This window comes from Humulus lupulus, chromosome 9 (genome assembly GCF_963169125.1).
Source record: "Humulus lupulus chromosome 9, drHumLupu1.1, whole genome shotgun sequence".
NCBI lineage: Eukaryota > Viridiplantae > Streptophyta > Magnoliopsida > Rosales > Cannabaceae > Humulus > Humulus lupulus.
This window is the reverse complement of record NC_084801.1, coordinates 175,668,339-175,812,517: the sequence shown is the minus strand read 5'-3', so window position 1 is coordinate 175,812,517 and position 144,179 is coordinate 175,668,339. Positions and strand designations below refer to the sequence as shown.

The following is a 144,179-nucleotide window of genomic DNA, read 5'->3' as shown; positions in this document are numbered from 1 at the left end:
AATATTATATTTTATTGGTGTGTAATTTTTAGAAAATATCTTATGATGTTAAATATATATACATATACACACAAAATATATACTGAAAAATAATACACACAATACATTACAATAATTTATATTTTGAATGACTCATTATAATGTCTTAAACCAATAATTTTATACATTAAAAATTATTAGGGATATTTTATGGCTTAATTTAGTAAGACATAAAAGGGTTAAGGAGACTTTAAAATTGAGAATCCAAGTCTCAAATGGGAGGACGTGAAAGGCTTCTCAAGTCTCCCAGTATATATTTAAAAAAAAAAAAACAATTTACAACTCTTGCCCATATGTTATGTTTCAATATAAATATATATTTTTATTATATTATTAAACTTCTAATATTTCTTTATTTTTTTAAAAAGGCGTAATTATACTCGGATCTTCCCGAAACTGTCTTTCTTTCTTTTTCTCTTCCCTCTCTCTAACCCTAGCCACCCCCCATCTCCCTCGTTTTCTTTCTCTCAAGAACCCTAATTGACCCCCTCTTCCCCTTCCCATCTCTCACTCTCTCAAACACATTCAGTTTTCTATTTCTCTGCTATATTTGTTCTTGCAAGTCAGCGGTGACGGGCTCACGATGATGGAGGCAATGAGCTTCAAGGATTTCTTTGTTCTCTTTGTTATTGTAGGTCGGCATTGATAGGCTCGCATCGGTGGAGGCGACGATGGGCTTGCGATAGTGGATGTGGCGGTGGCAACAGAACTGCCCCTTAAGGTCTCTATGACTTGAACGATTAGGGAAGCAAGGTTTCATTGGGTTTGTTCTTGGTTAAGGATGAGTGATGAGTACTGATGAGTGATTTGTAATTTGGGTTTGGTATAAATTAGGGACAACTCTTGAGTTTGAATTTTGATTTGTAATTTTGTTTTAGAACAATGATCTTGATTTTGTTTTGTAATAGATTTTAATCGGCATCAATACGGTTATTTAAAAAAAAAAAAAAAAAATTGTATGATGTCTCTGAGGGGAGACATAGCAGAGATCCAACGTCTCCCCTACGGGAGACATTATACATCTTCAATGACTCTCACTCCAAAAGTTTTGTAGTGATAACATGATAGTTTATTTTAACATATTAAATCTTATTTTAAATAAATATAACTAATTGAAAAATTTTGTAAAAAAATTAATTTACACTATCATAACTCTTAAAAAATTAATAATAAAGAAACTCAAAATATGTTGCTAAGAGCACTCACAACAGTCCCAATGACTACTCTAAATTAGTTCAAAGGTAAAAAAAAATAGCTAAAAGGTTTATTATTGTCTCCATTGGTTCCTTTAAATATTTATCTATAATAACTTTGCACTAAAACCAATAATTTATACACTAAATGCAGTTAAGCTTCAATCAATATGTAAACATTTTTTTAATAATTTTGTTTTATCTTTTTCTCCTTTCTCTCTCCCATTGGCTAATTTTTTATTTTAAAAAATTTTATTCTTTAACTTTAACTATTAAATAATAATTGTAAATATAATATTTAAATGATGTAAAAGAAAATATAGAGATGATGATATAGGGTGTAATGTAAAATTGTAAGGTAAAATAAAAAAAAAAGTGAGGATTTGATGATGTATTTTAATGGATAGAGTAAAGCAACTATTGTGAGTGCTCTCACAATGAATGTGCTATTTTATCACTATTTTACATCACCAAAACTCCATTTTTTTCCATTTTACCTCAAACTACCATACATCAATTTCTCTATTTTACATCACTAAAACTCTACTTTAATTTTTTTTATTCATTTAAATATTTTCTATCACTTTCAATAATATCTTTATATATTTTAATATTTAAAATATTTATCTATATATGATGTCAAATATAATTATAATCTACAATTAAAAAAATATATAATTATACTCTATTTAAAATTAACTCAAAGTTATGAAACAAACTAAAATATAAATCAATTCAAAAATATAAACTAACAATAAAATTATTATGATAACATTCATTTTAAATATTGTAAAGGTTGAGAAAATATTTATATATATTGAGAAGAATATATACATTATTGTATATATATATATATATATATGGAGGGAGAGATATATTTTTTAGATTTATAATTAAAATTAACTAAAACTTAAACTTAAAATTGGAAAAAGTTTTTAAATTTACTTTTTCTATTTTTTATTAATTAAATTTATTATTTAAAAATTAATAATTATTTATTTTGACATGTGGCCCTGTAAAGTGTTGTTATATGTATCTTAATAGTCACTTAACTTACTTACATGCCATTTAACACTTTAAATAGATAACTTGCAACAAACCATTAATGGAATGGAGTTTTGCCACCAAATTTTTTTATTGGGGGTTTGTCGCAACTTTTGTAAAATAATAAGGAGTTTTGACGCAAATAACAATTTCTATTATGCAACATCTTTTGTGAGTGCTCTAAGAGCATCTCTAATAAAGTGTCAAACTGGTGATGCATTGCTAAAATATAGTTTACTTTACAAAAGAGTTGCTCCAATAGTGTGTCAAAAGTTATGTGAATTTTGATACACAATATAGCATGATGCATATTTGCATCACCACAAATGCTACATTATTTATTTATTATCTTTATCTACAACATTAAATGCTAGATTTTTTACCTTATTATTTTATTATTATATTTAAGTATTAACAATAAAATATAAAGAAAAATTATTAATTTTTATATATTTTCAATAAATATTAAATGAACATTAAAGAAATATTAATTTTTGCATCCGTTTTTACAATTATGCATAAGAGTATAATACTAAAAATTATACTAAATATATCATATATTGATTATTTATACTAAATATAACACAATATTTACATCTCACATCTTGAAATGGTCTAAGGTCTATAATTACAATAATTGTAATTTGTGAGAAAAATTAAATAAAAATAAAATGAATTTATATATATATTATTTTGACAAAAAACAAAGATGAGGGGCATGTGGAATAATTAAATTTAATTGAAGTGGCAAGATTGAGACTCAGTCAACGGTCAAAGGTAGTTACTTATAGCCGACTGGGGAGCCGACCGATCCTCGTTAAGGTGGCGCTTTATTTGGCTTTTTCTTTTATCCAAAATTGAACAGACAATAAACGGCCTCGGCGGCTTCTTCCACGTGATCTTCCCCTTTTCCCCACGTGCTTCCCAACCAATAACATAAATAAAAATATATATATAATCCCCATGTTACCCCCACAACCAAAATTAACCAACCAACATTAATACTACTTAAATATAAATTAGAATACATATCATTTTTGCCACCCGAATCATATGATCGTGCCCCGTGAAGAATTGACGATGTTAAAAATTCCTCCTAAACTATACGCGTTACTAAAATATAAAACTTAAGTTAGATTTCATCTTAGGTGGCTAAGAGATTGATGATGTAGCATTTGTCTATTGCTGTGACAGTGTCATATATAGAATAATTAGCAATTTTGCCTCTCGAATTTTGACCATTACCAAATTGTGTCATTTTTATTAAAACTATTTTTTTCTTTTAAAAAATAATAATTAAATCCTTAAAAATTTAAAAACAAATCATTTTAAAAGATTAAGAAAATAAAAAATACTAAAAGTTTCAAATTAATTAAATAAAATTTCAAATAGTCAAAAATTAAAAATATAATTAATAACAAATAATTTTTTTTTCTTTTACAATATAAAATAAATATATCTTAAAATAAATCATAAAACAAAATTTTTTCCCCTTTGTCATCCTCCTCTTAAATTAAAAGTTTTATTTATTTATTTGAGTCATTTGTCGTCCTCTTTAATTTTTTGTTTTTTGTTTTTGTATTTCTTTTAAATGTTCATTTTAAAATAGTTTTAATTAATATTATAAAAGAAAAAGTAAAAAATAGCTATTTGTTGATAATTAAATTTTTAATTTTTTAAGGATTTAATTATTATTTTTAAAAAGAAAAAAAAATCTATTTTTAGATTTTTTTTTATAAAAGAGGTATTATTTGGTAGTGGTGAAAGTTCGAGGAGCAAAATTGATAATTATTCTACACATGACACTGCCACATCAACAGACAAAATGCTACATTGTCAATCTGTTAGCCACCTAGGATGAAATCTAACAGAAGTCTCAAATTTCAGTAACGTGCATAGTTCAGAGGGAGTTTTTAACATCGTGAATCATTCAGGGGCACAATCATACAATGGTCATAGTTCGGGGAGCAAAAATGCTTTTTATTATTAATTATACCCTTTCAAAACATATCTCTTCTATATAAAAAATAATAGATAACGAAATTTTTTAGTTTTCACGGTTTTTTATTTTTTTTTCGTTAGCTTTAACAGAATATTCTTATATTTAGCTATAAATTGTAAACATGACTTAAGCTTAAATAAAATTTATAAATAAATAATTAAACAAATCAAAATAAGATAAATTTTTAGATATTTTACAATGATAATTATTTAAAAATAATAAAACCATACGTTTTATAACTTAAATAAAATTTAATTAAACTTAAACTTCACGTATTATTTTAATATCATATTGAATATATAATATAATATAATCTAAACAAATTAAAATAAGATATTTTATAATAATTATTATTTAAAAATAATAAAACCATATGTTTTATAACTTAAATAAAACTTAATTAAACTTAAATTTCAGGTATTAGAGTAATATTATATTAAAAATATAATATAATATAATCTACTATCAACCAGTGACAAACTTAAATTTAAAATCCACGTATAATATTAATATTATATTAAATATATAATATATAATATTTTGTTGTCACTGCCAAATTCAATAACTAGAACAAACATAAACATAAACTTAAACAAAAACTAATTAATTAATTTATTAAAATAAGATATTTTATGATAATTTAAATAATTAAATCATATTTATTTAAAAATAATAAAGACACACATATCATTTTTTTTATCTTATAAATTTGTGTAATAGTTTATTTTTTATCAAGTGATTTGAACTCTTTTTCTTCATCAAATTTACCAAATGACACTGCGAGATACATTAGAAACTAAAAGTAGTTGATACATCTATACTAGGGGTGTTCATAAAACCGCCCACACCGCACCGCAATTTGCAGTTTAGAACCCTTCGCGATGCGGTTTGTATTTTTTCTAAACCGCGCGGTGCGGTTTGCGGTTTTAAATTTTATAAATGTGGTTCAAATCACACCGCACTACATCATTATATATATTAACTTTTTTATATATATATATTTTCAATTTTACTACATTTAAAGTTAATGCATAAATATTTATATAGTATAATATAATATACACAATATCTAAAAAGAAATATAATGTTTCATAGGATGCTAACACATATTCTACTTCATTCTAAAGATATTCCTCCTTAATTAAAATAATATTTACTTTTATATTACATTTTTTATTTGTTATTAGTTTGTTATATTTTTATTGTCTTGCTTAAAGTTTATTAGCTTGTTGTACATTTAATTATTTTGTTAAGCACTTTATGGTTATGAGATTTATTATGAATCTTTCTTAATTATAATATTTAATTGTTAAATTATTTGGCGATATGTATAAACCGCCAAAACCGCACCGCATTTTTGCGATGCGGTTTGAGGTCTATGCGGTGCGGGTTGCGGTTTGGAAAATTGTTCAAACCGCATATGCGGTTTGGTCCAAAAAATTAGAGAAAAACCGCATCAACCGCACCAAGAACACCCCTAATTTATACTATTGTCTAGACTATGACTTTTTCTATTATTATTTTATTTCTATTGTCACGTAGTCATGTAAATATAAATCTATGTCAATATTGTATTTAGATATCATATATGTACAGATTATTGATATAAATATTTATATATACTATAAAATTATAATTAATTCTATTATATATATATTTAAAAAAAAATTAATGAAGCACTTTTTATTAAAATTATAAACAAATAAACAAATATACCTAGGATATATATATATATAAAAGAGATTCAATTATTTTCAACGCAGTTTAACATTAAAAATATGTTTTTTTTTGCTTTAATAAATTGAGTCAGATGTCAAATATTTATAAATAATTAATTTTTTAATTAATATAACCCAATTAATAAAATTCGGCACCAATAAGAACTTAGCTGATAAATTTATGTACTAATATATCATTTTGCATATATTTCAGTCATGTGATATATGTTAATGGACAATTCTTCTATAGTAGAATTTTCTTACGTTGATAATTTTTTTATAGGGGTTTTACTTTAAGCCCTATTGGTGAAGCTCTCAGTGTTTCTTGACCCGTGAACAGTTTTTGGCGCAATTTTTTTATGACTGTGTATATTTTAGCTATTTAGAGCATCCTGCAAATTTTCAAAAAATTCTGAATAGTTTACAGTACCGAAAATTATGTTTAAATATGTTGCTTTTCACGCGCATAAAAAAAATTAGTTACGCGTGCAATAACATGTTTGAACCTAATTTTCGGTACAGTAAACTATTTTGAGTTTTCTGAAAATTTGCAGGATGTTCTAAATAGCTACAATATACACAGTCATAAAAAAATTGCGCTAAAAACTGTTCACGAGTCAAGAACACTGAGAGCCCCACCAATAAGGTTTAAAGTGAAGCCCCTATAGCAGAATTTTCCAGTGTTTGTATATTATTCTATATTTTTTTTTTCTTTGAGCTTGAATTTGTATAGTTGTATGGATCAAAACTTTCAAGAAACAAGACATACATAATTAGGACCACAAAGACAAATTCCCCATACATATAGAATTATACATAACATGGGGGTACACTATAGTGACTAGTCATTATACATACAACTATGCACTGACTACAAGTCAGTTTGATACCAAGAAATAATGTCCTTTATTTTATTTTTAACTTCATTTTTATAAATTAAATAAACTATGTATGTTTTATTCCCCAAGGTAGAAACCTATCTCTTCCCACGTCTTCTGGCTTCTAAGCCTATTTTTTTTAAATATATTTATATTGTCATTTTCATTTGAGTAAACCATTATTGAAAAACTTTGCCAAAAAAAAGACCATTATTGAACAAAGAAAAGTAAAAATAGTGAGATGGTGAAATACTAACCTTATTTTATTTTACAAGGACTTTTCCATCATTGCAGCAAAATGTCCTTTTAGTGTTGATTTTCCACCAAATAACAATCCAATAGAACGACAAATGAGACAGCAAAATAGTGAAGATGAACAATGCCATGCTATTATTGATGTGATACTATTCACCTAGACGAATAATTTTTTTGTTTTATATTTTATATTAAGTATAAATATATGTTATTTTATTTATAATCATTTTGGTGCTCATAGTTAGACTTGCCCTTAGAACCAATATTACAAATTAAGTTGAATAACTCGTATATTTCAATCACAATTAGCTATTTAGATTACATATTTTTCCTAAAAAAATATACATATATATAATATATTTCCTCCCATAATAATAATTGAAATGAGTTTAATAAATTATTGTTGAAATTACATGTTATTAGTGATTATAATGTTGATCAACTTGGTCAAATTATTATAAAAGGTTTGACTCCATAGCACACCAACATTTAAAAATTCATACAATATGATTAATAAGAAGGCCTACCATAAATGCTGTTCTTTTTAGCAAGTTGTTTGACAAAAGACCAACAAAATCCGTACATATAAAAAACTTAAAAAGCAAGATAGCTTTTACTCTAGAAAATTATTTTATCTTAATTTAAAACATGAATTCAAATTTCAAACTTTCTTCTGGAAAAGAATATTATCTCGTAAATAGATTAGAATTATTGTTTTTAAGAACCCTAGCAATGTGAGTGTGACCAGCAAAAATTGAAGTTTTGAAATTGATGTTGTAGTTGACAAAATCTAAATTGAACATGTCCATCCAAACTTGCAATATATATTTTTTTGGTAGCTATTGGAATGTTTTGGAAGGATTATAAAGTGTTTAAATTGGGTTCTGCCAAGGAAGTTTCTTCTCGAAACTTGACAATATATGGGTGTCATCGTTCAAACATGTACACTAAAATGTCTTCTCTTTCTCTCGAATGAAAAAGACATTTCTTCTAGAGTGTGACCCAAATCTAAGCCCAGCCCATATTTGCTTCATAAATCTCTTCACTCTCAATCTTAGTTTTGTTGAATCACCAATGGCCCAATACACAAATTCGAGCACAAGTCATATGGCCACGACCTATTTTTTAAAGGAAAAATTACTTATATCACGGTGATTTAATTTTATTTTTATTTTTACGGTAATTAGAAATAATTATTTTATTATAGTTATCCAATTTTTTTTGTCATTTGTGGTTAATATCTTTGATGCAACATTCTTCAATTCTACCACAGCTATATGCCAGATGTCTCAAATTATTAGCCTTTCCCTTCACTTTTTATTTCTGTCAGTTCAAAATTCATATACATATATTCTAACATATACACATCATTTATGCATATATATATATATATAGGTAAATATAGATACTATTCATATATGTACATATACATAGAGCTTTAGGTGCAAGTTTTTAATGTATTGTTGAGATCAATATTCTCGTCTCAAAACAAGTTTTTAAAAAAATATTTTTGTAAATCTTTGTAATAATCATGTTAAATAAATTTATAAATATTTATGTAAATGTGAGTTACAAAAATATATTTTTTAGTTGTGAAATTAGTTTTGTAAATTGTTGTTACAAAAATGTAAAACTCGTTTAAAAAAAATATTGTATTTCACCACTATATTCAATAAAGTGTTTTATAAATAATAAATATCTTAAATTTATATTTTTAAGTTGTATAGCATAAATATGATGGTTCATGTAATTTTTTGGTACAATATTGTAACAATATGGAAAGTATAATATTTTTATGTATATTTTGTTTATGATTCTTAACTATAAAATATTTTCGTAAATGTTAGTTACAAAAATATATTTCTTAGTTGTAAAACTATATTTTTAAACTATTGTTACAAAAATAAAAAATTTAGTTACGAATTTGTTTGTAAGTTTTATCTACAAAAAAAAATCTACAATTCTATAACTGATTTTGTAAATATTATTTACAAACATATAACATATATTTAAAAGTTTGTAACAGAAATTTACTAGTTTGTAAATGTTGATCACAAAAAATTATATTTTATAGTTTTTATTTATGATTTTGCCACTCCGTATTTACGCTTTTACCATTCCGTGTTTTTATCCAAAAATTCTGTATTTTTGTAATGCACCGTATTTTTAAGATTTTTTTTAACTTTTAGTATATTTTTGTAGATTTCCCTTTTTTAAAGACATTTTATATTCTTAGTTTTAATAATTCTTTACAAAATAATATCTCATAATTTAGACCGTCAGTCAAAAATTTAGATAGGTAGTAGAAAAATTCAAACAGTCGGTCGTCGGTCAAATTTTTTAGACAACTGGTTGAAAAATTTAGACAATTAGTTGAATTTTAGACGATAATTATTTTGCAAAAAATTATCCAAAGTGCAAAATCACTTAAAAAAAATGGAGTCTATTTTTACCAATTTCTCCAAATCATATATATTAACCATGTTTAAGTGATTTTGCTAGTTAATCTCTATTTTCAAGTATATCTTGGAAAAACATGTTTCGTTTTCACTAATATTAATAATATGTATTGAAAATTGGAGGGTACAATTTAATCACCAATCTTATACATAAATACATTCAAATATTATTCATACCAATCATATTAGTTGGTGATACCCAAATTTTTTGTTCAATACAGACTTAACACTGACATTAATAAACAAAAAATTTATAATTACCTACTTCAAATAAACATTACAGTTATTTTTAAAAATTTTATGCATTTTGTGGGGCTTAATTGTTATAAAAATTATTTATAAGTGTTTTTTTATTAATATTTATTAAATGAAGAATAAATTAAAAATACCTAATATACATTTCTAATGTGTTTTTTTTACTGGACCCAACCCAACTGGGCTCGTCCCTGGTCATATTCATATTTTATACTATTTTTTTAATAAATAAATAAATTAATTAAAATATTATGCAACTTTACTCCCTTATTTCCTTATGATTTGCTTTAATAGCTTTATACTTAAAAAATTTTGTATGTTAATTTATATCAAAACTAATCACTATAAATCAATGTAAAATTATCTCTCATAACTCCATTTTAAATAAAACAATTTTTTTATTATTTAAATTAATTCTAAATTATTCATTAATTATTTAAGTTTATCTCCATCAAAATTGAACTATAAAAATAATTTTACATTAATTTATTTAAGTAAATCACATCAGACAAAATTGGTATAAAACAAAAAAATATGTGACATGCTGATCACATTATCACTATTTTGTAGTTTTCGTATGGTGAACAAGCCCATGTCCACTAATGTAGTCCGGCCCATTAATGGAAAGAAGCCCAGCCCAATCAGACCGCTTTATCAAACTTTCCAATCATTTTCTCCGACTGAAGATAAGCCACTGACTTTCCTGTGAAGACCTTGATTCTGCAAAGTCCTAAATCCCAATATAAGATTAAACCCTGATCCTAATTCCTAACCCTAATTTTGTTGTCTAAATCGGAGCTGCTCAATTGGTGACGTTGAGCATGGCGCTTCATGGATCTAGCTTCTGTTGCAAGGTGAGTTCTGCTTTTTCTAGCGCATTTTCGAGTGTGCTCGAAACCCATAACCAGCTTTCAAAATTAATCCCTTTCGGCTTATATGATCACGCTAGTTTGTGTAATTGTTCGTCAAACGATTTACCTACATTTTGTGTAGAAATCTGCCAATTTGGTAATGCTTATTACAATGCTGAAGTTAATTTTTTTTCTTGGCCTTTCAATTAAGTTGAGCAGTATCTATTTGTTGTGTGGATATAATCTTTAAGAAACTTTCCTTATTCGGAAATTTAGTTGAGCCTGTTTTACACCTTCTATAATTAGAAAGTTTGTTCATTTGTTGCATTATAAATATGGGTTGATCTGACATTCTTGTAAGATCACGTTGATAAGTTCTTAAGGTTGAAATAGTTTAGAGAGATTTGTAGCTTGTCAGCAGAGAGAAAAGTATTTGTGTGATCAAGAAAGTATAAAGTGGTTCTTGAAGGTGTTCTTGCAGAGTTTTGAAAAATTGTAGTCTCATGGTGTAAATCAGTCGAATATTAGTGATTGTTTTGGTGTTTCTGATAGTAAAAGATTCTCAAGAGGAAGACTAGACTTGGGCCTTGAACCGGAATAAGGATCTTGTATTGATTTGTCATCCGTTTTGGTTGTTTTGACAATTGTTGCTTCCTGTTCTGCCGTCTGTTTTGACAGTATTGTTTCTGTGCTAGTCTTGTTTGTTTGGAGTCTGTGTTGGTGATTTTCCAACATGTTTAAATTAGAATCACGCATGTTCTTGCTTGATCATTTGTTGAAATCGAATACGACATTGGTAAGTTATTCTGTTGAATTTGGAAGATGGGTTTTATTTTTCATTTCCAAACTTATAGCTTTTCATGCTGGATGAATGTGTGTGCGTGGATAAATATTAAATGGGGTTGCAGACTTTAAGTTTTTCTCAAACTCATATCGATTTGCAAGATACATGAACAAAACATGGTCCTTTATGCACTTTTCAATTGCAACTAGTGCTTATTTGGTTTTACTTTGACATTTATCTCTAGGGAAATGTCTTTTCTATGGAGCTTACTACTATGCCTCGTTTAGGCATTAAGAGTTTTAAGAAGCTTGCTCATCTTTCATCAACTTTTCCGAAGCAATCCAGTTATGCAGTTGCCGAGTATTCTAAAAGAAGGCAAAAATTCCAGCTTTTTCCTGGTTGTTGTCATCTCGATATGCGAAATGGAAGTTCCAGTAAGTCTTTTTGCTTGTCATTCTATACTTACGCGGTCTGTGTTTTTAGTAAGTTTTACCATAATGTTGATTGCATCACAAGTTCCTTGTGCATTTATTTCCCTGCATCTTTTTATAATAATATTCCAATTTTGAACACTTCTAATTCTATAATCTTCAGTGCAGCAATCTTGATTCAGAATTCACGTCTCCTTTCGTTGAGACCATGCCAAGTTAAAGGGGAGGATGTAGAAGGCAGCTCAAGTGGTGAGAGCCTCATACTTGACCTCGAAACTTTGGAGCGGGATCTGAATATTGCCATTGCTGAGGAGAACTATGCCAAAGCAGCAAGAATTAGGGACAGCCTCAAACTTCTCCAAGAGGACAGCAATACTGCCGTACTGGCTGCAAATGCTCGATTTTACGATGCATTCAGATGTGGCGATCTTGCTAGGATGCAAACCCTTTGGGCAAAAGGTGATGAGGTTTGTTGTGTGCACCCAGGTCCGAGGGGAATATCTGGTTATGATGATGTAATGACTAGTTGGGAATATGTATGGGCAAACTATGAATTTCCTCTGTTTATTGAGCTAAAAGATATTAAAGTTCATGTTAGAGGTGATATGGGATATGTCAACTGCGTGGAATTGGTTAAGACAAAAGGTAGCAGTTGGGGGGGACAGTTTGTGACAAACGTGTTCGAGAGGATTGATGGTCAATGGTTTATCTCTATTCACCATGCTTCACCTATTGACTTGTGAAGTTTGTAGTTTTCAATGCTTGCAGCAATGAGTTTCGGTACAATGTGCCATAGAGTAGAGATAAAGAACTCTTTCATTGTATTCTTTAGTCAAATTATGGTATGAAAAATATAAAGAACTCTTTGTGATCTTATTCTTGAGCCAAATTGGCCAAAAAATTTAATTGTCAAGTTCACCGTCACAATTGGGGTGATGATTGAGATTACACCCACACCCAAGGCATTCGAGAGCCCTGGAACTCTCCTCAAGAGCAAAGCTCCATCAAATTACATTCTCAATATCTCTATGTCCTCCCTACTGATCTAAGTAGTATATATATATAGCCTTCCCTCTAGTCCGGACATTTCTTTTATTCCTATTGCATATACAATAAACCACTTATATATACTATTTAATAATTAATTTCTTTTATTTCTCCTAGAATAAGGAAACCTAACCAGAGGGCCCTTATTCCTATCAGGTGATGCCTGTTTTCCCTTGTTGAAAGAAAAAGATGCAGAAGGTCCACCACTCCAACTCATTTTTCATACGCACGAAATGGAGATCAAATTTTACGAGTTGTATATAGTAGACGAGTTTATTTCCTTTACACAATACAACTGCTCTGCAGTACAACCAACTGACAATTACTATGGTCATACACAAAAGGTACTTTGGTTATAAGATATATTCCACAAACATCCCAACCATGTCCGTACATACAACGACCTTTGAGGTTGACCATGATACATGTACGACGTAGTTTATCCCACTCTAACATGCATTGGAAGACCGTTGACGACCCGACATGGCGAACAGGGCAATCTTTCTCGCAAAGAAACTAAACCCTCCCAACAGGAGAGAGTGGTGGTGTCGGAGCATATTTTGTTGGCAATGGCAATTTCACTTGGTATCCATTTTTATCACTCATATCTGACTGATCAAAGACCTTCGAAAGTTCAGGGACGGTAGTTACTGTTGACAGATCAGGCACTTTTTGACTGCACAAAACTGCTACACAAATGAAGAATGCCTGTAAGCGAGTGATTGATGTATTGTATTCAACTGAGTAGATTCCATCTTTGGAAGGCATCAAACTGAGAGTTGGACTATTTTGTTGTTGCCCTCCTCCCTGCATTTAGTGCAAAACCAACATATGAATAAACTAAACTATATTAAAAAGAGAGTTGGAATGTAGGCAAGTGCTTGGTTTAACAATAAAGCAGTACCTCTACATGTAGTTCAAGGCAATCTGAGAATAGACCCTTGGGAGAGTTTTTTTCATCAGAGAGAACTTGGAGTTTGCAACCAACATCCCAACCTCCACAATCACACGACCCACCAGATTTCCATCGATGAACCAGTGGTGATGGTTCTCCTTTGTTTGGCATGCTATGAACACCACCTGGCAGTATTACTGTAACATGGTTCAGGTGTTCATTTTCTCCTACTTTCAAAGAGGATTGGTTCTGAGGGGAACACTTATCACAGCCCTTCTCCATTGATTCTTTGTCAGTCTGATGTTCATGGCTAATATGTTTTCTGGAGACCTTGACGACAGCTGCAGCAAGCTCCCTATTTGGTATGAACTTAGGTGATCCTTGATCTACCTGTTTTCGTTCAACACCAAATAGAACAGACTCTCTCAACATGTACTCATCGTTGTCCGGTTCACTCGTACAAGAGAAATCAGATGTGGAAACCTTCATCTGACCAACAACATTGTAAACATATTTCATTTTACTTCCTTGGCTTATCCATCCACCACTTTTCTTCTTAATTTCATTAACCATATAAAATGTGAAGTTACTGCCTGAGTCATCCTTGCTAGATGTGCGATTTTTTATTGTTGCAGCAAGAATGTTGCTGTTGTTGTTGACCACAAACCTGAACAAAGGAATCCCATTATTGATTATCAGCTGCAAAAGAGCCTGAACCTGACATTCCTCAACCTTCTCATTTGGAAATGAGTAAACGGGCCCGCTAAAAGAACTAAAGCTCCCTTTTGGCAGTAAACCAGATTCAGAAGGATGGGGTGGATTTTCTTCTCTGTGCTTCAGTAATGGGTCTAGTAACCTTCTTAAAGGGCTGGACCTGGCTCTGTTATGACCTTTTACTTTATCTTTATTTGGATTATCCCCACAATCAGATGCATTAGCAGTCAACGGACCAGACTTGACAGTCACATGCTTAGAACTCAACTGTGGACTTGAAGCTGTTGAGCCTTCCTTAAAACTTAAGCTTCTTCCCATCCGACCTAAGCTGAAGCTAAATCGACGATGAGGAGATGGGTTTCTACTGTTGCTAGCCGTCAGCTCACTAGCTTCTTGATTTAAAGTTGCAATTGGATCCCGATCCAGAGCACTTGAATTTGTAGCCCTCACATCTGACTGATTCTTAGTTACATATTTATCCTTATAATGAAGATCTTCTGTCTTTTCTGGGCATGAGAGGGTGTGAGATACGGCAGATGAAAGCTCTGCACTGTAGTCACTAGTCATACCGTTTCGAATCCTGTCCGAGATGGTGTTTGTTTCAACAGAAGAAGCTAGTGGGCACGAGTGTGGAATATCAGGAAAAAGTTTTGAAGAGTTTATCTTGTTGGTAGAAACAGAATCTTCTGATAAACTATTCTTACTTAATCCAGTCAAATTTTGATCAAAAGACTTTCTACGCTGTGAGAGCTGGAATACTTCTCGATATCCTTTTTGGGGTGACTCTTTAGGTAGCAGAAGAACAATACTATTTCCTTTCTCAGAAACACGCTGATTAACTTTATCAGTATCAACCTGTTGCAGACCCTGTGCCCTGATTTTGGTTCCCAAACTGCCAGAACTCTTACTTTCCTTGGACTTAGCTGAGACATCATAACTTCCCAATTTAGTTGACATAGCTTCAATTTCTGAAACAGATTTCTTATCTGTATTTGTTCTCAAGCTATCTGATTCGTGTGACAAATCAATGGTCTTCTTAGATCTACCCTCCCAGGAGCTTAAACTTTCCTTGGGATGGTGTGAGGTCCCAAAACTTTTATATTTGCCTGACCCTCGTCCAATGTCTGGTGTGTTCTTCCAGTCTTCATCTTTTATCTTCTCTCTTTCAACCATTGCACTTGAGTGATGTCTTTCAAATGACTTAAAGCTTTGTGAAACATTTTTCCGCGCAGCAATGGTGTTCTTTGATGAAGTTTCAAGGTCCTGGAAGCGTGCAGTATTCCGGACAAGGATTTTGACATCTTGAGACGGGCCATCCTCATGAGACGAGACAAGACTAGAACAAAGTGAAGGATGTTGCTCGGAGAGTCTCTCGGCATGAACTAAGCTAGAAGACCTAGATGATCCAATGTTCCTTTTCTGTGTCAAATAACTGCTACTGCATGATGTACTAGTACTGCCTTTTTCTAAGACATTACTATTTCCATGCTTCCATTGTTCTAGCCGAGTCCAATCAAGAACTCCAACATTCAAAACCTTTTCTGGGTAGTTTTCTCCCTTCTCAACACGCTGGAGATAAACTGGCAAGTTCGACATATGCTTGACAAGCTCACCATCTCCAACTAACTTCCCCTTGTTCCTTTGGCTATACTGACTCCCGGAAGATTTTGCTGTATCTCTTGCTAATTCCCAACGCATATTACTGCGTGTTGAATCAACATGATTTTTTGCTTTCAACCTGCCTTCAGACTTTGGAATTCTATTTAAAGGGGGTAAGAACACCCTCTCCTGCGCTGGCTTTGTAATATTCGGAAGTTTAGAACTGCTTTTCAGCTCAATGCTAACTCCCATATCAGCAACGGGATCTAAAAGAGTATCAGCTGAGTTGAAACTAGATTGTACCGTAGCTTTAATCCTTCACGAGCACATATTAGCTCCCAGGGCATTGTGAGACAAGAATTCTCGCTGAAAGTTTTGCGACCCTGAATTTGAAAAGAAGATTCACACAGGTAAGTGTCTCCACAGCAATCGAAAACATATCAAATCAAATCGTTTCGAAAAAAATCAACAACCGAACAATTGTTGCAAGATCAATGCACCATTACCATTTCATTGATGATAGGATCCACTATTGTTTCAAGTGAATTAGAGAAGGAAAAAATAATAAAAGAAGGGAAAAATATTTATCCAAGTATCCTAATAATGCTCGCATTGTTCTAAAGAATAATAATAATAAAAAAATCCAATGGGATATATTTCACATTTCCATTGACCACCCAAGATTTGGAACTTAATTATGCATAAGAATCAAGTTCAAAATCTTCTCAAAAGCTTAGATCTAAGCTAATTTAATTACCATCGAAACATCATAGAAAAGAAGAATAAAAAACTTTAATAGTTTCTAATCAACAAAACTCTCACATTTCACAAGCAAAAAATTGCTTCACCATCTTCTTCCCTTCACTGAAACTTTCAACCGAAGTAACGACACAAAATCATTTTCCTCTTTTTTTAATTTTTTTTTACAGCAATCCAAACAAATGACTACCCCAAGAAGAAAATGCAGCAGTAGCCAAGAATCACATCAAAATATTAGAATTCGTACCTTATCAACCGATACAGATCCGAAACGTATCAACTCCCCCAAAATGATTTGATTTCTTAGTAAAGAAAACAAGCAAAATTAAAAATCCACTCGAAACCAACGTAGATTATAAGCAAAGAAAAGAATTGTCGCTCTTCCAAGAAAGAGAAAAAGAAACACTTCGTCTGAGCCAAAGATCAGAGTGGCTGTGAGTAGTGGACTCCTCGTCGTCTTCTCCTGGATTTTCCCTCTAGCGCGCGAAAATTTTCTCACACTTTCTCAGGACCCGGAAAATCAGCAACCATGGAAAAAAAAAAAAAAAACTAGTTTTCCTTTCTGACACTGACAGAGAGAGAGAAAGAGTTAAAGTGAGTGTAGTTTTTGTTATTAAGTGGCATTTGATTGATTTGATCGGACGGTCCAGATGTAAAGATGAAGAAGAAGCATAAGGCTATCGAGTAGGGGGAGGTGGCAATGTGGGCCCGAGTGGGCCTAGATTCTTTCATCGTCACGAATCCCGGGGGACAAAAAAATGGGGCCCACAGGCCGCTTAACGTTACGTCAGCTAGGTGTTATGATTGGGCCTGGCGTGGGAAATGGGCCCCTGGGAATGGGACTCTAGGTTTCTAGAGGGAGTTCTTTTTCCTTTTTTCCTTTTCTGCGTTGTTCAATTTTAATTTATTTATTTGTTTTGGATTAAAGCTGTATAATGTGGACTTGTCCTTTTTTATAATCTCACAGATATTTCATCGATAAATGTGTCTAAATAGCATAGCAGCCTCATTAGAAATGTCATCGATGAGGTCCAATTGTATCTTGCCACGTGTCAAGGACTAAGTACCCAAGATTGTTTTAATGTGTTTTTTTTAGCCAAAATTTGATTAAGACACATATCCTTAAGTCCTTTTAACGTGACAAAAATCAATATATAAATAGTGATCTTTAGTAGTAGTAGGAGGTAGTAGCTAGAAAGAAATATTAAGAAGTCAAAGTAACCATAGTAGAAAAGTCCTTGGGTAGGGTTCAGTTTACCTTTTCTCTTTTGTTTGTTTGTTACATGTGTGAATATTGACTACTGAGTACTGACAATGCCAGAATAGCAATTGTTTTGGTAATTTTATTCCATTGCCACATTCGTTATTGGGTAAAATAAGACTTGGTCTCAATCTTCACAACTTTGATCCTCTCCCATTTCTAGTTTGTAGCAATTATATCACCAATATTTACTTATAAGTTCGTACCCGAAATTATATTTTATTAAAAAAAATTCTAATTTATAAGAATAAAATAGGAATTTAACAAAAATAAATAAATATAACACCCATTTTTAAAATATATTCTTAATTAGTTAATTATTATCAAATATATTATTTTGGTAATTAATTTAAATATCCTCTTGAAATATTAAAAAATAATAATTTTTTTTTACATATTTATAATTTTGTGAGATTTTTTTTTACAATTTATAAAGAGTTTAAATAGAAATGTGTGTAATAAGAAAAAATAATGTTATAGATAGAAACACCCTGAATAAATTTAATGCTTCTAAAATTTAAAGTATGTAATTTAAGAAAAAATAATATACTAATTAATATATAGATGATATTAAATATTTTAGAAGTATAATAGAAAATAAAATTTTGATATTTGATAAGAATATTTATGTCAATTTACCAAAATAATATATTTGATAATAATTAATTAATTAATTTGGTTAAAAAAATAGGTGCTACATTATTTTTTTGTTAAAAATCTCACTTTATCCTTATAAATTAGGTTTTATATAATAAAATATAACATTGGAGATCTTTACTAGCCAAAATATAAAAGTTAGGGAATTAAGTGATACAACCAAGTACTATTTACCATTTGTTATTCCATATAAAATATGGAAGAATAAAATGTTGGAAAAATTACAATGGAAGGAGACACTATCACAAATAAATAAAAACAACAACACAAAAGAAAAAAAAAGAGAGAGAGATTTACAACACAAAATCCTAATACAAATAAACAAACACAAAGAAGGAAGAAGAAAAATATTTGAAGAACAGGTACCAAGTATTTTTTCCAAAAGAAACTATTTCTATCTTTACAATAGCTTGTTTGGTATCTCTCAATGAAACGTTTATTGGAATTAATCAAGCATAATACAACAACAATCCTATTTATTACAAGAACGTTTTTAGGGTGTTTATGGACATAGCAAGGGAATTTGAGAGTTACTAGAGCAATTGGCTACGTTCAATGTTACAAAACTATTCCAAAAAGGAAGTTGTTACATGTTTTTTTTGTTTTGTTTGAATCGTTAGTTAGAGTAGTAGTTAGGAATTAGTATAGTTTTTTTAAGTTGTAGGGTTTGAACCACGTTCCTCTAATTTTCAGGAGAAGTCATTCCACTATCTGGGCTAAACTCATCTGGATGAAGTTGTTATATGTTGCCTGCTATAAAATACTAATAATGTGTTTGATATAGTGTAAAGTAAATGTTGGAATAGGAATTTAAAACACTTTACATGTTTGGTTTAAATTTTTAAAGGGTAAAATTAATAATTTTTGTGGCCCCACATGTATTTTAAGAGTAAAGTGAATTATTTTATACACTTGAGTTTAATATTAACTCTATCCTAAGTCCTTCTACAATTTCTAATGTCAACCAATTACTCAAAACAGACACTCCCTAAGTGACTTGTCCTCTGTATCATTGTCCAACTCACTCTTTTTAACACTTTGAAATATTAAAATTTTAAATCTTATAAATTAAAACTCTATCATTTATATACTTTATAAATGATATATTTAGGTAACTCAAAATTATAAACACCATAAATTACAAATCTTATTACAAATTTGAAAACAAGTAACTTAAGTTACAAATCTTGTAACCTTAAGCTACCCGATTTATGACTCCTCAAGATAAGTTACAAAAATATTTGTAACCGCCTCAAACTCTTTTATTTGATTTTATTCAATTAAAACATTGTATTATCTTAAATAATATAACATCAAAACCGAAAAGTTCATTAAAAAAAAAACAAAACAAAACAAAAGACTCACACACCATATATCAAACTTTACATAATCACTTACAGCAACACAGCACCGTGAGAAAAATCCATTATCACTATTTTCATCTATTTGTCGTTAGACTCGCAATTTTGTACACGACAATGCTATTTGAAAACTATATAAAATAAACAAATTTAGACAATTTATTTAATATTTGTAAGGTATTTGCAGCATAAATATCCAATATTTTACACATATCACAAATAAATATCTAATTTTTTATTTTTACCACAAAAATATCAAATGTTCAATATATATTGAAGATAAATACTTAATTTTTTTTTGCGGCAAAAATAACAAAAGTTGCTAAAATATTGCTTTTATCAGTACCTCATCTGTTGTAGTTGTTGACTGTTGACTCACCAGATATATATCACTCCGTAATTTGGATATTTTTGTCATCAAAATATGAATTTTTTAAATTTAAATTAATTTAAACTGTCTTTTTAATTCATTTTTTAATTTAAAATATATTTTTTTAAATATTATGAAATTGACTGATGACAGAGAGACAAAGTCTGTTTAGTCAACATGTTTAACAACTCTAACAGATGAGGTATCTACAGAAGCAATGTTTTAGCAACTATAAATATTTTTGTTGCAAAAAAAAAAATTATGTATTTATCTTTAACATATATTAAATATTGAATAATTTTACTATAAAAATAAAAATTAAGTATTTAAGTGTAATAAATATGAAACATTAAGTATTTACGACTCAAATATATCAATTTTGAATAGACATGCATAATGCCAATAAAAAACCGACAGTTAAATCAAGCTCTTTAATTCAAAATGCATACATATAATAAATTTATTAGCATCTTAATATTTTATTGATTTTTTAATCAAATATAATTATATGTTGATACATTTTCTTATTTAATTTTTGCATGATCGTTTCAATAAAATTCGAGGGAATGTAATGATACTACTATTAATCAATTACCTTAAATATATCATGATTAGATATAAAATATAATTATTTTACATATTTATTAGACAAGTTAGTTGTATCCAATCAGTGGGGTAGGGCAAATTCGATGAGTTGTCCAACCCATCTACTTAATTTTTGTTTTTTTGAATACCATCTAATTAAAAATTGGGTTGCTATTTTGCAACCAGTAACTTGTCCAAAGTTTAAAAATTAAATTACTCTAAACCACAGATAGACCCAAAGGAAATTGTCATAAAGCCAAAATATAATTTTGAAGAAAGTTAAGAAATAATATGTACACTATAAAAAAAATTTCCCCATAATTTGATGGAGCCTTCCTTACTGTTCATCTAGGTCCGTCCTTGCTCTAATCCAATTGGTTGGGTTAATAAGCTAATTAAGTGAGCCCGATCTAGTCAATTTTTTCTTTACTTTTCGTTTAAAGAATATAATAAATCACTAAAAATAATATATATACTTTAAAAAATATATAGTTTAGGCATTTTTTATTTAACGATTGAATGTTAATATATTATTTTTTTAATATAAAAAATATGCATAAAACTTTTTTAAGAAAGTAAGAAAACTATTTATTTAGTCAGATTAGGCTGGTTGGAAGGCAGTTACATTCAACATTACTATTGCAAGACGTAAATTTTGTGTTAAATATAGCACAAAAAATGAGTTGATATTATATTTGACATAATATTTATAATTGTCTTTCAATGCACAATATGTAAATTAATGTAAAAAAATTAATAATTCGTTTAATATTTACGAGAGCATACACAAATTATTATTTTTTACTATCCAAATTATGTACTCTAAGAAATTTGTCATTAAAAAAATAATATATGATTGGTTATTAATTGTCAACTACTTAATTATAATAATTCGTGGTAATATAGTAAATAAAGAAGTAATATTTATTGATGTGTCGAATTTTGACACAACTTATAGCATGTACTAAATTTAACACACTTTTTAGAATACCATTAGAGTTATACTTTTTGTAAAATGTGTTAAATATATCATTGCACTAACTATATTTTAAATGGTTGGGTTGGAAATACAACTCAAGTTATTTTTGTTCAGGTTTTTTTGGGTTAGTTAGAGTATTTTCAATGGAGTGTCAACTTAATGATCCGGTGCTCAAATATAACATATTTTACTAAAAAGTTACTCTAATAGTGTGCCAAAAGTTGTGATAAATTTGGAACAAAAAATATAACATGCCGTATATTTTAAACAACATTAATTAATTACTTTTATGTCATTTTTAATATTTTATTATTACTTTTTTTTTTGAAATAAAAAAATATTTTATTATTACTTTTAGTACAACATTAAATGTAAATAAAAACTTTTTATATAATTAAATTTTTAGATAATGATAAAATAAAAGGAATATTATTATTTTTTTTTGAAACAATTTCAATAAATATTAAATAAGTATTAATAAAAGATCCATATTTGCATCAACTTTTACCATCATGCATTAGAATGCACGCATGTAAAAGTTATACCACATATATAAATTATTTACTTTTTGTACTAAATATAACACAATATTTGAATATTCTATGAAAAATAATCTTGGGTTGGAAAAACATTTGAAGCTAAGTATCGTTTATAAATTTCACTTTATCACGTTTATTAATTTCCGGCGTTTCAATTAAAGTGTTACTGAACATAATACACTAACAATAACAATAAATATGATTTAAAATTAAGGTTAAAATGTAATCTTACGCTTTTTTCTATATACTATAATCTATTCCTGAAAAAAAAATATATAATACAATAACATAAAGAACATAAATTGCAATCTTAATTTGTTGGACAGAGATATGAGGACTATGATAAAATATGTAACAAGTTTGATAAAAAAACACATATACGCGTATTGTGAGTTACGCTTAATTTATGATACTTTACTTCATGCGTATTTTTATAATAAGTAACCTTTTTTTATGCTTAACGCATTGATAATGGTAAGTATGATTAAAGCAAGCACCCATGGCACTTGGCACATAGACTTTCACAAAAGTATATAAACCACATACTCTTTAGTTATCATGGATCTTTTTTTTTTTTTGGTCTCTAATTTTACAACAAATAGACTATTCATAAAGGACAAAAAGGTAGTGGATGAGGATAATTCATGGAATTGATAGGAGAGAATTGATGGAGAGCAATTGTGATTGTGATGAGGATTGGGATTGTGATTTAGAAGAAACAAACAGAGAAGTCATCATCAAATTGGATTCAATTTCAACTATCAAGTCTATTTAAGGACTGACTTGCAAAAATACCAAAAACTCAAGGACCCACTTGCGCAAATAGTCTACAATGACACATTTTGGGTGTATTTTTGTCATAATTCGAACAAAATAAGGGTAAAAAAAGGTGTATATTAAAGAAAGAAATAAAACCCTAAGGCAAGTAACAAAGTAACAAAGTAATAAAAACTTTTACACTAGTTCAACTGATTTGGTATGAAGGAATATTGCTCTAATTTTCTTTTTGTCTTTCTGAATTCTTTTCCTTAACCCTTGTCTCATTCCAATCTTGGCAGCTATATATATCTATATATATATGCATATGCATTCATTTTATGCTTCTCTTTAAATATAAAAGTGTTTTATGGGCAATATTCTTTTCCCACTTTGGTTGCAAATAATGTCCTTATCTTATTTGGGCATGCAATAAAAATGGATTTTGTGTCCACACCACTTTGCAAAAAGAGGAAAGAGCATGTCACCAAAATTATTATAATTGTAGGAAAGAGTCTAAAGGCTTTAAAAGCTTTCTTCCAACTCCAATTCCAATCTTTGCATTAAAGCATGAATGGACCAAATGTACTTGCCTTCAATTTGTGGTTGTTATTATTTGGTCCATGTTCTTCTATGATAATGTGTGTGGTAGTTTTACCTATTCTGTTGTCGTTTTTTTAATCTATTGTCGTTTCTGTTGCCTTTTCCCCATGTTTCCATTCTATTGCTTTATTTTCTTATTGTTCTCCTTTATCATATCTAGGACACCCCCTCTCTTTTATTGTTCCTTTTTGTAGTATTTTTAAGAAGAAATTTACCACTTTTACTGTTTTTTTAATAAATATTTACTATAACAAATTTTAGTGGACCTAACTTTAGTCTTAATCAAACTAAGCATATACTTGGTATATATATTGGAAGTTTATTTCTAGTCTATCTCAAAAAAAAAGTTTTTTTTGTATTCAAACTAAATATATATTTGTTATATGTAATATATTGATTATATGTTACGTATATCTTTGGTCTTACATATATTTTTTAAGAGAAGGATTTTGTTTTTTGAATTAAAAGCGTTAAATTTAGAGTAGTTTTGGTTTTGGAAAAAATATTTATATATACAAATATATTATTTTTTAGGTTCAGCCCAGCCCAATATGGCCTACAATGAATAATGCTATGGGCCTTCATTTGGGCCTATTCATCAGTTATGGGGCGGCCCACAACATTGCAGGAATACTACATAGTTGCTATACTACTTGCAAAATATAACAATTTAGCAAACTGAGTTAATATGTATATCAAACTAAGTTAAATTTTTCTGTGACCATCAAATCCATGACATTGAAAAATAAATATTTAACTGAAAGTAACATTACACACAAGTACAACAACAAATATTAACATTCATTATATAAACTTGTTTTGAGATACATGACAAAAACTCGCAAACTTATGATAAAATATAAATAAAAAATGAAAAATATTACAAAACATTAATATTTATTTAGAGTTACGTGAATATAATTGGATGAAAAAAAGAACACATTTATATAGTATTCATGGGTGTCCTACGAGCTTATTATTAATTAGCCAGTGATCTCAACGGACTTGAACTCCGGCTTCTTCTCCGGCAACCTGAAGCGGCGGAGGAACTTGCCTCACTACAAAAAAAAAAAAAATAAAGACTTTTAGCTACAAATTTTTTAGCTACCAAATATTATTGGTAGCAATTAGTTATATTTTGCTACTAAATTATGGTAGCCAAATAATTTAGTTGCTAATTCTAAAATAATAAGACTAATTACCAAGATTATTAGTAGCTAATTTATTATTTTAGCTACCAATTTTCTTTTGGTAGCTAAATCTATTTTTGCCTAAATATATAATTGAAAACTTTATGTATTATTTGCTACTATTTTATTTTGGTAGCAAAAAAAAAACATTTAGCTACTAATATTTTGGTAGCCATAAATAAAATTTCAATCATTTTATTTTGCAAAATTTAGCTACTAATTATTTTATAGCAAAAATATTATTTCAACCAACCAATAATACATATATTTACTCATAAAATTATTAATTTATATACGTATAAAATAAATGATATTATTAATATGTATAAAATAAAATAATATTCAATATATATTAATATTAATATAAATATATATATCCTAATACAACTATCTATTATTTCTCTCTCTCTAACATAGATATATATTTATATATATCACCTTACATACACAATGAGATAGTGATCTTTCTTTACTTTGGAGCAAAAGAATCACGCTAGTTCTCTCTCTTATATATAATTTATCTGCGTGCAACATATCTCCTCTCCCTCTTTCTCTCGTATACTTATATGGGATACTTTAGTTATTTGATTTTATCATTAATATTTTGTTCTTTCTCATTTTTCTCTTTTATAGATTTTGTAGAGATTGAAGATTAGAAGACATTAATTGTTCTACACTTAAGAGCAAATCCTATACCATTTACCATTTTGTAATTTTTTATTGAGTAATAATATGTGTACCTGACAGTTTAGCCTAACCAATCACATTTATTAAAATTGAGACTCACTGTTTTAAAAAACAGTGACACGTCACTATGTGTAATGTTTGGGTACATATTTTAAGTGCACAGATCATTACTTTTTTTATTAGTCAAGCTATCTTAGTTTGCATATTGAATGTATATAAATTTGTATACAATAAATATTTATCTTAAATTTATATTTAATGTTAATATTTTTCATGATATTTTATTATTTATATATTAAAATAATTAACCAATTACAATGGATTTGTTGCAAAAATAAGAAAAGTATAATATATAATAGATTTTACCAAATAAAAGACTTTCCCATTTGCTAGTCAACATTATTATATTAACTTAAAATATCTTGCATTCATAATTTGCCCGTATTGTGGTAGAAAAAAAAAATATACAAAGCAAAAGACTTATTTTGTTACTAAATATAATACTTTTTGCTACTAAAAAATTAGTAGTAAATAAAGAGCATTTTGCTACCAAAATTTTTGGTGGCAAAAATTTTTAAACTACGGGGTATTATTAGCTACCAATTTTTTAGTAACAAAGATACTCATTTTTTTAAGTGTCGGCCTCTATCGAAGCGGCAGAGGGACTAAAATGCAAATTTCAGAAGATATATAGATTGAGATTTTTCACTAAGATAGTATAAAAATTACCCGACCAAAAAAAGAAAAGATAGTATAAAAATTATGAGTGTGTATAAGTATTTATATGTATATGTCTATGCATGAACGAGTTTGAAATATTTCTGGGTTCTTCTTAGACCTTCCATGTTTAGTATTCATATTGGTCTAGATGGTTCATGTATTTACAAGATTAATTACCATATTTGTAATGTTCCACCATAGTTTCAGTTTCGAATTTTTAATTTAAGAATTAAGAGGAGACTTCTCTCTTTGTCTACTTTTTTTTTTCTTTCCCTTTTAAATAAAATTAATTTTCATGATTATTATATGTCAATGGATGGAAATTATTGTTGCCTGTAATTTGTAAATCAAATTTGACAGTTGACACCATTCAATGAATCTTTATTAGCACTATTATTTTAATATGAATCTAATAAAATGATTAGATATTTATTTATTAATTCCACATAAATTAACATACCAAAATTTGAGAGACTGAATTAATTTCAGTTTTTTTTGGATGGTATATATTTATCCAGCCGTACGTACCATGTATTGTTATTCCATAACAGCTCTTTTTTTTTTCCTTGCTTATTTTTATCTATTTCTACTCGGAAATAGGTTAAGTTTTTCAGACTCATTCAACATTGTTTCTGGGTTTGTTTTACTTATACAGTTTCACATGTAATACTACTCTCTCAACACCTCTCTGCTTTGGTGAATTTGGCTTATAAACTCTCTCTTAAAGGTCAGTTTTCTAAACTCCTAACATATATATTTACACTACTAATATATAGCAATGGCTTCTCTCTTTTTCTTTTTTCTTTTTTTTTTTCAAATAGTTTTGGAGATTTTATATTTTTGCTTAATGAGGTTTATTAAAAAAAGGGTTCTTGAACTCAAATCTTATATATTTATATGGTTTTTGAATCGACAGACGATCGACGACAATAATCTTAAAAATATAATACATAAAATTTTAATTCCATTGCTTGGTGAGTATGTGATTTATGGGACGTTTTCTATAGTTTTTTTTTTAAGAATGAAAAGGAATTGAAGTCCATGTTATAACATCGTTTCTTTTTTTCTTTTCTCTAATTTTTTTTCCTTATATAAAAAGAAATTAATTCCCATTATTAGGTATTAATACGTTTTTCCATTAAAGTGTAATTTGTAAATCAAGATATATATTGACTCCATTGAATGAATTTTTATTAGGTAATATAAAACAAAAAAACCCTGGAATTATCCCATGATATATATATATATAAATTTATATAGTTAGACACCTAAAGAAAAGAAAACACTGATGCAAGTCTCTCTCTCTAATCTACATCCAAAGCCAAGGTATGTATATGTTTTTGAGATTCAAATATCGAATGCTTTTTTTTTTCGTTTCTTATAATATTCGTCATGAAAATATACAATATCAATATTTATATGTATATAAATATATATTTTGTAGGGTATTTGGCATATTATTACTATGGAAGAAGAAGGTGACAATCTTTATACAAAAGATGGGACACTTGACATTTTCAAAAAGCCAGCTAATAAGAAGAAGACTGGAAGTTGGAGAGCATGCAACTTTATTCTAGGTAATATTTTTTTGGGCATTTTACATAACACTATACAAGATTATTATGATAATTATTACAATAAAATCGTAATGTATTATAACGTAGTGAGAAATTGACCAAAATCTGACATAGAATCTCAATTAAATGGTTCCTGTAAAATAAATGAGAACGTACACATTTAAGTTCTCACATTACTCAGGTATATATATATCTCCATTAAATCTGAAATTCACATTTTTTAATATATATATATATACATGTATTCAGGTACCCAAATATTGTTTTTGTTGGCCATTGTTCACTGAAAAGTATCTCACATGAACATGTTCTTCTTTATTATATATATGAATATATAGTCCTTATGCTATAAATAATTATTATGATGTTGATCTCACAATTATATATATAGTATAAAATAAGTTGTATGTATATGTTGATTCACGGTAGAAGCTTTTTTTTTAATTATTATTTTGAAGTATTGATTATTACTTAATGTGTTTTATATTATTTTGATATTTCTTAGTTGGTATTGATATGTTTTCTGAATGGATACCTTTTATTACTTATTTTTGGAAGAATTTTTTTTCCTACTTGTTAGTATAGAAACATAACATTAATTAATTGGTCAATTTTTTTTTATGGATATTGGATACTATTTAGTATTTAATTATTTTTCAATTAGTTTTTATTATATACTACTAATTCTATTAATTGGTTTGTGAAGCATAACATTGGCTTCTTGTCCACTTTGTGCAATTTCTTTTGATATTTTGTAGTGTTTTCAATATATTATTTCTGTAATTCTACTAATTCGTATTCAAAATTAGTCCCACAAATGGAAAACAAATAATATTTAAATAAAAAAAATTATATGTATACTATATATATATATATATATATATATATAGTATCCATCACAACGACACAAACCAACTTATGATAACAACGCTACCTTTAGTTCAGCTGAATTTTTTGTTTGATCATTGTCATTATCAATACTTGAATATATATAATTATAAATTAAAATCAATAAAAAATAAAATAATGAAAATTATTCATTCAAGTGCATCTGATCTCACACATTTGGACAGATCAAACTTCAAAATATGACTTCTCATGTATAAAAATATTTAAAAAGAAATAAAAGACAATAAAATGAAAAATATAGTATAAACCAACAAAATCACAAACTACTAAATAGTACCAAAACTAACTAAATTACAAAAATACTCAAAAGTATAATTAAACTAACAAAAAGGCAAAATGAATCTCATATACGAAGAATAGATCTATACTAGTAACTATTATTATTATTATTATTATTATGAAATACTAAATAGTATCCAAAGTAATAACAGTTTATGTATACGAATATACATCATACTAAGGGCAACAATATACCACAAACACTTTTAATTTAGGAATGCAATAAAGCTTTGGTATAAAAATGCTATCACATGAAGAAGACAAAAGGAAATCTCTTGTTCTGACCATATAATGAAAAATAGATATGCAATCCCTAAGTCATGTCATATTCCTAATTAAATTAATAACGATAATTGGAAAATTCAAAATATATAAAAATGCAATCCTATATTTTTTACTGTTAGTTATTGATGAATATATAAATGAATATCCGGTATTATAAATATAGTATTACAAAAAGTAAGGTATAAATGAAAGAGTTGAAATCATAAGTTATTACTATAATAATTTTCAAAAACTAGCACTAGGATGTAAATTTTCCTATTTTTTTCTCGTAAGTTTTCATAATAAAGGTACGTATATATTTTGAAAATTAATCTCTTTCCAAAATATACTTACTCGAATTGTCATATTTATGTAGAAAACAAATGAGGAATTCTTGTTCCAGTGTTTGGAGATTTACAGATCATGGGAGAAAAAATTGATAATAAAATTGGGGGAAAACTTATAAAGAAAAGTGGGATTTTACTTTTCCCATTTTTTGGTGAGGAAAACTGGAAAAATTACTCAGTGGAATTTGCAAATTGACATACTAATTACTTGAAATAGGAATATACAAATTATAATAACTATTACTAGCTAGGCATGTGAATACTCCTGTTCCTTATTTTTATAGTTTATTTTTTATATAAGGGTCTCCTCACTTCGAGGCCTGAGATCCTTCAAATGTGACAAAAAAAATTACTATAATTTTGAGGGATAAATTTGTAAATTTGCTTTTCTTGTTTGGAGAATTGTATCAACAATGAAGGGTATTGTATTCAATAGTTGTCTTTTTTTCTTTTTCTTTTTATCATGTATTTTCATAAGAAAAGATGACCACTTCCAGGAAAAAAATAATTAAAAAAAGATATTAACAACATAATTATAATAATGTAATATCAACCCCTATAAAAAGTAACATATTCATTAAAAATAATAATTCACTTTTCTTATATGTGTTCTCCATCCTACCAATAGTTAAAATAGTAAGTCACAATAATTATATATAATTATTGTCCATTTTATAATTGTATTATGTATATGATTTGTAACTGATGATGATGGGCCTAAAGTATATTTTTTTTAAATACGAAGTAATTTGTGCTCATTTAACTAGTTATCCAGCCCCCATCTCTTAAATTTGCTAAATTAATTGTATTTTATTTTAATTCTCTGCATATAGAAAAAAACTTAAGAACCATAGAATAAGTTCTATTAATACACGATGCGCGATGAAAAACACCAGATCATCATCTTATATTTAAAAAGTATCTCTAACAACTTGTAATTTCTTGTAAAAGTTTAATTATTTGATAATTACATGAACATCTATTAATTACATTTTTAATAATAATAATAATTTCTATCGTCTTTCTTTAGATGTTTTGTTACTGTTTATAAGGAAATAATATAGATTCATAATAATATTAGACTTCTTAAACATAGTTATTAATATTTTATTAAACTTGACTGATTAATAAAATTATTGTGCTATATATAATGACTATAAATTTAAATATATATCGATAACCTTATGTTTCAAATTGGAGGAAAATAAAGATTGTGTTAGTTAAGAACAACACTTTAATTTATGTTAAATTTTATTAGTATTAAGAAAGAAAGAAAGAAAAAATATTATTGTAGCACATTCAAGGCATATATATATGCGTGTGATTCCTTGCATATATACATGCCTTACCACTAGTGCATGTATATATGCGTGTGATTCTTTGTATAGATAATAATTTTTTTTTTCATTTTCTTGTGAGAAGGTATGAATATATATATTCTTTATAAAGTCTTATCTAATTTAATTTGTTATTTATATTTATGTATATATATTTAGAGAGAGAGAGAGAGAGAAAAGTGGACCACAGTAGCAAGTAATATTTTTTTTAAATGTGGAAATTACACTACATATGATTTTTTTGCCACTTAATTTTTTCATTATGGGAGTTTGCATTTGTTATTGTTTCTCTATGTTTTTTATTTTTATTTTGGAAAGTTTTGTATATGATTTTATGAGAAAATCTGAAATTTATTCGATAAAAAAGTATGTCCTTTTTAATTTAAGTTTAGAAAAGTTAGGAATATATGGTTAAATCATATTTTTATATATTAACTATTAAAAATTCATATTTTTAAAATGTTTCCTTAAGAAATTATCTTGCTTATCAATTGATTTTATGCAGGCCACTATATTAAAGCTTTTCAATAAATTATTAAAAAAAAAGCACATCATTCCAAACAAATCAATTAGTTATCTGTAAAAAAAAAAAGTTCACGCCTGTATAATTATCATACATAGCATTTAAATTTTTGACTTTGACTCAAATTAGGTAGGGAGATTTCCCACTCATATTGTAGTGAGAGAGATATAATTTGCCTAAAATAAAATTTGTATTTTGTATCTAAATAATAAAAAAAATACTTTTTTAAAAAGTTGTGCCAACCAACACAACTAGAAGTAAAAATTTTGTCATCTGGCGCTTATTTCGTTTTTATTGCTTTTCTTTTTTTAATAAAATGAAACAAACAATTATAATTCTATATTTAGAACTACTGTAAATAATTAGTAAAAAAGTTTATTTTTTATATATAGTTTGACAAAAGCCCTAGCGTCAAGAAACCTCACTGTTAGCCATACAAATGTTCTTTTTAATATGGATTAATATATATAAAAAATATAGTCGTTAACCTTGATATGTGGAAAGAACTAATAATTAGTCAAGTTAATATATTATTACGAATAATTGTTTAGATCATATGCATGATTACGTACTATATAGATTCCAAACCGTTAATAATAAAACTGAGTTTAATGGTCAAATTATATAAATATAGATTAGTGTTTTTTTTAAATACATATATTTTCTTTCCTTCTAATTTTATACACGAACCAAACAGAAGAAATATTTTGATAAGGGATTCATTTTCTTTCCACATCTTTTTCTTTCCTTAGCTTACCTTTTTTCTTTTTTTAGCCTTTTCTTTTCCTACCAAAAATCCAACCTCCCAAACAGGCCCTAAAATTGTTGAGAATTGTCATATAAAATTAAATTTGCAGGGAATCAGTGTATGGAAAGGCTAGCATATTATGGGATGAGCTCAAGTTTGATGAACTACTTAGAGACATCGCTAAACCAAGGGAATGTGAGTGCAGCCAATAATATCACAAATTGGAATGGAACCAGCAATCTCACGCCCTTGCTTGGTGCCTTTTTAGCTGATACCTACTTTGGAAAATACTGGACTATTGCTGCCTTCTCAATCGTTAATGTCCTTGTAATAATAATTAAGTTCTCCGCGGCCACCACATTTAATCAATCTTTTTCTCTTTTGGTATTTCAACATTATTTAGTAGATTATTATTTGTTAATTTCACTTTTGTTTTTAATTGCAGGGCATGACACTGTTAACAATGTCTGCTTCAATCAGTGCCCTAAAACCCCCATGCGACCCCAACACCGGTTACTGCCACCCAACTCCGGCACAAACCACTGTATGCTTTGTTGCTCTGTACATGGTGGCACTTGGTTCTGGGGCTACCAGGCCCTGCGTCGCATCGTTTGGGGCTGATCAATTCGACAAAACCGATCAAATGGAGAGGAGGAACCAAAATTCTTTCTTCAATTGGTTCTACGTGGCACGCAACTTTGGAATGCTGTTTGGTACTTCTTTATTGGTATGGGTTCAAATGAACATCGGGCAGAGTTGGGAATTTGGATTCCCAGCCTTGGCCATGGCTATTGGGGTTGGATTTTTCTTGCTGGGTAGTCGGAAATATCGTCTTCTGGAATCCCAAGGAGGCTTTCCTACGAAGATTTTTCAGGTTATTTTTGCATCTTTTCGAAAACTCAGTGTTAGGGTTCCTTCTGATAATTCTCTTCTATATGAGACTAATGAGGATGATCATGATGAAGATTCATTGTTGGAGGATCTTCTTGTGAAAGTAACGTTCAAGCTCGAACATACTGATGAGTTAAGGTAAATAAGAAATCTAAGTTTTGACTAAAATGCATTCATGCATGCCACATATATGCTTATTTTTCAAAGAAAAATGATGATTATTGCAGGTTCTTCGATAAGGCAGCTATTGAAATCCCAAGCGACCGGAGCCTAAATGGGCAAAGAAACCCATGGACACTGTGCACAGTTACTCAAGTGGAGGAGCTGAAATCCATCATCAGGCTTCTTCCAATATGGGGATGTGGAATGGTCTTCGCCATAGTGGTTAGCCAAATGAGTGCCATGTTCATTCTACAAGGCAATAAGATGGACCCTCACATGACCTCAAACTTCAAAGTTCCATTGGCATCGTCTCTCGCCTTCTTCAACGCCCTTGGTGTCATAGTTGGAACTCTAATATACGATCGACTCGTTGTCCCTTGCGTCAAAAGATTCACCGGTTGCGAACAAGGCTTCACCCATCTTCAACGCATAGGCGTTGGCATTGCCATCTCTGTCTTTGCCATGGCCAGTGCTGGGGTTCTAGAGGTTTTTCGGTTGAAAATTGTCAAGGACAAGGACTGCTATGAAGTCGAGTATGTTCCCATTTCGATTTTCTGGCAAGTTCCTCAGTATTCTCTTATTGGGTTTGCTGAGGTTTTCACTTTCATTGGGGAATATGCGTTTTTCTATGATGAGGCTCCTCATTCCATGAGGAGTTTTTGTTCTGCTCTTTTCTTGACAACCAGTGCAGGAGGCAATTTCTTGAGTACTTTACTTGTGTCCACTGTGACAAAAATTACCACAAGAAATGGAAAGCTAGGTTGGATTCCGGATAACTTGAATAGAGGTCATCTTGATTATTTTTTCTGGCTGTTAGCCATTATTAGTCTTCTCAACTTCATTTCTTATCTCTGGATTGCCAAACGATATACTTATAAGAAGATCATAGGGCAATGTGATTGATGATCACAAAGATCATAGGGCAATGTGATTGATGATCACAAAGATCATAGGGCAATGTGATTGATGATCACAATAGTATTTGGGGGTTATTCTTTTAGATATATATATTCATGGATTTGTAAATTGAACATGATACATTATTATCACAATAAAGATATTATTTTAATTTTTATACTTTGTCTTTAGTATGGTATTAATGTTGTGGTATGTTTGTATTGTTGCTAGCTATATATTGAGAATATATATATACATATTGTTATTCGCTCATGTATGGGAAAATAACTCGAAGGACTAGTGTATACTCTTATTATTATTATTTCTCGGAGGGTATTTGTTAAAAATATTAAAGATAAACGAGAGATGTATAGTTTTGGAGAGTAAAAACAAATCCGACCTTGCCTTATCCTTATTAAATATATGGAGTCTTGATTATGCAGAGTGTTGTAAGTTGTACCTCAAGATTAATCAATCCGTAACAACACAAGTAATGAGTAGAAACAACTAATAAGATTTAGACTATTCAACTTGTAAATTAATTAAGCCTACATTCAATCTAAGAAAACCACCATGAAAATCACCTGTAAAGGTCAATGAGAACACACTCTCACAGTTGAGTGAAAAAAGCCTCACAAATCTCATAATATAGACAACTTGTACGTATCCATTGAAACACTTTCTCAGAGATTTTGCTCCAAAACTCTCCAAACTTGCAGCTTTGAACTCTTTCGCATGGTCCAGAAAACTCTCTCAAAATGACTTGTTTGTTCTCAAATAAATAATAAGTCAAAAGCCCTTTTTTATAAGAGCATTAGTAGTAGATGCTTTAAAATAGGTTTAAAATATTATTTCATCACTTGCTCTAGCACTCCTAATGGGTGTTGTATAATAGTTAAAACTTTAAAAATTTGAAGAAAGAAGGTTTTTGACCCTTTCATTGGATGAGCTAAAAGAATACTCTATTTTAGCTCTACACATTTCCATCTCTACATGTAGAGATGGTTTACCTCTACTTTAAACAATTTATGTACTTTTTTATTCCTTAAAATTTTGTTTCTTTCTCTAAAGCAATTTTTTATTTATTTTTTCTTTTATATTATTTTAATTAATACAAATATAATATTTAAATAATATAGAGAAAATATAGAGTAATTGATATATGACGTAATGTAAAAGTTTGAAGTAAAATAGAAAAGTAGGATTTTAGTGAGGTAATTTGAAGGATAAACATTGGGAGTGCTCTCCTCATTTTTACATATGAAAATTGTAATTTAGCTACATGTAGCTAAGCACTATTTGTACTCTAAAACTTATTTAATTATTAAATGTTATATAGGATTATTATTAAATGTTAGAGAAAATATATTAAAAAATTAATATTTAAATAATATAGAGAAAAAAAATAAAGAAACTGGTAAATTGTGTAATATAAAATGTTGAGGTAAAATAAAAAAAGTGAGAATTTGGTGAAGTATTTTGAATAATAGAGTAGAAAAATTGGTGTGAGTGCTCTAATAAAGACAATTCACTTGTTTGCTCACAGGCTTTTGTAATATTTCCCTATTTACAAGTCTACTAAGAAAGAGAAAATATTAATTATTTCTCATGTATTAGTAGAGGGAAAAAAATGTGTAAAAATAATAATAAAAAACTATTTAGTAAGTGAGGAGTAGATAATGGTTTTTTTTTGTGTGTGGAAAATTTGGGTAATTATGCAATAAATGGGCTCCCATAAACAAATTATCCTTCCCACTATTGATATGTCTATTTGGTCCTATTGTTTTCCTTAGTTCCCAAAATACCCCTAGCATTTGTTTCCCACTCTTTCTCTCTATTCTCTCCCTAACTCTATCGGTCTCAAAACCAAAACCCCAAAAAAAAACCCCAAATCACTTCTCTAATCTCTGTGTTCCGAAACAAGAATCCAAAAAACCCCCAAATCTTCCCTTGGCATTGCTCGGATCTTTGTCGTGGTCGTTGGTGTGTCAGAGGGGACGAACGGAGGAGGCAATGACATCGGAGGGGACGACCCATACCTTAAAGAAGCCACCTAGAATAAGGTGAAGGTGAGTCCTCAATCAATTTATGGGTTTATTTGTTTGTGCCTGTTTTTATTTTGATTTTTTGTTCATAGGTTAGATTAGGGTTTCATAGGAAAATCTGGGTTTTTTTTTCCTTCAAATTTTTGCCTCCATCTTGATAGAAATCGCAGGCCTTGATAGACCTCGACAGTTTTAGACACCTCGATAAAAATCGATAAATTTTTTAGATGTAGGAATTGTACTAGCTTGATAGACCTCGAAGGGGCTCGATTGACCTCGACTGGATTCGAGGGATGTCACCTCGACATGCCTCAATAGACATTGATAGAAATCGATAGGCTTATTTAAGTGTAGAATCTGACTGGCCTCGATGGGCCTCAACATGCCTCGATATTAAGTGAAAAATTTGGGAATTTGTAAGATTTTGAGTGTCTCGATAGGCCTCGATAGACCTTGATAGAAATTGATAGGCTTATTTAGGTGTAGAATCTGAATGTGCCTCGATACAACTCGATTGTACATAATGTAGAGGTTACCTCGATAGGCCTTGATAGGCCTCGATAATTGCTTTATTTAATTGTACCTTGATATGCCTCGATGGTTACCAGATTGCTTAAAAATGTTATTAAATTTTTTTTGTTTGTTTTAGATGCCTGACCTTATTGTGTCGTTGGAGAAGCACTTTCCTGCTCGTGTTACTTATAGGGGTAGTGTTTACTTGGATACCCTTATAGAGCAGTTTCAGAGGCATGGGTTGATTGAACGGGAAAAGGCGTGCCCATTAGGACAGTTCTTTAATGCCAAGGCCTTTAGTTTTTCTGAGGTTCTATTGCACTAGTTGATGTTGCGTAAGGTGGAAAGCAAGAAGCTTAAAGAGGGTCAGTTCTACGTGGGCAACAGTCTATGTAGATTCAGTATTGTGGAATTTGCCCTGGTTACCGGCCTAAATTTTTGCAAGACGCTGTCCATAGATGAGTTGAAACAACATCTTACCAGTGATCAGATCATCCAGGAATATTTTAATGGTGAGGCGAAGGTTAGTTGCAGTCAGTTGGAAGATGCTCTAAAGGCCTCGACAAACCTAGAAGATGCATTTAAGTTGGGTTTATGCTACTTGATAGAGAGGGTGTTGTATGCCTTTGAGAGGACAACCAGCATACGGAGTGATTCACTGAAGTTGGTTGAGGTTCTTGATTACTTTTTCAAGTATCCGTGGGGGAAGTTGTCCTTTAAGAAGTTGATTAGAGGAGTTCAGAAAGACATGAAGAAGTAATTGAAACTCTACAAGAACAAAAAGAAAGAGGGTTCAGGGATACAACAGAAAGAGTCCAAGTGTAGTTTCTATGGCTATGCCCCCGCACTTCAGTATTGGGCTTTTGAGGCCATGCCAGATATTGGGAGGAAATTCGGTGAAAAGAGTGGGAACCAGATTCCCATGATGCTTAGTTGGTCTACCAAGATCGATATCTTTCCTTCCACAACTCAATTAGTTCCGTTGTTTGACAAGACTCGAGTAAGTTCAAATTTATCTTCTTAAATGTGACAAATTAATTTATTGACGGTTTACTTTATTAAAGTATTTCTGACACATGTTATTTGTTAATGTAGTTGGTGATTGTTACACCCAGATTTCGAGCCTTAAGAATTATGATCTCGAAAGATGGATTCGTTAGGAATGGGTTCATAATGTCTGGAACACGTGTCCGCAACCTAAGCACCAAACCTACAAGCAGCGGGTAGCTTCGAAGATGGTAGCCTCGAAACCATTACAAGCTCGAAAGACAGACATCAAAACACGTCTGTTCTCGGATGGCCTCGGATCATGGTCTCCGAGCTTGACATAAGTAAGAGCTCGAAGTCGTATGATCTCCGGGAAATGTCATAGCTCGAAAGTCAGTAAGAAACCTGGGTGGGAATAGCACTGACAATGTAAATTGATAACTCTGAATATCTTAGCGAGTCATTTTGGAGAGTCGCGGTGTACATTGATTGTTGTAGATCCCCTATAATAAAGGGATATTTATTATTCAGTTATATGCCCCCTAATTTTCAGGGGACGTTTCCTTGTATATAGGATTACAGGCTTTTAATGCCATTAAATTTATTTACATATACAGAATAACTTCCCAAAATATGTGGGATAGTATTCTGAAATTTCCTCTATAAATAGAGAGGTCATGCACCATGAAAAATGACCGAATTTTTGTAATCTTGAGAGAAAACTCTGGAGAATTCATTCTTGAAGAATTTTCAAAGATCATCTTAAGTATTAATAACAAAGACTCATGGACTAGGTAGAATTAACTGCTGAACCACGTAAAAAATCTCATTTGTGTTATCATATTTTCCTTGGCCATAACCAATTATTGTTTTCGTGCTCTTATTTCACTGTTGACGAAAAACGGCGTCAACAGTTTGGTGCTTTCATTGAGAGCCTCAAGCATTCAGTCCCTGAACAAGTTATGGCCGCTAATGATCAGAACGTTCCTAAAGAAAATTATCCGAGACGCCCTGGGAAACAGCCGATGGTAAACCCAGATGTTGAAGAGAGAAGCGGATCATCCGATTCTCGGGGACCACCCGCACCACCAAGGGATGAGGATATGTATTACAATCCTGAGCGGTACGTTCCCATTGTGGAACTTGAAAACCGGCAGCTGAAACAGCAGTTGGCAGAAGCCAACAAGCGAAATGAGGAGTTAGCAAGGATAGCCGCAGAGGCGCAGGCGGCTCAGCCCCCGCCTCCGCGTGAAAACCAAGCTCCCCTTCCTAGGGACGTGCATGTTCCTCCCCGCAGGCCTCGTGGGCGTCCACGAAAGAATGCTGCCACAAGAAGGCCGGAACAACCTCCGGCACCAGCAGAGCCATCCGCTCCCTCGAGACCCCAGAGAAGTACCCGAGCTAGGGCCCCGGTTAATCCACCTACGGAGGTACCTGCGGGAACTGAGAACAACCGAGCCCCTGTAGAGGCTCAGACTCAAGTCCCTGGGAACGCGCAAGATGCAACCAACCCATCTTGGGCAAACTCTGGACCGTCCAGACCACGAAATGGGTGGCAACCACCGTCACCCATACGGTTCCTGTTGTGAAAATTGTATACGCAAGTGCACGCAATCGTCAAACAAGTAATAAAGTGATAAGTAAGATCATCTCCACAGGGATTGCAAGTCAAATTTAATGTAAAACCAATTATTTAATAATTTGGAATTTTAAGAAAATAAATAGATTGGATGTTGTGAACTAAAATAAAATGATTAAACTGGAATCAAGATTAAAATATTGCTACAAACGCTGGAAACTTAACTGCAAGAAAAAGTATCTATGGAATGATAGACTTGAATAGCTAAATCCCCCCTATGTTTTATCTGCCCAGTTGTTACAGCATTACTTCAGCAAAACGCACAGAGTTAACTAGAATTCCTTACAAGCCCATGAGATTTTTCCAAAACTCATGAAATAAGTTCTATCATCTAACCCAATATATCCCTATATTAAATCAGATTCAAGAACATAATTTAAGCATCAATTCTCAAAGTTATGCAAGGTAGTAAAATATTCCTATTCTACTTACTAAGAACAACCTAGAAAATGGGTGTTCTCTTGCATCATTCAAGTACCAACTACTAGATTTAACATTTCCAGCATTAAATCTAGCTTAATAACCTGCCATTAATTTCCAAACAACAACAGTAAATAAACATGAAGCTCACTTGAATGAACAATGGCAATTTAGCTTAAGTAATGCATTCAAACTTGAAATACATGAAAAAGGGGTTCTTTAACCATTCAAGTCTCAAAAGTTTAGCTCATAATAAATTGTGCAAAAATTACAAAATTGGAAAAGAGAGAAAGATAGAAATAAAAACCCAATTTAGAGTTGTCACAAGACTCTAAGTTTTTCTTCCAAATTCATCTTCTTCTTCCTTTGAAAATTGCCAATCTCAAAATTAAAATGCAAAACTAAAACCCTAAATAACACTCAAATAAACTTTCTCTTCCTTTTTTTTTTCTTCTTCTTTTTCTTCATTGTTCTCTTTTTCTCTGGTTGCTTTTTGTCGGCGTCCCCTCTGTAGCAGCCACCCCTTCTTTTCCTTTGATGATATATATATATCATATGCATATGATACCCTTGGTTGCAATGTCCAAGGCTAATCACGTGGCCCATTTTCTTTCTCAAATAAAGTCCATTAGACATGAGCCCAATCCAATTGGAAATGTGTCCAATTAAAATAACCACTAATCAATTTGGGCTTTTGGTGAGTACATAGACTTTGAATGAGGCATCAATTGTTCTTTAATCTCCTTTAATTTCAATATTTCCATTTAAGCTCCTAAAAATACACAAAATTGAGATTAATAATTATAGATAGGAAACTAAATAATGTCAAAATTAATATTTATTAAAAACTAAATAAAACTAATTAAAAGTCACTAAATTTAACTAAAAATACTTGAGAACAAAACTATTTTAATGCACAAAAAGAGTTAAATAACTCTATTTTTATAGAGTTATCAGTTCCCTCCATCGCTTATAAGATATCCTTCACCTCCTCGCAGGAATGCTCAACCAGTTCGAGATTAGGACGAAAGGCGTGCAGGGAGGAGACAAGGAAACAGGGAAGCTTTCCAGGAGCGAAGAGGTGCCCTATCTGAAAAAAGTCAAATGTCTCGGTCTCGCACGGCAGAAACGAGGCGGCACGAAAAAGACCGATCTCGAAATAATCATGCGACAAGTTTTACTAGTGATGACTCTGGAGATACCGGATCGGTCAGCATGCATGATCGAGGTCGAAAGAATGCTGGGAGCCGCAGGAATCACTTCGACCTACGGGAACACTTGAATCAAAGTCGGGGTAATGTTAACCCGATAAACCCAGACCTGAGGGATCGCTTAAATAGGCGTAAAGACCCCCTGCGAAGGCGCGAACCTGGAATTGTGATCGACGACAACCGATTCCAGACAAGACCCCTCGCGGACCCAGTCCAGGAAAGAATTGATCAGTTAGAAAAGGCCTTCAGGCTCTTGAAAAATGAGCAAGGTCAGGATCGATATGAAGATTCTGATGAGGAGCTTGAACCATTTTCTCCCCATATTTCCAACACTCCATTTCCCCAAGGATTTTGGATCCCTCACGTCCCAACGTTTGAGGGAAAGTCCGACCCGTACAGCCATTCGAGTACATTCAATACCATAATGAGAGCAAGTAACGTGGGTTACGAGCTCAGATGCATGTTATTTCCAGCATCACTGACAGGACCAGCCAAAAGCTGGTTCAAAAAATATAAAAGACACTCAATAACTTCTTGGGATCAGTTGTCTAAAGACTTCAAGAAGCAGTTTAGAGCTATGATGGGGGTCAGACCTGAGGCGTCAACCCTGACTAACGTTTGGCAGCAGCCAAGAGAGACATTGAAAAGTTACCTTACAAGGTTTAACTTGGAAGTTGCTCGAACTCGGAATGTGGATGACAGCGGTCACTTAATGGCTGTCCAAGTTGGAGTTATGCCAGGAAGTGCTCTCTGGGACGACATGCAGAGAAAACCGGTGAGGTCCTTAATCAAGTTTAATAAACGGGCACAGAGGTTTGTCAATGTAGAGGAAGCGAGGTCGACACTTAATGTGACTTCCCAGCCCGTAACTACAATGACAAACGTGAACTCTGCCTCAACCTCGGCAGACCCATCAGCTTCAAAGCCTCCTGCGGAAAACCTTTTCAAGAGAAAAAAGAACGAATGGAGTAACCCCAAGGCCGAAGGAGGAAAGAAAAAGAAGGGGGAGAGATATTTCTCCGTGTACAGAGTGTACACCGAGCTCAACGAGTCTCGGGAGAACATATACCTGGCTAATGAAAACCAGGTCCCCTTCAAGCGTCCGGACCCAATGAGAAATCAGAAGTCCAAGAGGGACTCCAGCAAATATTGCCGATTTCACAGAGACACCGGGCATACTACTGATGAATGTCGACAGCTGAAAGACGAGATCGAAGGATTGATCTCGAGGGGTTACTTCAGACAATAAGTCAAGAACTAGAGTACTAATCAAGCGACCGCGAGCCAGAGAGCATCCGCGTCGCAGCCCACACAAAACAATAATTCCCGAGCTAGGGAAGAGGATAGGCTCCCGCCGATAGATGGAGAAGACGTGATAACCATCTGGGGAGGGCCTCATCCTGCGGGCATGGGCAGAAATGCCCAAAAGAGATACGTTAACGAGCTGAAGACTGGGGACGGGTCTCCCTATGAACCCGAGAAAGACGCGTCCCATGTTCAGTTTCCTCACCATGATCCGCTGGTCATCACTCTCCAACTGGCAAATAAAAGGGTCCACCGAGTTCTCATAGACAATGGGAGCTCAGTTAACATTCTCTATAAAGCAACCCTTGAAAAGATGGGACTCTCCCTTCGCAACCTGAAAGCATGTGCGACTACATTATACGGCTTTTCAGGAGAAGGGACCGCCTGCATGGGGTCCATTGAACTCCCCGTGACCTTGGGAGATTACCTAGTCTCGACGACCAAGATGATGGAGTTCGTGGTAGTAGACCTGCCTTCGGCCTACAACGTGCTGCTCGGGAGACCCGCCCTGGTTGGGCTGGGGGCAGTCTCGTCCGTCAGGCATCTGGCCATTAAATTCCCGACCCCTAGTGGCGTCGGAATGTTGAAGGGAGATCAGTTAGCTTGGAGGGAATGCTACAACATTTCCTTAAGAGGAAAGAAACAGACGAGCGCACAAGCACTCGTCATTATTCAAAGTAAAGACGGGACGGTCCTAGAGATTGATGAAGAAATCGATCCAAGGGTTGAGGAGAAAGCTGACCTCGAACCCTTAGAAGAACTCGAAGAGATTCAGCTCGAGGAGTCCGATCCCTCGAAAAAGGTAAAGGTTGGAAAACACCTCCAGGAAAAGACAAAATAGCAACTAATTTTCTTTTTAAAGAAAAACCAGGACGTCTTCGCATGGTCACATTCGGACATGGTAGGGATAAGTCCGAATATAGCAAGCCATGCACTAAATATAGACAAAAGCTTCCCTCCGAAGCAACAAAAGCGAAGACAGCTGGATGAAGACGGAAAGAAGGCACTGAAGGAGGAGGTCGACAGGTTAAAAGCAAACCGATTTCATTAGGAATGCTTTTTACCCTGACTCGGTAGCCAATCCGGTGTTGGTCCCAAAACCTAATGGGACGTGGCGGACCTGTATTGACTATTCAGACCTCAACAAAGCTTGCACGAAGGACTGTTTTCCATTACCGAGGATTGACCAGCTCGTGGATGCTATGGCGGGGCATGGACTGATGTCGTTCATGGATGCCTATTCTGGATATAACCAGATTCCCATGCATGCCCCCGACCAGGAACATACGTGCTTCATAACGGATAAGGGGCTATACTGCTATAATGTCATACCATTCGGGCTCAAAAATGCTGGGGCCACATACCAGCGGCTCGTGAATATGATGTTTTCAGAACAAATAGGGAACAACATGGAAGTTTATGTTGACGACATGCTTGTCAAGTCTCGACTTAACAATAACCATGTTGATGACCTCGAAGAGTGCTTTGGCGTGCTCCGGAAGTATAACATGAAACTAAATCCTCAGAAGTGCACCTTCGGGGTATCTTCAGGAAAATTCCTGGGCTTTATCGTGAACGCTCATGGAATAGAAGCCAACCCTGAAAAGATTTAGGCTCTGATTGACATGCCCTCACCTCGAAGACACAAGGATGTCCAAAGTTTGACCGGCAGGATGGCAGCACTGAGTAGGTTTATATCAAAATCTACAGACCGTTGTCTCCCGTTTTTCAACCTTTTGAGGGGAGGCAAGAAATTCGAATGGACGGAGGAGTGCGAGCTGGCCTTCCAGGAGCTTAAAAAGCACCTCGTAGAACCCCCCATCTTATCAAAACCTGTTACGGGAGAAGTACTGTACCTATACCTTTCCACCACCGAACACGCAATAAGTGCAGTGCTCGTGCAAGAAGAAGAGAAGGTACAGAGACCCGTCTATTACATCAGCAAAAGGTTACTGGGGGCTGAGTCGAGATACCCCTTGATGGAGAAGCTAGCTCTCAGCTTAATTCATTCATCTCATAAACTTCAACCCTACTTTCAAGCGCACCCCATCCATGTGTTGACTGATCAACCACTTAGGCAAGTCCTGTCTAAACCGGAGGCTTCAGGTCGACTTCTTAAATGGGCGATTGAACTCGGATAGTTCGAGATCACTTACCACCCGAGGATGACCACTAGGGCCCAGGCATTGGCAGATTTTATAGTGGAATGTACTGGCATGACCAACGATGAAGTTATAACCCCAGCCCACGAGCTGTGGAAACTTTACGTCGACGGTTCATCTAATGAAAATGGATTGGGGGCAGGGGTCATTTTGATTACTCCCGCAGGGAGAAAATTTCATTCCGCCTTAAGATTCGACTTCAGGGCGTCAAATAACGAAGTCGAATACGAGGCTTTACTGGCGGGACTTCGTATAGCCAAAGAGCTCAAAGCTAAAGCAATACATTGCTACAACGACTCCCATCTTGTGGTCAATCAAATCTTTGGAGAATACCAGGCTCGTGGCATGAAAATGGCAGCTTATTTAGAGAAGGCAAAATCCGCATTGGAACATTTCGAGTTTTATGCAATCGAACAGGTTCTCCGAGAGAAAAACTCAAATGCAGATGCCTTAGCTCGGCTCGCTACTTCCACCGAGAATGATGAACTAAACATTGTGCCCATAGAACACCTCTCGGCACCCAACATTAACGAGCCGGAGGAGGAAGCCGTGTGTATGATTGAGTCTGAGCCTACCTGGATGACCCCGATAGTCGAATATCTCGAGACCGGAGTCCTTCCAAAAGACCAGAACCAGGCTTGAAAGTTAATGTATCAGCTTCCCCGTTACACCATTTTGGACGGAAAGCTGTATAGAAGGGGGTATTCCATGCCATTACTTCGGTGCGTAACTCCACCTGAAGCCAAGAAAATCATCGAAGAAATTCATGAAGGGTTCTGTGGAGACCATACCGGGGGGCATAGCTTGTCCAAGAAAATCATACGCCAAGGATATTTCTGGCCTACCATTAAATCAGATTCTTTCGAGTACGTAAAGAAATGCGATAAATGCCAGAGATTCGCCATGATTCCTCGAGCTCCACCATCCGAGCTGACCATGTTGACTTCCCCATGGCCATTCGTGGTATGGGGAATCGACCTCATAGGCTCTCTCCCAACTGGCAAGGGCGGTGTGAAGTATGCTATAATTGACGTAGATTACTTCACAAAGTGGACAGAGGCTGAACCGTTAGCAACAATAACTTCCAAAAAGGTCCTTGACTTCGTGGTAAAAAACATCGTATGCCGATATGGGATGCCGAGGAAAATTGTATCCGACAACGGAACCCAGTTCAATAGCGACATGTTTACCAACTTTTGCGAGAAGAATGGAATAATAAAGAGTTTTTCGTCAGTAGCTCATCCTCAGGCGAATGGCCAGGTCGAGGCTGTAAACAAAACTCTCAAAAGTTCGCTAAAGAAAAAGTTGGAGGAAGCAAAGGGACGATGGCCCGAAGAATTGCCCCAAGTCCTATGGGGATATAGGACTACAGCTCGGACGTCAACGGTGTTATATTATTTCATATAATATAATATTAGATTAAATAATGTGACAAAATGTGATTTGTCACACAAATGTGATTTGTCACATCTTGTAACATATTATTGAGAATCACAAAATTAGACACATGTGTGTGCCCAAATGTGACATATTTTGGAGTTACAAAATCAGTTACAAATTTGTAACTCCCAAATATTACCCAATAATGTGTATATTATATGTTACACATTTGAGATTGGATTTCATAAAGCCATTATGAAATATGGCTGTTGGAGATATGATTTTAACCCCAATAATGTGTTTTGGGAGTTACAAAATCATTTGGGAGGGTTTGGAACTGTTTGGAAAAACATCACATTTTCAAGTATTGAAAATGGGCTGTGGCCGCGGCCACTGAATGATGGTGGCTGCGGCCTGGGGGACAGAGAGCAGTGGCCGCGGCCACAGGTGCATTTCAAGCCAAATTTTCAGTTTTTTCCAAATGTGTTGAACGGTTCTAAAAACCCAAACAACTCCAAAATCTCAATTTTAATTCCATATTAATCCAATTAAACATTGGTAACAACCATGGGGGTTGGTGGAATTTGAAATCCAAAGGGTATCTCAAACTCTATAAATAGGAGCCTAATGCTCACTTGTAAGACACACCATTTTTCATCCATAAAGCACTTGGCTGAAAATACACCAAAAGGCTTGATAATTCCAGAGAGCTATTTCCTAGAGAGATCCCTTAGTGCTTAGAGAATAGGGGGAAATAAGCTTTTGGACAAAGGTCTTGAACCTTGTTCAAGTTGGTGATCCCCACTACTCTACACTTTGGTTGTGTGAGAGTTTATGTTTTCATTCTTTTGTTCTTCTTATTTACTTGTATTGTTATAGTATTGAGTTTGTAATCTTCTTCTTCTACATCCTTCTATTTACTTGTATTTTGAGCAATTGAGTTGTAATACTTATTTAATCAATATTATCTTGTCCATTGTATTTTTGCATAGAGTTGTATTTGGTTTTTCCACTTTTTCCATTGAGCAATAAAATAATATTCTCTAACAAACGGGACATACCCCATTTTCTCTAGCATACGGTTGTGAAGCTATGTTGCCTATCGAGGTCGAAATTCCTACAATCCGAACTCACATTTATGACCAAAACTCGAGCCACACTCAGCTCGAAGAAACCTTAGACTTGATTGAAGAAAGAAGAAACGAAGCTCAGTTGAGGAACGCTGCCTACCAGCAACGAGCTACCAGGTACTTCAACAAGAGGGTTCGAGATCAAAAGTTCGGTGTGGGAGATCTGGTGTTAAGACGCGTATTTTTGGCAACGCGAGATCCTGCAGCTGGTGTGCTCGGGCCAAATTGGGAAGGACCATACCAGATATAATCAGTCTTCCGGCCCAGTGTTTACAAGCTAGCGAGATTGGATGGGAGCCTGGTACCGCGAGCATGGAATGGCAAACACCTAAGACCTTACTACCAATAGTATAGGAAGGATGTTGCCTGTAACCATGATTGTTTATCTGTACTATTTTGTCTACTTTTGAATTCCATCAAATAAAGATCTATTTCGTTCAATATGTTATATTTCTCTTAATTTTTGCAATCTCTCTTAATTTAATGACCTATGGTCACACTCATAGGATATTAAGGGGGCATCATTGGTATATATACCATCAGCTTGAAAAATAAAATAACATATACGAAATACATACAAATGTTTGGATATAACCAAATGCGCGAGCTAAGGTAATTCAGATATAACCGATTATCAGAAACATACAAGTGTTTGGATATAACCAAATGCGCGAGCTAAGGTAATTCAGATATAACCGATTATCAAAAACGTACAAGTGTTTGGATGTAACCAGACGCGCGAGCTTACATAGTTTGGATGTAACCAAATTATCAAAAGATAAATACATTTGGATGTAACCAAATATGCGAACTAAGTTAAAAAAAAAAAAAAAGAAGGTGTATGGATTACAAACCAATCACAACCTTAAAAGGTTTAGAACAAACCAGCTAGAACTAATCGACGATAAGTTGGAACCTAAACCTACTTCGAGATAAGCCGAGATCGAGGCTGGAATATCTTATGGAAAATTAGTTTCGAACTCATAACCTTGGAGAAATAACCGAGGACGAGAAAAAGTAACTAAGCAATAAGATATAACTAAACCATTTGCATTACACACCATACAAGTACTTTCGGGTTCATGGTTAAAGTAATATCCGACCTTGATAAATAACGAGATCGGAAGCTGATAATTCGAGCAAACGATGCATGAATGCATTGAGTCTCGAGCCTAAATCCAAACTATGTTTGTACGAATAAATAAACATATACGGTTCTTTAATATAAAATGTGCAAAATATTTCAATCCAAGAAATAAAAAGCATGAGTATTAAAAGAAAAATAAATTGTATCAGCCCTACGGGCATAAAATAAAACAATTACAAAAATAAGGGGACGCAGCCCCAAGATGAGATTCAAGAAGGAGCAGTCTCCTTGGCCATCTCAGCATCAGTGACATTGGACCCCTCAGGACGAATAACATGACTATCCTTCTGAGCAACCTCAGTGGCGGCCTCCTGAGCAGCCTCCTCCGCCTCAAGCCGAGCATTCCACTTATCAAGGAGCTTTGCCTTAAGAGGACCTAGGAAGCTGGTATCGAGGTCTTCATTATTGGCCCACATTCTGTACATGGCCAAATCAACCGCCTGGTCCTTCTTCTCTTTATACTCGGCAAGGAGGCGAGCCTTTTCACCCTCAATTATATCAAAAGTGGCGGCCTGGTCTTCTTCGAGCTTTTTGTTAGCCTCTTGGAGCCGAGTGTTCTCCTTCTCAAGCTCCGCGAGCCTAGCATTCAGCTTCTTAAGCTCGGATGCCTTGGCCTTAAGCTCCTCGGCTCCTGCCTCAAGCTTTGCATTTGCTGCCTTCAGGTCATCACTCACTTTGAGTTGAAGATCCTTCGCCTCCTGAGCATAGGACTTGCTCGAATGGATCTCGTTGTTCAACTTATAGTTGAGCTGGGCAGAAACAGCAAGAGTTTGACACAAAAAAAATCATCATTAACACTCGGACCGTCTATAAATATAACTAAGAAAAAGAAAAGGGGGGAAGAAAAGTTACTGTGGCGGCAAGCTTGATACTCTTCTCGTAGAGGGCGGTGCAGTCTCGGGCGTTGTTCAAAAATTTCCATTGGGGAGCGTCGAAACTGCTAAAGCTCTGGCCGATTCGGGAAAAGATGTCCGAGCCCAGTGTAGCCCCATGGGATCCAGCAGCATTGTCAACTACATACTCCTCAACATAAGTAGAAACTGACAGCTTGTGAGTTAGAGAAGCAGAAGGCTTTTTGGGAGGTGGATCGAGTGTCGGGTGAACCAATACAGGAGGTTGAGGCTCGGCCATAACGGAGGCACCGACCTGTGAGGTCGGCACCACAGTGGAGCTCGTGGCAGGTGGAGCCGGGGGAGGAGGTGTCTTTTCGGTCCACTTAAGGACCTTGGCAGGCCGGTCAACCTTTTGCGACCCCCTGGGGCGTTTGCTCCTCTTGGCACCGCCACTCTCGAGGATATTGTCGAGGTTGGAATCCATAGCACCTGCACAGTTCCAATCGAGGTTGAGCATAGTGCTAACAAACTTGAAAAAAAAAAAAAACCAAGTGGAGAGAAACCTAACTGGAACTCTCCTCCAAGCTTGAACTCGGAGACACGAAATTCCCCCATCTTTAGAAGAGGCGAGGGGAGTACCTTCCCTATAGGTGGACGTCAACCTCGAAAGGTCCCTATAGTCATTGGTCCCATATTGGATGGCTATTTCGTCCCACACCTCGTTCAGACTGTACATGGTGTCATACTTCTCGAGCCAACTATCAAACCTATGAACCCGATCATCTACCTAAGTCCATATATAGAAATGGTCACTATCATCCTTGCCTAATACTAACCTATTGGGTTTGTGTTTTAATAGGGTGGGGGACCACATTTTCGAGCTTAGGATGACTGTACCTTGATCATCCGAGCCCGAGCTCGAGGCTTCGTCGTTGGCCTCGTTCCTCGACTGTGGGCTCCGTCGGCGAACCGGAGGCGGGGGCCTTGCCTCTCTCCTTGGAGGGAGGATGCCTGTTGGCAAAGGCACGAGCTCCCAGAGGTCATACTTTTTGTTGGACCAATCCGAGGTGGACTAGCCATCTCCCAAAAGCCCGCAAGCTCGGAGCTTACTCTCATGTAAAAGATGTGAGAGAGACCTCCTGCCATAAGGGAGTTGGAGCAGAGCCTCTCTATGCTCCTTCATCACGTCAGTGGGAGTAGGACGATGATAGTTTGCTAGAAAATAAAACACATTTCAACTAAGTACGAGCCTATAGAGAAAAGTCCGAGCACAGAGATAAAGAGGGTTGGGGAACTTACGAATCCGTCTGAATGAATAGTATCGAGACGGGGACAAGCCATCTGTGTAATGACCCAACTATTCTAGACTCTTGGACCATTAACGAACTATACATACAAATTCTTACTAAAACTTACATTTGCGAAAATACCATAATTTTATTAGAAAACTTATAGAAATAAGAGCTACTTACAAAATATCAAGAAGGATATGGGATCCCATTGTTTGAAAAACAAAAAAAAACATAACATGATATAAAAATAAAGGGGTTACATAATAAGTGCGGAAAATACATATAAAAACCATAAGTAAATGACTACATCCTCGAAATCGAACTCTCGACTCCTTGAATTCGTCCATCACCGATACACATTCTCTAAGCGTCCACGAATCTTACCGCCTCTAAAGCTATTTTCCTGCACATAAAACAAAAGGAATGAGCCTAATGCCCAGCAAGGAAAAATCTAACACATAGTCATAAACATAAATTTCATAAGAAACGTAAAGACATAACATAACACTTATTACATACACATACTATAATGGCCATTATTACTTGGGGTCCCATAGACTAAACAAGTCATATGCCCATGAGATTAGTGGGGTCCTACTAGCTAAGTAGGTCATATGCCCATAATCTATTTGGGGTCTTGTTAGTCATATGGGTCATATGCCCAAGCCTACAAACATACATATTCATAACATATTTTATAACATATTTCATAACATAAAACATAAGATAACATAAGCATAAAACATATAGATTCTATCCTATTTTCCTTACCAAAGTTACCGGAATATGTGGACAACGTTGGAACTTTGGAACACTCCTAATAACCATTATGAAAAAGAGTGAGTCTAATGAAGAAAAAGAGATGAAAAGGAATGGGAAGACTAAACCATTGAGACACATACTTACCAAAACTTATGTGCTCAAGAACTTAGATTTCCTAACCAAAATAAAGATTAAGGTTAGAGGCTGAGTAGAAGATTATGAGAACTTAAGAGAACAAATACAGAATTGAACTAGAGTTTTGGGTTACCTTGAAGACTTGTAAGACCAATCTACACCTCAAACCGAAATACTCTAAAACCTTACTTCCCAAAGTGTTTGATAAGCTTATGATGATCAAGCTTATGATTCCCAAACCCAGGTGTTTATACTCTCACACTCACTTAGCACTTGCAGCCTCTGAACTTAGAGCAAAAGATGAATAATGGCTGGGTACTAGGTCCTATTTATAGAGTTTAGGAATGAAAGGATCTTGATTTTACTTGAATAAAAATAATAGCTTTTTAGGTGAAAATAATTTGAATAATCGTTCAGCAGAGGCTGAAGACTCGTTCAAAAAGATGCTGGACTTATCAAGAAGTTGAATGGCTGAATGGAAAATGAATTCAAAACATTTCAAAATACATTGAAGGAGGCGATATATCGTCCCCTGTAGGCGATATATCGCCTGGGCCAGTATGCCCGAAGCAGTCGTGCATCGTCTCGTGTTTTCTGTATCTACGTGCTGCGATATATCGCCCCCTATAGCTGCGATATATCGGCACACGCTGATTAATTAAACACGAAATTACACATTTTTAGCTAAGTTTGAATGGAGTAAACAGCCTTGACTAAGCCCCTCAACGTATTCAAAGCTGCTGACTGACCTTATAGCATTCAAACTTTACTCCTTATTAAATTTAATCCTCAAAATACTTAATTCTTAATCACCCATTCATAACATGTGCTTAAAATCCTATTGGTCCTCATCTAAACCTTATAGTATAATAAATATTATCTTAATATCAGTCATATTAATCAAACCTTAGGTTAAAATTAATATTCTTAAACTATAGGTTAAACTTAGAAAGTCTATAAGTACTACTATGAGTGTCCAAATAATTCCCGGTCTGAACCAAAAATCCACAGTTACAAAGATAATGCTATAAATACTATAATACTACTATCTAACTAGCTAAGTAAAGTTCTTGGACTCTACAATTCTCCCCTACTAAAAAGAATTTCGTCCTCGAAATTTACTTACCAAATAATTCCGGATATCGGCCTTGCATGTCCTCCTCCAATTCCCATGTTGCCTCGCGTTCAGAACTATTGCTCCATAAGACTTTGACTATAGGAAAGCTCTTGGATCGTAACTGCTTCATCCCCCTATCTAGGATGCTAATCGGTCGTTCCTCGTAACTTAAGTATTTCTAGAGCGCTATTTTATCGTACTTGAGGACGTGAGATGGGTCTGACACATATTTGCGTAACATCGAGATGTGGAAGACGTTGTGACTATCGGCTAGTGTTGGCGGTAGGGCTAGTCTATATGCAACTGGTCCCACTTTTTCCAATATCTCAAAAGGACCTATGAATCGGGGACTAAGCTTGCCTTTCTTCTAGAACCGCTTGACACCTTTCATAGGAGATATCTTAAGGAAGACTTGATCTCCAACTTGGAACTCCACATCGCGTCGCTTGGTATCCGCGTAGCTTTTCTGACGGCTTTGAGCAGCAAGCATACGCTGTCTAATAAGCGCTACTGCTTCTTGAGCTTGTCTAACAGCTTCGGGCCCTAGAAGCTGCCTTTCTCCTACCTCGTCCCAGTGCAACAGTGATCGGCACCTTCTTCCATACAGCAACTCATAAGGTGCCATCCCGATCGTCGACTGGTAGCTGTTGTTGTACGAGAACTTGATCAGTGGTAAGTACTTGTTCCAAGATCCTCCGAAATCAAGTATACATGCGCGTAGCATATCCTCTAAGATTTGAATCGTACGCTCGAACTTCCCATCTGTTTGAGGATGGAAAGTTGTACTAAGACTTAACTTAGTACCCAGGGCTTGCTGTAAGCTTCTCCAAAATCTTGACGTAAACACCGATCCTCTATCTGACACTATCGTCTTGGGGATTCCATGCAATCGCACAATCTCTTGGATGTAGATATCTGCATATTGGTCTGCCATGTATGAAGTCTTAACAGGCAGGAAATGAGCCGACTTGGTTAGTCTATTTATTACTATCCAAGCGGAATCATGCTGCTTATTCGTCTTTGGTAGACCCGTCACGAAATCCATGGCTATATCATCCCACTTCCATTCTGGCACGCTAAGTGGTTGTAATAAGCCTACAGGGCGCTGATGCTCCGCTTTCACTTGCTGGCATACCAGACACTTAGATACATACTCTGCTATGTCCTTCTTCATCCCTGGCCACCAATAGCTTGCCTTGATGTCATGAGTCATCTTGGTAGACCCTGGATGAACTGAGTACGGGGTGCTGTGTGCTTCTTCCAGAATCTTCTTCTTAATACTTTGATCATTTGGCACGCATACCCGATCCTTATATCTCAATAAGCCTTGGCTAGATATTGTGAAATCGGTATTCTTGCCTTCTCTGACTGCTTCCATATGTGCTGCTAGCGAGTCATCATGTCTCTGACCAATCCGTATGTCCTCTAGCAGATTCGATTGGATAGACAAGTTAGCTAGCTTGCCTACAACCACTTCTATTCCGGCACTGATAAGCTCCTGCTGTAGCGGATTTTCTATCCCGGATAAGGCTGCTAAATTCCCATAGCTTTTCCTACTAAGCGCATCGGCAACTACGTTCGCCTTTCCTGGGAGGTATAGGATTTCACAGTCGTAATCCTTTACTAACTCTAACCACCTGCGCTGCCTCATGTTGAGCTCCTTCTGCATAAAGAAGTATTTTAAACTCTTGTGGTCCGTATAAATCTTGCACCGTTCTCTGTAAAGATAATGGCGCCAGATTTTTAACGCAAAGACTACCGCTGCCAACTCCATATCGTGAGTTGGATAGCGTTGCTCATACTCCTTCAACTGTCGTGAGGCGTAGGCTATCACTTTGTCATTTTGCATCAGCACGCATCCCAATTCTAGCTTTGATGCATCGCAGTAGACTACAAATTTATCATTGGGTGTTGGTACACTGAGTACTGGTGTTGAGCAAAGCTTATCCTTAAGCAACTGGAAGCTTTCCTCACACTTATCATTCCAGTTAAACTTTTGTTGCTTCCGGGTCAGGTTGGTAAGTGGAGTGGCTATCTTTGAAAAGCCCTCTACAAACTTCCTATAATAACCTGCTAACCCTAGAAAGCTTCTTACTTCTGATGCGTTCTTTGGTCTAGGCCAATCCTTCACGACCTCTACCTTTGATGGATCTACTGTAACTCCGTCTTTCGATATGATGTGCCCGAGGAACGCCACTTGTGAAAGCCAAAATTTGCATTTCTTGAACTTGGCGTAGAGTTGATGCTCCTTCAATCGCGTCAAAATCAACCTCAAGTGTTCCTCGTGCTCTACTTCATCCTTGGAGTAAATTAAAATGTCATCGATGAACACAACGACGAATTTATCCAAGTAGTCTTTGAAGACCCTATTCATTAAGTCCATAAACGCGGCTGGTGCGTTAGTAAGACCAAAAGACATAACCAAGAACTCGTAATGTCCATAACGAGTCCTAAAGGCTGTCTTAGGAATATCTTCTCCCTTTACCTTGAGCTGATGATACCCGGACCGTAAATCGATCTTAGAAAATACAGTCGCGCCTCGGAGTTGATCAAACAAATCGTCAATCCGAGGAAGCGGGTACTTGTTCTTAATCATTACTTTGTTCAGCTCATGATAGTCTATGCACATCCGCATACTTCCGTCCTTCTTCTTCACGAATAGTACCGGAGCTCCCCATGGTGAATGGCTTGGCCTAATAAAACCCAAGTCTAGGAGTTCTTGTAGCTGCGTCTTTAACTCCTTGAGTTTCGTAGGTGCCATCCGGTATGGTGCCTTAGAGATAGGTTCGGTGCCTGGTACTAACTCTATCGTGAAGTCCATTTCTCGATTTGGCGGCAATCTTGGCAAGTCATCGGGAAATACCTTTGGAAATTCTTATATGACTCGAACATCTCCAACCTTAAGTGGTGTCTCCCTCTCCACGTTTGTGATGCTGGCTAAGAATGCTTGGCATCCTTTCTCCATGATTCTCTGAGCTTTGAGAGATGACACTAATGGGGTGCGCAATCCTGAAGCTTGTCCCATGAAGCATCGTCTCTGGCCGTCAGGAGTCTCGAACATCACCTTCTTGCATTTGCAGTCGATCGTTGCGCCATGCCGTGCTAGCCAATCCATGCCTAGTATTACATCGAAGTCCTTGATCACTAGCTCTATCAGGTCTCCTTCTAGTTCTATGTCCTCAATCTTGATCGGTACGCCTCGTACTATTCGTGATGATAGAACTACTTTGCCCGAAGGCAACTCGGTTACAAACCTAGTTCTAAATCTTTCACTAGGTTTGTCTAGTTTTTCTATCATTCCTAATGAGATATACGAGTGAGTGGCTCCCGAATCAAATAATACATGACATAAGTTATTGAGGATAGAAACCTGACCTGTGACCACCTTGTTGCTAGCATCAGCCTCTCCTTGGGTTAAAGCAAAAACCCTAGCAGGAACCATCTTTTCATCCTTCTTCCCTTCTGGCTTTTGCTGAGGACAGTCTCTTTTACGATGCCCTTCTTGACCACAGTTGAAACATTCCTTGGTGTTGGCGCAGCATTCTCCAGGATGTTTCTTCTGACACTTAGAACATGGCGGGTATTCCACGTAGCCCGGCCTATTTCCTCCGTTATTCGTTCGTGCCCTTTTATTGCTGTCAGATTGCTTGTTGTCAGGATGCCGTATTTTCTGGCCATTACCGTTGTTGCCTGATTGACTGTTGCTGGACTGATTACTGCCATTATGGTTGTTGGTGTTCCGACTGGCCTGAGGTTGGCTCTGCTGTCTAGGTTCAGGCTTATTGGCTTCCTCTTTGCTTACGTTGGCCTGCAACCTTTCTACTTCGATTGCCGTCTCAAGAACGTCGGCATATGTAGTGTTTCCCGGGTTTGCTAGCTTAACCCCCATCTCGATCTTCGGGCGAAGTCCTCTAACAAACTTGTTCACCCTCAGAAAATCGGTTGGAACCATTTCAGAGGCAAACTTGGCTAAGCGGTCAAACTGACGAGCGTATTCCGCCACTGATAAATTCCCTTGCTTCAGGTTGGCAAATTCCTCAACTCTTGATGCGAGTACAGCTGTGTTGTAATACTTTTTGTGGAACAGCTCCACAAATCGGGTCCATGTCATGGTGGCAGCATCATGGGATTGCTGGACCAAGTCCCACCATATCCTGGCATCTTTCTTGAGCAAAGACGAGACGCAGGATATGCGGTCTGCATTACTGAGATTCATGTGGGCCAGAATCGGCTCCACATTCCTTAGCCACTCTTCTGCCTCAAAGGGGTCTGTAGTCCCTTCGAAGTTTGGAGCGTGCTGCTTGCGGAACCTCTCGTACACTGGCTCCTTGTGCTGTACTGGATACGGCGTGTAGTTCATCATTGGCCATCCCCCAAATGGACCAACTTGTTGGGGTGCTGGGGCCATTGGCTGTGGCTGCGGCTGTGGCTGTGGCGGAGGCTGAGGCTGAGATTGAGCCTGTTGGCGTTGTTGCTGCAGAAGTTCCTCGACTTGCTGTCGCAGTCTGGCAATCTCTGCAGTGTTGTCAGCTGGTGGTGCCGGCGCGTTGCGGCGAGCAGTAGCACGCACTCCCCTTCGACGAACTGGAGGGACTTCATTGGTTGCTGGAACATCGTTGGAGGCGTTTCCGTTGGTGCGTGCAGATCTTCGGAGCGACATCGTAGCAGAGTTCTAACAGTTGAAAGAAACATGTTAGAACTTTACCTAATAGGCTCTAAGGCAAAATCTTATTCTAAAACAAACATATCTCGGACCTATTTATTATGACTTCTTATGAAAAAAAAAATTATATAAGTCTTTATTTATATTTAGAGTGGGTTTCTATACTTAGAAAAACAAGTCATCTTTATTTTCTAAGTGTGTTTCTAATCATCCTATATGACTTAATTCTCAGGCTCGAGACTTATCTTTGTTCCAAAGTTAACCATATTGAGGGAGGGCTGGGATCAGTAAAATCGTTCCCACTACTATGGCCCCCTAACTCTCAATAAGGAAACTTGGTTCATTGATTTGTATCCACCCTCACCGAACTTAGTCATTATTCATTTTACTTATTACTTATTATGATTGTGAAAATAAAATCAAACTCATACATGATAATTGAAGTAGCATGTTATTCATTTGGAAAAACAGTTTTCACTTATTACAATCATAAAAAGTAAAAAAAAAAAAAACAAACAATAAAAACTACTAATCTAAAAATCGGGATCTTCTACATCCGATCCGTCATCTAGCATATCATCATCTATCTCCTCATAATCATCATTGTCATGAGCATCAAAATGTCCTCTAGGAAGATTTGTGAGAATCCTATGTTTTTGCTCATTTGTAAACTGAAACTCGAATTTTGCAGTGAACCTAACTAAGAGGAAATAATATCTCATCGCTAATGGTAGTTCATCCTCATCATTCATGTTTTCCCATATTTCTTCTAAGGCTGCTATTACAGGATGAAAATCTTTAAATAGCCTAATTATTAGTACATATTGTTCCGTTGATCTTAACATTATTTGCTTAGCCTCTTGAAGGCCACCTATCTCTTGGTGGAACAAGAGCAATCTTCGAGTGATCCTTTCTAGTGCTCCTACGGTATTTCTTGGCTCCCTTATTCTTTTTAAAGCCTTAATGGCTCGGATATCTTGGTAAGTTAAAGCTCCGTTCATACTTAACTGAAAACATAAACACTAAAGTTGTTAGCTATACACATAAGCAACATAACTAGTAACTTACATACTTACTTGGTGGTCAGATTCAGAGTTTTGAGCGTGTGTATCGAGGAGAACTTCATGCGAAGGAACCGTTGTCTCTGATACCTATCCTTCTTGATATTTTGTAAGTAACTCTTATTTCTATAAGTTTTCTAATAAAATTATGATATTTTTGCAAATGTAAGTTTTAGTAAGAATTTGTATGTATAGTTCGTTAATGGTCCAAGAGTCTAGAATAGTTGGGTCATTACAATCTGTCCAGAAGAAGGCCTTCTTGAAGTCAGGAGGATGGTTGGGAAGATCCTCAAACACCTTTTTCTCCTTGGGGTAGCTCGAAAGATAGTAGAAGCCGTCCCCTCCCCGAGCTCGGGAGGGATTGCTTTTAAAACAAAAGAGATATAAGATCTCTTCTGGCGTGGGTACTTCCCACTTCAACTCATGGTACAACGACTTCAGGGCAGACAGAACCCTGTAAGAATTAGTATTGAGCTGGAATTGAGCCAACCCAACAAAGTTTGTGGAGTCCTTGAAGAAAGACTTCAAAGGCAGTAACGCTCCTGCCTTCATATGTTCCTGGCTCCAAGCCGCGTACCTCAGCTTGTTATCAGGATTTCCATCTCCTGGGGCGCGACAGCTTCGCTCTTGTGAGGTAGGAGCTCGGAACCTCAAGGAGCCGGACAGTTTGAGACCATGGAAGGCCAGGATATCATTTATTTGACCTAGTGAGGTAATCGAGCTCCAGTAGTGCTCGCCCTCGAAGAAATCCCTCCTCGGCTGCGAGGTAGAAGGCTCCCCCATCAGTGAAAATTGGAGCTCTCCCGGACTGTACGCGATGGTCACTCTTAACTTAGGGTCGAGGGGGATCGGCCTGGGTCCTCAATCAGATTCTAGATAAAGGGCCTCTCGAAGGGTTCTATTCTTCTTTTCTATGACCTCGACGATTTGGCAGCGATAGTGAGCTCGGGTTTCCTCCTGTTCGCGCGCGAGATCGTATTCACGAATCAGACGTTGATTCCGAGCAAACAGCAACTCTGGGCTCAGGGTTTTTGGCGAGTAAGGAATTGCTGGCAACGACCCCCACCGTCTTTCCAGATTCTGTGACATTTAGCGAGAAAGAAAAAATGGTGAGGACCATGCATGCAAGGATTCAAGAATTGCGAGCTTGACAAGACAAACTCGAGTGCTTAGGAGTGAAACGAGCACGATACTAAAAACCCGATTAAGAGTTGGAACGTTTATTGTATGAGAAAAAGGAGGAGAGTGGATAAATTTTTTAAAAATCCCGAAATATCAGGGAAAAAGGGTGACGGTTATTCAGAAATGGTAATCTTGGGTATCGTGCGTTCTTTAAAACCAAGATTTTGTATCTGATATCTTGGTGTGCAAGACATGTCTTTTAAATTTTGAAAACCCAGAAAAAAGAGACCTTGCTCTACATCAGAACTGGATTTGGAACCAGTGACTTAAACCTAGCATGGAGACTTAAACGTGAAAGCCTATCGATCAAAAGCTTCCTAGCGTGTCAAACTAAGAAAATAAACTAGTGCATTCCCAGAAATAAAAGAACAGCACAGACAGAAACCGGCATAAAGGAAAACGAAAAGATCATCAGATACTTACACAATGATGGCGATTGCAGAGAAATCGTTGATTGAAGGAGAGGCTGCAATTTTAACCTTACGGTCTCGAACAAACTGGCGGTCCTTTGTTTCTTTGGCAGGGAAAACGTACACAAGCAAAAAGCTCTCTAAGATGGCTCCTGGTTTTGCCTCTTTTTTTTTTTTCTTTTTCTGATGAGTGTAAAATAAGAGAAAGACGATGACTAGGGCCTTATATATAGATGGTAAAAAGTGGTAAAAAAGGGATTAATCTGAGCCATTGGCTAGAATCCTTATAAAATCCGACGGTCAGGGACTAATGACATGATGGCACCAAAAAGGTGGCAGGCGAACGATCGTGGGCGGATTTCCAAGGTACTCGAGTACCTTGGACGGGCAATACCCAACTGACACGTGTCCATTCTCAAATGTGTGACGGTGTGATTCTCGAAGAAAGTAGTTCAAAAGTTTCCTTCTCATAGGATTCGATCAAATACTTTTGAGGGGGCAAAATGTTACACCCAGATTTTGAGCCTTAAGAATTGTGATCTCGAAAGCTGGATTCGTTAGGAATGGGTTCATAATGTCTGGAACACGTGTCCACAACCTAAGCACCGGACCTACAAGCAGCGGGCAGCTTCGAAGATGGTAGCCTCGAAACCATTACAAGCTCGAAAGACAGACATCAAAACACGTCTGTTCTCGGATGGCCTCGGATCATGGTCTCCGAGCCTGACATAAGTATGAGCTCGAAGTCGTATGATCTCCGGGAAATGTCATAGTTCGAAAGTCAGTAAGAAACCTGGGTGGGAACAGCACTGACAATGTAGATTGATAACTCTGAATATCCTAGTGAGTCATTTTGGAGAGACGCGGTCTACATTGATTGTTGTAAATCCCCTATAATAAAGGGATATTTATTATTCAGTTATACGCCCCCTGATTTTCAGGGGACGTTTCCTTGTATATAGGATTACAGGCTTTTAATGCCATTAAATTTATTTACATATATAGAATAACTTCCCGAAATATGTGGGATAGTATTATGAAATTTCCTCTATAAATAGAGAGGTCATGCACCATGAAAAAGGATCGAATTTTTGTAATCTTGAGAGAAAACTCTGGAGAATTCATTCTTGAAGAATTTCCAGAGATCATCTTAAGTATTAATAACAAAGACTCGTGGACTAGGCAAAATTAACTGCTGAACCACGTAAAAAATCTCATTTGTGTTATCATATTTTCCTTGGCCATAACCAATTATTGTTTTCGTGCTCTTATTTCATTGTTGACGAAAAACTGCGTCAACAGTGATATTTTCCATGTTGAAGCCACGTCCCAGTGAGGTGGACTACTACAATAGCCTCTCAAATGTTGATAGTCAGTTATTACTTTAGTTGAGATCTGTTGTAGTGGAGCCTGAGACTGCAATGGAGGAAGTAGAGCTCAAGAAGGAGGCAGAGAAGCTAGCGGAGGTTGCAAAGGCAGCTTTGGTTTTTTACGAGGATGTCTAAAGGGTTGAGGATGACACTACACAGGCCACTGTACCTTCCTCTAGTCAGATTTCCTAACCTGATTATGAGCAGTTGATACAGAGGCTCTAGAGGATTGAGAAGGACCAGTCTGATTATGCGCAGTTGGTGCAGAAGCTCCAGAGAGTTGAGGAGGGCCAAGCGACTTTACTTAAGAATCATACTACGATCATGGATCAGTTGGCACATTTGATTTTAGTGGTCTCTGATCGATCCAGGGAACAGAGTTGACCCACCCACCTACACTCAAACACAGATTCAGATGTTCTGCCTCGTGACTACGAGCCCGATGATCCACCTTCCACTCCACAGACCCAGACACTGTTGTTGCTAGTGATGCCGATAGTCCTAGTGTACGAGTGTTACAGCCTAAGGAGGCAGCTGACATTGAATTTATCAGAAAAAAACGCAAGCCTAAGCGTTATGATGACTTCACCGACCCTATGAAGAGGCCAAGATCAGATAAACATGCACTAGTTACAGACCCTTTGAGGAAGTGTGACCAGCAGAAAGAAACGAGTTTCCATAAATGGCTGAGCGGGAAGAATGACAACAACAGGGATCAATTTGTCCATACTCGAACGCACGACGTGGCATGATTCTTGCAATTTCACACCATTCAGACTTGGATTTATAATTCGGTATGTAAATTACAATTATGTTTTATATTCAATGCTTAAACATATTTATGGTACTGACGAATTTACATGTTTTTTCAGCATATTGATGTCGCTCTGCACATGCTACGCCGTCGATGCCACTTTTATCACACCGCATTTTAGCAGTCTGCTGCTATCATGAAAACCACCTTCCGTGTGCCTAGGTCATTGGAATCATTTCAAGGAGACCGAGGAGAAGTATACATGAGATGAGGATGTGCTCAAATTATTGAAGGGTGACCCAAATCAATACCTTGTATCCTGGGCAGCTGTTGATTAAGTATATTTTGCCTTGCACATCCCACAAGCACATCATTGGGTCGCCATTGAAGTGTCCATTCCATTGTGGCACATTAACATATATGGTTTCAACCATACCGTGGTTAGTCAGTCTCTATTGGTGGAAGTCATTGATGCCTTCGTTGTTGTTCATGTCTGGCTTGTTTGACGACCATGACAAGCTCCAGTTGCAACCTGGCCAGAAACCAAAGCCATTCTAGTACTGTCGTCTTGGCCCTGAGGAGGTGCCTCAGACTATGACTGGATATTCCCCTATTTAATTAGTGATATTTGAAATATGTTTATTGAATCTAATTATACAAAATTTATTTATAATTGACACAAATTCACTTATATATGCAGTGGGGATTGTGGTATGTATGCCATCAAACATATCAATTATTTGATTGCCAGGCTACCACTCGATACCGTTACCGATGCGAACATGCATCATTAAGGAACTAAATGGCGTGTGGACCTTTTCTTTCAAACATTGGCACCTCGATTATATTTTTTTTGTATATGGTTCAATGGCTAAACATTATTTTATTGTACATACTCAGAAAAAATATGTATATATCACTAATTTTCTACCTCGATAGAACTCGATTAGGCTCGATCCAAAATTTTAACAAGTATTAAAAAATACAACTAAAATCACATAAACCTGTCTGCCTCAACAAAAATTGATAGGTCAAACAAACTGCCTCGATGGGCCTCGACAACACCATCTAAGGACCTTCAAAATGTTAAAATACATCTACCTCGTTGGGCCTCGATGCTACCTCGATAATCCTCGATGGGGCCAAATCAAGTCGTGAACATGGCGACCTCGATGGGCCTCGATTCTACCTCAATAGACCTTGATGGGGTCAAATCAAGTCATGAACATAGCGACCTCGATGCTACTTCGATAGAGCCAAATCATGCAATGAACATAACGACCTTGATGGGCATTGATTCTACCTCGATAGGGCCAAATCAAGTCGTGAACATAACTACCTTGATGGGCCTCGATGCTACTTCGACTGGCCTCGATGGGGCCAAACCAAGCAATGAACATAGCTACCTCGATGGGCCTCGATGCTACCTCTATAGACCTCGAGGCCCCATTATGTCGAGGCCCATCAAGGCATGTCGAGGCAGACAGGGAAAAATTGCTAAGTTTTTTTTCATTTAGATCAAAACCAACAAAATAACAGTAGAAGGACCTGAATGAAATAACAACAATATCCCAGTGACATCAATTCATACACCAGAAGTTTGCATACAACAAAATAACAACACATTGATAAGAATTTTTTTAAAGCCTAGCATTACATGACTTCCTATTGTGCCCACTACCACCACATCTGTTACACTTGCGTGGCTGGACGACCTTTTCCCCGCTAGAAGGATAGCGGTTGTTCTTCAGCCTACCCAATTTATTATTTTTCGGCCTTCCTACAAGATTTTTCTCAACAGGGACGCCGACAAACATATCTCTGATGTGATCAGGGATCACCCATTCATCCTCGTTACCAACAGGTTAAATATTCCTTATAAGTTTCCCTCCATGACTCGATTCTGTAGTAAGGGGAACACAATGAGTAGATGCTTACACTCATTTTTCTGGCTGCAGCAAATACATGGACACATGGTATCCCTATGGTTTGGAACATGCAACATGAGCATGATTTTGTGGCCAAGTTCACCTCACCATCACCATCAACCACAAGAAATTCACGCCGACCAAGGACTTGGACATCTAGGAAATTTGCTTTCAGACCCATTTGCTTCAAATCTACCTCCATCAGTGGTGCTAACACACTTGTTGCTTCTGTTGTTTTTTCACATCTATCGGTAAACCACGTCTGAAGAGTGAATCGTATGAATTCAAGAAAAGTGGCAACTGGAGAGCTCCTTGGCTCCTTGGTTTTATTATTAAAGCTTTTTGTAGGCCTGTTACTTGGAACGTCCTCCACCCTAAACACATAGTATCCTTTGTACCTCGCCGCCGGGGTCTTCTCCCACTCCACTTGAGCATTGGCAAATGATGTCATCTCATCCGGAAATGAAAAACTCAGCTGGCCCTTATTAAAAGAGTCCCACTTTGAGAATAAGTTCTTATTAGAAGTTATAGACTGTAATGACCCAAAATCACTAATAAGGCTTAAGGGCCTTGATTAGTATGTCGAGAGGGCATAATTGGTTTATGTGTGAATTTATTAGTATAGTGCATGATTCTGTGATAAGCATGCTTGTATGGTTATATGAATGTAAATGTGATTATATGCTATAATTGTGAGGACCACATTATTATGTGGGTAATTCTACAGCATGTGACTTGATGCGATCCTAGGGATCTAGTTAGCTAGAAAGTCACAACGGGGCTTAATTCTCGATTTGGGGCAGGTCAAGGGGTATTTTGGGTATTGGATGGTTATTTAGGTTATCGGGTTACGGAAATAAATAATTGGAGATATATTTGAGGTTAGGAAGCTTAGGTGGGAATACTGGGGAATTTTATCATTTTTCCATCGGGGACGTTTTCGGCACCCCGAGCCTCGAGATTAGCTTAATTGCTTAAGGATAGACTAAAGAAACTTTAGAAAAAAGTAGAACACAAGTTAAACCGACCCTTCCCTCTTTCTCCCTTTCTCTCTCAAAGAACACCACAAAAAACTTGGAAGAACTTAGTTGGGAATTCAGTGGATTGAGCTGAAGTTTTGGAGGATTAATCTAGTCTTCACCTAAGGAGTCCAACCAGAATTAAGGTAAGCTAAAAGATTTATGCATGGTGGTTAAATTCAGTGTTTATGGCTGAGTTTTGAGGTGTTATGGGTTTTGACATTGAATGATTGAATTGAAGCTTGGAACCTAGGAGTTAGCTCAAAAATCTTTTAGAGAGCTAGTTCATCAAAGAAGGTAAGCTTGAATTTATGGTTTAATGGCTGAACTTTAGTGTTTCCTTGACTAGTTTTGATGTTTTTAAGCTTTTAAGTTTCAGAGATTGAAGTGAGATTTTGGTGAGTTTCTAGGCTAAGTTTTTGCTGGAATCATGTTAGAAGCCTGGTGATAATTGAGTTGTGGAATTGGGATAGTTTTGGATGGTTTTGAGTGGGGTTTGAGAGTAAAAAATGGAGGTTTTTCTGGGTTCGAAGGGGTCGGGCCGTGTTAGGACTAGTTTTGGTATGTTTTTATGGCCTGTTTTAAGATGCAATTTTAATCTTTTATTTGGTTTTGTGCGATATTATGCCGGTGTTTATTGTGTTTTCAGGATTTAGTGTGGTTATGAAGGAAAACGTTTGAAATTGAAGAAAAATTGCTTAATTCTTGAAGAGAATGTGTTAAACGGGCTAAGGGATGGAAGTTAGTGAAATTGGGGGTCAAATTGAAGATTTGGTGAAAAAATGCAATTTGAGCCGCAGCTCTATGCACTAGCGCCGCGGCCCTGAGAGTTACAGAGAAGGCAGCAGTTAAAAGGCAATTTGAGCCGCGGCTCTATCAGTTGGGGCCGCGGCGCTGCTTGAAGTCAGAGAGGAACCAAGATCGCGAATTGCACTTGAGCCGCGGCTCTATCAAGTGGAGCCGCGGCGCCAGTCCGTACGGAAGCCGAAGTTAGGGCATTTTTCAAGGGCAATTTTGTCCTTTCGCACATAATTAATTAGGGATTATAAAAGCTTTCTTAATGACGTTTTTAGGGGGGATTAACCTAAGGAGACGGCTGAAGACACATTGTAGAGGATTGCAAGCGGAATTGAAGAACTCATCACAGTTTTTCTTCTTTTCTACTTTGATTTTCTGTATTTTGGATGTCTTTTATTTCTTCTGTGGTTATTATGGATTTGATCATGAACTAAACTAATTTTCTAGGGTGTTAATGGATTCTCCTGAACCTTTATTTTAAATTAATGCAAGTTTTATGATTTCAATTTTATCTTGTGATTTATTCAATTCGAACATAATGCTTGTGAATGATTGATCACCATTAACATGAAATATATGGTTTTGATTCGAAATCTGAAAAGTGAGAATTGAATATGCTGTAATTGAATAAACATAGATTTCATATTAGGACGAGAGTACCTGTGTGGTCTGTGTAGTTTTAGGGTTGTTAATCTTAATGCCTATCTTATGTTTATTTATCACAGAGATGTAGAAAATTTGCATAAGATTGAGACTTATATATCCTAGTACGAATATAAGTTATTATTGTTGACCTGCTATCACAAGAGAAGAACTGAATAGTAAGATTTGTGTTAAGGAAAATTAAAGAGGATGGTTGATGAAATTAATTGCCCTAGTTTTTAATCCATTGAATTTTCGTAACGTTATTTATTTTCAGTTATTGAAGTTAATTTTAGATTTTGTTTTACAATTTTAGTAAATTCTTGTGACTCAATTATTGTTAGCCAAATAGAAATAGGAATTAAGTTTGGGTACTTAGTATACAGTCCTCGTGGGAACGATCTCACTTACTCTTTATTACTTGTTACGATTACGTGCACTTGCGAATCGATTTTACACAACAAGTTTTTGCTGCAAGTTTTTGGCGCCGTTGCCGGGGACTATTTAATCAATATCAAATATAATTGATTCTTGATTCTAATTTGGTTTGTATATATTTTTTTTCTTTTATGTTTTTTTTTCTATGTTTGTTTTTTTGTCTTGCGAGGAACTTGAGGTGTCTCATATGCAAGTCCTCATGAATTTTTTTCAACACGATTTGGAGCCTTTATACAAGGCATGGTGGAGATACAAAGCTTTGCTAATGAGGTTCCCATACTATGGTTTGTCCAAAGAGTGTCAATTAGAGGTCTTCCTCAATGGGTTGAATGTCGAAGCGAGAGAATGGGTAGAAAGAGGAGATGGTACCGCCAATTTCTACCAATTATCCGTGGATGAAGCCTATTGGATGTTGGAAGACATGGTAGAATACAATGAATGGTTGTATTGGAATTGTTCAGTGACCAACAAAGGATGGGAGAGCACTTATAACAATATGGAGCCAACTTTGAACACTTGCACTCAAGGACCAAATGAGGAAAATTTGGATGATTTTCAAGAAGTAATTATAGAAGAGAAACCTCACCAAGCGGCTCAATCATGTTCATTGAAGGTATTGATGATGGAGTATATGGATAAAAATGAAGCCGTAATTCAAAGCCAAGATTCATCATTGAGGAATTTTGAAAATTCAAGAGGGAAAGAGCAAAGTGAGGAGGTCAATTTGGGGAATGGTGAGAAGATGGAGCTACCAATGGAAGAATTTGAACATCAAATGGAGTCCTCTTCAATCCAAAGTAAGGAAGAAAAGGGAGAGAAAATAGTAGTGTCGAATGCCATCTCTACCCAAGATGTGGATAAATTGTTTGAGCAAAGTAGTGAAGAAAGGCTACATCCTCCATCACACTCCATGCAACAAGTACTCGATCCTCAATATAGTGAGCTAATGATAATGGAAAAGTACACATATGACGATCCTTATAGGCCACCACCATCTCCACCTCCATTAGAATCATTCCTTTGCATCCATCATGCTTATATTTCCAAAGAAAGTCAAGTTGAACATTGGAGCTCATCAATTCCAAATCTAGCCAAGCTTGAGGGCATTCCCAATGACAACCTTCAAGTTGTCTTGTATGACGCTTATTATGGGCGTCAACCACTCATTGATGTTAATCAAAATATAAAACACTTACAAGGTTAGCAATAAGAGTCACTACAATGGAGCAATACATTGGATTACAGGGAAGTTTTCTTTTCCTTTTCTTTTATTTATACATTGGGGACAATGTTTAGATTAAGTTTGGGGGAAGGGATTTGATTTTTATTGCTTTGCTCATTGTAGATATCTTAGTTTGTTTAAGTTTTGTTAGGTTTAGGTTTATATTTATTTTTATGTTTTGAGTCATGTTTTAGAGTATAAATTAAGTTGACAATAATGGCCATTTCAATCTGATTGACTGTTTTGTAGTATAATCCAAAGGAATTTTTTTCGTGCTTCTAAATTAATCTGTGTGCTTGGTTAGATTACTTTGTTTTTCACTGTGATTTGTTGACATCAGAGATCTATTGTTCATACATTGCAAATGTTATACTTGAGTTATTTTATGCATGTCAAATTTGGTTTGTGGATTGAAAAGTTTGAAATTTTCTAGAACCTGCTTGCTTACTATTTGAAATGAAATTTGAAACAGTGCACATTTAGGAAAATGATATAGGCCATTTTTGGACTGGTTGTGCCTTTCAAGCTAACCCTATTAAAGTTTATCCTTAGTCAACCCTTTCGAGCCTTATAACCATTTTATTGATTAACACATTCTTTTGAGCCTAACTGTAAAATGAAATACCATTTACTCTTTTTGACCCATACCATGAGCATGAAAATCATTATATGAGGGGAGTGAATGTGTAAGGAGATGCTGGTATTATGTGTTATTCAGGAAATTACTTTTGATTGAGAAAGATAAAAAAAAAAGAAAAGAAAAGAAAGTGAAAAATGATTATGCTCCCAAACAATTATTTATTGAAAAATCAAAGTTTGGGGGAGTTTATTGAAAAAAAATATAAACATTCTCAATCATTGCACAGAAAAAGGGGTAACAAGGGATGAGTGGTGTGAATTTGTTGGGCAAGATTGTTTAATGGAATGCTTGTGGTATGATTAAGCCTAAAAACTGTCTCTTTGTCCACCTATACCTAAGCCTTCTATTTCAACCCTTATAAAGCCCTATTGATTCTTATTTGTGCATTTGTTTATATTAATGGAGAATAGTAAGTGATGCAGGCATATGGAATACTTGAGTTTGTGGTTAGTTGGTGAGAATTTGATGTGCATAAAGTAGTTCAATTATTTTATTTGCAAGTTATGAGTAAATGATCTTTGATGTTGAGAAATTGCAGTGAATTGTGAAGTGGTTAAGACTGAAAATCTAGATTAAAGTTTAAATTGCATGATTGTTTTTCCTGAGAATTATATATGCATAACAGTCTTGAGTGTTTGAATTGGTTAGTTATGTCAACTTGGTTTGTTAGGTCTGAGTCTAGTTAGATTATTTACTCGAGGGCGAGTAAATGTTAAGTTTGGGGGAATTTGTTAGGTTCATTTTAGATTTGTTTTAGAGATCGTTTTAGGTTGTGTTTTTAGTTATTTAGGATTGTTTAGTGCAGATTTATGCTTGTTTTCTTTTTGTTTCAGGTTTTAATGGACAATTACATAATCTGGAGTGAAATGAGAAGAAACATGTTAAATATGATAAATAAGATGGATTTCGTGTTGATTGTGGAGTTTCAAGACATTATGTGTGGAAAATACTACATTGAAGATGCTCAACACACGTCGTTTATGCTCTATAACGCAAGTCTGAAACTTCAAGACGCATTTTGACCATGATTTATTCACTTTCTGGAAACACTTCTAGAAATATAAGTTGTAGATATTTCTCTTAGCTTTCCATAGCTTTTTGAATCATTCAATTCGGAGTTATATCGAAGGAGTTATGATCAAAATACGATGAGATGACGCTGCAGGCTGTTCGAACCGAGTTTTGTCGGTTCTGACTTTAGCGCTACAGCGCCATAATAAGAGCGCTACAGCGCTAGTGCACCAGATTTTGAAGCATTTTGGCACTGTTAATAGCGCTATAGCGCTCCAGAAGTAGCGCTACAGCGCTAGAGACGCGATTTTCACATTTTTTACCACTTTTTGAATGGCAATTTGGTCCTTTCACTTGGGAACTTTGGTAGGGATTTTTGGAGAAACATATAATGCGACTGAAAGGAGGTCTGGGGGGGAGACGACGACGGCTGGAGTAAGAACACCATATTGGAGGATTCGTCCCTGAGTTTTCTTTATCTTTTTCTGTCAATTTTCATGTTTGTAATTAAACAATTATATGGCTAGAATGAATATCATAGGCTAAATTTTCTTTTAGGGCTTTTATGTGAATCTTTTGGAAACCCTTGTTATGGTTTAATGCAAAATTGATATTCTTCTTCATCTCTTTCAATTCCTTGCAATCTATGTTAATTGTGCGATTATTGATTGATCACCTCTAATTGCTATTTTATGAATCAAATTGAAATCTGAAAAGTGAAATTTGATATGCTTTGATTGTTTGGATGCAAATTTAATTTAGAACGAAAGTATCTAGATTATTTGTTTATTTTCTGAGTTGCGTGGCTAATGCCCTCTACATGATTCAACTTACCATAGAAATATAGGAAGTTGTCATTTAGATTGAATTTCATAAGTCTTGACCAGATTATGAATTGTTGTTGCAACTTATTCTTGAATAGGGAGAAGGGGATATAGATGCTTGCATTAGGAAATAACAGGGTGGAAAAATAGAGAATCATAATTGTCCTAATTGTATTTTCTTTGTTAATTTGTTTAATTCTTCACTGCGCTTTGTAGTATTTTTCTTAGTTTAAAATCTCTGATAATTGTTTAATCAAATAGAATTAAGGGATTAATTGATTGGTAATTGATAAATCAGTCCTTGAGGACGATACTTGGTTTTACCATTTTATTACAAGTTTGCGACTGTGTGCACTTGCGTATCGATTTTACACAACAGGCCGCGACATAGTTCTTGGTGAGCCGCGACCCTCTGAAGTTGATGGATGTTGGAGATGGAGGGCGGGCCGCGACCCGTGTCTGGTTCTGAGCCTAGATGGGCTCTGTTTGGGGACCACGCCGCGACATAGGAGGCTTAAGCCGCGACCCTTAAGGAAATTTGGGATTTGAAGCATGGGAATTTAACCTAGGGTGCTCGGGATTGATTCTACTACTGTGTTTGGTGGAATTTGATGTTCCGGAGATTAGAACCTAATCTAGAAGCCTTTTTACAATTATTAATGGTATCCCTTATCTTGGTTGTGACTAGGTATAAGCTAGGGGCTCGGGGAACGGATCGTGCTCAAGAGGCATCTCGCGTAACCAGTACACTTGGAAACTAAAGGTAAGAAAACTGCACCCGGTCGTGGATTTATAATGGGACTAAGGGTTCCCTGTGTTGTATGATTTATAGAGGATGGTGTTATGCCATGTAAATAGTAAACAAACGGCCTAAGAGTGCCAAAGTTTACATTGGCGCACAGAGCGCGACTCGGCCACTCGTAGCTGAGGACAACTTATTATGCACTGAGCTCGGTTTAAGCGGGCCAGAGTCAGTGGGGGGTAAACAGAGGGTGCGACCTAAGGTGTCGACTCTGATTATCATGTGATTTGATTGCTATTATTGATTGGTGGATTTGTCATGCTGAATAATTGAGTGTTGTTTGGCTGAATCTTTGGTTGTATCTCCGTGCTATGTGATTAATGTGGTATATTAAGTGTATGATCATCCTTAAAGGGTTATTCAACTGTTATCATTGTTTGTTATATAATGTTATGTTTTCTTGCTGGGCCTTGTCTCACAGGTGCTTCGTGGTGCAGGTAAAGGCAAGGGCAAGCTTGATCAGCCCTGATTCGGAGAGCTTTGAGAGCAGAATGTACATGATCAGCTGCTCAGCCGCCACGGTTGAGGGAGAGACAGGAACAGGAGAACCGTAAATGCCTGTTTTGCCTTAGAGTGGCTAGTAGTTGTTTGTACTCTGGAAGTTTTGTAAACTGACTTTTAAATGTTGTTCCTTTTGGGATCCCATGTGTAAAAATATTTAGTTATATGAAATGTACCTTTTGAGACCAAAATCTCTTAACCCTAGCACATTAATAGTTTCAGTGCCACGTTTTTAACTAAATGACTTCATTAGCAAGTCATGCACCTTTATAAGTACACAGTGTAGCGTTCTTGACTATCTAGAGCGTTACATAGACATTTCTCAACTATAGTGGTCAATAATATATGCATGTGTTTGTGATCATTTTCGTGTTTATACAAGGAAAAATTAGAACCAAGCTATATTTATAGATTAAAGTAAAAATATCTTTAGTTATGTCATGAATATATTGGGGAATATATAACCAAAAAAAATAGGAAAAAAAGTGGAATATGTTATGTATGTACGTTTCGTATATGTGTGGTTATTCTTATCAGTTTAATTATTATATTCCATTTGTTACAATAGTATCTATTCTTTGTTATATATTGATAGACCCAAAATGGGTATGTTTGAAATATTTATAACTCGCAAGCGCACAAATCGTATATAGAATATAGTGTTCGTGTAAGCACGAGATCGAACCCAAAGGAGTTGTCTAAAATAAAAAAGAAAACTATTTTAACTCAAAAGTAATAAATTCTAACATAGCTCCAAAGATTGATGAGTTTTAATATTATGAACATAAAATAAAAGATTGAAAAATAAAGCTATTTAAGAGAAAAAATAAACTAATAATAATTTGAAAATAAGTGTTAAAAGAAAAGATTATTAAGAAACTAGAATCCACAAAGTGTAAGTTTAATAATATTTATTGGTATATTGATTCCCAAGTTTTAGTGATAGTTAAAATAATTCAAACTATCATTTTCCAAAAAGATTTATAATTTTAAGCACAAATTACTTATAAAAAGATAGGATTTTTCTTCACTTTTCAAAATTACAATTTCAAAGCATTTAGTGTAAATCAATCTAATGAAATAACAAATAAATCAATGAACATTATTTATAAGGCAAAACATAATATTTTTGTTCTAAGCATGGATGTGTACAATTTAATGACACATCTTATACAAAGAATATTATGTTTATGCACTAATGAAGAACAAAGTGTAAATATGTTCTAACAATCTAAAATACAAGATATTTAAGATGAAAGAAATATATGAAGAAGAAAAACCCATAAATGTTGTTGCATTACAAGGGAAATCAACATACACATAAATATTACCTACTTACAAGTTGCTTGATCATGATCTTAATAATCTTATGAAAAAGATTAGAAGCACATAACTAGAGTAGAAATTACAAAATAAATGACATACATACTTGCAAAATGCTCTTGAAAAACCCAAAATGGAAGAGAGGATGATAGAGAGAAAATGGGAGAAAGGAAGATAGTAACCAAAAATTAACCACCCCAAATGGTCTTGAAATACCATATTTATAGCCAAAATGAGATTGTTAAAATAATCAATTTAAATTAATTAAATTGATTAGATTAATTAAATAAAATAAATATGGTAAGTAGAGGTAAATTATAGGGTGTAATGATGATGTTGTGGTGAAAATGTGTAGACAAAAGGGTAAAAAGTTGGCATTTTTGTCATAGGGGACAAATGAGCAAGTTGATGGGCTCAAGGGGATTTTGGTGAAGGCAGTGTACGGCTGGGGAGTTGGAGGCTGCTGGGGACAGTTGGCTGGGGACTTGGGCCGGTTAGGCTGTGGGCTGGGCAGGAGGACAGGCCCACGGTGGTGAGTGCTGGGCGTTGGTGGAGAGCTAAGCATGGCTGGACAGCTTCGGGAAGTGGATGCTCATGGTCACAGCTGGGGAATGAAAAGGTTGAGTCACGTTGATGAAGGCAGCAGCTGGGACAGGTGGCGGCTGGAGGTTGCTGCTGGGAAGGAGAAACAGGCGTGGGCCTGGGCTTCGGGCCTTGGTGTGGGCCTGCTGAAGGAGATGGCCTTGTGCCAATTTTTTCTATTTCTTCTTCACAAATGCCAATCTTCTTTCTTTCTTTTCAAACACAACAAAGATACAACATAGTTCCTACACCATAAAAAATTAAATTAAATAACAATCAAATATTTTCAATTATAAATAAATCATATTAATTATTTGAAAATACTTAATTAAGACTTAATTTAATTTATCAATAAAGATCAACAAAATTTGCACTTTTATTTTACTTCTAACTAAACTATATTAATTACACATAATTTAAACTACAACATATTATAATAAAATATCTATAAAAATACACAAAAATATATATAATCATGATAAGACCAATAAATTTTAAAATTACTTAAAAACTTAATAAATCAATTAAAAACTCAAGAACTAAGCAACAATTAGCATAACTCTATTTTGTAGAGTTATCATATATGTTTCTATCCAACCAGCTTGAAGATGATATTTTTTCAAGAAAGTTGCTTTGTGATAAGGGTTATAATGTGTAGGTACAATTTAGGCTTTAAATTTATCTTTTTATATATAAACACTACAAAAAATTGGGGCTATAATGACAACAAAAGTCGTTGGCAGAAGCCTAGATGTTGTCGGTAGATTTATAAAGCTACAAAAAATTATTGAATTTTGACATATATTTACCATAGGAAAAAGGTCTTTTAGCAGCAATACTTGGAAATCATCGATATGATATTTGGCAGTGACTTGTTGCTGTTACCGCTGATATCTTGTCGCTAATACCAACTATAAGTCACTACAGGAAAGAAGGTTTATAGCGACAACATTTTTCATCGTTGGAACCTGAAAAGTCGTCACTATTTCCTTTAGCGACAACATTTTCGTCACTAGATGTTGTCGCTAAAACCCGATTGCTAATTGGTTGAAAACAACAACAAAAGCATGTATGTCGTCACTATTTCTGTTAGCGCGATTATGTGGTCGCTGGTTGTCCTATTATGTCGTCGCTAGTAGTTAAAAGTATACATTGGAGTTAGTTGAATTACTGTACATTTAGCCACGATATTGAATCCTTTTAGCGACAACTTTTTAAAAAAAAAAAAATATATATATATTGTTAAAGCTTTTATATATATCTGTACATACACGCACATATTTTTAAGACACATAATTGAAATAAAAAGATAATTTGAACTATACCCAAAATTATATTAATGACTACATATTTATATGTAAAAGTAACTATCATAAATTTAAAAATCCTACTAACTATGATAGTACTTAAGATTAAAATACATTAATAAGAATGCTACAAATTAGGTGTTGTAGGATCGCCACCATCAGCTTGCTGAGAAGATCTTGATCCCGAGGCTCCACCAATCCTAGCCAACTGCTCCTCTATGGCTGGGAATCTCTCCCTCACCTCTCGCATCTCTTGTGAGGTAGGAGGCAGCAAAGCTGCTTGAAGTACGTCGGCCGCTTCACAATTTTCCCTCGAGCGAATCATACAAACAATTCTTAGTTGATGACCTCGACGACGTCCAAATACCGTCTCAACAAGGGTAATGTCATCCTCTTCTGTCGGGATAGTACTCGAAGTGGAGGTGCTCATAGATGATTGTGACTGTAGAGTGTCATGTACCTCCATCATCTTTTTCTATATCACACAATTTTCAAAATTATTATTAAGAATTTACAATACAACAAACTAAGAAAATCATAATATATATATTTACTTACTTAGTTACCTTCTGCTGCCTTGCTCACTCAACCTTCCCCGTCTATGTACTTTGTTGCCATCCAAATCTCTGGGACCCCAACAAGACGCTCAGTTTGTAAATCACGCTACAATACAAGAAGTTTGAAAAATTTGAGAAAAAATAATTATAAAAAAAACATAAATAGATATTATGATTGGAAAAAAGTACCTTCTTGTAACGAAGGGCTGACGTAGACTGTGAATCCTGCACGTTTCTCTGTTTTTGTTTTGCATGGTTTGTAGAGTTAATCTCAGAACGCTTCTACAAATAATTTGTGCTAATAATATGTGAAATTAAAAAAAAAAAAATTACAAAAAAAATATTTTTTGTGAATACCTCCACTTCAGGGAGATCAAAATACTGGAGCGCCTTCTACCATTTCTCTACCACTAAACCAACAAGAGGATGTGCTCGACCATTCTTTTTTAAATGGGTGGACATGTCATTCTTCCACTCCGAGTAATGATCAATGCACGCATTTTGAATTCCCAAAAGGATGTCGGGGATGTGCTCTGAGGCATATCAACTTCGACTGATGTCGAATAAATCATCCTGAATCAAAAAGTAAAATAAATTAGTGAAATTTAATATTAAAGTGAACCTAATAAAAAAATTTATAGAAATAAATTACCTCTAGACGAGAAATTATTCGATCCCTAACTTCACTTGGTACTTTATCCCATCAGTCTTAGTCGGGATCGACATATTGTCGAATGAGAAGGCCAATCTCCCGAGACAAATGTTGGGAATAGTCACCAATTTCATTGTAAGTTTTCCCTTGAACATCCCACTCCAGCGGTAGTGGTCTACCTAATGCAACTCTAGCATCTCGAGTTGAAAATCCTTTGTTGATTCCACGTGTTTTTGTGGAAGCCACTATTATGTTTCAAATACATATACATATCATCGAGACTCATCGAGGTAGAAAATAAGCCTAGAAAAACACAGAGAAACGAAGATCCAATTCGACAGTTAAACAGTATAATAAAACACAAATGCATACACATATTTGTTTGAAATAGTTAACACAATGTAAATAAACAAGTCTCCTCACTACATATAATAGAAATATACATTTGTGCCACTAGATCCCAAACCCAATATGGAGTTTCTTGCCTTGATAGGATTCAAAACTTTCCCAAAGAACAACTTCAAATCTCCGATTAGATGAGCTCCAAAATTATTATAGAACGATAGAATACATGGTGGCTGCCTTATCTTTTTGAGTGAGAGAACTTGAGAGAAGGGAAAACATGAGAGATAGAGAGGGAGAAGAAAATATGAGAAAAAGGGAGAGAAATTTATGTTAGGGGAATTTTGGGAATCTAGTAGAATTCTAGCATAAAAGAGTTATGTTTAATTATCATGGACTAATTTTGTTATAGGACCCCCTTTTATGCATCAATGCTAAATTTTCACTCTCAAAATCAAAACCAAATGATGATGAGTGGAGTAACTCATGGGCTTATATGTTGGTTTATATCCTCATATTTACTAGAAGCGACTTTTTTTTGGCTCACTATTGTTTTGGATCAGCGCTTGTTGGAGCTATTGGGCTTTGATACCATGTAAGATTTGATAGATGGCCTGATGAAAGTTAGATTATAGGGGAATGCTTAGAGAGTTGGAGAAGGAGAGGTGCATAAGTATATAGTGGGGGGTTTAATAATAAGACACTGGGGTTCCATCTCAATTAGTGATGAGTGGAGTAACCCACGGTCTTATATGTTGGTTTATATCCTCACATCTATTCGATGTGAGACACTCTAATACCTTAAGTATGAGTTTCATATTATGGTGGAGTTTCACTGTCTTGCGGTTATTAGAGCCATAAAAGGTTGAAAAATGGATAGATCTTAATGATTTAATACTTGTTTGTAAGGATTTATTTGACATTTCTTCTGTACATTGTTCTAGAATTGTTAATGGGGTAGCACATGCTTTTGCTAGAAATGCTTTGTTAATTAGCTACTAATAATATTGTATGGTGGCTAGGTGTTCTTGATTGTATCTGGAACCAAATTTTGGTAGATACCCCTTATCAATGATATTCGCTTGACACTATTTTTCCTTTCTCTTGAGTTTTTTCTTACTTGATTTAGCTCATGAAGGGGTTTAATGATGCCATGACTACTTTAAAAAAAGTATGAGTTTCATCATTTAAAAAAATGAGTTTCGTTTGTCTTACTCTTAATTCAAGAGTGTTCACATGTATCAATTTTTTTTATAGGAAAGTTTATAAAAAATATTTGTAATAATTTTGTTTTTATATAAATACATAATTAATATTTTTTCCTTAGTTATAGAGATAATAATAATTAAAATTATAAAAATATAATTTTAAAATTAATAGTTATAAAAATTTAAGGAATATACTTAATTACTAATATGTGTTTTAACGAAATGCATGTTTAACCTCTTTGTTATGAATAACGCTCACGTTGTATCATGAAATAAAAAAATTCATATCAAATGGTATCTTCAACTCAAATTTTCAATAACTTCTGTTATTATAAGTAATTAAAATAATGTACAACACAATTGACAAGTATACTAGTCGTTGATTCTCTCTCTCCCTCTCCCAAGCGTTTTGCTTCTTTGTTTTCTTTTCTTGGCTAAGGGTGTTGTTGGCATGTTCGTGTCCTGGCCAAAAGAGGATGACAGTTTGACTTCTTGATGATGGGTGTGGTTTGTTCGCTGAAGATCTAGGATTTCCTATGCAACATTATTCTTCTTGTTCTCAGGCAGTTCCAAGGTCTTTTGTTGGGTGGTCGAGGCTGGTGAGGCTATTGGTTTTTTGACAAGGCTACTGGGGCGTGGGTTTTTTCGTTGGCCATGAGAGTAGTTGTGATAGAGTTCTTTGTTTTCATCAGAATTTGGGGGAATTTGGTAGGTGGCTTTCTCTTGGTCCAGGGGTTGTGGTCAAGATCTGGGGTGGGAAGTGTTCTCCAGCTCCGACAGAATGGTCGTTTGTTTCATGGTGGGTCGAGCTCGTGAAATGGGACATGATGACTTTTTCAGATCTAATGTGTTTTTCTTGTTTTAATTTTTTTTTTATATTCGTCTTTAGTTCTGTTAATAAAGTTCCCTTGTTTGGGTGGGTGTTGATCACCGTATATGGTAGTGTATTGTCTTTCTTAAATAGAATGTAGTTTTGTTCACTTTGTCATATTTGGCCTTTGTTACTGAATTCCCATTTGTGACAAAAATAGATTCTGAGATGCATTAAGCTTTGAGATTAGGTTGCATCTTTTTTTTTTTTCATCTAAGAATAATGAATGTATGATGTATGACCTTTGGGCAAATGAGGATTTGCCTCTTAATCAGAATTATTCTTTTTTTTCCTCAAAAAAACAAAATATTATGAAAAATTATTTGAATAAAAAACAATGACTGGTGACGTGGTGTCTTATACTTATTAGTTCATATTATAATTTAAATATAAAAAATTCAATAAAGTCAAGAACAATCAATAACACAAAAAAATAAAAATAAAAAAAAAATCCGTATTTGCTATTCTTTTTCTCTGTTTCATATCAGAATTCAAACTTCATCTTCATTCTTCTCCATAACAATATTTAATTCTTCTCCATTTTCTAACAATAAATCAAACACAAAAAATTACAATAGATCTGTTCATCAATTTGATGAACCCAGATTTATTATTAGGAATTATTTTATTTTGTTTTTCTGTTTTCTGGTTGTTAGTTGGTTAGCTTAGGAGTTAGTTGAGTTGGTCTCCTTTCTTGACTCTAGTTAGTTTTTCTTTCTCTTGTCCAAACTAATGTATGGTTAGTTGATTAACCTTCTTCACCACCTGATTGTATATATAGTGCTCTGCACTCATTTGTAATTCATTCAGAAATTTACATCAATGAAATTTTGTCTGCTCTTTAATCTTTTTCGCAATATGGTATCAAAGCGGGAAGGTTAAGCTTTCCTCTTTGATATTGTCTCACCAGCTAGGTCGTGCGTCTTCTCCGGCGAAGTTGCATTTCCTCTGTTCATCACCTTCATCTTCCGCTGCTTCTTTATCTTCGACTGGTTTCTTTCCGGCCTTTCTTGATTCTCAGATCTTTTCCTTGAGATTCAACAATGTCTACAGGCGAACAAACCACTCAAAACCCAGCTCAAACCGGAGATCAAACTTCCACTCCGATTGCCATTGGTGATCCACAAAATCCCGTTGTTCAAGCGAACCAGAGTCTTCAAATTGCTCAATCAAGGAATCCGCTCGAAGACCCTGCAAATCCATATTATCTCCACCATGGCGAAAATCCAGGAAACACGTTGGTTTCTCAGCCACTCACTGGACAAGACAATTATGTCTCCTGGAGTAGAGCAATGCAGCTCACAATTTCGGTTAAGAACAAATTGGGATTCCTAGATGGTTCTATCTCTAAACCTCCTTCCTCTGATTACATGCTTTAAAATGTTTGGATTAGAAATAATAACATTGTGATATCTTGGATTTTAAATTCTGTTTCTAAAGATATTTCCTCTAGTATACTCTATGATGAATCAGCTGCTACTATATGGGCTGATCTAAAGACTCATTTTCATCAAAGAAACGGTAACGACATGTATTTCACAAAACTTAAAACCATTTGGGAAGAATTGACAAACTACAGACCTTCTTGCACATGTAACGGCTGCACGTGTGGAGGATTCAAGAAACTCCAAGATCACTATCACATGGAATACATTATGTCATTCCTTAAGGGACTTTCCGATTCCTATTCCCAAGTTCGTGGAAGTATACTTTTAATGGACCCTTTACCCGAAGTAAATAGGCTCTTTCACCTGGTTACTCAAGAGGAGAATCAAAGGAGTATTGTTTCATTCAATTCAGATCCTACTCCAACTATGGCTTTTGCACTACAAGGGGATAAAAACCAGAAATCTGACTCTCAAACTCCCAAGACCTATCCACCAAAGAGGAATTTGCCCTTCTGTACACATTGCAATGTGCTGGGACACATTATTGAGAGGTGTTACAAAATACACGGTTATCCTCCTGGCTACAACAAGCAAAACAAGCAAAAAGAAGCCAGTGCAAATCAAATTCAAACCAGTGATGAATCATGTCCTAATCCTGCTGATGGCCACACTATGCTTCCTCAATTGACAGCAAATCTATACCAACAGCTGCTCAATTTGCTTGCATCACAACAAACTGGTATGAACAATTCAGAACCTAGTACTTCAACATGCAATACAGGTATAATACTCTCACACAATACCGTATTACCTTCACCTAATTCCTAGATAATAGACTCAGGAGCTACTAGAAACATTTGTTCAAATATAAAATATTTTCAATACATTACTAAGATACCTGCTACCAAGCTAGTATTGCCAAATAATGAATTTTTACTTGTGCATTACAGTGGGACTATTGCTATAGATAACAATCTTACTTTAACAGATGTGTTATATGCTCCAAAATTTAAGTATAACATAATATCAGTGAGTTATCTAACTGGTAATACTTCCACTTCTATACATTTTTCTTCTGACAGTTTCAATGTGCAGGACAACCACAACAGGAGGATGATTGGAAAAGATAGAACCTGCAATGGTCTATACTTGCTGGATTTGACACCAACATCCTCCCATGTGCTTTCTGTTTCTGCTGAACTTTGGCATTCAAGACTTGGACACTTATCCCACAAAAGATTGGAATTACTCAAAGACAATTTAAACTATAACATTTCCTCTTTACATAAAGATGCACCTTGCTACATTTGCCCTTTGGCTAAACAAAAGAAATTAGTTTTTCTAAAGAAAAATAAATTTTCTGATCATGTTTTTGATCTAATTCATTGTGACATTTGGGGACCCTACTCTATTGTTTCTCATACTAATCACAAATATTTTCTTACCTTGGTTGATGATAATTCTCGATTTACTTGGGTTTATTTGTTGCAACAGAAATCTGATGCTATTACTATTATTCCTCAATTCTTGTCTTATGTACAAACTCAGTTTGGTTGTGTGTTTAAAAATTTTAGGTCTGATAATGCACCTGAACTAACTTTCAAAGAGCTCTTTTCTAGATATGGCATCCTACATGAGTTCACTTGTGTAGAAACACCAGAACAAAATGTTGTTGCTGAAAGAAAGCATCAACATCTACTACATGTGTCTCGGGCTCTTTATTTTCAAGCCAACTTACCTATCAAGTTTTGGTCTGAGTGTGTATTAACGGATGCATATCTTATTAACAGAATTCCCACACCCAATTTGAAAAATAAGACACCTTATGAGCTCCTTTTTCATAAAACCCCGGACTATGATCAACTCAAGTCTTTTGGATGCCTTGCTTTTGCATCCACACTCACTGTTCATGGAACCAAATTTTCTCCTAGAGCATGTACATGTGTTTTCATGGGTTATCCTCAATGCATTAAAGGATACAAGTTGTATGACCTTAACAACAATCAATTTTTTATCTTACGAAATGTTGTTTTTCATGAGAATATTTTCCCTTTCCAAAAATTGAATATTGATGCTAACTGTATAGATCATTTTTCTCAATTAGTTTTACCTAATACTGCAGTTTCTAACACACCTATTGAAGATTATCCTTTAGATGATTATGTCACTACAGATACTACCACACAGGTGCCCAACGACAATTCTGCTGCTCCTGAAATCCAAAATTCTGATGCAAATTCTCCTACACAAGATCATTCATCAAGTGCTGCCCCAACTCCACATAATGTTGATATTGCAGCACCAGTTCTTAGAAGATCCAGCAGGACCTCGAACCCTCCAAGCTATCTAAAATACTTTGAGTGTTACTTTACCATACAGGATCTTTCCTCTACACCCCACAAACTCCAAAAATTTCTATCTTATTCTCAACTTTCTGACTCATATAAGGCTTTCTTTTTTGCAGTAACATCTCAAAAGGAACCACAGAATTACAATCAAGCAATCCTCTTTCAAGTTTGGCTTTGTGCTATGCAATCTGAATTACAGGCACTTATTGCAAACAAAACTTGGACTGTCGTACCACTACCACCCAACAAAAGAGCAATCGGGTGCCGTTGGGTATACAAAATTAAATACAATAATAATGGCACTATAGAACGGTACAAGGCTCAACTTGTTGCTCAAGGTTACACGCAACAAGAAGGGCTTGATTTCTTTGATACTTTTTCTCCAGTAGCTAAGATGGTTACATTTAAACTCTTACTAGCTATCTCTGCCATTAAACGTTGGCACCCATTACAACTTGATATCAACAACGCATTTTTAAATGACGACCTCAATGAGGAAGTCTACATGACCCTGCCTACACTACAACAAAATAGATGTTTTATGACTTTAATTGGGAGACATTGGAAGTCTACAATGTCTCCCACTTAGTGAGACGTTGTTGCTAGGGTCATTGTAGGTATATATCCCACGTCTCCCGTTGGGAGACGTGCCTCACTTCCCACGTCTCCCACTGGGAGAGGTGGAAAGTCAAACGTTGACTTTCCACCTCTCCCATTGGGAGACGTGGGAAGTCACTCACCTCTCCCAATGGGAGACGTGGGAAGTCCCTAGGAGACATCCCACGTCTCCCATTGGGAGAGGTGAGTGATTTCCCATGTCTCCCAATGGGAGAGGTGGAAAGTCAAATGTTGACTTTCCACCTCTCCCATTGGGAGACGTGAGAAGTCTCCCACCTCTCCCATTGGGAGACATTGAAAGTCTCCCACCTCTCCTAATGGGAGACATTGAAAGTCTCCCACATTTAAAAAAAATAAATTAAATAAATTAAATAAATTTATAATTAATATTATTAATTTAAATTGAATAATTAATATTAATTAATTTAATATTATTAAATTAATTTAATAATTAATTAATTATTAAATTAATATTAATTATTAATTAATTATTAAATTAATATTAATTATTAATTAATTTAATAATTAATATTATTAATTTAATAATTAATTAAATTGAAATAATATTAATTTAAATTTAAATTATTTTAATCTAAATTTAAATTAATTTAATAATCAATTAAATTGGAAGAAAAAAATATATTTGTTAGATATATACAAGAAATACAATATTTGTTAGAAATATTCAAAATGAACAAATATTGCATTGTGTATGAAGAAAGAGTTAAAAAATTAAAAAAAAAAACCTATCAACGAGGTCGGTAACTTTGGATTATCGGCAACATATATGTCGCCCATTCTTGTCGCAACTCATCAATTTGTGCCTCTGTATATGATGTGCTTGTTAGCTGCAAGAAATATAAAGTAAAATATATTAATTAATTATTTGATTGCATTTATAGTTTCAAAAATAATTTGTAAATTTTAATTAATAATACCGTTCTCAAGTAATGCCCAGGACTCGCATACTCAATCAAATCCTTCAACATCCTCATTAAGTAGTATCCACATGCCACATTGTCCGGTTGGTGTGGACACTAATTATTTAAAAATATGAGTAATTTATTATTAAATTGAAACTTTTTAAAAAATGCATACATATTATTCTACTTAATTATTATAAATGTTCAAAAATTTCTGCTAAAGTTACTTACCTGAGGTTGCTTAATGCGTAGAGTATCAGGGATCTCGACATCAGGAAGATTCATAGAGAAAAAAAGATTGAAAGCGCTGACGATCACTGATACAATCTCCTCACGGTTATTTAGCTCTGAATTCACCGGATCACAACAATAAACATGATATGCATATGGTGCCAAAATAAGCAACATCCAATGTTCACTGTATAAAAAAAACAAAAAAATTATAGCTCAAATGTTAAACAAAGAAATTATTGATATGGGTCGGAAAAATGACAAGTTTTTAAACTTACCCATGGTTCCAAGGGACAAGCATAACTTGTTCTTTTGATTTTACGTCATTGCAACGTCTGAACAGATTCTGAACACGATCGTCGAATGAACTCCCTTGAGTGGCGACGATATTAGGATTGACAAATAAAAACTTATTTTGGCGACCTTGTTGTACCACATATCTGTAAATGAACCTAATACAAAAATATGAAAAATTGTTATATGAATGAATAAATCAAATTAGAAAATTAAATGAACAAACTTATTTGTCAGATATATACCTCATGTAGCTGACGAGTACTGCTTGTCCAATCTTCTCCTTTCGAGCAAACTGAAGTATGTCATCCTTAAATATATAACAGTGAGACATATCCTGATCAAAAACTTCAGACTCTATGCCTAGATTGACACACTCGCCATCATCCCAATGAGATACGATATTCTGTAATCGTTCCAATGGAGTTTGGGCCAATTGTGTTGGAGGAGTTTGTTGTCGTCTTCTTTCTCGAGGTTGTTGTGTTGATGGAGCTCTTGGTCGTTGTGATCTGGTCCTACTTGTAGAGGGAGTCTGTATACAATTATATCAACAATTAAAAAAATTACAAACAAATATAGAATTGTAAAGATAATTATGTAAAAACATGGCATCACCTCATGAGTTACATCTTCAGATATAATGACAAAATCCTTAGGCCACGCTATTGGCGTCCCAATGGCCTGAGCAACTATGTACATGTCCAAATCAGGATATGCAAAAGGGAGAGGACAGGTTGGCTTAAGAACACTCGTAATCATAACTTGGAAGTTGTTGCCTGCCTCTCTTTCAATGAGTGTACCTGATGCAACAATGTTTGAAACCGAACCAATTGCTAATTGGCATGCTCGGCCCTGCATAAGAAACATATTATATACAAATAATCATGTTGAAGCAGTAAAGAAATTTATTTGGTTTCAGAATATTCAAGAAAGTTTAATTACCTCTTGCAAAAGCGGTTGTAGTGCAACAATGTGGTGTTCTGCTTGAGGCACTACTGGGTCCGGAGTATAGTAGGACGCCTGCGCTGGTGGCACTGGTGGGTCGGGCACATAGTATGATGATGGCGCTGGTGGGACTCCAACGTTAGATCCTGACCCGCTCTGTTGGGCCAATAATTTTCTCAAGAGCTCATCTTGTTGTTGAAGGCGCTCTTCTAGGCGTTGTGCTTGTTGACGATGCTCTTCTTCTTGTTTTCGAAATCTTTCTTCAAATTCCTTTCTAATGTCGTCATTCGAAGAAGAGGCTTTTGATTTATTTTTCGTTGAGGTAGGTGTTGGAGTATTCCAATATACTGAGCGGGACACACCGTGTCCTCCAGCCCTAACACGTCCTCGAGGCTCAGGAGTGCCCAACGCCCTCGTCAGCACATCATCAGGGCCATCAGGTGCCCATTTACCCTCAGCTTGGAGTTGCCGGTAATGATCCTGTGAAACAATATTCACAGAAAGTTATATATATATAAGCTAATAATTTGACATATCAACATTATTAAATATGAGCACTTACAATATTTTTTTGAATCTCAGAGGCCTCTCCAATTAGCTCTCCTTTTGCATTCCGACGACCCATGCTCCATAAATCTGCCCTATCAAGTTCAGTCAGACTTTTCCCACTTTGTTCCATTAACATCTCTTCAATACGCACATAGCCTCCTCTAGAGAGGTTGTGATTGTATTTATTCAGTGCTCGATAATTTTGCATCTCCTCTCTCTTTCTTTGCCACTCGGGAGTTAATCTTGAGTTCACAAACGCTAACCATTCATCCGGAGTTATGACATTCTCAAATCCAAATGGCAAAGCTGGCGGGAACTCATTTGGGTATTTTTTTCAAAGCGTCGTAAACGTGTACCCTAGTAAGATTAGTCTTCCAATTTCGGAAGTACTTTCCCGCATCCTTCAACATCTGTTGCTTTTGTTTGGGGTCCAAATCATAAGTTTTCTGCAAGTTTGAAAGTAATAAGAAGCATATTATCAAAATAATATATATTTTAAAAACATTAAATGAAATATAATTAATAAAAATATACCTTCATTGTGTCCCATATTTTATTTTTATCCACCACACTAACATCTTTCCAACTGTTAATGTTGATGGACACAGTTGCTCGAACAACTGATCCAAGCTGTGATGAAACATTACTTCTAGATCCACCCACTAGTTGACCATACTCATTGTATTCAACAGGAGTAAGATGTCCTTCACTCCTTTTTTTGATGTTTCTAGACATCCATGTACGTCCTCTCACAGATTTATTTTCTTGCTCCACTGACTGAGAATTAGGGCACTGCTCTCCCTCATCAGAACTACCACCAAAAGGATCAGCCTCCATCTGTGAAACATAAATATCATTATTATAACAATTTTGGACACTCATAATCAAAAGATGAAACACATTGTGATAACAACTAAGAATTTCACATATCATAAACATATGAAACCTATTAAATGGTACCTCAAGACCCATTATCATCAACCCACAATCCTTCACCATTTTCACGGAAACAAATACAATCATCATTAACTTCGTCATTATCTTCTATTGCGGTGAATGTGACAAGTTCTTCTCCGAGAGGTATATCATGTAAATCACCATCTTTAATGTTCCATTCTCTTGTTTGCGTTGGAAGAACAATTGACCATTGGTTGTCTGAAGGATCATTCACATAAAATACTTGTTTCGCTTGTGAAGCTAATATAAATCGATCAGATTTGTGCCCAATTCGATTTAGATTAACTAATGTGAAACCAAAATCTTCATATATTATGCCGCTGTCACTTTTCACCCAATCACAAAAGAAAACAGGTACTCGAGTTGTGATATAATCTAACTCCCAAATTTCATTAACTACTCCATAAAAAGCCATATCACATTCAACTGGATTTTTATCTTTTGCACTAGAGACTTGCACAGTTTTAGCAACAAGGCTAACACCACTGTTTTGTGTGTTTCTGTTGTTATCGCGCTCCCTAGTGTTAAATAGAGTACCGTTAATCATGTATGATGAAAACTTGATGACATTAACTGAAGGTCCTCGAGAAATCCACTTAACAATGTCTGAAACCTTATTTGATTTGTTTTGTAATTCTGACACAACCTATCAAATCAACATACCAAAAACAACAAAAAATGTCACCTTGTAATTAAGTACTAATTAATGACAACTTTAAATAATCAACACAATTTACCTTTTGTTCTATCCAACTACTAAAAGTTCGATAATGTTCGTCTTGTAACCATTTTGAGTTCCTTGACTTGGATGGAAATTTGGTCTTTATCCAATTAAAATGTTCCCTTCAATTATAAATATGTTGTTAAACAATTGAATATACGAAATTACACAACTTAAACTTAATGTATTATATGAGTATAACTCACTCGATATAAGGTTGAATTTCATTTATATTCTGCAACACAAGACGATGCGCTTCATCTAGAAGATCTCGACTTACTGTGCATACAACGCTACCACGACGACTCTGAATCTCAACATTTTCAACATCATTTAACCCAATTTTCTGTACACCAGTCATGTATTCAGAACAAAATTCAACTGCCTCTTCTGCAATATAACATTCGACGATGCATCCTTCCGGCCGACTTCTATTCCTAACATACCCCTTAAGAATCTTCATATATCGCTCAAATGGATACATCCATCTTAAATAAACTGGGCCACAATATCTTAGTTCTCTAACCAAGTGAACTGTCAAATGGATCATTATATCAAAAAATGCCGGCGGGAAATATTTCTCTAACTCACACAATACCTCAACAATTTCATCTCTTAACTTAAGGTAACTTTAGCAGATCAATCACCTTACAACACAGTGACTTGAAAAACAAGCATAACCTTGTGATTACATCTCGAACTCTCCTAGGAAACACAGATCGAATGGCCACTGGTAGCAAATGTTGCATTAGAATATGACAATCGTGAGATTTCATGCCAGTCAGAATACAACTTTTCATGTCTACCAATGACCTTATATTTGAGGAATATCCGTCTGGAACTTTTATATTAAACAAACATCTGCAAATTTCCATTCTTTCCTCTTTAGTAAGAGTGTAAGCTGCAGGAGGTAAATATGTTCGTCTCTTATCTGGTTTTGGAGTCAATTCATCCCTTATACCCATTGCAACCAAGTCTTGTCTAGCCTTAATTCCATCCTTAGTTTTCCCAGGAATATTCAACAAAGTGCCAATCAAACTATCACATACATTTTTCTCTATGTGCATAACATCTAAATTATGACGTATAAGTAAGAAAGGCCAATATTCAAGTTCAAAGAAAACAGATTTCTTTTTATAACACCCTTTTGGCTCTTCCACAACCTTGGCCTTGCGACTACGTTTCATCTTTGTAGGTGTACGAACTTTGGGCTTCCCTAACTTGAACACAATTTTAGACATATTCTCAAGTACTTGGATCCCATTCAATGGCTCAGGAGCCTCTTCAAACTCTTGTTTACCATTGAATGCCTTCTTCCAAGTCCGAAGTTTATGCGTATTAGGCAAGAACTTCCTATGTCCCATATAACATATTTTCCGAGAGTGTTTCAAGTATTCAGAACATGTTTTTTCTTGACAAACGGGGCAAGCTTTATATCCTTTCACACTAAACCCAGATAAATTTCCATAAGCAGGAAAGTCATTAATTGTCCACAATAAGACCGCTCTAAGATTAAATTCTTCCTGCCTATATGCATCATAAACCTTAACCCCTTCATCCCACAAAGTTTTCAAGTCATCTATAAGAGGAGCTAGATAGACGTCAATATCATTACCAGGTTGTTTAGGTCCTGATATCAACAAGGTCGAAATCGTAAACTTTCTCTTCATACACAACCATGGGGGTAGATTGTAAATAACAAGCATAACAGGCCAACAACTATACTTACTGCTAAGGGATGCGTGCGGATTAAACCCATCAGTCGAAAGACCTAGACGAATATTACGAGATTCATTTCCAAAAGAAGGCCACTTCAAATCAACTCTCTTCCAAGCAAGGGTGTCAGCTGGATGTCTTAATTTACCATCCTTTATTCTTTCATTAGCATGCCACGACAAACTTTTAGCATGTTCGGCATTTCTAAACAATCGGATGAAACGAGGAATGGGCGGAAGGTACCACAAAACTTTGGCAGGTACTCCTTCCTTGACATCGTCACCATTTCTTTTCATTTTCCATCGTGACTCACCACAAGTAGGACACGATTTTGCGTCTGCAAAACTATTTCGATACAATATGCAATCATTAGGACATGCATGAATTTTTTCGTACTGCATGCCTAATGAGCATAATGTCTTCTTTGCCTCATAAAATGAAATTGGAATTTCATTAACTTCAGGCAATAACTCCTTCAAGAAACCAAATAACTCAGTAATGCTTTTATCACTCCAGCCATGTTTAGCTTTTAGATTGTACAACCTAAGAAGCGCAGATAATTTTGTAAATCTTGTACAACCAGGGTAAATTGGTTTCTCGGCATCACTAAGGAGTGTCTCAAACTTATTTGGGTCTACTCCTGATCCATAATGTGCGTCGTCAATCATTTCATCTAATGGATCCCAGTTCTCCTCCACTATATTCCTCCTCACTCCTTTTGGTCTACTTGGCAGAGTTGGAGCAATCGGAGCTATCTCCCCATGGTAATACCAAATTGTGTAACTCTTGTCGATCCCATTGAAATATAAGTGTTCTTTAATCTTTTTAAGATCCATCTTTTTAACATTTCCACACTTAAGACATGGACAATAAGTAAAATTTGGGTCTTTCACATTTTCCGAACAAAACCTTAAGAACAAATCGACCCCGTTCCTAAATTCCGCAGATAACCTATTCGCTGACATCCACTGTTTATCCATATATTCTCCTATGTCTATGGAAAAGAAAAGAAACAATACTAAATAAGCACGTGATAAAGTTGTATGTCTATATAAAACTAATTTTTTATTATCCTAGATAAAATCGGGCAGCATTTCCCCTATAATAGTGACCTAACCATCTGCATGTGAATATCAAAACAAACAATTCAAACAACATACAATAAGTTTCTTCCTTATAGAATGTCTATATAAAACTAATTGTTTATTATCCTAGATAAAATCGGGCAGCATTTCCCCTATAATAGTGACCTAACCATCTGCATGTGAATAGCAAAACAAACACTTCAAACAACACACAATAAATTTATTCCTTATAGCTCCGCAGCACACAGTAAAATTTATCAGAACCTACTTCACTAATACACACAAGTTCTCAACCTTCCGTTATCACCGCAGCACACAATTTTAATCTCAGAACCTACTTCACTATGGATGAATATTTAAGATATTCAAACTCCTCTAACATTTGTTTAATAATATTAAAAGTAGAAGTAAGAGAATATATATGTACCTCTTGCAATCTTTAATCCAAAAGCTAGCAAAGTTACTTCACTTAGTAATCAAATTCGCTATTAAATCCACAAACCAATAAAATTAAATTAATAAATAATAAATAAAACATCACTAAATATCTAGCAATATATAACGTATTATTGTAATTTTAGAAACTTAATTACCTCAAATGTGTGATTGATATTGGAATTTTGATGCAAAATACTCTCTAAAATCTCACCACAAAAATCACAACCTATGAAATTAAATTAATTAATATGTTAAACATTACTAAAAAAATATCACTAAATATCTAATAATAGTAAATGATATTGGTAAACAAATAAAAAAAATCCCAATGTGCCGCTAATTATAACCTCAACAAAAAATCAATATAAAATTTCATAACCTAAAAACTTAATAATAAACAAAAACATAAAAATTTTAATATATTTCTATTTTATAAATTATTTAATAAATTTAGTTTAACATAACTATATATATAACAAAATAGTTACAATTTAAAAAAAAAATTCAAATATACAAAAATATATCTAAATTTCGAAATAAAAATTGATAAAAATTTTAAAAAATCATGAACATATATACTCTAATGAAATATATACAATGTGATAGGTTAAATTAAAAAAAAAACTAAAAAATCATAAATCCCTAAAAACTTTCATTGAAAAACCACAAAAACATACAATGTATATAAAAAAATGCATAAAAATGTAAAACTAACACAAAATCATGTATATTACTCATCCTAATGCAAAACCTATGATTTATTTGCAAAATAATTAACTAAAAATCAAGAAAATAAAAAAAAACTTACCTTAGAACCCTAAAAACGCAGCCCCAAATCGCCCAATTCTTCTTTGGTTTGCTCTCGGGTTCGTGTGAGGAAGAAGAAGGCTGATATGTTTGTTTTATAAGTGGAGACATCCAACGTCTCCCACTGGGAGACGTGGGACACGTGGCACGTCTCCCATTGGGAGACGTTGGATGTGCTCCCATGCACATCCAACGTCTCCCACTGGGAGACGTGCCAAGTGTCCCACGTCTCCCAGCGGGAGACGTTGGATGTACCCATAAATCACTACCAGCCTATTTCCAACGTCTTCCACTATTTTTAATGTCTTCCAATTGTAACCATTAATATGCACTTTCAATGTCTTACACCATTAGCCATTTAAAATCCCTTCTAATTTTTAATGTCTTACACCAATGGTGTAAGACATTGTAGGGAGTCATTGAAAGTAGAATTTGTTGTAGTGCTAAAGGACTCACTTTGCCTTCCTCTTCTTGTGCAGATACAAACCTGGTATACAAGCTGTATAAATCAGTATATGGACTCAAACAATCTTCCAAGAAATGATACAAGAAGCTCTCGGATGCTCTCATCTTTGAAGGTTTCCAGCAGTCCCAGGCAGATTACACCTTATTCACTAAAGGAACAAATGACACTTTCATCGCTCTACTCATTTATGTCGATGACATAATAATTACTAGACCCAATATTCATCTGCTTCATCAGTTGCAAGATTCTCTCAACAAGCAATTTAAACTCAAGGCACTCAGACCTCTCAAATATTTCCTTGGCTTTGAAATTGCAAGAGCAAAAGATGGCCTTTTTCTCTCACAAAGTATACGCTTCAGCTTCTTGAAGACACGGGTTACATTGGTAGTAAACCAAGTAAAACACCCATGGATCCACGCATCACACTTGACAATGAACAAGGAGAGCCACTCGACAATCCTTCTCCCTATCGACAATTGATTGGTCGACTTCTGTACTTAACGTTATCTAGACCTGATATCACATATGCGGCCAATAGTCTTAGCCAATTTATCTCAGCCCCTCGCACCACTCATCTTTAGGCCACACATCACTTTCTTCATTACCTCAAAGGGAACCCAGGCCAAGGACTTTTATACTCTTCTTTACACTTACAGGGATTCTCAGACTCTGATTGGGCATCTTGCCCTGTTACTCGACCATCAACTACTGGTTTTTGCATCTTCCGCGGGGACTGTCTTATCTCTTGGAGAACGAAGAAACAACCTACGATTTCCAAGAGCTCAGCCGAAGCTGAGTATCGTGCTTTGGCTGCCACAACAAGTGAGATTACATGTCTGCAATATTTACTTCATGACCTCCAAATTCCTTAAAACACTCCTACCTTCATATACTGTGACAATCAGTCTGCAATTCATATTGCCAACAATCCCACCTTTCATGAAAGAACCAAACACATCGAGCTAGATTGCCATTTCATCCGGGACAAAATCAACAACTCAACAATCAGACTAATCCCTGGTTCCAGCACCCTTCAATTAGCCGATGCTTTTACCAAACCACTCTCCTCTCCTGTTCTTAGCTCTCACATTGCCAAGATGTGTATATATGACATATACGCTCCACCTTGAGGAGGGGGTATTAGGAATTAGTTTATTTTGCTTTTCTGTTTTCTGGTTGTTAGTTGGTTAGCTTAGGAGTTAGTTGAGTTGGTCTCCTTTCTTGACTCTAGTTAGTTTTTCTTTCTCTTGTCCAAACTAATGTACGGTTAGTTGATTAACTAACCTTCTTCACCACCTGATTGTATATGTAGTGCTCTGCACTCATTTGTAATTCATTCATAAATTTACATCAATGAAATCTTGTTTGCTCTTTAATATTTTTTGCAATTTTTATTCATCATTTAAAAAAAAAAAACTTTGTGTAACAATTACTCACACAAACAAATCTTATTATCTAAACTATGAACAAAATTTAAAACCACAAAAACCAGATTCTTTCCTCTCACTCCCCTTCCTACAATGAACAAACACAAATCTTAAAAAATCAGATTCTTTCCCTCTCTTTTATCATTCTCTTTATTTGAGGAAAATTAAGTCAATACATATAGAATCAATTCTAGAATAAAAATATCGTATTGGTAGAATAAAATCATCTAATTAATTGATTTTCACTTGAAAAAACTCTAAAATAAAAAAAATATATGTTTATAGTAACTATTGTTTCACTAAAACTATTTTTTTAATTAAATTAATATATTATGCTATTTTTGTAATATATTTACCAAAACAGTCATATACAATATATTAATTAAATAATAAAATATTAAATATTAACGTTAATACAAACACAAACTAATAAAATAATAATATATTCTCTTATAAATTTATGATTATAACTATTGAACATGAGAAGATAACTATCTCATTCTATTTTTCCTCTTAATTTTTCATACCAGCCCCATCCAAGAAAAGAGCTGAAAAAAATCTTTTTATTTTAAAAAGTTATTCCATTAGAAGACGTATACAGATCATCCAACATCATCTGTACCATTGATCTACGTGGTGGCAAATTGCAGCGCATGGAGTCATGCATGGACAGTTGACTAGCCCAATTTAATTAAAGCTATTTAAGATTTTTGTCCCAAATTCTTTTTTTTTTTTCCTTCAAAATTAACTCCAAACTATTTACAGTGTTGAAATATAAGTTCTGATAGATTTTTCTGATAAATCTTATCTTATATGTAGCTAATAGATTGACTTATCATTGATATGTCAGAGTATAATTTAAGGTAAAAATAATTTAAAATTAAAACATATATACATTTATAAAATATTAAAATTAAAAATAATTCAAAAATTTTTAAATTATTTTTTCTTTTCAATTCTTAAAATATTAATTAAATAAAATTTTCAAATATTAAAAAACTAAATTAAAACTCATCTAATTTTTTTTGTTTGGAAAAATTAAATTATTTATTTTTAATAATGGTAGAAATAATAAAGTTTAAATCAGATTAGTTTAAGTTTTGTAAAAAAAAAATATCATTTTCGGTTTATTTTGTTTTAATATTTGAAAATTTTATTTAATTAGTCTTTTAAGAATTTATTCAAAAAAAAATATTTTATTTTGAGTTTTGAAATATTTTATAAGAAATATATATTTTTAATTTAAATTATACATACGAGGTTGACGTGTTAACAACAAATCATCAATCCGTTAGCCATACAACATAAAACTTAACAGAAATCCTACTTTATAGTATTATGAATAATTTAGGGATAAATTTTGAAACAATTAAGGCACAATAATGTATTCGTGTTTGTTCGGGAACAAAAATAAAACTAAATAACCTTTAATTAAAGGCTAGACACACTTGTTAGTTTTTAGTTCATATATCTAGAGCTTTAATTGCTTTCTCTATTACTTTTTAATTTCTTATATATGATTGAATTTTGATACTTGTTTCTGAGAGAAGTTGTCTTATAAATTTATAGTACATGTACAGTAGTCACAGCTTTGGCTCAGGTATTGCTTGGAAACGAGTCTTTCTTTTTACGATCACACTGTTCCTTCCCAACCCCCACTTTCATTTATTTATGATGATAAAATCATTCATTTCCATTTAATTATTTTTCCTTTTTTTAACCTAATTTATAAAGTTGTTTTTAGTTAAAAATAATTATTAAAAAAGATAAAATAATTAACATATTCTATTTAATTTGTTAGTTATTATTTTAATTTGTTTGCTCACCTCTTGTATATCAACTCACACCTATTAACACTCTTACTGAAGAAATGTATTAATTATGTTATTGAGCATAAGTTGTTTGTAAAAATTCCCGAAAGAAAGTAATTTACACTCGTCAAGCAAAGAGCGTGAACCCGCAATATCACTCTTTATATATACATATATATATATATTATACACTTCTCGTCTCTATCATATAAATCAAAACCATGTCCGAATCCAGCGATATGACTTCAAATCACGGCTTCTGGTCCTCACCGGCGACGGCGTTCAACGGCACAGGACCAGCAAGCACTCACTTCCGGGGAAGAATCCCAATGCACATGACATTCTTCTGGGGCCACGTCACCGAGATACTCTTCCGGGGTTGGCCCGGGTCCAACTCCGTCATGTACGGGTTATCGTTGGTCTTCGTGTTCACCATGGCCGTCGTAGTTGAGTGGCTAACTCACTCTGATCTCGTCAGACCCGGCTCCGCCGATCTAACGGCGTCGCTGCTTCGGACTGTGGTTCATACGGTGCGTTCCGGGATGTCTTACTTGGTCATGCTCGCCGTTATGTCGTTTAACGGCGGCGTTTTTATCGCCGCGCTTTGTGGACATACCATCGGGTTCTTCGTTTTCCGGACACGGGCTCTGCTGAGATCGGCCGAATCGGGTTCGGGTTCGGCTAGACCGCACAGACTTTCGATGTGAAAATTTGAAGAGTTGGGTAGTACACTTTTATTTGGGTTGCATGATTTTTTATTTAAATATTGTTGAATGATTATTTTTTTGGGGTTGAATTAATTTTTTAATGAGACCATTATAATATGTGAGAAATTATAACCAAAGGCATAATTTGTTATTTTGATTTCAAGACATAATGTTTTAGTTTATTTATTAAGCTGTTTTGGAGAACGAACGACGTGTCGTTTAAGTATCTCAAACGACGATCGTTTTACTACTTTCGCTTGTAAGTTGTAGTTGTGTGCCTGTGTTACGTGACTTACGTCGAAGCCCAACTCTAGTCTAGCTGTTCTAATCTTTTATTGTCGTTTTGTTTCTTTCTATAAAACATATGTCGTTTTTAGTTTTCATGTCGTTCGTCTTGTTTTCTGTTTTTCGTGAGATTGTCGTTGGAGGGATTAATAACGTTTTTTTTTTTAGTTTCTGTAGTTTTTCAAGAAACCTGGAGTCGTACTTTGTTGTTGTTATCTACTGTCGTTTTTCAATTTAATTGATATTTTTCTTATTGTTTTCTATGATATATTGTTGGTTCTTGTTAACTTGTTGTCGTTTTTGTCACTGTATAGGTAATCTTTTTATGTTTTCTTTAGTCCCCGTTTCATAGTGTATTTTTTATCTTTCTTCCCCAACATCAATTTATTGTAGTATTTTGATATTTGCGATTTTTGTTTTATTCTTTTTTTTTTTCAACTTCTCCTTGACTTTCCTCACAATTTTTTTAAAATATTGAGTATATTTGCGGCTGATTTCCCAAAATAAAAAGATTTGTTTTCTCTTTATCTTTTCAAATTGAAATTGAACAATCACTCCAATAGATTATGAATATGTGAAAAAAAACTCTAATTTATTTTTGCCACCATTTTTTCAATTTCAAAATTCAAGCATAACAAAGGAGAGTAAAGTACTCACAATTTCACTTGCACAAATCATGAGCATTATCAGTTTGGGCGTGTTTCAGCCTCATCTATTAGTGTATTGTATAATGCGATTTTTCATACCAAAAGAACATATCAACAACTAAAGTATCATCTTATATAAGAATTTAACATAATATTTTTATATTTAACCGTTTGTAAATCTTTAAATTTAAATAAAATAAAATAAATAATTTAAAAACTTAATATATATATATATATGATATTTTTGTGATATTTTAGAATGATAATTATTTTCGCACGACAAGAGAAGTAACTAAAAATGTTTAATTAAAAGCTCTTATCATATATGGAAAATAGATTTTCACATGATGTTTATTGCAGCAAATATATATTGATTATTAATAACTAAAAAAAGATCAAACAGTAACATCATATTATTTAGCTTTCATAACGAAAGAATACATATATATATATATATATATATATAAAAGAACTAGAATTCGGTTCGCAAGAAATCGAAGAAGACTGAAAAAAAATCAAATAAAGAAACTCTAGTCTTGAAATTAACACATAATTCCCAATAACCATCCTAAAACCAGAGAGGTTAACGTCTCTCCTCAAAGATCAAAAGCCGCAGAGGGGTCAAGTTGCTTGCAGAGATTCAAGTAAACAGAAAATAAGAGTCGATCCTTAGCCCCACTTCGATGAATCCCATGTAAATTGCAAAAGAACTTGAGCTGTTCAAGAGTGCAGCACCCCAAGAGTTGACCCAACAGCAAGAAGAGCCAGTTGGTATTGTCATCGTTTTCAGGATCAATGACTGGCTTGACCGAGTTCTGACGGCCACACACTGGGCAAGTGGGAAGAATAGGCTTGAGCCAATAGGGCGGAGCCCTTTCTCTCATATTGTCCTTGTTCCTTTCGATGAAGCTCCTCAACTTAGCCAACTCCGCCATCAAATCCAACTGCATCTCGTAGTCTTGGCTACAAATCTTGCACTGTACGTGGCCCTTGATCACCAATATCCCATTCGACAACATGTAGTCGTAGCTGCGCACAACGCAGGGATACAATATGGCCCAAGGATACAAAGGATGAGAATCTTGGGGCCGGGACGATGGCGATGAAGACGACCACGGCCATGATGGTGGTCGTGGTGTAGGAGGCTGGATCAGGGTAGAAGAAGGACGAGGACAGGGTGTGTCATCCTCAGAACTACTCTGTATGTACACGTTGTGCTGCTCGGCCATGGCTATGGCGGACAAGTTTGAGATATATATATATATATTTATTTATAGAGAGAGAGAGAGAGAGAGAGAGATGAGTTGACAGGAATAATAAACTTGAGAGACGAGTGTAATTATAGCGAGAGAATGGGAGACTAAAGAGAATAGGGTGTGGTCTCTAAAATTTTTGTTTTTGAATTTTTTAAACACAAAAATAGAAATATTATTTTTATTTTTATTTCTTTATTTTAAAAAAATAAAAATATGTTTGGTAAATATTTTTTGTTTTCTGTTTTAAAAAAATAATAATAAACACGTTTGATAAATTTTATTTTTATTTTTTGTTTAATAATATGAGGTGTTGATTTGAAGAAAATAAGAATAAAAAATAAAAGATAGTTTAAAAAAATTTAATTAAAATTTTAAAAAATAATAAATAAAAATAAAGTTACCAAACACATTTTATGTTTAATTATCAAATTTTAATTAATTAAATAAAAAATTAATTTTTAAAGTGTTACCAAACGCCCCGTTTGATTTACACACTTTCGAGATCGACCCACATCACGAGCTCATTATTCTGGTTAACCTTGTCCTTATCCCATGACTTCATCAAGCTCAACCATCGGAGATCAACCTTCTCGAGCTTGCAATGAATGTTCAAATTGCACTCAGATTTCGGAGAAGATTCATCCCTTCGAGCTTGATGCCTAAGCTCGAGCCTTTTTAACTGGTGCTCGGTCGCCAATGAGAACAAAATCAGGAAACATGATATTTATACAAGTGTTGAGCCCTTATTTTCCATTTTCGAGCTTACACGAGCCTACATTTCGAGACCATAAATTCTATTGTCGAAATTTTTGTGAAACAGTTTTATCCATTAAATAATGTAGTCTATGATCTAAAATATTAGCACATATATGTATTATTTTGAGAAAACTATAAATAATGTTAAAGTTTATTTTTTTTTAATATGTTTATGTCATTATTTTATATATATAATATTATTTATTTATTTAAAATTTATATGAGAATCATAAAAACTTAATAAATATATTTAATAATTTTTTTTAAATAAAACTTAACAAATATGCATTTGCACATTACTTACATCAGTACTATATATATATATATATACTAGATACAAACAACGTGCAATATGCACGTTTGCTTAATTTTATTTATAAAATTTATTAATTATTTTTATTAAATTTATATTAATGTCATATAAATTTTGAAATAAATATCTTATTTTAATTAAATAATGTATTTATTTTTGTTTAAGTTTAAGTTTGTTCTAGTTTTTGAATTTGGAAGCGACAACAAGAGATTATATATTATATGTTTAATGTAATATTAAATATTATACGTGGATTTTAAATTTAAGTTTCTTGCTAGTTTTTTTTAAAAAAAAATAATAATTTGTTGCTAATTCAGAATAAATTATATTATATGTCTGATATAATATTATTCTAATAAGTGAGTTTAAGTTTAATTAAATTTTATTTAAGTTATAAAACATATGATTTTATTATTTTTAAATAATTATCATTGTATAATATGTCAAAAATATCATATTTTAATTTGTTTAATTATTTATTATTTTAAAATAATTATTATTGTAAAATATCTTAAAAATGTCATATTTTAATTTGTTTAATTATTTATTATTTTTAAATAATTATTATTGTCAAATATCTTTAAAATATCCTATTTTAAATTTTTTTAAATATTTATTTTATTTTATTTAAGTTTAAGTATTTAAAAACTACCATTAAATATAAAAATATTTTGTTAAATATAAGAATATTCTGTTAAAATTAACATTAAAAATATAAAAACCTGTTAAAACAAAAAATTTCCGTTATCTACACACTTATTATACAGAAGAGATATGTGTATATATCACTTATACAATTTACATATGGATTTGTCTACTTTCAGTTTCGTTGGTGGTTTAAACTAACCTTTACTCATTTGGAGGTGAGTAGCAAAAGAATGAAGCAAAGTCTGAACTGATCATTTTTTTATGCATGGTTTTTCATTTTTTAGCCCCATAATCTTGTATTATTGTCTATTTATAGGTGTTGATTATTTATAAAAAAAATTTAAATTATTATGCTAGAATTCAAATTTGAGAGTAATGATTTTTTTTTTTTTTTGGTGGATTGAATTTGTTCTTCTTATTATTAATTTATAGGGTTCGCTTTTGTTAAAATACTACTGAAACAACTGCATTATGAAATTGGTTTTGCTAGTCAAAGTGAATTTTTGATTAATTATCCCTAATTACTATACTCAATATCAGTTCTTTACCAAACAATAATTAAAGGACACATAATTTTTACATGGTTTGACACCTCATAAAAACTACGTACTCCATGAGACCTAGTCTAAAAAAAATCAATCTATTAAGCATAGAGTTCAATTTTTACATATGGTATAATTACAAAACTTTCTCAATTATAAAAAAGGAAAATAGCTGTTTTGAAAAATTTATGAATTAATACCTAATCTTTTTTTTGGTAGGAAAAATATCTAATGTCCACTTCTGTTGGTATTCATCGGTACCCAGCTCATTAAATCAATTAAAAGCTCACACTGAACCCACATGTCAGCTCCTTATTAACCCATTTAAAATAGAAAAAAATTATTTAATCAATAAAAAAATTAAAATTAAAATTTATATTTATATTTTTTTTATAATATTTTTTAGAAAACTGATTATAAAAATAAATTTTATTTTTTATTGATTAAATAATTTTTTCTACTTTAAATTCATTTTTTAAATAATATTTTTCTAAAAACTTATTATAAAAATAATTTTTAATTTTTTTAATTGATTAAATAATTTTTTTCGATTTTAAATTTATTTTCTTTAATAATATTTTTCTAAAAACTGATTATAAAAATAAGTTTTATTTTTTTTTACTGATTAAATTATTTTTTAATAATATTTTTTTATTTTAAATTTAATTTAAAAAAATATTTTTAAATAGATTAATATAGAGCTGACACATGGGTCTAAGGTCAGCTTTTAAAGAACTTAATAAGCTGGATAACGACGGACACCAACTGAAGTGGACATTTGATACTTTTTCCACACAAAAAAAGATTGGATATTAATTTAGAAGTTTTTCAAAACATTAGGTATTTTTGCCACTATTTTCTCTTATAAAAATATAAATTACCATAACAAACCTGGTTCAGCCTTAGTTTTTCTCTTGTTGAGCATCTCATAACCTCACAGCTTTGGAATCCTTCCAAAGAAGAATCTGAACTCCCCTCAAATTTATCACAGATAAGTCTCTTTATCCTCAAATCAAATTCTCCATGAATTATTTCAAAGATCTTCAATCTAAAACTCTTTGATTTTCAACCTGCTGAAAAATAGAGCAAAACAAAGACAAAAATAAAATAAAGAGATGATAGAAAAAATTGTCTAAAAAATTAATTTTCATTAGAGCACAACAAACTATTTATAGAGCTAGAAAACAAAATAGACTCATCAATCCATCACGTGACTATATTGTAACTAACAGACAAAAAGTTATTAGTTAAGTAACTCACTTGCTCAAACAAACTAACCGAAACTCTGAGACATCTCTTAACACTTTTGAGATGTAACTCATGATTATAAATTTTCCAAAAAGATTTTAAGTAAAACATGAGTGTTTACACATTATTTATGAATTTTGAAATAAAAAGAAAGCAAAAGAAATTTGTCAGGGAAAAAAATATTTGGTCTCTTAATAAGTTTCTTTAATATGCATTAATATTAAAAGAATAATTTATTAATAAATTGTTTCTCCACATCTTAGAGCAGAGTAGTAAATTAAATGCAGAAGAAATTAATTGACTTTAATAATGACGTGTACCAATGAGAATAAATCCTCTAACTTTTCCTTTAGCCATTTTTGCTATAAATACTAGTTTAATTGCATGTTAGAAGTAGCTTGATTTCCATATTTTTCAATTACGTACTATTATTTTGCCACAAATTATTGAGAGAATCTGATCTGAGTTAGCTTTTGAAGAGAGTAGAACCAGTGATTGCTTGGTTTTAGAACAAAGAAGGGGGAACTGGATGGGCATGAAGAAACGAATGTGCTATCAACTTTGGACTAGTAAACAATTCTCTGACAAGCGAAATTATGAAATTCAGTTCTTTATGACTCATTTTCCCGATAATGTTCGAGGTACTTACGATTATGATGATGTAGAATGGTATAAAACAGTTTTATAAGGTATAGAGATAGATTCATATTTAATGGCCAGGAAATTGTGAAGGTTTTGACCAAGCCTGAATAACTAAATCTTAATGTTTAATCTACTTTTTTCTAAGTTAAGTAACATAGGATTGTATTGTGTTGGCCAGTATGATCAAGACTCAGAACATGTATAGTAGGAAAATATCATAATATATATTAGTTACTTTGTCAGTGACATGGATTTGTTATGTGTTTACCGTTGTTAAGTTAGGGTAATTCTACCAATTTTTTTTATATGACTATGTACACTATAATTGATCCGTTTTTGGTAAATTTAGAATAATTTAAGGCGCCAAAAATTGAATTCAAACATTTTGTTAGATACGTGTAACAAAATATTTAAACTTTTATTATGACACGGTAAATATTTAGAATTTTTTGAAAAATTAATAGAATATTTACTATATAACTATAATGTACACATTTATTATCAAATTAAATAATTTGAGATTATAACTATCATATGCCCAAAAACACAAGTGGTTGCTTTTTTGGGGACTACTGCAACCTGAATTAAGATTTGTCCAACCAATGTAACTATAACCCTTCATATATTAAAACCTAATTTGCTGTGGCAGCACTTATTTGAGCAAAATTGCTACTCCCTAATTGATAACTTATAGAATTATAATTATGTTTTCGGAAAGAAAAATATATTCTTTTAAAACAATTTTGAGACACCAAATTAAGGATTTTTTTCTTCCCTGAGTACATGTAATTGTTCTCAATTTAACATCTTATCAGAATAGAGACCAATATAAATTCCGTCACTCCCTCTTTCTCTAGAGGCTTGTATCTATTTTTTTTTTAATTGAAAGAAGAGGTTTGTATCATAATAAGTGGAACGTTAATGGAATTAAGTCAAGTAATATAAATTAGATTTTCACACGATGAGAGGAGTAACTAAAAGTGTTTATTAATTCTATGCTGAAAAGCTCTTATCATATATGGAAAATAGATTTTCACATGATGTTTATTGCAGCAAATATATATTGATTATCAATAACTAAAAAAAGATCAAACTGTAACATTACATTATTTAGTTTTCATAACAAAAGAACACATATATAAGAACTAGAATTCGGTTCGCAAGAAATCCAAGAAGACTGAAAAAGAATCAAATAAAGAAACTCTAGTCTTGAAATTAACACATAATTCCCAATAACTTACTTAAAACCAGAGAGGTTAACGTCTCTCCTCAACGATCAAAAGGCCCCTTGGGGTGAAGTTGCTTGCAGAGATTCAAGTAAGTCAGATATAAGAGTCGATCCTTAGCCCCAGTTCGATGAATCTCATTTGTCTTGCAGAACAACTTGAGTTGTTGAAGAGTGCAGCACCCCAAGAGTTGAGCCAACAGCAAGAAGAGCCAGTTGATATTGTAACCATCGCTCTGAGAATCAATGACTACTGGCTCACAGTAGTCTTGGTGACACGATGGGCAAATGGGGAGTTCGGGCTTTAACCAAGAGAGCGGGGCTCTCTCTCTCATATCCTCCTTGGTCCTCTCGACGAAGGTCCCCACCTCCAAGAACTCCTTCGTCAAATCCAACTCCATCTCGAATTCTTGCTTACAATTCTTGCACCGTATGTCACCCCTGATCGCCGTTATCCTATTTTGCAACAGGTAGCCAAATCTGCGCACCTTGCAGGGTTGCGCCATGGCCCAAGGATACAGAGGATGAGAATCTTGCGGCGGCTGAGAGCGGAGCCCAAGTGTAAGTGTGGTCATCTCAATCTCTTTTTGGATTGAGGCTAGTGTGTATTGTGGTAGGGGAGGAGGGGTATAAAGAGACCTGAGCGTAGGAGAATCAATAAGATTGAGTGTGATATTTTGAGGAGAACGAGGTGTAGTGTCATTTGCCAAACTACTCAGCGCTTCTTGTCCATTATTGTCCACAATAAGCTGTACGTCATCCATGATCGCCGCTATCCTATTTTCCATGGCGCAAGGATACAGAGGATGAGAATCTTGGGGCGATGGCCATGAGGACGACCACGACCATGATGGTGGTGGTGATGTAGGAGACTGGATTAGGGTAGAAGAAGGACTAGGACTGGGTGTGTCGGTCTCAGAACTACTCTGCATGTACACGTTGAGCTGCTTGGCCATGGCTATGGCTGACAAGTTTGAGAGAAAGAGAGAGAGGGAGAGAGATGAGTTGTTAGGAATAATAAACTTGAGAGATATGAATGTATTTATAGAGAGAGACTCAGACTGGGAGACTAAAGAGAATAATTATCTTCTCAGGGTTATTCTACATATTTTCATGTGTGTTGTGTTTATTGTATTTAACCTTTTCAAAATATTATTGTAATATATTTATTGTATGTGTATATATCACTTATACAATTTATATTTGGATTTGTATGATTTCAGTTTCATTGTTGGCTTAATTCGTTTCCTTGTAATTAAAGGTTTTGTTTTCTTTAAACCAAATTTGATTTCAAATGAATTTCATGTAAATTTTACCATTACTCTGGAGATCTTTCCTACAAATCCTAACTAACCAAACTGTTTTAACTGTCAACTAATCTCAGCAACCTATATATATATATATGTTGTTATCTTTCATTTCAGAGGGGTGAAAAAAAAGTGAGTGTAAAAGAAAGAGGAGAGAAGTTGTATTGAGAGAAAGAGAGAATACAAAAAAAGAGAATTTGAGCGTGTGTGTTGTGAGGACTCAGAGAAAAACACAACTGTTAGAAAGTGTTTGAGATTAGAACCTTAGAGAGAGAAATGTTCTTCGGAGTCCTGAAGTGCTTGTTCTCAACTGTAATTGTATTAAGAGATTGCATCGATTGATGATGATGATAGTGGATCAAACAGGATGTAGGCCAGATTGATCTGGTTCGAACCTGTATAAAATTTATGGGTGTTCTTCCTTTATTTTTCTACATTTAACTTTGATTACTAGCATTTCATTATAATTAATATGATATATTAGTTATTGCAATTATTTTATGTCATTACTGATTAAATTCTATGAATCTTGATCACAAAAACATAAGAGTTTTCCTACAAAATCAGAGCCAGGTTCTACGATCAAGAGGAGAGATCAAGATTCAAAGCTTCCGCATACAGAATTGTTCAAGAACACAATCAAGAAAATATGTCAACAATTGCAAAGTTTGAACTGGAAAAATTCGATGGCACCAATGATTTTGCCTTATGGAGAGAGAGTTTAAAAGGTATCTTAGTGCATCAAAAGGTGGCTAAAGTGCTCGGAGATCAGAAGCTTTTGGCAGAGAAGAAACCAAAAGAAATCGCTGAAATGGAGGAGATGGCTTATTACACGATCATCATGTATCTTTCCAATGGAGTAAGAAGGAAATTAACCTCTGAAAAGACTGCAAAGGGTCTTTGGGACAAGCTGGAACAATTGTTCCTGAAGCCATCCATTTCGAACAACATAAATCTTCTTGAAAGATTATATGGTTTTAGAATGAACTCTTCTATTTCTTTAGGTGAAAATATTGATAAATTTAATGAGATTATTGTTGGTTTGGCTAATATTGAACATAAGGTAGATGAAGAAATTCAAGCAATTATCTTGCTCATATCATTACCAATTGCCTATCAAGAAGTCAAAGCAGCAATAAAGTATGGCAGAGATGTGATTGCTTTGGAGGATGTTCTTGGAGCTTTAAAGTCAAAGGAGTTCGAGTTACAACTTGAAAAAGAAACCAGGAAAGATTAGGCTTACTTTGTTCAAGGAAGAAATCTAAAAACAGGCTTATCCAGAGGAAATCAATCACACCATTCAAGGTCGAAGTCAAGAGGGAAAGACTCAAGACTGTGTTATCACTGTGGGAAAACTGGACATATTAGGAGATTTTGCAACCTGTTAAGAAATCAACAAGGGTCCAGATCAAACCAGGATCAGAGAAGACCAATCTACAATCAATTTCACAATGAAAACAAACACTAGCAAGGAATAAAGTCTCATAATGATTCTGCAGCTGTGGCAGAAACCAAAGATGACTGCTCATCAGGAGGAGAACTTTTCTCAATATCTGAGAAATCAGATATCAAATAGTGGATCCTTGATTCAAGATGCACTTACCATATGTGTCCTAACTTAGATTCATTTTTTGATTATAAAGAAACTGATGGTGGTAGAGTACTAATGAGGAATGATGTTTCTTGCAGGGAAATTGGTCTAGGAAAGGTGGCAATTCGACAGTTCAATGGAGAGGTGAAAGTGCTCAACAATGTGATACACATACCCGAACTGAGAAGGAATTTGATATCCTTGGGAGCTCTTGAAGAAGAAGGATATGGCTACAAGTCTTTGAATGGGAGCCTAAAGATCACAAAAGGATCTTTACTGGTCATGAAAGGAAAGAGAGTCAATGGATTGTATGTACTAGAAGGAGAAACTGTAGCCATTGCTGAAACATCTGTTGTTAAGACTCAAGAAAGTGAGATGCATCTGTGGCACCAGCGGATGGGACATATCAGTGAGCAGGGGCTGAGAGAGCTTCACAAACAAGGAAGCATAGACAAGTTGAAGACCTGTGCATTACCTTTCTGTGAAGCATGTGTATTTGGAAAGCAACATAAGATTAAATTCACAACTGCTACACACAATACAAAGAAGGTTTTGGAGTATGTTCTTGTGGATTTGTGGGGGCCAAGTAGAGTTCCGACTCATTCTGGTAAGTTTTATTTCTTATCCATTATTGATGATTTTAGTAGATGTGTTTGGACATATTTGCTTAAGACTAAAGATGAGTGTCTAGAGAAGTTTAAAATTTGGAAAAACCAGGTAGAAAATCAAACAAATCTTAAACTTAAGACACTTAGAACTGATAATGGATTAGAATTTATAAATAATGAGTTTGATGATCTATGTAATGAGTATGGAATCACAAGGCACATAACTGTAGTTAGAACCCCACAACAGAATGGAGTGGCTGAACGCATGAATAGGACCTTATTGAATAAAGTGAGATGTTTGCCTAGGGAAGTCATATTGGGGAGAGGCTTTAGCAACTGCTAGTTATCTTATAAATAGAAGCCCAAATCGTGGTATACAACTTAAGACCCCATATGAAATGTGGTATGGCAAGCCTCCTAGTCTTAAACACTTGAGAGTTTTTGGTTGTGCAGCATATGCACACCAAACAGAGGACAAACTAGATGCTAGATCCATTAAGGAAAATTTTCTTGGATACCTTTTAGGCACAAAATAATATAGGATTTGTTTGAATCAAAATGGTAGACCTAAGGTCATAATTTCAAGAAATGTAGTGTTTAATGAATATGATTTTCCTCACTTGAAAGCCGAGAAATGTTGTGATGTTTATGGTGCAGGTGCATTGAAAAAGAATGATGACTTGACTGAGTTTGAGATAAAACTGAAAGGATATGAACCAGAAAATGAGCAAAGCAACGCACCAGGTGAAGATTATACTGAAGATCAATCAGACCAGTCAACAGACTTGACAGGATATCAGCTAGCAAGGGATCGTGTGAGAAGAGAAATTCACCCACCTGCAAGATATGATGAGGCAGACCTAATAGCCTATGCTTTGGCTATAGTTCAAACATGTGACATACCAGAACCATTAAGCATAGAAGAAGCTACTTCAGGAAAATACAAGAAGGAGTGGAATCAAGGTATAAAAGAAGAGATGGACTCTCTGAACAAAAATGACACATGGGAATTGGTGGAAAAACCAGATAACAAGAAGGTGATAGCTTGCAAGTGGATTTTTAAAGTAAAGGAAGGAGTAACACATGAAGAACCAGTGAGATTTAAGGCCAGGTTAGTGGCTAAAGGCTTTACTCAGGTGGAAGAAATTGATTACACTGATGTGTTCTCACCTGTAGTAAAGTATAAAACCATAAGATTGATGTTATCTATGGATACTCAACAAGATTTAGATGTAAAAACAACATTTCTAAATGGTTATTTGTAAGAAGAGGTCTACATGCATCAACCACCTGGATTTCAGGTGGAACAAGGGGAAAGGGGCTTGTATGCAAACTGAAAAGATCCTTGTATGGCCTTAAACAATCTCCACGGCAATGGAACAAGAGATTCAACAATTATGTCCAAGAAATTGGTTTCACAAGATCAAATTTTGACCACTGCTTGTACTATAAGCATCTTGAGGAATCAACAAGAGTATATTTACTGCTGTATGTAGATGATATGCTCATCATGGGAAAAGACAAAACAGTGATATAGGGAATCAAATACAAGCTTAAAGAGGAATTTGAAATGAAAGAGCTCGGGCATGTTAAAAAGATACTTGTGATAGAAGTGACAAGGAACAGAAAAGATGGGATTCTGAATCTTAAACAAGCAAGTTATATTCAGAGGGTACTTCAGAGATTCAACATGAAGGATTCAAAGAGTGTTTCAGTACCTCTAGGAGGACAATTTGCACTTTCAAAAGATCAAAGTCCAAAGACAATCGAGGAGACAAAGGAAATGGAAAAAGTCCCTTATGCTATGGCTCTAGGGTGTTTAATGTACATCATGGTCAGCACTAGACCAGACATAGCACATGCTCTAAGCATTCTTAGCAGGTTTATGTCCAACCCCGGATTAGAGCATTGGAATGCTCTTAAGTAGCTACTTAGATATCTAAAGGGAACTACTGAGATAGGACTGAGATACAAACAGATGGATCAGAAAGTTACACTTGAAGGTTTTGTAGATGCAGACTATGCAGCAAGTAAGGATACAAGGAGGTCAACTACTTCATATGTATTCACAACAAATGTAGATTGCACATGTTGGAAGTCCCAACTACAGTCAGTGGTGTCACTATCAACAATTGAAACTGAGTTCATGGCCACCACCGAAGCATTCAAAGAGGCAATATGGTTACAAGGAATCTTAAAGGAGCTGAAACTTCTCAAAGGCAAAGCTACTGTGTACTCAGATAGTCAATCATCGATTCATCTATGCAAGAATCCGGTTTACCATGAGAAAACCAAGCACATCGATATTAGACTATTCTGGATTAGAGAGAAGATTGAAGAAGAAGTAGTTGAGCTGGAAAAGGTGAAGACAGAAGAAAATCTTGCTGACATTGGTACTAAAGTGTTATCTGTAGGCAAATTCAGGCATTGCTTGGATTTGCTTAACCTTAGTAACTAAGCAAGGATTTCATGGTCCACTGTTGGAGTCAAAGGCAACTTTGCTAAAGCTAGGATTTGAAGAAAAGAGGTAGAATTTGTGGAGATCTTTCCTACAAATCCTTACTAACCCAACTGTTTTAACTGTCAACTAATCTCGGCAACCTATATATATGTTGTTATCTTTCATTTCAAAGGGGTGAAAAAAAAGTGAGTGTGAAAGAAAGAGGAGAGAAGTTGTATTGAGAGAAAGAGAGAATACAAAGAAAGAGAATTTGAGCGTGTGTGTTGTGAGGACTCATAGAAAAACACAACTGTTAGAAAGTGTTTGAGATTAGAACCTTAGAGAGAGAAAGGTTCTTGGGAGTCCTGCTCTTCCTTGTCCACGGCCACTTCCACGTCCGTTTCCTTGGTCATGTCCTCTTCTTCTTTGATCTCTATTATTGCTGAAATTTTCTTCCTTCAAGTTGAGTTGTAGTAATTGGTCCACAATCTCATTTTACTTATTTTTCCTCTTTTGTTTCTCCTCATAGGCTTGTAAAGAACACATGAGTTGCTCAGCAGTCATAGTACCTAAATCTTTATTTTCTTCAAAGCTTGTAGCAATGTATTCAAATGTTGGAGTTACAGTGCGAAGAATTTTCTCTATAACCTTCACTTCACGAATGTCTTCACAATTTCTTCTTAATTGATTGACAATTGCCAATACTCTAGCAAAATAATTAGAAATTGATTCAGATTCTTCCATGAACAAAAGTTCAAACTAACCTCTAAGAGTTTGAAGATGGATATTTTTAACTTGCTCCACTCCTTTGTTGCAAGTTTGAAGCTTCTCTGAGACCACATAGTTTCCGAACTCACCAATTCCGACGTTGTCACATTTACTGCTTAGTGAGACTATCTTTGACATTTTCATTAAAGTTGATCATGATGAACTGGCTTATTTTGAGCTTGCACCTTACGAGCCTAACTTTCGAGATCAAAAACTTCTATTCTTGAAATTTGGGTGTAACATAACATAAACAGGAGTTCATAGTAACTTCAGGATTAAGATCTATTTGTATATGATCATCAGTTGATATATTTAATTAATACTTCGAAACAATATTTAACTAAGTATTAATAAATATCTCTGGTCCAATTCTATATATTCTCTAATATATAAAGTATCTCCACTAAAGTGTCCTACTACACTAGTAATTCGGATCTAGATCACATGTATTCATAATACTAGTGGACCGTACTTGTAGTAATTAATCTAAAGATTCCATAACTTTATTTTACTGCGAACTGTAGAGGCTGAAATCTACAATGATCGGAAAGGATGGATCGCGGGCACTGACAACCTGTAGAACAAAGGAAGAAAGACCGTAAAAGCCTTGGGACACCAGGGTGATGCCAGCCGAAGGGACTCCGACAGTCAAGTCAGTAAGCAATTCAAATATAGAATAAAGAAAATGTAAAGAAAGTAACAACTAGTGAATAAATCCACCGTAAAGTGGTGGTGAAGGATGATCTAAGTGATCAGTCTGACAATATTCGAGAGAGATTGAGTTTTTGAATAAAGAATCATCCCCCTCTTTCAGGTCCAGAAACTTGCTTTTATAGAGTTTTCAATAGTCTGTTGCTTAGCCACTGAGGAGTGAGCGTGAGAAGCGATCTTCCTCCTGAAAAGGAGGAAGACCTATTCTCTTGGGATAGTTATAGATTGACCCAACTCCCTTGCCCACGTTTTATAGTCGTTTTGCCGCTATAAAGCTTTTTGGGCTTACAGAGTAGTGAAAGTCCAACACTACTCTTGATGAGTGGGCTAAGGTTTGTTTGGGGCAAAGACTGGGCCTGGTTGTTCAGAGTAGTTTCTTATGGACTTATCTTGATGGTCTCTTTAGTGTTCAATGGGCTATAGTTTCTGATTGGGACGATAGCATAATTGATTTGGGCCTGGTGCAATTTTTGGCCACTACACAAACTATTCAAGTTCATTTATCTCAAACACAATCCTCCCGTACCAATACGTGGTTGAGATCACATATATGAACTTAGGAATTTTATGATATTTACTTAATATTATCATATAATAATATAGCCCATAAAATATAATGCGTAAAAAATTCAATTTATTTATTAAAACAATGTCTACTACATATGCTTTCAGGGCACAATTCCCAATATTGTTGCCGTAGAAGCTACGACATGGGCATAGCTAGGTGCTCAAGATATCGAGTTGTTCACATAGATTGGTCATAGGCCTGCCTGTGCCTTCAGGCTCCCAGGTACCTGTAATTGTGATCCGTTTGCCGAAACTAATGGGTCTTTCTGTGGAAACCTTCATGAACAATCACGTTTTTTGATGGTTTTTTCGCTTCTCACAACTGCTCTTTCCACAACTCCGCATCTTGGCTATGCACATTTCCTGCCTTGAGTTGATAGAAAGGTGCTTAGACTGTTAAGGATGCTCCCCAGGCCCCTTTGCATACCCAAGAATGTCGGTCTAATCAATGTTGGTGCAACCAGAGGGCTATGGATTTTGCTTTCATGGATGTTAACTAAGGACCAACATGCTCAAGAACTGACCCCAAGGACTGGACGACCGGAGGGAGCTTGCTTATAGAAAGAAGATAGGTCGGTCAAATTGAGCAAATAAGTCAAGGAACGAAGTTGCTTTTCTAATAGCCCTGTTGAATAGGAGGGGGAAGGCTTTTTGAAAAAGTTTTTTTTTTCTTGTAAATGCGCAAGCGATAGAAAGGATAGTCCCTCGTGTGTGTGCGCACTTCCTACATTCACTCCCGGAAATTGAAACAGGAAAACTAGAATTGCAATAAAGTTACCCTTTTCTTTTTGGAAAGACTTAGGCTCAATCGCAGCTTAACAGGCTCGCTCACTGCATCCTTCCTCTTGAAAGAGTTCTTTCGAAGCCCCTTTATTTATAACTAAAGCTAGAGTAAGGGATTGTCCACCTCACCGCCTGCCTATGCCTATGTCTCAAGTAAATAAATAATTTAATAGCAACCGCGCGTTGTAGCAGCTTTTGTCAAAGTGGATTTGTTGTGCAAAGAGTGTGTTATGACCTGTGGCCGCCTGCCTGGTGGGGGTGGCTCCTCCATTGTGGGTAAACGAGAAACCTGTTCTTTTTTGGTCTAATTACAATGAAAGGACTTCACTAACTTGAACAACAACCTGAATTTGGGCCCACTTGGAGACTTGGGATCTCTGCAGGAAATGCGAAGGTTGCTTAAAGTCGGCTGATAGGCGAAAGGTTGAACCCTCTACGGTCTACCCTCTTTCTCGATATCCCAATTCTAGCGTTCGTTAGCAGAAGTAGAGATATGGGAAGATAGCAGTCTTTAGAATCGAAGCCTCTATCTTTGAAAGGGGTCCCTCATGTTCACCTAGCGTAGGAGTTCATTCAAATAGTTGAAATAGGAGTGGCAGGTGCAAAAGGTTTGACCATTAAGTGAATGCAAATATAGGTAGAATTTGAATCAACGACCTAAGAGTCTTCTTTTGGAAAGGAAGCTGTGACTTTAAGCTTGGGATCTAAGGGAATAGGTCTAATCTCGAGGTCTGGGTCAGGATAACCCGCCACTCGGAGTCTCTTCCTCTTTCTCTCTTCGACTTCGTCTATCTGATGTCGAAAGTTGTCGCGTATGTATTCTTGCTCACACCTCTCTTTGTGCTCGCGAATTAGTCGCTGGTTTCGAGTGAAAGGTGATTCAGGACTGGGCGTTGATGGGTGATAGGGGATAGCGAACTCGGGCCCCCACCGATTCTCAGAGTACTGCGACATCTAACAAGGAAGAAAAAGGCGAGGGCCCATGATATAGAAATCAAAAGGAGATTATAATTTTGATAACTTGAGCTCGAAAGCTCGAGATAACAAGATTTCCTTAATCAAAACTGAAGGCTCGAAAGGGCGAGATGAACTCGGATGTCATTCCCAAACTATTGTAAAGTTCGGGCATCGAGGGTGCACCCACGCGAGAGTGGGGACGGTTAATACCAGTTTAAAAGAATCCCAAATTTTCAAGGAAAAAGTTGGCAGAAAATGTGATGTTTTCGGGATTCATGCATTTAAACCCTAAACCAAAACCCTATTTCTTAAGCTCACGAAACCCCCCATTACCAGAAAAATTCCATTTTTACACATTTCTACCCTAAATGTTTCCTGTCTAAACCTTGGTTCTGAACATGTCAAAATTACTCAAATAAAAAAACCTGCTTAATGCAAGAATAAGGCCTTATAAATCTAGTAAAGACCAGAAATGGTATCTTATGGACAGAAGAAACACGTAAAAAAAGGGATAAACATGTGAGTAAAGATCAGAGTACTTACGCAAATTGGATTGAGGATGTGATGAGATTGCAGATTGAAGGAGCGGTTGCAGGAACGATCTCACAGAATCAAAGGTTAAAAAGAGTGCTTTGCCTTTTGGGCTTTGAAAACATGCAAGGAAAACTCCGGTTCTTCCTTTATTTTTCTCTGGTTTGTGTTATCTGAAGAAGTAAAAGTGAAGAACGAGGAAGAAGATGGGGTATATATATACGTCAAAGAGGGATGTGAAAGGTCGAATGGATCTAGGCCCTTGGTTTGGGTTGAAAAATGATCTGATGGATGGGGTTTAATTCTAACATTGTCGGCAAAAAGGGGTCATATGAAAGGACGTGTGCAGAAAAAGAGAGTACTTGAGTACTCCTGGCGTGCAATTCCCAAGTGACTCGTTGATTAGTGGTGAAAAATACACATTTATTGATTTTAATAGTCAAAATAAATTAAGTTTTAATTAATATTTTCATCGAATTAATATGATTAAATTTATAAATGAAAATATTTAATTTTAATTTAGTTTGTTTTATTTTGTAGGATTTAATTGGTATTTTTGGCACTTGGAAACAAAGGAAAAAAGAATAAATAAAATTGAAGAAAGAAAAGGAATTGTGGCATTTTTGAAAGAGTGAAGCCCAAATAATAGCTCAGGCCCAGCCTCATTTTCCCTCTCTCCCAACGCCAGGTGTCACCTCTCCCTTGCGCCACGTGTCCCAGCAACAAGCAGCCAATCTTCCCTTCTCCATACAACTCCAACGTGACCCTCCAACCTCCTTCAACATCTTCATGTATCAACTCCCCAGCAGGCCTAAATCCTCAAGGCCCAACAGCAGGCCCTTGCCTCCTTCAAACGTTGGCCCAAGCAATCTTCAATTTCCTCTTCCAGCGGCCCAAACGTACACGAAAGCCCAACTCGACCCAGCTTCAGCTACCTACGTGTCCTCCTCTGATTGGCTGGGAGTGAGTCAAAACCCTCATCTGCCACAGCCACTTTCAACCCACATTTTGTGGGTATTGGGCCTTGCAAAATTTCCATTTTGAGCTTTAAAGCTCATCTTTTTTGGTGTTTTTGAAAAAGAGCATTTGACCATACACCAAAATAACTAGGTTAATATTTATAATAAGATTTGATTTTTCAAAATCATATTTTATTATTAATATTTCAGATTTATTTTGTAAACCCCAAATTGTTGTTTAATTTCTTTTTAGTCATTTTCTCCATCTTTAAATAGGGACACTTTCTTCAAATTTTCTATGTAATTTTTAGGTAGATAAACTCTACCAAATTTTAGTCTCATTTCTCATATTTTCTCTCTAGAATTTCATGAGAATGTCTAGCATAATAGGCTAACCTTCTTAGGAAGGTTAGGATGATCCTATATGCACTATGACTTTGTTTGGTATTTTTGATTCACCATATGCTTAAAGTTTATATATTTTAGTGATTTATTTTCTTTCATCTCTACTTCTTCATCTTATTATCTATATTTATGTTTACTAATAGTATATAGATTTTGTCAAGCACTTTCTATGTATTATCAAATTAGTGAAAATAATATAGATAATATCTTTATCATTTTCTCCATCTCACTCATATATATGTACTTTTGCTAAAATCTATATAGAATTAGTCATGCTCTTTCTATGTATTTTATAAATAGTAAAAGTAATATTTGTGTTAGGTTTTATGTCCAATCTTTTATTGCATTATTGCCAATGGTATAATGTCATTTTTAGATTTCTCATAAGATTTATCTCATCTTACCATGGTAAAGAATAATAATCACTTGAATACATTTTTTGTAAAACATATTTGTGCTTCAATGTTAAATCTTCCAAATAAATAGTTGGAATGTGAACTTCTCATTTGTGTAACTTTTGTGAATCAAAGATCCAAATAAATAAGTATGCATATTGGTGACTCTTGATCCTTCTTACTTGTTACCTATTGTTACATCACACTTTATTCTATCTTTATTTCTAATATTTAAATTTAAAAAACAACAAAAATATCACTTGTTCTATTTTCTTCATATTATTTATCTCTAAACTTTATTTATTGATTAACTTTATTTATTTGCCTCCTTGTGGAATCGACCGCCCGATCTATACTACAACCACCGTTAAGTGGAAGTCACGTTTGGGCGTTAAACACTCGTGTCCACACTCGAGTGTGGTAGGTGGCACGTTTTTCGAAAAGTGGAGTTCAAAAGTTTCTTTTTCATAGGATTCAAACCAACACTTTTGAAGGGGAAAAATGTATACACCCAAATTTCGACACCGTCATAAATGAGCCTCGAAATATAGGCTCGTAAGATGTAAACTCAAAAATAACAAGCAATGGCTAAACACTTGCATGATTTTTTACTTGTCCTTGTTGGCGATTGAGCACAAGCTCAGAAGGCTCAAGCTTAAGCATCAAGCTCGAAAGAACGAATCTTCCCCAGGGCATGTGTGTAATTCAAGTCTTAGTGCGAGCTCGGAGGTGTTGGTCTCCGAAGATTGAGCTCGATGAAATCATTGGCTAAGGATGAGACTGACTATAATAACGAGCTCGAAGTGTTGGTCGATCTTGAAAACGTGTAAACCTTGCATTCGAGGTTAACGACACGCTTTGCACACGACAACTGTTAGGATATCTATATTCCTTAGGAATTTGTTATTATCTGATATTAAATCTCAATTATCATGAGATATTATGTAATTAATGCATTTAATTATATTTATTTCAAATTTGAATTGTAACTTCACAAAATAAGGGGAATATATTTTGCTAACCACGTCTATAAATAACCTAGAGAATTTCATTTTTAGATATGCACAATTTGGTATTGATAACACTCTGCCGAATTGCCTTGTAAAAGCTTTGAGAGAATATCACCAAGCAATAATATTGACTCGTGGACTAGACACATTTTAACTGTTGAACCACATAAAATTCTGATCGTTCTTATTTATTTTCTTAAATCTAAGTTGACAAAAAAACGGCTTCAACAGTTTGCTATTTATACTTTTTTTTTTTGTTGTTGTATTGTTTAGTTAACGTTACTAATAGATTTTTTTTTTTTTTTTGATATGGATGATTAATAATAGTTGGAAAATAGAAAAAATATATATTTTAATTGGAATTAATTATTATAAATATAAAATGTAAGCTAATGTTTTTGATAATTGAAGTAAATATATTTAATTACTAATTTTGTTCAATAAATTGTAAACTCTTATTATAAGATACTAGATACAAGTAATATGCAATATGCATGTTTGCTTTGTTTTATTTATAGAATTTATTAATTATTTTTATTAAATTTATATTAATGTCATATAAATTTCAAATAAATATCTTATTTTAATCAAATAATTTATTTATTTTTGTTTAAGTTTATATGTGTTCTAGTTTTTGAATTTGAGAGTGATGACAATAGATTATATATTATATGTTTATTGTAATATTAAATATTATACGTGGATTTTAAATTTAAGTTCCTTGCTAGTTTTTTCGAAAAAGTGATTTATTGCTAATTGAAAGTAGATTATATTATATGTTTAATATGATATTATTCTAAGAAGTGAGTTTAAGTTTAATTCATTTTTATTTAAGTTATAAAACATATGATTTTATTATTTTTAAATAATTATCATTGTAAAATATCTCAAAAATATCTTATTTTAATTTTTTTTGAATTATTTATTTTATTTTATTTAAGTTTAAGTATTTACAAATATCCCTTAAATATAAGAATATTTTGTTAAATATAACAATATTCCGTTAAGGTTAACATTAAAAAAAATAAAAACCTTTAAAACCAAGAATTTTCGTTATCTACACACTTATTATTATACTAGATACAAGCAACGTGCAATATGCACGTTTGCTTAGTTTTATTTATAGAATTTATTAATTATTTTTATTAAATTTATATTAATGTCATATAAATTTTGAAATAAATATTTTATTTTATTAAATAATTTATTTATTTTTATTTAAATTTATGTTTGTTCTAATTTTTGAATTTGGGAGTAACAACAAGAGATTATATATTATATGTTTAATGTAATATTAAATATTATACGTGTATTTTAAATTTAAGTTTCTGGCTAGCTTTTTTTAAAAAAAAAAGTAATTTGTTACTAATTCACATTAGATTATATTATATATTTAATATGATATTATTCTAATAAGTGAGTTTAAGTTTAAATTTTTTTTATTTAAGTTATAAAATGTATGATTTTATTATTTTTAAGTAATTATTGTTGTAGAATATCTAAAAAATATTTAATCATTTATTATTTTTAAATAATTATCATTGTAAAATATCTCAAAAATATCATATTTTAATTTGTTTAATTATTTATTATTTTTAAATAATTATCATTGTAAAATATCTAAAAAATATCTTATCTTAAATTTTTTAATTAATTATTTTATTTTATTTAAGTTTAATAGATGTTTACAAACTACCGTTAAATATAAAAATATTCTGTTAGATATAAAAATATTCCGTTATAGTTAACATTAAAAAAATAAAAAACCGTTAAAACCAAGAATTTCCGTTATCTACACACTTTTTATATATAATAGATAGAAGAGATATTTAAATGTTGTATATATTTTTTCATATAATTTTCATGTAATTTATAATTAAATAACAAATTAAAAACAAAAATAATAAACAAATAATATATTAAAATAAGATAGAATTTTATAATCATATCACTCTCCATCTTCACATTTTCTTTCAATTAAATACCAAACAAAATGATAGAATATCATCTTCCATCTTTCCTAAATTGTTAAACAACATAAATGATTACTCCTTTCTTTCCTTTCCTTTTCTTTCTTTTCCACTCCTCCATTCTCTCCATCCTTCCGGCCAAACATAGCCTAGTCATAATTCATGATTTTGTCTCATTGGTAGTAACACACCTTGTTTACACCAAAACATGTCCAATCGATTATACGTATATATACTAACAAAAACTTTCAAAAAGTCTCGTCCATTTAAATAATTCGGTATATAACACAAACACAAGAACAAAGTGTGATCATATCAAAGAAACTCGAACATCGATCTTTCTTGACAGATCAATACACACACACATATATATATATATAGGTTCTAATTAGTAAAATTCATAAATATCGAAGAGATATGGATATGGGAAATATGAGTGGTGATGGGACGATGAATATGAAGATGCAAAATGGGATGAGCTTTCAATGGAGTACCAACGCTATAATCCTCTTCTCAGGGTGGCCCGGCGGCCATAGCCCCGGTATGTACATATTGTCTCTGTTTTTAGTCTTTTTCATGGCTGCCGCCGTCGAGGTTCTCTCTGTACCGATCGCCTTTCTCAAAGCCGCCGGTGTACCTCCGATGATGACGGCTTTGAGTCAGGCTTGCGTGTATGGTTTTCGCGTTGGGGTTTCTTACTTGGTTATGCTTTCTTTGATGTCTTTCAATGTCGGAGTTTTCATTGTTGCCGTCGCCGGCCATGGTGTAGGGTTTTTCCTCGTCAAGGCTAGCTCCTCTATGGAGCATTTCTTTCTCAAACAAGAGGAGAATCATGATGTTGAGGAATCTTTTGTTCACGAGTGAGACACGTTAATGGTGACATTTATATATATACAAAATATATGTGTGTGTATGCATAATATGTGTGTTTAGTTCTTGTTTTGGTATTCACTTCGGATTTTTGTTTTAATGAATTGGAAAAAAAATATACACATATGATTATGAATATTTGTATGTAACATAGCAGTAGTCAATAATTTTATGTTAAAATTATAGCTATACTAGTTCGTATCGAATGATGTAAAATTACACAACCTAATAAGGAATATGCTATATATTCTCATGGCCAAAGTGGTTGGTGTTTTCTATACACGAAAGAATTAAAATTTGTTGTCTTCATTCTTTTATAAAAATGAAAAAATTAATTCGTAGTCACACAAGTATTTCTAACTATGAAAAAGTTAGTTAATAAGATGTATAGGTTTGTTATGTACTGGTTTAGACAAGACAACTCACCATGTGAGTCATTTGAATTCTGTTGTGAGCTGTTCAGAAAACCTTCTTGAATACTTTGCTAGACTACAAAGAAGGAGCTACTGTTCTTAGTTAACTTTGGTTGAGGAAGAGGCTTTGGTCGTGGGCTCAAGAACAATTCAGACTGATGTGGGTTGCTGACAAGAATCGTACGCTTCATCTAAAAAATCAATTGGTTACTCATGTTCTTATTAATGTAAACACCATACTCCAATACTTGCTAGCATTATTTCAAAGCACCCAAAACCACAACACTAAAATTTTCTCTGTTGTGCTGGTAGAAAGGATCTCATTTATTTTTATTTATTTTAAAGAAGGCACTGTGTGCTGAGCATTCTTCTCGGAGGTACTCTACTCTCCCTGCCAACTGTGTTTTTTTTCTTCTTTCGAGCAGAGGTCTTTTCACATTCGACACCTTTGCACAACACTACTATACCAAATGAACTATAATTTTTTGTTGTCATTTCAGTGGGTGTTAAAAAAACTTGCACGACACTACTATACCTGCAAATGATTGTTGAGAATATTCCATTTATACACGTTAGCTTATTAAGTCGATTGAGTAATAAATTATAACCCCATATTAATGAATACAATACAACAATGTCAATTGGGTCATAAATTCAAATCACTTCTTATAATTCCCATACTAATTCATTCATATATACATGTATATGCACACTTTCGGTAATTCACCAAACCATGTTAGCAACTTTTTTTTTCTCCTTTTGGATGGCTTCAATAGTGGACGTTTTACATTTTCCGTCATATATAAAAAATTCTCTACAAGGCAAAATACTTGAAAAGAAAAGCAAATTATTAATGGCAGTACAAACAAAATTAGAGATAACACCACTAACATCTACGTACGCCGCTATAAATAGATGTAGGTAATACAATTTTGTTACCAAAAAAAAACATAAAATCAACAACTGGTTCATTTAAGATCCTATAATAATGTGAGAGGAAAAAATAAAACTCAATAATCTGACTATGAAAAACCATAATTTAAATTTTATAAAAATATGTTAAGGTAGTCAAGAAACCTAAGTTGCCATCTATGAAATATGGTTTCGTTTCTTTTCACTTTCGTAGAGCTTTAGACTCAATATATATCCCTATTGCTATTGATATCTTAAGTAATAAACAGAGTGACAATAATAAATAAATGAAAAACTGACAAAAATCATGAAGCATAAATAAATGTTGTATATAACCAATCAAAAGTCCTTTTTGCACTTCCCAAACCTCGTCAGCATCTCCAAGATGTGCTTTCCAGCTCCTCTTTCCATTCATATTATATACATACACAAATACAAGAAAAGTTATAATAACTATGCCAAAACCCAAATCACACCAACTCTCTACTCTTTCCCTCAAAGAAAATGTCACATGAGGGACATAATCCCGGCGATATGAACATCATGGGTGGTCGTGGTGATGACATGCCTGGTATGAGTGGCGGCAACATGTCCGGTATGGGTGGCGACCTGAGAAACACAACAGAGGTGATGATGCACTCGAGCCTCTACTGGGGAAAAGATGCTGTGATCTTGTTCTCTGGTTGGCCAAACCAGAATCTTGGTATGTATGTGCTTGCTTTCTTCTTAATCTTTCTGATAGCTGTAGCTTCTGAGGTTTTGTCTGTCTCTCCAACTATAAAAGCCGGCACCAGCCCCATCAAGGCGGGTGCCATTCAAGCCAGCGTCTACGCTTTCAGGATGGGTTTTGCTTATCTAGTCATGCTCTCTGTCATGTCCTTCAACATAGGAATCTTCATAGCTGCTGTGGCTGGACACACCCTCGGATTCTTCCTCATCAAAACTCGTTCACATGCCCAGACCAACCAAGCTGCTCCCAAAGTCTGAACAATATACATAACTACTTTCTATGCTGTGTGTTTACCTCTAGTGCTTGCCCTCCCGGATAAAATAACAATAAATGGGATCTTAGGGTGTATGTTCTGTTGTGTTGTTTGTGGTTTGTAATAAAGTCTTGTTAATGCGGCCTTTGTTCCTAGTTTCGTTATGGTTAAGGTTGTTGACTAAAAAGTTTAGGTCTGCATCAAAGGCAAGTGTGCTGAGTTCTGTGTAATGACATTGTAATCTAGACCATTGTTTGGTATGGTCCCACAGTGAAATCTTGTGTAGAGCTCACACTTATAATCAATGACTAGAATAAATAAATGGTTATTTTAGTTATTACTTATTTTAGTTGGTTAGGATTTCGACCTAAATATTTTTGGAGGTAAAGTGTGATTACTTATCAAATTATATTGTGAATATAGATATCATTTACTTATAATTAAACGAACTAATTGTTTATGCGTTTGTAAAATTAATAATTCTTAACTAAAACAGTCTAATGACATATTCCTTGTACTTGAAAAAAAGTTAAACATGCAAGAACGAAAAGATAATGAAATAAAAACACGATGAACAAATATTTTCTCGTTTCAATTATTAAAGGCTACACTTCTTTTATTGGTTATGGTATACAAAGAAACAAGAGCTAACTAACTCGTACATTTTGCACATCTTAGGGAACAAAATAACAGTTGGTTACATTTAAGTTGCTAATATTTTGTCTCTCTTTGAATAAATTTTACCAAACCAATATCTCAACTGGTTTGAAATGAATTCTAAAACGTATTATTATTTCTCATACTGATCACAAAATTGTACATCTTTCCAGGCCAAGTGATGAAAAAAGTTTCCCACTAGGCCAAAATGAAAACCACCTCGCTTGACGCGCATCCTCCACAACTTCATCAGAATCCTCAGAACTATTGCCATCTGAGTCTCCTTCCTTGCCCACATTTGCCTCTTTTGCAACTGTCTTATCTTTTTCGTCTTCGGTTCCAACATCTGCGATTTCTCCTGGCTTCTTGTCAAATAATCCTCTAAACTGTTTCTGAACTTTCTGCTTCGTTTCCTGCTCTCACCAATCAGTGAGAAAAACAAAATTAAAGAAAAAAGAAGAGAAAAGAAAATGTTCTTTGTAAGTTGAGATACATAGCATGTCTACTTAATTCCTACCTGTTCCTTTTGCTTCAGTTTTAGTAGAGCGGCTTTTGCATCAGGTTCTGAAGACTTGTCTACTTTTATCATCTGTATAAAATTAAATCGAGAAGAAATTATACATCTTCAAGAAGGAATCTTTAAATCATTATAAATTTGATGACTCAATAAGAAGAAAGACCTTTTGGAAGTCACTCTTTGCTTCCTCAAAATCTCCACCTGCCATATAGGCCATACCACGACGGTAAAGAGCTTTGACATGTGCGGGGTTTGCATCCAAGACCTGCATTCCACCAGCAACAAACGTTTCAAAAGCATTAATCATAAACCCAATAGCTCGTTAGACCCATATTGACCTGTTAATGATGTTCCCAATAACACTCTAGCATAACTTAAGCTTTTGGATGGTTCATATTAACAAGAATTAAAGTTTTTAACTCATTTAAATCATGTGAGTCTTCTGATGAATCATAACTATTAAGGTTAATAATGTCGATGATTAAATCATCCTTTCCTTTCTCATTCCGAAAGGCCAAAGTGAAATGATAAGGAAAATCAAAATGAACAACCTTTTTTCTTTAGACAATTTCACACCACATATTAAAGCTCAACCAGCACATGCAGAAAACGAGAGACTGCTTAAAGAGAACCACGGATGTTCACCTTTTGCTTCCAATAGAGGTTAAATGTTATTTAGTTGTTGTTATAACTGGAATTGCCCACCCTTAAATATAAAATAATTTTGTTGTGGATGCATTACCCCAAGTAGTCGTCTAGATTGATAAATTTGTCAACGTAACAGACAGGAGAAGACATACCTTGTTGCACGTCTCAATTGATTTTTTGCATTCTCCCATCTTCAGATAGCATGCAGCCACGTTCAGATTTAACAAATTCTTCAAACATTCAACATGAAGAGCAAATCAATCCCAAATAGGTTGATGTAAGTTGTGATGAGGAACTAAAGAAGTTTCAAAAGAGGAACAGGAGCATTAAAAGTACTTACACGTGTATCTACAAACACTTTCCCTTCCTCGTCATCTTGTGGATTAACATGGTTAAATTCTCGAAGAACCTGTACAGAAACTACCTCAGCATGAGATAACTTTAAAATAATAACAGGAAGTACAAAAAAAAACTCATCTAAAAAAAAAGAATCAATGAAACTAAACAAACAAAGTTTCCGATATCTCAGAATAATTTAACAATAAGAGAATTAGTAGGAAAACAAGTCATTGAAGCACCAGGTCGAACAGCCACGAGCATTATAAATAGCAGAACCAACTACCCTATCAATGGAGACTGTTAAGAGAACCAGAATGTTACAACACCTTGTCTAAGCAAAACATCGTAAACATATGTACGGCTTGATGCGTTGCATTCTAAAAGATAAAAATGTTTTTAAAGAAAAGATAAATAGTCTCAAATGATTAAACTATATCGCGTGTACTAAGTGAAAAAATACATTACCTTGTCATACTTGGCCTTAGCAAGTTCGTATTTTCCTTCTTTGAAGAGCCTGTTACCCTATAAATGAAAACAAAGTCAGATATTAACAATCCCATATCAGAAAAGAGAAAAATGGGAACAAAGTACACCGACAAACAACAAAGTTGGGGCACGCATGTGTATGCCCATGCATGTATGCCACACATACAACTATACAAGTTAGGTGCTACTTATACATACCGTACTTCTGATCTTTTCCGCATCATCCATTATACTTTGAAAATTCATACCAGTCCAGTCCTGCAACAAGGATTTCAATGATGCCATTATATTACTCAACATATTATTGGTGAAATATGCAACACAAACTAATGATGAAATAGAATGTCTTCACATGACATAGCTGTCTACAAATTTAGAAGACTTACAAATCCCCCATGAAATATAAAATGCTTCACCAAATTTCATAATTTCCAAATAAATTTACCTTTGGCGTCTCAAAGCCAAGAAGCTCTATCTCCCACTGTATATGGGCCCCTTCAGGAACATAAGCAGGCCTAGATGATTGGGAATAAAGGGGAGGAAAAGCGTTAGTATGAAAATGATACTGATACAGGAAATTTTCATTCACGATATGCATAAGTTGATATATAGCATCAAGTGAAGATAACTACTAGAAGGGTAAAAAATTTTAGAAAGTAACCTAGGAAACTTGTCATATGCATAATCAGGAGGACATGTGACTAGTGCAACCTCTCCAGGCAGCATTAATCGGACACACATTTCAAATCCCTCAGGCACCTACCACAGTAAACAAAAGCCTTACAGCAACAATTGAATGACTAATGAATACATATACAGAAGCACTGTTTTAACACAAGTTGCAGAATATCAGTCCGCAAATTTTGTCAAGGTGCTCAAGAAAATGAATCATAGTAGAGAGAGAGAGAGAGATACAAAGCTAAATTAAAAAATCCTAATTAGTTGCATTCTTTTGAGACGACAACTTACAAGGCCTTCTCCTGAACTGAATTCCAAAGGCTGTCCATTGTTATCTTTCCTTGTATCATAGAAGACTCTATTTTCTTCATTTAGAAGCATCCCTTTGTAATGGACACGTAGTAAACTGTCATGGAGAGGGCAGTCCATGGGGAACTCACCTAAATAGTCAACATATATTTAATTATAAAACAAAATACTGTACAATGACACATATCTGATATATATATCTAAATTTTACTTATAATACAAAAATGTTGTGATTTAGAAGAATAATGAACCATATACATTATTCACAGAGACCGAAGCCACTTGGAAAATAAAGGTAAATTGAGGAGCAATCTAATAAGAACCTATGGAATCTTGCACGCCATTCCATAATCCAAATGTTCTAGGAATCTACAAATTTGACCATAACATGAAATCCTGCCCATACCTTTTCCATCTTGTATGCGTCGTTTTATTAGACGTCCATCTCCAAGCATGTCCCGCACCTGTCAAGAGAAAATGCATGTTCAATTTTTAATATTAAGAAAGAATTGCAAGTAGTATTGTTAGCAAGGGACTTGGAAATTTGTTAAAAGAAATATATTCCCTGTAAACAATTGGTTGACACACTGCATCTATGTCTCCTAATATTTCCAAAGGTTTCAGAAATTAAGCAATTGATAGACCTCCTATTCATATAATCTATACTCGTCATAAGAAAGTTAACGTGTGACATGTTTGAATATTAGCTGGCAGGTTAGAGCAGTAGCCTAACGGTTTTTTGCAGCAAGCAGGTAGTTTGTTATGGAAGGCTCTAAGAGTATTAGAAGGGGCAAGAGTGTAAGGAGAGGGTATGGATGATCTATCTTGTAATTAAGTTTGAATCTGGGAGAGCACTGGGTCTCTCGAATACCCTGTAAACAGTTTGTTTCTTCATTTTGATTCAAAAATACACTCATATTCTCTCTTCATATTCATATTTCGTTATTTACTCTTGGACTACTCTATCAGCAGTTTGCAACGTTAAAAGAGAACCAAAAATAATAAAAAACACACTTTTTAAAGTACTAGAACCAGATATAAAAACTTAATGAGAAAATGATAAATGTTAAGCAACAAATATGCATTATCAAGTAGGTTTGCTAGTTCAAACACTGGATGAGCAATTTCCCAGAGGCATCGTGGTTAAGAATAATAGATTTAAAAAATGACCAATAATGTGCAGCCAGGTGTTTCAATATTTTTTATACTTACAAAAAACTGATTGAAATACCAGGAGAAATGCTAAATACACTCTATATTAAACTCTCTTAAATCAATAAATGACATATGATTTCTCTAATGATTTGAAAAAATATTAAAATATAAAAAATTGAATAATATCCACATGTCATGCATAGACGAAGGAGAGTGTAATAGAGAGTTTACTTAGTACTCCTCGAAATACCAATTATGGATCGTTTCGTAGACTAATAAAACTTTTAAATACCATATAGGAAACCTAACAGACACCACATAACATCTAAAACTAACTAAAGTGTGACTTTAAAAAGACTTTATTACAGGACTACACGAATAAAGGACTAAAAATTTATAACCCATTTTAGTCAAATAAGTATCACATTCATATTGCAATTAATACCATCATAACACGTAAACTAAGAAATTACACATTTGTCAACTGAAGAGATTTTTTCAAGCTTAAGAAGTTCGAAGTCCAGTAAAATAAAAAAGTGTTGGAAACATGGATTTCAAATAAATATTCAAGCAACCATGATTTGCAGCAGGAGCAACTTTGCTTACCTGAACAAAATGGACAAGCTCCACATCAAAGTATACTTCTTCAATACCTTCTACTTCTGGCATAAATGGGGACTGAGTTAAGTACTGGCTTGTAACATATATTACTGCCTTCTCTTCCCTGGCCATTGTGCCAATTCCCATTTCAAGACCTTTAGGTACCTATAAAGAAGGGTTCAAATCATGATCGCAACATGAATTCTGTGTCGCTTGAGCTTATTAAATTCAGTATACACATTACGAACAGCTTGAAACTGACATACATACACACTGAGAGCAGAGAATTCATAACAATCAGGAGTGCAAAGATCATAACCACATATCATAAACTAACGGCTAAATCATTTGTATTTAAAAAAAAAAAAAACAACAACAACAACAACAGCAACGCAGCACAAACCTCAGACTTTCCAAAAGTGAAGAAGAATGGTTCTCCCTGAGTACGCGAAACAATCTCTTTTCCATCAAAAGTTTTTGCAGAAATCCTGATCAGAGCCATATAAATAATTGACAGTTTTAATGAAATAGATGGTTATTGAAAATCAACAGCGAGGAGTGTGCAAACAGAGCATGAAACAGGTTCCTACCAGGCTTTTACTTCATAAGGCTCCCTTGGTGATTCCCAACCCTTTCCTTCAGTTATGACCTGTCAATTTAAAATGAAGAGCATATCACAGAGAATGATTTGAATTTAAACGTATACCGGTTCCCTTGTAAACCCTGTTCCTAGTTTTTGCATAATTATGAGGTTTAATTCAAACATTTTATCTACTTATTTACGTGCTTATGGTTTATGGAATGCTCTTTTAAACAAAATATAGAATTTGATTTTCAGACAATGGCATTTGAATAGTATTGAACTTGAAAAGGAACAAAGGAAAAGATAGTAATCCAACTAACCGTTCTTTTCTATGCAAAGAAAAAACTTATAAGAGACCTATCCTAGACATGTGCATTACTTCTTCAAAACATTTCCTGTTCATTTGACCACTTAAAAAATATTAGAAGTATAGCGCTATATTGGCGTGCAACACAAAAAATATCATCATTTTAATACCTTCTTTATGACACCCAAGTCATCACTAATGACCTGAAATAAACAGAAAAAACAATAATATTAGAAAAGAGAAAAGAAGTAAAGATTAGGTGCAAACATGATCTCTCAGTGTCACCACATTATTAGAAGATAGACATGTGTATAGAAAGTAAGAGTTGCAGCATAACATTCTTGCCTTGGCTTTAAAGAAATCTATCATCTCAATCTCAAAATGAAGTTCATCATCCTTTGGAAATCCACTGGGAACTGTAATTGGGCAATCATCCTCTCCATAGTGCAATTGAGGCTTCATCTTAAACTAAAACAAAAAAAATTTACGAAAAAAGAAAAATCAGTAGAGAAATAGATATCTAAATTCTCGTTTTCTTTCTTCCTTTTATTTCTTATTTGTTATTCAATTTGTTCTTATAGGAAACTAAAGATTTATGGTCCCATTTTGTATCAAATTTTCCCCTCTATTAACTACAATAATCACTATACTTGTATTTGAGCAGAACTAAAAATAAAAAAGTATGGAAACTAGGAAGGCGTTACCATTGCTATTTCACCCTTCAACATGGTTGGAATCCCTTCAAGCAATCCTAATAACATCTTGCTTTTCCCCAGGACATTTCTTATTGGAATACCCTTGCCTATTAATATATTCATTCCAACAATTGAGTAGAATATGAAAAAAAAAAAAAAAAAAAGCAGCTGTGAAAATCCACAACATTCAGTAAAAGGTTCATTGGAGCCTGAAGTAGTTCTTGCGCAACTAAATGGAATTATTGCATGCAAAGATTAAAATCAGAAGATAAAGCGAATTGCTCCATATACTAGAGAAAAGATTGTCAACCTCTAAAATATGGCAAAAAAGATCATTACTCGAAGGGGCAGTACAAATATTGCAATGGTGCATTCAGTCTACCAACAAAACAAAAACTATAAATAGAACCGCGTGCGGAAATTTCATGACACTGGCTCTAGTTGGTAGCATGTGTATAGTTTAAACTGCTAAAAGTAGCCAAAAAGCAACTGACCTCCATTTTCTGCAATTGTAGATTCGACAACAACTCCATCCAGTGTTCGAATGGTGCAGTGATAAATGACCTGAAAAACATAAGCTCCATTTCAACAATCACACTTCTATTTCATTTTCTCCATCCAAGAGGGTGTAAGCTGGGAATAAAAATTATTTAGTACTTAACCTGATCTCCATCAGATGGTCTTGAATCACCTCCACCGGGCCGCATTAAAGCTTTCATCAAACTTCCTGGAACAATCTTCTTCTTCCTTTTCATACAAAAAAGAAAAAGAAAAAGAAAAAAAATATATTTATACATATAATATATATATATATATATATATAGAATCAATTTCAAATCACAAAACTTAAATCTTCATTCAAGAAAATGAAATAAACCTCTTATCTTCATCAGAGGGTGATTTCTTCTTCTGAGGCATAAACCCTTGTTCAGCACCTTCTTCAGTAGCCATCGTCAATCACAGTCTCTGAAATTATATTCCAAACATTCTAAAATGATCCAAAACCTAGATTATTAGTACAACTGACTATATTGTTGTGGAAATATAAAATGACCAAAGTAGACATCTTAATAATATTAATTTATTTAACTTATTAGCAAAAATTCACATACATTAAATATATATATATGTAAATTTTTTTTACTTTAATTTAAATTTTAAAAATTCTAAATATATTTATTACTATTCTTCTATTACACATAAAAAAGTTCAAAAATCATGTGTAATTTCAAACAGTAAAGATTCCATATAATACTCACTCCAATGTTTCTCTTTTCCAAATTACTTTCCTAGCAACTCACATACCAAACACAAAAATTTCATATTATCTTTCTCATCCCATTAAGTCTACAATATTGTGAGTAATTTTTAAAAACAAAGGAAATGCATTGTGAGGAATTTCCTTGCCTTGTTTCACCAACAATCTGCTCAAAGCACAATGCACTAACAGAACACAGCACAAAACAAAATATGAAAAAAGAACAGAAACCATATATATACGCAATGAACAATAAAATAACAGTAAAAGACTAAGAGAGAAGTTAAGTACTTGGTTTGGACCAAAACTATCAAAACTGGTCTTACATCCAAGAGAGACACAAAGTCTAGTCAGTCCACTAAATCAAAGTATTACACCCTCAGGACAATACAGATTACTTGAACAATGGCATCAAGAATTTCTAATACATTAGCTTAAGAATATATAAAGACCCTAAGACTAATAAGAGACTTCCAGCCACTTGTAAATGTTAGTGTTTATTGGCCATAAGCTGCATTCTTGATGTTTCTTGCCAACTACTAACAAGCTTCCAACTAACTTAACAGTTTAGTCAAGATTACTCTTCACATGCATAATTAAGACTAATTCTTTATCTTGTTGACAATGTGGTTAGGAAGGTTTTGATGGAGAAGAATCAGCATTTGGAGTCTGGAACAAGCTGGAAGAATTGTATCTCACGGAGTCATTAACAAATAGGACTTTGCTTAAGGAGAGGTTTTTTGGTTTCAAGATGCACACCACGAAAGACTTAGAACAGAATCTTGATGACTTGAAGAAGATAGTTATTACTTCCTCTTCAATTGATAGTGAGAAGATTGGAGATGATGACAGCCAAGCCATTAAACACATAAACTATCTGTGCTGAATTTTGATCATGGAATGTAGGGATGAAACCCGAAGTGGCAAATGGAGAAACTGGCCAGAGTTTGAATTGAAAATGGAAGAGGAAGATATTGGTCCAAGTCTTATAAAAAACAATATAGTTATAATAACATCAAAAAGGTGATAAAGTTATACACCTGTGAATAAGAAGGTAATATTAGGAGATTCTGCCCACAAAGAAATTATAGTCAGCAACAATATCTAGGCACTGCTATGGCTGAGGATGGTTAGAAAAGTGTTAATGTTCTTCGTGTGATGCAACACGAACTGAAACCAATTAGGGAACTGGTTTGAGACATTGAGAGTGGTTGGTGTAAGGTGATAGGGATTGGTATTATGAGGCTCAAAATGCATGATCTTGTAGAAAGGATCCTACATAACACAAGGTAAGGCACCTTAGATGCAAATGATTATGGGTGAAAGACCAAAGGTGGAGTTGTTAGAGTGACATAGGGCTGCTTAATCGGTTATTATGAAGCGAGACAAGGAAAATAGTTTGTACATTGGTGTGCTGTACAGAACAAGAAAGAATTACTCAACTTTGGCTGGCATCAACTTGACAAACAGAGAATTGTCTGTTATATTCAATGCTTATTTCCTATAAGTTACATTTATAAATTATATTGTATCTATACATATACTCTCTATATGCTTCCTGACAAACAGAGAATTGGCAATGATATTCAATGATTATCATATACATGCATATTTATATTCAAAGCTCCACATGCCAATTACAAACCACAAAACCTAAGAATGAAACTAACCAAATTAGGATCCAAATATCAAACAATGATTACATTTAGTCTATTAGAGAACTGTAGTACGGTGTCCTAGAGCTATCATTAATGTCTTTTGCTTTCTTTTGATCTTCAAATTCATATAATAAATAATACTGCAACTGTATCCAGTAGTACCTTCACAAAAAAGAACCTATATTAATAATAACAAGAAGAAACAAATTCAATCCACCAAAAAGCTTTCGTTACCCTCAAATTTCAATTCTAAAATAATCATTTTTAATTTTATTTAATTTTAAAAAAATCAACATCTATAAATAGACAATAATACAATATTATGGAAAGTGAAAACACCCAGATGAAATCTGAGGAGAGACTAAGATTGCACAAAACACGCATACATGCAAAGAGAGGAAGATTTATATAAAAAAAATACCAATTTGAAAGTTTTGAAACAATTCACAACCAACAGGAAAAAGGAAAAATAAGAGTGAAAATGGAAGAGAGTAGATGTTACATCAATCAGAGTACATGGAAGAATGGTAATTGCTAGCCTCGAAAACACACAAACAAATAGAAAATACATTTATGAGTATGGCACATTTACTTATATAAACCGGTGAGAAATACTGACCTCTATAAGCGCATTAGCAGAGCAGAACAATACCAGTCAATGACGACGGGCGGTGGTTGGCAGGCGGCGGCAGTGGTTAGTTGGGGGAGAGCTTGGAGATCTGTGAAGGAGAAGAGGTAGCTAATTATAATTCTAGCACTCTGTAAAATCAAAAGATTAAGCCTAGGTTTAAATTTAAATTTCCAGCAAATTCTCAGCTACCAAACACGTTGATTATAACAATTGAAGATTTTTACATTGCGCTTTAATGGAGCTGAAAATTACCTGAAATTGAGCGAGTTGGAGAAGACGAAATGAGATCGGTTTGACTAAAAAACGTCGACTTTCAACGTTCAATGACCAAAACTGAAATTTGCAGAGTTCTTCTATATGTTGTTATTCATACAGTGAAGAGATCACTACGGTTGATTGTATTGATTTTCTTGTTAGAAATAAAAATGTTACCGTACTCGATTTGGCACCATATTAGTTGGAGTAGTTCAGCAACCAAGAGCCGGCTTTTGTTAATTAAAACACAATAATGATTAACACGTGGCACTCTTTAACTGGCTAGTAACCTCATTATTTCTGTATTTTGTGTAATTATTTTAGTAGGGTATTTTTTATAATTATTTCTTAGTTTGATATTTTTGCACTTTAAATTAATTTTTTTAAAATGATTAAAAATTATTGTCTAATTTATTTTTTTTGTCCGGTTGTCTAATTTATAATCTCAATTAATTTTATAATTATTTTTACATCATTAACAAAATAATAATAATAATAATAATAATAATAATAATACTAATAAAGAAGATGCTGGTGAAGACAGGTTACTAGCTGCAAGAAAAGAAATATTAGTTAAAAAGGTTATTAATTTCTTAATTTAGAATGAGAATTTACTTATTTGTTACCATGTTTGTGCAAAGTATCGATTTGGTACCATCTTTTTTCAATAATACTCATATGGTATTTTATATTTTAAAATCATATGAATTTGTCACTCTAGACTCAAATTTAATAAATCAAATTTTATCAATATAACCAAACTGCCATAAAATTACATTTTATATGGACTTTTAATTGATATTTTAAAAAATATGGCTTTTTTTTCATCTTAACTTTTGTATGGCTTTTTATACTTTTTTATCACTTTTGTGGTTTTTTTTCCCATATTTTTGTTAAGATGTCTTATTATGCCATATGTTGTTTCTAATGATTATTTTTTAATTCCAGGGGTAGTTAGGTAATTTTATTTTATGTAATTTTTTAAAATTTTACAAAGGTAGTTTTCTTTTACTTTACCTTTTCCGATCAGTTTTTTTCCCTTTGTTTCCCGAGCGTTCTTTCTTTTTTTTTTCAGTTGTTTGCATGCGGTTTGGGTTTGGTGATCGGGGTTTGTTGATGAGTATTTTGGTGTGATTGGAGTTGTTTTCGGTCATCGTAGTTGTTGTTTAGGAGTTTGGTCGACTGCATTTTTCAGAAATTTTGGTGAACTGTCTTGATCGTTGTCGGAATGTGCCGTTCTCCTCGAACTCCGACGGTTCCTGCCGACAATGCAGGAGCTAACGTTAAGGTATCGTGTTTCTTTCAGTGTTTTGGTTTGGTTGTTAGTTTGATTTTTGTTTTTTTGAGTTGGAATCGTATATTTATTTGTATGTTGTTTTCATTGTTCATATTTTCAATTTTTGTATTTATGTTTATGTTTTTTAAGGGAGGTAATGTTGGTTCTTCATCAACAAGTGTTGATGGTTGTTTGCGTTCTTCCCCTCAAGTTAAGGGTTCTTCGAGGATCAAGAGAACTGCTGCTGGGACAAAGAAAGATCGTCAGAGTAGAGTTAAGGTACCTAGTTACCTTGATTTTTTTTTCCTATGTGTATATGTATGTTTTTCCTTTTTGCTGCATCTTTCCCTTGAGGGAAATCTTATATGATATTTGTAATTCCCACATATATGATTAATATCATATGCCTTCATCTTTATATTAGATTATGATGAAACTGGCTCTGACTTGCTGTAACTTCAAGTTTAGAGCATGTTTATATATATATATATATAAATATCTTAATGTGTGTTTGTGTGTGGTTTTGTCAATTAAATAATGATAAAACTTGCTCATACTACTTGATGTATACTACTGATTTCATACATTGCCAGTTCGACATTTAACAAAGTTCAAAGTAACTAGGTAACTAGAAAAACATACATATAAAACAAAGTTCAAAGTGCATTCTAGAGGTATTGTTTTCTGTTTGTGGTGCTTTGTTTCTTTGATATGGTTTAAGTGTATGATTATGTTTAGTTTTTTTTGTCATGTGTTCTCATGTGGTCCCTAGTATTTTTCAATTGATTTACTTTTATCATTTGTTGTTATTTTAATGTTTTTAAGTTTCCCTGTTATCTATGTTATGCCCTTACTGTTTCTTTTTTTATAATTTTTTTTGGCTTTTTTAGGTTCCTAGTTAGTTGTTGATGTTTAGTGTTTTTTTTTTTAAGTTAATAGTTTATATGTATTTGGCCTTGCTTTTCTTTCTGTGGTTCCTGTTTACTTTGTATGGTTTAATCGTATTATTATATTTCTTAAGTTTTAGTGTCTTGTAATGTGTTATCATGTGGTCCCTAGTTACTTTTGTGTTGATTTTATTGTATAATTTTTGTTTAGTTTAATGTCAACTTTTCATTTTTCTGTATGTTTTCCACTTTTCTTTTTATTTTATTTTTTATATTTTTTTGTTGGATTTATAGGTACCGAGTTAGTTGTTTACATTTATTATTTTATAATAGGTACCTAGTTACCTTGTTTGTTTTCCCCCTTCATATTATTCATAGTTTCTTTATTCTGTTTACTGTTATGTTATCAGTGTGTAATTGATTCTCATGTTTGTTTTTAGGATGCGCATTTCAGAATTAAACCTGACAGGCGTTTTGGAAGTAAAGTCCAACAGTGGAATAAGACGTCTGTTATTAGTGAGATTAAGGCAGTTTTAAGTTCGAAACAAAAAGCAATGTTTCGAAGAACTCCTTTTGGTCACTTTTTGGATATGCCTGATATTACATTTCAGGCACAGTTATTTCATAGTGTTTTGCTTCGGGAGGTTTATCAAAAAAATGAAGAATCCGAGTTTTGGTTTAACTTGGGTGGCACATTAGTTAGGTTCTCAATCAGTGAGTTTGCCCTGATTACTGGTTTGAAATGTGTGGGCAGTGTTGACTTCGGGATGTTCAAAGAGGCTGATTTAGGGCTTAGGAAATCTATTTTTCCATTGTACGAAGGTAAACCCAGGAAGGAAGAAAAGCTTAGGAAAGAGGAGGTTGCATGTGCATTCAATGATAAAAACTTGAAGAAGAAAGGTGACGAGGTTGTCGTTAAGTTGGCTATTGTTCATTTGTTAGCCAATTTTTTGTTCGGGACTCAAACTGAGACTCGTGTTGACAACTCATTCTTTGCCATGGTTGATTCCAATTTTGCTGAGATGAAGAAGTTTGCTTTTGGGAAAGTGTTGTGGCAAAGAACTAGATGTGTGATGCGGGCAGTTTTGAAAGATAGGAACGCCATGTATGATTGTGTTCCTAGGAAAGCTAATGGATCACTGGATAACTATAGTTATAAGTGCTATGGTTTCCCTATTACTTTCCTTATATGGATATATGAGACAATTCCCTCTTGTTCTCAAGCTTTGTGTAGACGGGTTAATTGTTTGTTTCCAAGGATTCTGAATTGGACAAGCAGGGGAAGTGTGTCATATCAGTATTTGGTTGATAACGTTCTGTTGGAGGAAGAGGTATTGATTTTGTTTTTTTTTTTTTCAATTTTTTTTTTTTTTTTTGTCGTTTTCTTTCTATTTTTTATTATGTTTGTTTTATAGTTGGGTAACTAGTTACTTTGTCACAGTTATTTTTGTGTTGCCTGTTTTTTTTAAAAAAAATATTGATTCTTGCAGTATGATGTTAATGTCATAATGCCTACTACTGAAGAAATGAGACTGCCTATTCTGAGAGGGTTGTCTTTTGAAAGCAATTTTTTGCCGACAGATCCACCCGATGACGATGCTGCTAGTTCCTCAGATATGCATCAGGATCTTATTGCCATTCAATCAAAATTGGTTGAAGTGCAAGATTCGCAGAAGTCTATATTGATTGCAATTTCTGAATTGAAGGCAGCCTTTGCATCTGATTTTGCTTCTGTTATATCTTTGTTGGATGGTATTAAGGCATCTATGGCAGCAGCTGGTAATCATAATGTTGGTGGAGAGTTTTAAGATCCTATGCATGCTGAGGCTTCTTCGGAGGTAACTGGTTTCTATTGTGGTGTGTGTTTCCCTTTTATGATGTCTATTTTGTTTAAAAATTGCTGGTTTTTGTATTTTTTAGGATTTTTTTGATGGCCATTCCTCTGGGGGTTACCAAAATGTTGATATTGGTGAGGAGTTGGGGGCTGATTTGGAGCATTCCGTTCAGATTGCTTCACAATTTTTTTCTACTGTTAAAGTAAGATCTTATTTTCGTTTTTTTTTTTGTTTAAGCAATTGGTTTTTTTCCTCCGTGTTTTCTTGTTTGTAATGTAGTATTTTTTGTATATTTTTATTTCTTTTTCAGGAGCCAATTAAGGTTGACTCAAGTGTATGCTCAAGTCCTCAAACTCCCACATTTCATGTCTCTAATGCAATATGGAGAGTTATTAATGATTCAGTTGAGAGGCCACTTAAAGAGAGTAGTTCTTTGGAGGATAAAAGTAAGTGGTCAATTGTGAAGTATGATGATGCACAAGCAGTTGATACTGGACTGATTTTGGGAAGGAAAAGGCAAGCGAAGCCAAGCGCTGTTGTAAAATCTCCTTTCTTAACAAAATTTGGATCTTCTGAAGTTGGAGTGAAACAAAAAAGAAAGAGGACGATATTGGATAATATTTGTCCCTTTTCCAATGAACTTGGTGATAATCACACTAAAGAACAGCTGTCTGAGTTTGATTCCTGGATTAATCATGGTTTGAAGAAAAGGAACAAGTATGTATAACCATTATTTGTTTTAAAGTTTGTTATATGTGTAATATATATGATTAATTTGTTAAGCTTTTTATTTTGTTTTTTATTGTATTTTTCAGGTTTAAAAAATATGATGATAATTCTGTGGACCCACCAATTAATTTCACTTTTGTTCATATTTCTGAGAAGGCTTGGTTTCATAGCCTTTATTTCTCTGGGCAATTCGTTGATTCATCGGTGAGATTCTCGCTTTTTTAATTTATCTGGTTTTTCATGTTGGAGTTTTTTTTTTTTTTTACAAGGTAATAAGTCTGGTGATCTATTTTATGCTATATATTATGATGTTATTGGGTACCCAGTTACCTTACTGTTTGCTTTGTTGTAGTTCATTGGGTAACTGGTTACCCAATCATTGTAACTGGTTTTTGTGTTGATGATGGTTACCAGTTTCCTCTGTGTTACAAAGTTTTATTGTCTGTCATAGTAGATTTGTTTCTACCCATATCATTTTATAATCATGTATTTTATTTATTATGCAGCATATTGATGTGATGATGTATTACTTGAGGAGAAATGTTAAATTGTCTACAGATTTGAAGAGAAGAGTATCTACGACTGACACTTGTTTTGGGCAAAACATAATGTTTATGTATGAAGATTTTAAGAAAAAAGGTAGTGGCGCATTTAAAATAGATGAGAGATGTGTTGCTTTGAAGATAATGAAGGGGGAATCCATGTTTTGTGCAACTCATTGGAATTTGCTTGATGATGTTGTCATGCCTGTTAATGTGAATGGTCTTATGCACTGGATTTTGTTGCACTTTAATGTACAGCAGAGATCTCTTACGGTGTATGATTCAATGTCTGGTGCAAAGCATGAAAATCAGACTTTACTTGTTGTTGAGGCATTTGCTGTTTTGATTCCTCTTCTTCTGGAGATGATTGATTTCTATGTTCGTAAAGATATTCATCTTGATGTTAGCCCGTATGATGTGGTAGAGAATGAGGCTTTGAAATTGAGCATTGCTAAAGGCATTCCTCAACAGACTGATTGGTTAGTTTGTTTATTTGATTTTAGTTTTTTTTTTTTTTTTTTTTTTTGTGTTCTGTTTTGTTTATATGTTCTTAGTTGTTTTTTTTTTCTTTTTTCTATTATGTAGTGATTGTGGGGTGTTTTGTACTTATTTTGCTGAGCAAATAATTCTTGGGAAGGAGAATAAGATGCCTAAAAATATTGATGTTCGTCTCCTTCGTAAAGACATTGCTGTCAGCTTGTACTATCATGGAAAGAACAAAGAACTTGAGGGATACTTAACTAGTGATGAGTTCACTGATAAGCTTCTGGAGAGGAGACAGAAAATAATGAAAATTACTGCATAGGCTTTTAGTGATATTATATTTCTTTTGGTTTTTTATCTTTTCTACAACTGTAATTGAATGATGAATCAATTTCTAGTTTAACAGTTAGCTTTTTTAATTTTCTTCTTATGTAAAACATTGGGATTCTTAAGGTCATTTTATATATACATATTAGTATATCCTTTGTTAATTCTTTTGCTGTAAGCTTTTTGGAAGAATGATTTAGAGGGTAACCAGGTACCCAGGTTGTTTATTTTCTAACATACCAAGGGTAACTGGTTACTTAATTGTTTTTATTTTAATTTTTCCCCATTGGTTTGTTGTTTGTTAATTACATGTATTAATATATATTTTAGATAACACTTTAAATCAGGTAGCTAGTTTTCTGTTTGTTTTTGTATTTTTTTCCACTGTTTTATGGAATAACTTGAGGGAAACTAGTTCTTAGTTGGGTTGTTTAACTAATTTTATTGGTGATATTTGAGGGTAACTAGGTACTCAGGCTGTTTGTTTCCTAATATACCGAGGGTAACTGGTTACTTAAGTGTTTTTTTTTTCCCTAAGCTTGTCTTTTTTATAGTTATGCAACCAATTTATTAAATTAATATTAAAGTAACTTTAATATTATATATAGACGAGTTTGTGATAGAAGAAAGTAAAGGTTTTAATTCTTTTTTTTTTTTTTTTGGGTTCTAGATTGTTATAGTGGGGTAATTTACCTTGTATTGAAACTTCAGGGTAACCAGTTACCCATATCGTTGTTTTTGTTGTTAATTATTGGTAACTGGGTATGATCATTTTTTTTCCGTCATGGTTTATTTATAGTGATTGTAGCATTGAAAAATAGAAGCAAACAAATCCAAGAAATTATTTTGAAAGGATTTTATAAGTTCGCATAACCAATCAATGTGTTTCAATTTGAAACAATCTTATTAAAATTCTGAATGATACTTGATGAATATGAAAGTCTTTCTTTCAATGAGTAAAGCTATGAAAGGTTTGTTTTGCTGTAGAATGTGAATCTATGTCTTTGGCTTTTTCTGTTTATTTGGCTTCTGAAATGGAGGATTCCTGCAAGTCTTCCTGTTATGTCCTGGTTGTGCACATTTCCCACAGGTGATTATTACCTTATTTTCCCCTCTTGATCTTATTCGTTTCTTTCTTGGTCTTCCTGCAGGGATTGTTGAATTTGGAGGCAGCACTAGTATGTCCAAGTGTTGTGGGAGATTCCATTCATCTTTATGGGGCAAAGGATGAACATTTTCTTGATACAATGCTTTCAACGTTTCTGTTCTGTAGAATTTTGCACAATAATCATAGACACTCAAGTTTCTTTTTGCAATGACAGCTACTGCATGGCCACAAGGTATTTCATCTTCTTGGAACCTATTGCAAGTGCATGTTCTATTATGTATATTTACTGTGAAATTTATCCCCTTTTGATCACGAACTTGGTATTCTATTGTGTTGAAAGGCAAGACCTAAAAATAGTTTGTCATGAATTAGAATCAGATAATAAACATTTTAACTAGACTTAAGATTTAAAGTAACTAGTTATGCTTCTGTGTAAAAAAAATTTCCTGTTTTTATGGAAGGTAACTGGTTACCATCAATTGACAGAATAAGGATTTGTAAGAATATGTTTAGTTGCATACCTCATACTTCATTTTTGAAACAATGTCATGTCTCAATTCATTTTCTATTGCTGTAGAGACTTTTGTGAATGTTCCATTTGCATTATTTGAGTTGTTCCAAACCCACTTTTGAACCAAACTTCTAAGGCATTCAACCAAGATATCAATGGGGAGATTTCTTGCAGCTTTTAGTGCAGCGTTGAGTGATTCTGCGATGTTGGATGTCATCATGGTGTATCTTTTTGTTGGCGAGTATGATCTTGCCCGAGTTTCATACTTGGCTTTTTCTAAATAGGGCCTAATGCGTCTATCAATTCTATCAAGGCATTTCATGTAGTTTTCACATTCTGTCTGTGTGTATGCTTTTGCTGCTGCAATGAATTTCATTTGTAGTTCTTCTCCATGGCTCCCATACTTGCCTTTCAAATTATTGAGTAAGTGAAACATGCAAGCTCCATGGAAAGCATTTGGGTACACCATATGTACTGCATTGTCTATGCTCTTATGTCTGTCAGAAACTATAGCCAATCCTGTGGAGTACAAATATTTTAATATAAAAAAACAAAAACTAAGTATTTTTCAATTTTTTTTTTTATTATTATTTTAGTGAAGGTAACCAGTTACTTTGGTCAGATTCTAAAAGAAATAGCATGTATTTGTGTATTTTGTTTTGGTAAAATGTTCCTATTTGTTTGTAAACAAGAATATATCGTTGAAGCTATCATACCTTCGGGTTCTCCATAGGTTTCTCGCAGTTTGGAGAAGAACCATAGCCATGAGTTATCATTTTCGGAGTCTGATATTCCAAAAGCCAACACGAAAATGTTGTTGTTTGAATCTAACGTTGATGCTGAAAACAAGGTACCACCATGTGCATTTTTCAAAAAAGTTCCTTCAACAACAATTATAGGCCTCAAGTATCTCCAACCCTTGATTGAGTTAGAGAAAGCTATGTATAGGTATTTGAATCTATCTTCCTTGTCTGTGAGTAGGTGTGTTATTGTTCCTGGATTTGCTTTCTTCAACATGTAAAGATATATTGGCAACTTCTGATATGAATCATCGGGGTTCCCTCTTACTAGACGCAAAGCTTTCTCTCTTGATCTCCATGCTTTTGTGTATCCCATAGTTACTCCAAAGTCATCATTCATATCATTCATGATGTCATTTGGAGTGTAATTTCTTTTGATTGACTTGTACTTATTCTTTATTAATTCCCCAACTACGATGCTTTTTGCTTGCCTATGGTCTTCCAAAACAATTTCAACAGAGCAAGTGTGATTTGGATTGCATTTCCGTACCTTGAATAAATCTTGATTTCTATACTTAGATGCTCTCACCAACCAGTTGCATTTTTCATCTGCGCAAGTAACTAGGTACTCTCTAGGTTCTGATCTTTTTGTTTTGAACTGGAAGTTATGCAGCATTGCATAGTAGCTAAGGGTTGATTTGACTGTGTTCTTATCCTTGTAAATTTGTCCTTGCTCTATTGTGTTCACTCTGTAATCAGATATTACTAGTTGGATTTCATCCAACTTCTTTTTTCTTTTTGTATTGTCCTCAATTATGAAATCAGCTACTTCTTCAGCAAAATGGGGTATGTATGACACATTTATGCCCTCATTTGTTGTGCTTGACATTCCTTCTTCAAGTAACATTTGTTCATTGATGGAAGCTTGATTTGCTTGCATTAATAATGTCCCCACCTCCATTTCTTCTGTTGTAGCTTTCTAATTTGCTAGTAGAAGAAGGCCATTTTCATTGTTTGATTCTTGAATTATAGTGACACACAATGGTAAGTCTGTTATTTTAGTAGCAACTTTTTTCTTTATTTCCAGGAAGAACAACACTGAATTGTCTGTTACAACCTTCATTGGTGGTGTTCCTTTTTCTACTTGATAAGAAACTTCAATAGTTGCTGTTTTTTCCTTTATCTCCTTTTTTATCAAATTCACCAAGTTGTCAAGAGAACAATTTGGTGGTATTAATATCCCAGACATTGTGTATCCTTGGTACTCGTTGTTTTCATTCCAATTGCCTCCATATTGAACCAAAGAAGTAATATTGTCCATATCTGTAATATTTGGCAATTTTTTAAGCAGTTAGTTGGTTCTAAATGGGCTAGGTAACTGGTTAACTTAATATTTAATCACATATTCTCCTGAAACATTTAGCTTTTGTAGGGTAACTAGTCACACTTAGTTTTATATATTTTATGTTTTTCAAATTAGTTATATATATTGATTGTTGTTGCAGGGTAACTTGTTACACTTAGTTTTACACATTTTTTTTTTTTTTTTTGCAGGGTAACTGGTTACCTTAATAATGACCCTTAGTTTTATATAGTTGTAATTTCCTCTTAGTTTTATTTATTTTCTGTTTTTTAGGGTAACTGGTTACCCTATTGTTACTGATTGTTTTTGTAGTAAATCTTCCCAGCTACATCAAATAAATTTTTTTTTTTTTTGTAAAGATAAATTAGAGTGTCAAATTTTCAGAGTTCTTGTTTCTTGCCTATTTTTTTTGGTTAATGAATGTAGAAAAACCAGTGGGAAGGTAACTGGTTCCCTTAATCTGTAATTGCATACCGTACTGAAACATTTTAGTTGAATTTATTGCATGTTATTCCAAGTAACTGGTTGTCCTAATGTTTCTGAATGTTTCTTGTTTTTTTTCTGGTTAATCAATGTATACAAACCAGTGTGCTTCGATATTTTTTTTCCTATTTTTTAGTTTATAAATTGTTTTTGTTTTCCAGCAAGCACATTTGATCATGATCATTTTTATTATAATCAAGATAATAGTTGCAAATAATATAGTAGATTGAACATAGTTTGCAAAAAAAAAATGACAGCAGAACAGAGTTGACAGAGGAAACGGTTTCTTGCAAACCTTGTTTTCTTGATCGTGTAGTGGATATGCAGGTCGCCGGAATCTTCAAAGATTGCAGCTGGTTTGATTGGAAGAATGTTGGAATTTTTTTTATTTCTGCAGAAAGGGACCATTTGTTTAGTGATCAGATTTTTCTTGCATTTTTTTGACAGAAGATGAGGTCAAACCTTTGCTAGAGTTGGTCGATTGTTGTGGTGATCGCCGGAGATACGAGTCGTTGCCGGAGAAGGAAGCTATCACCGGAGAATTGCGTGCTGGAGATGGAAGGAATAGTAACGTGTTTTTTTTATCATGTTTCACGCATGAGCAAATGAGCAGAGGAGAGGAGGATTGAATGGGTAATTACATGTGTACCCCTGATTTGTGCTGATGTGTTGTTGTTTAAATTTCAATTATGGCATGTACTTATTTTTCCCATATTCTAAGTTTTCCTTGTATAAAATCTTCCATACATATTATAAAAAGATTGATTCCCATATTTTTGCACAATTATGGCTAAAAGGCCATATTTATGAAAATTTCCCTAATAATAATACTAATAAAGAAGATGCTGGTGAAGACAGGTTACTAGCTGCAAGAAAAGAAATATTAGTCAAAAAGGTTATTAATTTCGTAATTTAGAATGGGAATTTACTTATTTGTTACCATGTTTGTGCAAAGTATCGATTTGGTATCATCTTTTTTCAATAATACTCATATGGTATTTTATATTTTAAAATCATATGTATTTGTCACCCTAGACTCAAATTTAATAAATCAAATTTTATCAATATAACCAAACTGCCATAAGTTATTGTTATACCCAAAATTCGGCACTTTCAAGTGGCGGCCCGCGAAGCGATGACGTGTCAAGACAAAGTGGCAAGGCACAACAGTCGCCACCAACCGACGTGAGGAGTGC

At 34.1% G+C, this 144,179-nt stretch overlaps 13 protein-coding genes across 14 annotated transcripts in view; 6 read left to right on the top strand and 7 right to left on the bottom strand.

Annotated features, from left to right (window-relative positions):
* Nucleotides 1-725, top strand: part of LOC133800344 (uncharacterized) — a 10,436-nt gene extending 9,711 nt beyond the window's left edge. Inside the window, exon 4 of the mRNA XM_062238302.1 lies at nt 675-725. Within this exon, the coding sequence (XP_062094286.1) occupies nt 675-725 (51 nt within the window). The remainder of the gene's footprint in view (nt 1-674) is intronic.
* A 9,794-nt stretch (nt 726-10,519) lies between these two features.
* Nucleotides 10,520-12,792, top strand: LOC133801237 (uncharacterized). Its single transcript, XM_062239410.1, has 3 exons — nt 10,520-10,697; nt 11,723-11,912; nt 12,078-12,792. The coding sequence occupies exons 1-3, from the start codon at nt 10,665-10,667 to the stop codon at nt 12,650-12,652; spliced, it is 798 nt and encodes a 265-aa protein (XP_062095394.1). The 5' UTR covers nt 10,520-10,664; the 3' UTR covers nt 12,653-12,792.
* Nucleotides 12,793-13,190: 398 nt separating this feature from the next.
* On the bottom strand, nt 13,191-17,488 carry LOC133801236 (uncharacterized). Its single transcript, XM_062239408.1, has 3 exons — nt 17,171-17,488; nt 13,861-16,547; nt 13,191-13,763 (listed from the first exon to the last, which is right to left on the bottom strand). The coding sequence occupies exons 2-3, from the start codon at nt 16,414-16,416 to the stop codon at nt 13,473-13,475; spliced, it is 2,847 nt and encodes a 948-aa protein (XP_062095392.1). The 5' UTR covers nt 16,417-16,547; nt 17,171-17,488; the 3' UTR covers nt 13,191-13,472.
* A 10,608-nt stretch (nt 17,489-28,096) lies between these two features.
* LOC133800343 (protein NRT1/ PTR FAMILY 8.1-like) lies at nt 28,097-34,571 on the top strand. Its single transcript, XM_062238301.1, has 4 exons — nt 28,097-28,208; nt 32,725-32,942; nt 33,061-33,644; nt 33,734-34,571. Exons 1-4 carry the CDS (start codon nt 28,097-28,099, stop codon nt 34,569-34,571), a joined length of 1,752 nt encoding a protein of 583 aa, XP_062094285.1.
* Nucleotides 34,572-82,825: 48,254 nt separating this feature from the next.
* LOC133800342 (uncharacterized) lies at nt 82,826-86,496 on the bottom strand. The gene is made up of 4 exons (XM_062238300.1): nt 86,060-86,496; nt 85,495-85,977; nt 85,292-85,404; nt 82,826-82,940 (listed from the first exon to the last, which is right to left on the bottom strand). Exons 1-4 carry the CDS (start codon nt 86,252-86,254, stop codon nt 82,826-82,828), a joined length of 906 nt encoding a protein of 301 aa, XP_062094284.1. The 5' UTR covers nt 86,255-86,496.
* Nucleotides 86,497-95,681: 9,185 nt separating this feature from the next.
* LOC133802513 (copper transporter 6-like) lies at nt 95,682-96,408 on the top strand. Its single transcript, XM_062240837.1, has one exon. It carries the CDS (start codon nt 95,696-95,698, stop codon nt 96,179-96,181), a length of 486 nt encoding a protein of 161 aa, XP_062096821.1. The 5' UTR covers nt 95,682-95,695; the 3' UTR covers nt 96,182-96,408.
* A 1,301-nt stretch (nt 96,409-97,709) lies between these two features.
* On the bottom strand, nt 97,710-98,342 carry LOC133800341 (uncharacterized). Its single transcript, XM_062238299.1, has one exon. It carries the CDS (start codon nt 98,340-98,342, stop codon nt 97,710-97,712), a length of 633 nt encoding a protein of 210 aa, XP_062094283.1.
* Nucleotides 98,343-103,787: 5,445 nt separating this feature from the next.
* LOC133800340 (uncharacterized) lies at nt 103,788-104,699 on the bottom strand. The gene has a single exon (XM_062238298.1). The coding sequence runs from the start codon at nt 104,697-104,699 to the stop codon at nt 103,788-103,790; it is 912 nt and encodes a 303-aa protein (XP_062094282.1).
* Nucleotides 104,700-118,826: 14,127 nt separating this feature from the next.
* LOC133802512 (copper transporter 2-like) lies at nt 118,827-119,867 on the top strand. The gene has a single exon (XM_062240836.1). The coding sequence runs from the start codon at nt 119,163-119,165 to the stop codon at nt 119,607-119,609; it is 447 nt and encodes a 148-aa protein (XP_062096820.1). The 5' UTR covers nt 118,827-119,162; the 3' UTR covers nt 119,610-119,867.
* Nucleotides 119,868-121,302: 1,435 nt separating this feature from the next.
* LOC133802511 (copper transporter 6-like) lies at nt 121,303-122,263 on the top strand. Its single transcript, XM_062240835.1, has one exon. It carries the CDS (start codon nt 121,445-121,447, stop codon nt 121,925-121,927), a length of 483 nt encoding a protein of 160 aa, XP_062096819.1. The 5' UTR covers nt 121,303-121,444; the 3' UTR covers nt 121,928-122,263.
* A 231-nt stretch (nt 122,264-122,494) lies between these two features.
* On the bottom strand, nt 122,495-132,885 carry LOC133801232 (peptidyl-prolyl cis-trans isomerase PASTICCINO1). Of its 2 annotated transcripts, none has more exons than XM_062239406.1 (22): nt 132,697-132,885; nt 132,433-132,532; nt 129,775-129,885; nt 129,560-129,644; nt 129,392-129,461; nt 128,907-129,004; nt 128,548-128,670; nt 128,373-128,405; nt 127,903-127,961; nt 127,716-127,800; nt 127,319-127,477; nt 125,964-126,021; nt 125,540-125,688; nt 125,232-125,329; nt 125,016-125,085; nt 124,769-124,828; nt 124,550-124,606; nt 124,086-124,154; nt 123,898-123,975; nt 123,261-123,362; nt 123,098-123,169; nt 122,495-122,993 (listed from the first exon to the last, which is right to left on the bottom strand). In XM_062239406.1, the coding sequence occupies exons 3-22, from the start codon at nt 129,846-129,848 to the stop codon at nt 122,730-122,732; spliced, it is 1,863 nt and encodes a 620-aa protein (XP_062095390.1). In that variant the 5' UTR covers nt 129,849-129,885; nt 132,433-132,532; nt 132,697-132,885; the 3' UTR covers nt 122,495-122,729. The 2 variants fall into 2 exon arrangements, with proteins under 2 accessions (XP_062095390.1, XP_062095389.1); XM_062239405.1 differs by having other exon boundaries at nt 129,775-129,863.
* Nucleotides 132,886-138,952: 6,067 nt separating this feature from the next.
* LOC133802510 (uncharacterized) lies at nt 138,953-140,627 on the bottom strand. Its single transcript, XM_062240834.1, has 2 exons — nt 140,408-140,627; nt 138,953-140,233 (listed from the first exon to the last, which is right to left on the bottom strand). The coding sequence occupies exons 1-2, from the start codon at nt 140,615-140,617 to the stop codon at nt 139,775-139,777; spliced, it is 669 nt and encodes a 222-aa protein (XP_062096818.1). The 5' UTR covers nt 140,618-140,627; the 3' UTR covers nt 138,953-139,774.
* Nucleotides 140,628-140,673: 46 nt separating this feature from the next.
* Nucleotides 140,674-142,098, bottom strand: LOC133800339 (uncharacterized). Its single transcript, XM_062238296.1, has 3 exons — nt 141,114-142,098; nt 140,806-140,916; nt 140,674-140,702 (listed from the first exon to the last, which is right to left on the bottom strand). Exons 1-3 carry the CDS (start codon nt 142,096-142,098, stop codon nt 140,674-140,676), a joined length of 1,125 nt encoding a protein of 374 aa, XP_062094280.1.
* Between the last annotated feature and the right edge of the window lie 2,081 nt (nt 142,099-144,179).

What these genes read in the sequence shown, in the direction of transcription:
- LOC133801237 (XM_062239410.1), top strand. Translation starts at nt 10,665, where the DNA reads ATGGCGCTTCATGGATCTAGCTTCTGTTGCAAG. An exon ending in GATCTAGCTTCTGTTGCAAG is followed by an intron (nt 10,698 to 11,722) that starts GTGAGTTCTGCT and finishes ATTTATCTCTAG; the next exon opens with GGAAATGTCTTTTCTATGGA. An exon ending in TATGCGAAATGGAAGTTCCA is followed by an intron (nt 11,913 to 12,077) that starts GTAAGTCTTTTT and finishes TCTTCAGTGCAG; the next exon opens with CAATCTTGATTCAGAATTCA.
- LOC133801236 (XM_062239408.1), bottom strand. Translation starts at nt 16,416, where the DNA reads ATGGGAGTTAGCATTGAGCTGAAAAGCAGTTCTAAACTTCCGAATATT. An exon ending in GCCTTGAACTACATGTAGAG is followed by an intron (nt 13,764 to 13,860) that starts GTACTGCTTTAT and finishes CACTAAATGCAG; the next exon opens with GGAGGAGGGCAACAACAAAA.
- LOC133800343 (XM_062238301.1), top strand. Translation starts at nt 28,097, where the DNA reads ATGGAAGAAGAAGGTGACAATCTTTATACAAAAGATGGGACACTTGAC. An exon ending in AGCATGCAACTTTATTCTAG is followed by an intron (nt 28,209 to 32,724) that starts GTAATATTTTTT and finishes TTAAATTTGCAG; the next exon opens with GGAATCAGTGTATGGAAAGG. An exon ending in GAACATACTGATGAGTTAAG is followed by an intron (nt 33,645 to 33,733) that starts GTAAATAAGAAA and finishes TGATTATTGCAG; the next exon opens with GTTCTTCGATAAGGCAGCTA.
- LOC133800342 (XM_062238300.1), bottom strand. Translation starts at nt 86,254, where the DNA reads ATGCAAAATTATCGAGCACTGAATAAATACAATCACAACCTCTCTAGA. An exon ending in TACAACCGCTTTTGCAAGAG is followed by an intron (nt 85,405 to 85,494) that starts GTAATTAAACTT and finishes TTTCTTATGCAG; the next exon opens with GGCCGAGCATGCCAATTAGC. An exon ending in ATGATTACGAGTGTTCTTAA is followed by an intron (nt 82,941 to 85,291) that starts GCCAACCTGTCC and finishes GTTGATATCAAG; the next exon opens with TTGTAATGGGTGCCAACGTT.
- LOC133802513 (XM_062240837.1), top strand. Translation starts at nt 95,696, where the DNA reads ATGTCCGAATCCAGCGATATGACTTCAAATCACGGCTTCTGGTCCTCA.
- LOC133800341 (XM_062238299.1), bottom strand. Translation starts at nt 98,342, where the DNA reads ATGGCCGAGCAGCACAACGTGTACATACAGAGTAGTTCTGAGGATGAC.
- LOC133800340 (XM_062238298.1), bottom strand. Translation starts at nt 104,699, where the DNA reads ATGGCCAAGCAGCTCAACGTGTACATGCAGAGTAGTTCTGAGACCGAC.
- LOC133802512 (XM_062240836.1), top strand. Translation starts at nt 119,163, where the DNA reads ATGGATATGGGAAATATGAGTGGTGATGGGACGATGAATATGAAGATG.
- LOC133802511 (XM_062240835.1), top strand. Translation starts at nt 121,445, where the DNA reads ATGTCACATGAGGGACATAATCCCGGCGATATGAACATCATGGGTGGT.
- LOC133801232 (XM_062239406.1), bottom strand. Translation starts at nt 129,848, where the DNA reads ATGGCTACTGAAGAAGGTGCTGAACAAGGGTTTATGCCTCAGAAGAAG. An exon ending in CAATTGAGACGTGCAACAAG is followed by an intron (nt 123,363 to 123,897) that starts GTATGTCTTCTC and finishes GGTGGAATGCAG; the next exon opens with GTCTTGGATGCAAACCCCGC. An exon ending in CAAAGAGTGACTTCCAAAAG is followed by an intron (nt 123,170 to 123,260) that starts GTCTTTCTTCTT and finishes AATTTTATACAG; the next exon opens with ATGATAAAAGTAGACAAGTC.
- LOC133802510 (XM_062240834.1), bottom strand. Translation starts at nt 140,617, where the DNA reads ATGATGACATCCAACATCGCAGAATCACTCAACGCTGCACTAAAAGCT. An exon ending in TTTCAAAAATGAAGTATGAG is followed by an intron (nt 140,234 to 140,407) that starts GTATGCAACTAA and finishes AACTATTTTTAG; the next exon opens with GTCTTGCCTTTCAACACAAT.
- LOC133800339 (XM_062238296.1), bottom strand. Translation starts at nt 142,098, where the DNA reads ATGGAGGTGGGGACATTATTAATGCAAGCAAATCAAGCTTCCATCAAT. An exon ending in AACCTATGGAGAACCCGAAG is followed by an intron (nt 140,917 to 141,113) that starts GTATGATAGCTT and finishes TGTACTCCACAG; the next exon opens with GATTGGCTATAGTTTCTGAC. An exon ending in CTTACTCAATAATTTGAAAG is followed by an intron (nt 140,703 to 140,805) that starts GCAAGTATGGGA and finishes ATGCCTTGATAG; the next exon opens with AATTGATAGACGCATTAGGC.